The sequence below is a fragment of the Epinephelus fuscoguttatus genome, linkage group LG7 (assembly GCF_011397635.1).
Source record: "Epinephelus fuscoguttatus linkage group LG7, E.fuscoguttatus.final_Chr_v1".
In the NCBI taxonomy this organism is placed as follows: Eukaryota; Metazoa; Chordata; class Actinopteri; order Perciformes; family Serranidae; genus Epinephelus; species Epinephelus fuscoguttatus.
This window is the reverse complement of record NC_064758.1, coordinates 11,352,355-11,496,533: the sequence shown is the minus strand read 5'-3', so window position 1 is coordinate 11,496,533 and position 144,179 is coordinate 11,352,355. Positions and strand designations below refer to the sequence as shown.

The 144,179-nt window shown below is 40.1% G+C and overlaps 2 protein-coding genes across 3 annotated transcripts; both read right to left on the bottom strand.

Moving 5' to 3' along the window:
• Positions 1–24,846: 24,846 nt before the first annotated feature.
• Positions 24,847–133,302, bottom strand: chchd6a (coiled-coil-helix-coiled-coil-helix domain containing 6a). Of its 2 annotated transcripts, XM_049580769.1 has the most exons (9): positions 133,104–133,302; positions 130,879–130,972; positions 129,422–129,542; positions 127,081–127,213; positions 103,671–103,694; positions 99,854–99,937; positions 80,623–80,693; positions 59,005–59,140; positions 24,847–25,494 (listed from the first exon to the last, which is right to left on the bottom strand). In XM_049580769.1, the coding sequence occupies exons 1-9, from the start codon at positions 133,185–133,187 to the stop codon at positions 25,471–25,473; spliced, it is 771 nt and encodes a 256-aa protein (XP_049436726.1). In that variant the 5' UTR covers positions 133,188–133,302; the 3' UTR covers positions 24,847–25,470. The 2 variants fall into 2 exon arrangements, with proteins under 2 accessions (XP_049436726.1, XP_049436727.1); XM_049580770.1 differs by lacking the exon at positions 103,671–103,694.
• A 264-nt stretch (positions 133,303–133,566) lies between these two features.
• LOC125891454 (E3 ubiquitin/ISG15 ligase TRIM25-like) lies at positions 133,567–141,811 on the bottom strand. Its single transcript, XM_049580761.1, has 4 exons — positions 141,042–141,811; positions 139,021–139,160; positions 137,228–137,395; positions 133,567–136,184 (listed from the first exon to the last, which is right to left on the bottom strand). Exons 1-4 carry the CDS (start codon positions 141,651–141,653, stop codon positions 135,479–135,481), a joined length of 1,626 nt encoding a protein of 541 aa, XP_049436718.1. The 5' UTR covers positions 141,654–141,811; the 3' UTR covers positions 133,567–135,478.
• Positions 141,812–144,179: the final 2,368 nt, after the last annotated feature.

The following is a 144,179-nucleotide window of genomic DNA, read 5'->3' as shown; positions in this document are numbered from 1 at the left end:
AATGATGGCTGAGTATAAGGATGGGTGTGGTTCAAACAAGGGCACCAGAGGTAGGGGGGCAGGAAGTAGTAAAGGCGCCAAAGCCCCCCCTACTTTACGCCCCTGGCCCACATTTGTTTTAAGTCTCAGATTGCTGTATTGCAGCTGGAGTGATCTTATTGCAACATAGTGATAGTTTTTTTCTCCTTTGGAGCCATGACTGGTCATCTGATGCACAGTGTAGCATTGCTCATTGCTACACTGTGCATCTTTGTCCTCTTAACATGTTATTGCATTATATATCAGCCATTTATTGGTTAAATTAAAACAGGCACCAGATATGGTACAATGCTAATTTTCATCTGTTGTCTCTGTGCATGGATATACTGCACATATAACAATATAAAAAATACAATTTCACATAATATTAATAAGATTAAAAATGTTATCTCAGTGAGATTTAAGAAAAGCTTTAAGAGTATTTTTCCCGAAATGATCATGTTTGCATAAAAGTAATCACAGCAAAGACATTAAATTTCTAATGCAGTAACTATAGGAGCCTGGGGGGTAAAAAAAACACAAGATGAATCAATGCCAACTCTGGTTGACACTTACCTAATACATCTGTGTGGTTGCTGTTAGCAACAGGTATGACATCATCGACCTTGGCACCTTCTGCTGGCTGAGAAACATCAGGAAATGTATTATGCTAGTCCCAGATGGCTCTATGTGTGTGATAAGCAACATGCTGCATGGAGTCTCGGGACTGGAGTCAGTTCTGGGTTTTAACAGAGTTCTCATTAAAAGTAAATGTGTGAGAAGATAAAGACACGTTTTAAGGTCAAAGGTAACATCATTAAAAATGTTGGCATCAAACCTCACATCCATGTTCATTATGAGAGTTGCATCCATGATCTTTTTTTCTTGGATGTGTGTCTGCAGCTTTTCCAATCCAGAATCTCCTAGCCAAACTCATTCATTCTCAGTAATTTCATGCTATACCTGCCTTTCACTTTTTCACCTTCTGCTCTGTTTCAGAGAGGTTACCATTCACAAAGGCAGTCTTTTTCTCATTCAGGAGAAGATGTAGTGATCTAGGGCCGTGTGGAAAGTCTTTCAGAGAACTGTTAGGTATAGATGTATCGGTATAAACTGACAACCAAGAGCTGAAAACATCTCAGAGGTCATCAATATCACGGCAAGGTTTTTATTTTTTATTTTAAAACATGTTTCACTTTGGACAATACAAACAGCCCCAGAGAGTCATCGCAGAATCATCAGACCATGTCAGAACATCTTTAGGAGAGTGCATCTCACAGGGATAAAGTGCACACAGTCAGATCAGCTGTCCTCAGCGGACGCAGGGTCACAGTATGAGCCTCTCTGACAGAAACATTGCACAAGTCAAGGACGTTGCTTAGTGGGGCGAGACACATGATGATGAAAATTCCTGAGAGTTTCTGACATTGAGCATTTGTTAGTCTCCATAATGGGGATCCAGACGTATGCATTGTGTTGTCCGCATTACCTTGAAAAATAGGCTTTCTGCAGCGAGCATCATAAAGCATCAAAGCAAATAACAGGGATTCCTGAGGCATATCTGCGGGGCAGAAAGACAGCAGCGCTACATCTTTGGTCCAATCTGATAAGACCTCTTTCAGGAGAACGCAGGCGGTTTTAAACCTTTGCTTATATAGAAAGGAGACCCATCTTCTACTGATCTGCAAGCAATCCATGTGTCACTATGCATGAGTAAAGGTGTGCTGAGTATTACATCTGAGTCCAGGTCCCTCTCAGACAAACATACAGAATCTCTTCAATTGATCTGTACATTTGTAATTATAGTAAGCTTTTCTTCTTCTCTCATCTTTGCCTTTTCCTGATCTCCACCTTGCTTGCACTGCTTCATGTAGTTGTCCTATTACAAAGAAGGCTTTTAGAAAGACTCAGAAAAGCAGCTAACACCATACAACACAGAACACTAAAATATATGGCATGACTGCTTATGGTGACTTTAAATTATTAATTCTTCCACAAATGATTGTTTCTGTCCTGTAACACTGCACACCAGCACAGGTGTTTAAGTTATTCTGATCCAACCTCTGCGCAGTTTGAAGCTGAGTGGAGCTATGCTGGGAATTATGTGAGGTCACCACATACAGTGTGCCAATAAAGATAAAGAGATCAACTGTCCTGCCTTAACAGGTGCAACAGAAAAGTGAGGGTCATGTCAGTCAAGTGCAGTCAGTACACATGCACACAGTCCAAAGTTTGAATTTACATCTTTGTGAGTTTTAACTTGGCAAGTTCAACTCATGAGTCCAAATTTCACAGAATGGGAGGACGCAGTGCGGCACACAATAATGTAATAATTTCCTGAAAATGTAATAATGCCTGAAAAAGTAGTCCAATAAAATCTGTACTTAAACTGGTGGAAAATGTAATAAAACCAATTAATGTAATAATCTGACCAATAATGTAAAACAACATCCTCACTGATATTATAATTTTCTTTTTCTTTCTTTCTTTCTTTTTTTTTTACAGGTAACTTTATTCCCTGTTACATTATAAGGAATTCATACATTTTCAGGTGTATTAATTCTGAAATTCTTTAAACACAAAATGTAGAAATCTGGGCTGAAATGAACATAGTATTACATTATCTGTCAAAAGGATTACATTATCAGTTTTTTTAAAAAAAAAAAAGATTTTTGGGCAGTATAACACTTTCAGTTAATTAATCGTAATACTGGGTGTTAAAACTTCAGATAAAGTTCTGGAATTCGATTAATTCCTTCACTAGTTTTGGATAGAGAATTTTATATAAACCCATGTCTCTACTTATTAAATACTTGGATCATTTCAGGACATGAACTTGTATACAGACACAGGTACACCAGGAACTAAGGCACGGACGTAATTTTTTTGGGGGGGGCACAGGGGTCATGTCTCCTGCACTTTTTACCATCCAAAAACAATGTTACGCACTAATTAACTGTGCTGTAAATTAAAGGAAAAATCCCCCCCCCCCCCCCCCCCCCCAAAAAAAAATCCTTGCTAATTTCAGCAGCTATTTTAAACACATATAGATGATTGATGACTTATTTGAAATTTGAATCCTTTATATCGCTAACGTTAATGTTGAGCACTTCACATCAGATAACGTTAGCTAGCTATTTGACTTTCCATGAAATGCAGCTAGCTTGTTTAGCTAACATTAGCTAGCTAGCTAATGCGGAGCACTAACATTAGTTAGTAATATTATTAGCTAATGTAGCCAACTGTAGTTGACTCCTATTAAAACCATCAATGTTTTTGATACATGAAAGTAGACCTGATGGTAGGTAGGTAGTAATTGTAGCTTGTTGTTTATTATTATGATAATGTTAGGGTTCATCTTCCAGGCTTACAGCTATCAGGCAGCCAGTTGATTTTAGATGACTGCAAGGCCGTCTTTCAAAACATATCATACCTTTTGTGCAAAGTGCTACAGTGACATCAGTGCTACCAGTTAATCACCACAGACTGCTGAGATAACATTGTTCTGGCTAAATATGGAAATAATTCACCCAGCTAGTGAGTCTACAAGTTACTCGAATGTTGTTTGAGAAAATGTCCACATCTGAAAAAAATCTGGTGACACGAGCAGATTTAAGATGACGGTTTAAAAGTTCTGACTCTGACTCAAATCTTCCACCATTGCCACTGGTAAATGCTAAATGCATGCTGGGATACTTGTCTACAGCAGGTTCACACAAGTAAGCGTATTGTCAACTTGTGTGCCAAGTGCCAAGTGCCAAGTTGGATATCTGAGAATTCGGAAAAGAGTTCTCCAGTCGTGATTATGACTGAATGCTGTTCATCAGTCGGGATCTCGTAAAGATGATAACTCTGACACTGTATCAATGCAGCATCAGATCTAAGCAGGCACAATAACTTATGTGGACCGTGGACAAACCCCAGGAAATCAAGTACTGGCTACTCTGAGTTTGGATACAGTTGGAGGTGTAATGCAACGCAATCACCTTGCAATGTTTGGGAAAAAAGTAGTGCGAAAGCAGATTCAGACTTAAATTGACCAAAGTGTTATAATTTCTCTTTGATGTCTGCATTGTTCATGCTTACAATGATTCCTGAGTATTGAGGATAATGTACTGAGTGGTACATTAGGTAAGGTAATTTAGTCTTTAATCAGTCTGAGTTTAAATAGTTGGAGATGGTGCTCTAAATCAGCCTTACTAACAGCAAATCCCAGTCTTCAGTTAAGGGATGAAAATATACTGTTAATGACCATGCAGAGCAGTCTTTATTTACAACATGACCTATTCTTCTTTCTTTTCTTTGGCATCAAGGTGTTGAATCTCTCTTTCACGCACATACACCTATATAGACCCACACGCACATATATAATGACATGATGCAACTCAAAGTAAGAGATTGCTCTATAATGAGGTGTGTACTGTATGGGTCATCATGGTAGACATGAACCCAGTTTGTTTCCCACAATCATTATCATCTTTTCTGTCCGCTCCTCTGAGATTATCCCTGTGTTATCTGATCGCACTGGTGGACACGCATCTCATCTCTCCCTACGCACCAACACATCAAAGAACATCATGGTTTCAGTTAGCCTTTTAGAAAAATGCTTTGTGTGAAAGCTTTGTTCTAGTTGAGCACACACGCAAAAACAAACAATACTTTGACAAACTCACTGTCCTTCTGGACAGCGCAAGTGTATTTCCATTTAAAAGTTCAAGTAAACACAATCATTAAACTTGATTCTTTTTGGAAGTTACTTTAAACCAAGTACAACACAATACTTTATGAGTAAAAACTTACAATAGTTGCATAAAATACATAAATAAAGCACAGCATAAATACAAAGAAAGAAATACATAATGAGCAGCAAGGTAATTATTAATTTCAGGTTTTAAGAAGTGATGAAATAAGTCTCTAATGTGGCTGAAGCAGTTTGAAGCCACTGCAGGAAATGAAAGGATCTCTCCTGGTTTTCCTCTCTGGCACAGGATTTACAACAAGACCAAGTGCCTGATCTTACACCAGACGCAAAGCAGCGCACAGCACAACTGTCCTTGCTTGTTTCTGACCAACACAGCTGTCATCTTCACGGCCATGTTGTGTAGTACTTGCACCCATCTATATGGGTCTGACAATGAGGTATGGTCAGGCGCATTGACGCATTGCTATAAAAAGGCAGCAGAAAGTGAGTGCACCAAAGACTGTAAAGATGGATGACTGTACAAAAACAAAGCCAAAATATCCTGCCGCCATCTTGCACTAATAACTGCATTTGGAGCCAGACTGTGCCCAGTTGCGATCCCTGCAGTGTTGAGTTCCCGCCCAAACGCCCATCCGACAAATTACGAGCACACCGATTGGCACACATCGCTGTCAGTCATGACATCAAACGCCATTTTTGTAGTGTCCACTAACTAATTAAAACCAAACTTATCAGAGAAAAGAACACTAGCACATATAGCAGCGTGAAAAGAACTACCTGAAATGACAAAAAGCATTGCGTGGAAAAATGTATTTTCTTGGTTTGCTCATGTTCCATCCACTATCATGAAAGGGGCGGGCTTTATGACCTATATCTTTGGATTGTACCATTGATCAACAAAAACCTGATCTAGACGCTCCTACATAGGTGGCTTCACAATGCACGTACACTCTGCTTGTTATACACATAGGGATGTGCTGATGGGTTGCTGGTGGGTGAAGTAATACATTATTAATGAGAAAGATATTAATGACATGCTAAAATGTGAACATAGCAGACAGCAGAGCAGCACTGGTGTCTGACTCCCCATTAAGAGACACTGTGTGCATTTCTTGATTATTATCATTATTATTATTATTCATTGATTATTTCAGAGGCTAAAAGTTTAGCTCTATCTTCTCTGTCAAATATATATCTACATTGTTTAGTTTTTCTTCCCACGATATTTTGCAGTGACATTACTGCTCTTACTGCATCACTTTCAGTAGGAACCCGCTCACGTCTGCAGTTTGTAGAATCTACCATTTAAATAGTATTGCGGCAGAGCAGATGCACCTGGGGTTTTAAAGTGAATTGGAGATGACACTCTGATTGCGTGACTTCATGTTACACCCAAAACACACCTAGGATTAATTAAGGGACTAAATACAACCCCTTCGCCCCTTGCTTCTTACTTTGCGCCCAGATTATGCACTGTTAACAAGCAAAAGTGGATTTGGACACAGCGTTAATGCACCTGTGCCATGCACTTCAGACCATGAGCTATAGACTGTTTAAATTGGGCTCTGAGATCCTTCAGCTTTATTAGCTAAATGCTAATGTTGGCACACTAACATGTAAACAGTGACAAGGCTAACATGCTAGTGCTAGCTAGAGAATTATAGGGCCGCATTTACAGACAAGACTTAAACCTAGTGCTAGACTAAAATGCTCATTTAAGCTCTCTTAAAGGGACTTGCACAGGCATATCTTAAAATAGTCGTAGATTTAGTCTATTCTTGAATTGATTGAAGACAGCCAGTTGTAAGAGGAAGGACCAGAGCTACTCAAGGACTAAACTGAAGCCGAAATTAATTCTCCAAGGAGGCAGGTTTAACTTCTGCTTAACAATGTTTGTGAGAGAGCATGGCCTATCTGAAATATCTAAATGAAGACCAACACGCAATACAGAGGCCATCCAGATGAGTGCTTGTTGATCCATTGGATTACTTTGACGAAATAACCTTGCAAGACCACTTTCGTATGAAAGAAAATGCACTGGAGATAATATCTCTGCTTGAGCCTAGACTTTCATCTCTGTCTACAGGAGGAAGGCCTACACTTACTTCTCTCCAGGTTCTGATCACTTTGAGATTTTTGGCATCTGGAATCTTTCATCATGAAACTGGTGATTTGTGGGGTGCCAGTGAAGCAACTGTTTGCAGAATAGTTTACAATGTCTGCAGGGCTATTTGTGAACATCGTAGTGTTTGCATGAAGTTTCTTGATGCTGCAGGCCAAGCCAACTAGAAAGTGCAATTCTACGAATATGGGCAATTTCCAAGAGTGAGATGATAGATAGATGGTAGATGGATGTCATGTTCCCATCAAAGGTCCATTATCTCCTAATGCTGAGGAGTACAGGAACCGTAAGAACTGGTTTTCCATAACTGTTAAGGTGTATACACTACTAACTTAGAGTTTTTAAACATTGTTGCCCGTTAAAAAGGTGCAACTCACCATTCAAGGTTTCTTCGCAACTGATTACTGTGTGCTCAGTTTTAGAGAGGACAACACAGTGGACTACTTTGTGACAGTGGGTATGGCCAGAGTAACTTTTTAATCACTCCATACCTAAATACCACAACACCTGAGCAGCAAAGAACAACAGAACTCATATCAGTACCAGAGGGCTAGTCAAGCGCATGTTTGGAGTGTTTACATTATACACTTTGTTTAACCCAATAAAATGCTGCAAGGTGATCATTGCTACAGCTGTCCTGCACAACTACCTGAGGAAGCACTGCTGCCTGGATTCTCCAATGTAAGATCAGGATCGTGTCGATGTGCCCATGGCGGAGGCAGACAATGACCAATGAGGACTTGCACAAGGAGTTGCTTTCACATTGCAGCACTTCGGATAGATGCATTGAAATGGAATTGACATTATGGTTTATTAAAGTATTAAAGTAGTATGCAGCAAAATCAAACAAGTGACTAAATCAAGGCTGGTTCAAAATGTAGTTTTTGGTGTTTAAAATACTCACACTCATAAATATCCAAATCACAAAACATTTATTTCTTACAAATCATAATTGTTCGTTGTGGCTGGACACTTACGACACTTGTCTCATTACTGTGTCTTTTTTGGATCTTAGCTCTCTCCTCCAACTTCATTTCCAATTCAACCTGTAGAATTCTTATTTTCCTTTTTATGTTCTTCCTTCAGATATTTCATGTTAGGCTGATGAAGTTCTCTGGCTAACTTTTCATGCATCGTCATCTTTTTTGTTCTTAGCTGAGAGGTGGTGGCAGCATCTTCATTCATGGATGGTACGGCAGATGTGGAGGGGATACACTCTCACCATGCACTGATTCTTCCAACCTGCTCAGATTACTTTCCTCTGAAACAAACAACACTGTCAGAAGCACAAATAAATGCCTATGGTCCTTAGAATAACAGCAGAATAAAGATGGACACAGACAAAGGAAGTAATCAATTTAATTCCTTTGCTGTATTTACCATTTGTGCTCAGGTCATCATCTGAACTGTCCAAATGATCACTGTCTGGAGTATCATCCAGAGGTTGCTGGTGCTCTATTACTCCAGACAACAAGTCACTCAATTCATCAGTCTTTTTTTTTCTCCAAAGGCCCACCACCAGTTGTAAATCACTCTCTTTTCATGTCTGCAATCTCTTTTTATAAAGCCAGTTTAAATTCTTCCACAGAGTCTACAAAGGCACATATCACTCAGTATAAGCAAAATAAAAATACATAAATGTGAGAAATATGAAATACTGATAATTATGAAGATGTCTCATCTGAACTGGTTGTACTGTCCCTTAAGGTTACGTTTTCATTTGCATTGAACTCACTGCAAATTGCAGCCCAACCGCTCTTCTTCTTTTGCCCAGTAGAAGCAGTATGGTTTTTACTTTCTATTACTGGATAGTTAGACACAATTAGTTTTAGTAGTGCCATTGTTCGGTCTCAAGATTCAAACCAGTAATGGTGTTTTCTATTCCATTCCTGGTTTTTATGGGCACCATGAGACCGACCACATGTGCGGCTGCTTAAGATAATGAGGCTTAGTTAGTCCAGGTGTTCCAGGACTCCATAGTCACAGACTAACTAAACCAAAATTAAGCTCATTAATTAAGCTCTGTTCATGAAAGCCACTTAAATGTTGTAGGATAACTAGTCTACATTAAGGCCTACTCCTGGGTTAATACAGTATAAGGCTCCAATCATACAGACAGCGTTTTTAGCGGCTGAAGGTGGCTTTTTGTAATTGTGTTGCGTTTCGGCCCTGTAGGCGCCTGGGTTTTTTGCTGGAGCACCTTGGAGTTGAAAAAATGTCAACGCAGTGGAAAAATGCCCCACGTCATCTCTTTTTTCCCATTGTCCAATTGGATGATTTGAGAGGCGAGCCTTCTGTTGTGGTCATGACAGCAAGTTTACAGTTGGTAAAACAATGAAGGAGAAACTGGTGGTAGCAGTTGCTCGATAAATTGTCCAGTCACCCTAAAAGCAGTAATACTAAATATGCCTGAAAACAGCCATCTTTGAGGTGGAGCTCCTGGACCAACTGGTGGAGCGCCCCGTGATCCACCCGCTTTTTATGGGTCTCATGTACCTACACAGATCTCTGTTTCCCTGTGCCCAACAAACTATTTGCTGACAGCCTCTCACCCTCAACCAGAGCTACAGTACATACCCTCTGCCTGTCCATTTTAGGAACTAGATTGTAATTACAGTGAAATAAAAAGTAAATAAAGGGTAGACTGATTAAACACCAGAAGGTTAGTGTAAGGACATGATGTGGTGGTTGCCTGGCAACAATAAAAAGATGCAGCAAGCTTTTTTTTTCATTAGTGGCATTCAATTAAAAAGACAAAAAAAAACCCCCAAAAGTTAAGTTTTACAGGCTGCCAAAGACCTGTTTGTGAAACCAGCCCATGATGTTTACTGTGTTCGCTGATTTAGTTTAGCATGTTAGCATGCTAACATGTGGTAATTAGCACTAAATAAAGAATACAGTTGAAGCTGATGGGAATGTCAGTTTTTCAAGTATTTGGACATTAAGCAGAACTAATGAGCAAAGTTGGACCTGATGATGGAGTTAGATTAAGGTATTACAATTCATCCTCAGGGGAAAATGAATAGCCTACTTGTTGAGATAGTTCGCTCAAAAAAATAAATGTCAGCGTCATAGTGTCTTTAGATGAAAAGTAATTCATTAATAGCAGTTGATGAAATTTCCCTGATTGTATTTCTAACTGTTTCTTTGGTAGATGTTTAAATGACGTGCCTTAAAATAAAACAGGTGCTCAGGAAATGAGAAATTTTTAATAAGATTAAGAGACATGAAAAGAAAGTCAGAGAGAGACAATGCAGTCTACAGTAATGTTTTTGGTTTTGGTTTAATATCTATACTGCTTAGTTCCAGGGTTACAACAACATACATTTCCTATTCATATATTTATTATTTCAATGTCAAAGTTGTTGCATATTACAGAACATAAATCAGGATTTGTAACATCAGTCCAAAGCTGAGGAGCTGCAATTATGCTCGAGAGCTCTGTTCAGTGTCTCCTACGGTAATAGTTCTCATTATCTAGTGGAACACTTTTCATTGCTGCTAATTAGTAAATAAATAGAACAGAAATAAAATATAGAATAAGAAACTCAATTTCTATAATTTGCACACACAAAAAAAGTTAAATTCACCCAGCAATTTTACAACAAGCACCACAACACCTGAGCTCAATTTAATGAACAACAGTCACAACGTTGGCTGAAATGCATACACTGCTACATGTGGCCCCAGTGGGAATCGTCCCGTAACCCAGATATGCTCAGCAGAGAGAGATTTGTCCAGTTTTAACAAGGCTGGTGGACGGTACATTTGTCATTTTTCTCCTTTGCTTTTCTACCTACAACCTACATTTAATAAGGAGACAGCAAGTCAGAATTTTTTTTTGCCTAACAAGGTGGATGCCATTTAATGTGACCCACCTGACAGTGGCTGTGGGAGCTAACATTTTGACAGCAGGTGAGTGGTAGTCAGTTTGTTAAAATTTAACAAGGATGGTGGACTGAAGATCGGTCTCCGCTCATTCGTCCGTCTGTCTGTCACACGCATCAGCTCGGACCCCGCTGATCAAATTCTGACAGCCTTGAGGGAATGCTGAATGTCACTAGTATCCAGGATTTCCAAAAACTGCACTGCACAGGAAGTGAGCTATAATTACAGAGTCTAACCAAATGGACACATTCGTCCATAATGGTCATTGCTGTCATTTATTATCAAATACACAACAATTACAGAAGCAGACATCAATGAAAATCTTGGGTATTAGGCTTGCTCCAACAATTCTAATTAAATATGTATTAAAAAAATTACACAAGTAAAAAAAATCAACATGAGAATCTTCGACACAAAATAGTGTTTATTAAAATATAGTTAAAATATAGGGATAAAATTTAACAATTAAAAAATTAAATGGTCATATACATTTGTAGCACACAATAATTCATGGCCAACGAGGGCTCACCTTTGGTGGGGTGTATTTCTTGGAGGTGCATGTTGTTGTGCTGTCAGTAGTAGGTGTTTCAGACCAGAGGTTTGTGGACATGTTTTCTGCAGTGAAAGAGTTTTAGTCCAACTACCTGCAGCAACAGTGTTCTTGTCCTTTTTTCTCCCAACAAAATGAAAATAATAGGAATATTTCCAGCCACTAAGGTAAACGTTCCCATCTTCAAAACTAGCTTGCTGCTTTGTGGCGTGCCTGCACAGCACAACTATTACAGAAATAATGTGACTGTTGCATTTCAAGTCAGTAGTGGGGTGATAACAAAAGTAATGTTGTAATGAGTTGTTTGGTTTTGGGGTAGCTGTAATATTATTACTGAAATTTTATTTTCATTGGTTACACTACTCATGCAACTTGTTACTGCCCAACATTGTCTGTAATCTGTTACATTTCAGAAGTAACCTTCACTGTCTATAGCAAGCTCATGTTTGTGTGTTAAGAAGGCTAAAAGTCTACAGCTAACAGAGCTAACCTCTCTATGAGGCTGTTTTCAGGAAGGCTAAATGCTGCCCTCAGCACGCTAAAATACTCACAATACCAATTTATGGTTAATGGGGGAGTAATGTTTTGGAACTATTTCTTGGCGAACAACAGCCCAGTGCAGTAGCTGTCTTCTTGAGTCTTCACCATGAGATTGCCAGGTTTGGTACCATCATGGCTGTAAAGAGACCAACACCCAAACCTCTGCCTGCTGCAAATTACATGGGTAGCTTAGCTAAGCAAAAGGACTGGAAGCAGGGAGAAATAGCTAGCCCAACCCGGTCAGTGAGATACACTGTGTCAAAGGATCAGCAGTAGAGTGATTGGTAGGTGTGTTTCTAAATTGTGGAAAGACCAAAGCTTGCTGTTTGCTCTTTTATTAAGCTATGCTGAACACATCCTGGCTCCAGCTCTGTGGTTAAAGGGGAACTCTGTTATTTTTAAACCTGGATCCTATTTTCTCATGTTTTTGTGTCAAAGTCCTCTTGGGAACACCAATTTTTGAAATTGGTCCAGTGTTGGTCCACCAAAAGTGCTTGTTTTTACCACTAACAGGTTCAAATTGTTATTTTAAGTGTCTTACAACATTATGGGAAGGACCCTACAGAGAAATGCAATGTTTTTCTGTACCTGTTCTGTTTTGTGTCCAAATCTCGCTAAAGGAGGAATCTCATTCTGAAATCTTGCACTTTTTCCCATTGTTGAAATCAGCTAAATATTCAGCCATGACATTGAAAAATGTTTTAGATGAGAGTAAGAAACACTTTCTGTTCTCCAACACGACACACTATTACCGACAATATTCCTTTGTGTTTTAAATGTCTTGTGAGATTTCAGAACAAAACTTCTCGCTAGCGAGACATGAACACAAAACAATTCAGTTCAAGCAAAGCGTGCAAAAAAACATTTTTATTTCTCTGTAAGGTCCTTTCCATAATGTTATAAGACACCCCTGCCCTGAGTGGTTACATTGCAGCCTGTTGTGCCGCTGTCAGCTGCAGCGCCATCTCTTAATACTGGATCAGCTTTAAAAATCGTTTCCCTACGAGTCACTTGAGCACAAAACGTGGGAGAATAGGGTCCAGGTTGAAGAATACAGGTGTTCACCTTCAATGCACCGACATAAAATTGATGTGTATCTTCTCATCACACTCCAAGTAAAAAAAAAGCTACAGTAATAAGTGCATTTCTCAAAATGCTGGAGTATTCCTTTAAAGTGACTGGGCTCTCTATGCATTTTTTATCATTATTATTTTAAGCAATCACTGTGGGCACAAGTGCTCACTGCTCATGGACATGTATTTATTCAGACAGTACAATTTTAGCTCCATGAGAGTTTCACTACAGGAGCCCTTTGTCCCTAAGAGAGAGTAATGACAATAGGCAGATAAAGGGAAGTCACCACATTAAACAGCATTAAGCCACTCAGTACCAGGCGCATTACCAAGAGAGAAAGAGGGAATGAAGAAAGGGATGAGAGGGGAGAGAAAATGACAGCAAGGCCCAGAGAAAAGAGCGAAGCAGTGATAAATCGCGGGACTAATCCGGGCTACTACAGAGGGATTAAATCGTTCTCTTGCTGCACGTTCGCCTGCTCCGCCAGACGGCAGAGGTTAAGCAGACCGTTCTCTCCCTGTCCTGTTTTTCTTTTTTTCCCCCCTCTCATCCCCTCAACCACCTTCTCTCCTTTTCTCATCCGTCTAATGGCATTAGGGAGGTGGAAGTTTTTAATCGGAGGAGCATTGTAGTGAGGAAGGCCTCTGCAGAGCGCGCACACACACACACACACACACACACACACACACACTCAGAAACAAGTGTTGAGCAGATGGAGTGTCGGGCTAATAGATGTCAGTGTTTCTGATAATCTGATGGAGGGAAGAGATAACAAAGAGTCATTGATTTCCCTTGTGGCAGGTGTGTGTAAGTGTGTTGCTTATTTGTGTCTTGTTTCAAATGGGCAGAAAGACAAATTTCCTTTGAAAAAAAAATTAACAGCTACCACCTCACATTAAAAGAAAAAAAACTAAAATTCTAACATTTCTCAAAATTGAAAGAATATTTTGTGATAGCATTTGATTTTACGGTGCTTCAGTTTCAGGTTTGAACATTTTATGCATTATAATTGGAGTCACATCAGTGTGTGTAGACGTCCATATGTGTGTGATGGAGGGTAGTGCTGTATAGATTACATAGCATGTGTAGAATCCAGGATAATTCTGGTTTACTATACCACTAGTTCACTACACTAGTTTAAAAACAAAGGTGCTGACCGTGTTCTTTTCTTAGCTATGTCCATTGAATTTCCATTAGTAAATTAATTGCTGAGATTAATCCCGGATCATCATTGGGCCGAAGCGTGCAGCTGCTGCAGGGCAGATCCAGACCCTCAGCGGCTCTGAAGGCTTCAGGTTCACAGTTTAGTTTCTGGTAAATACATTTTATACAGCACTTTATCCAAAGCACTGTACCGTGTGTTGTTTTATCCAGCCATTTACAAACTGATGGCAGCAAGTCACCATGCAAGGCGCTGACCTCACCACCAGGAGCAATCTGAGGTCCAGTGACCTGCCTGAGGACACATGAACATGTCCCAGAGATCAGACCACCAACCTGCTCTACCTACTGAGTCTAGGTCATTTGTGGTCAGTTAATTCACTGCTAACTTGTTTGTTGATACTGTAAACAAGGGCTCAACCGATTTATTATTTTTCAGGGATGATACCTATCATTAATAATCAAGGAGACAGATAACTGAGATTCGGAACCAACATTACATTTACAGTAAAAATGAAACTGTTAGTGTCGGAATTTAAAATAACATACTCCATTACAAAACTTTGTTTAAATGCCTTTCTTTTAACTATTCAACGCTATCTTAAAGGGCCAGTGTGTAATATTTGGCATGGTTTATTGTCAATCTGAATCTGAATCTGAATATTCTAACCATTAATATGTTTATACAAGTGTATAATCGCTATAAAATAAAATTCGTTTGGTTTTCGTAGCCTTATAATTATGCTTTTATATATATATATATATATATATATATATATATATATAGCAAGGGCCTTGCTTTAGAGAGGTCGCCATCTTGCGCCGCCATGTATGTAAGGCACCGCGTGTGGACAATCCAGCCAGCCAGAGAACGCGTTTCGCATGTATAAATAAACCAACGAAGACAGTGGAAGGAAGGAAGAAGGAGGAGGAAACAGCAGAAAGTGTTAGTAGTTCGTGGACAGAGAGTAGTGAAAAGTGTTTTTAGTTATAAAGTTTGCGAATGACCCGAATCTCATATGAATGGCTCCAACGCGGTTTGAACATGCATCCACAGGTTTGTCTAATATATGTCTGGTGTATGACAGGTCTGTATCGTCACTGCGCTGTATTTCTATAAACTATAATAATCTGATCACGTCTCTCACTTGCGTCCAGGCACGGTGTCACTCCCTCTTCCTCTGGTGCAGTTCTCGTACTCATAGAACTGAAGTTACATGTAGTAACTACTATTTTTCTCTTGTGTTGTTTTCTTTGTTTTTGCTGATACGGGAGAACAGTAAATGTAAAAATGCTGACTCAGTTGATAATCTGCCAAGCTGCAGCCAACGCATTTTCACTCCTGAGAACGTCAAATAGCGATGCTTCATCAGTGGCTCTATGTGTCAAACTATGATGCTCACCCAATATGAAGCGTCAGTTTTGGATGCTCAGGTTTCTTTCGACTCATAACATGCCTACAGTCTTTTTAAAATAAAGCTCAGTTTTCACGGAAACTGCACAGCTTCTTCTCCTTACATGCATACAGTTTAAACCAGTGTAGGTTACTTCATTTTTAGGTTTATCCAACAAAAGACCTTGGTTAGGTTTAGAAAAAACGATCATGGTTTGGCATAACATAAGCATCTTTGTTACTAATGGAACGTAACTTAAAGTATGTCATGTGGCATACTACATTATGTAGTTAAAATTACTCAGTGTTGCCTTTTGGTTTCAAACAGGAAATTAATAGCAGTCTCCTAGATCAAAGTCCTGTGTTTGTTTGACCCATCTTTCCCTGCGCAGACCCTTCTGCTCTTTATATTATGTCAGTTGCTTGGAGCATGTCATAATGCACGGCCCAGTGCATCTCAGAGAGATACTAAAGGGGGGCCTCTGTGTGTCGGCATCAGATGCCGAGGGCCACTGACCAACCGTTGTTATTTGACCAGTTGGGAGTGAGAGCACCCTGCTTAAGCACTTGGGGCCTTAAAAATAACACCTCCATTATGATCTAATCTTGAAGCCCCTCTCTTGTAGAGGGGCCCGAGTTAGTCTCCATGATTTCAGTTTACAGTTTTTCTAGGTGTTTGCATTTACACAATCTGACCTTGGCTGTCTGAGATCTGGGAACACTGTGACGTCACTAAAAAGGTGTCCAACAGTTAGCCAAATTTTTTTGGAAGCAAAATTAAGGTGAAGAATAAAATTATTGTTACTAAAATATTATTAATCATTGTTCTTCTTCTTATTATTATTGTTACTGAACATCCATCACAATTGTCCTGGATTAGCTCAGGAAAATTATATATATATTAAAAAAAAGAGGACAGGACGTGACATCTGTGACAGCGTTTGACTTTTGATTTCGAGCCAGATGCTGTGGCACTTCTATTGAAGTTAATGAGGCGGGCAGAGCAAAGCACACTATAAACCATCATATCTTTGTTGTTTTACCTTTGACTATAAAATCCATCCACCAAAAAAACCCAACAACTCCCATATTAGGTGATTCTGATTGTCGTTTGTTTTCCTTGGTATTGCTCTCCAAACAGATCATGGCTCTGTCGATCAGCTGCAAGTTAGCAGGTAGAGTTGTGGGCTACATGACAGAGCCATGATCTGTTTGGAGACCAACAACAAGGAAAACAAATGCACACATTTAGATTAAAAAGAACATTAGTCAACATCATGTAATGTATGTTTTGTTAATTTGGTGGAAGGAAGTCAAGATGGCACGACAAAAAATACTATGGGTTATAGTGTGACTTGCTGTGCCTGTCCATGGATTCAAAAAGAACTGATATCAAACTCTGGCTCCAAACATCATGTCCTTTTCTTCTTTTATAGTTTCATTGGATTAGCTTTGACCTGTTGTAGTTATGCGCCAAGTTTTTCTGTGCACAGTGAAAGATTATTACCAACATTCCAGATGCACTCACTTTTAGTTTTACCTCCAATTAAAGCAGATAACTGAGCTTAAGTGTTGGCTAGTTTACAACCTATCTAATCGGTTTCTTTACCCGTGGGGCTCTGTTGTGCTGATGTCTCTATGTTCCCAGATCGCAGTATTCACCTTAGTGAGTACAATGTTAGTATTACTAAAAGAAATGATGGCCAAAAATATGGTATCTAATAAACCAGAAACCCCAGAAAACGCAAACCCTTTCAACACATGCATATTACTACTGTACAATGCACAAACTTGTCCCAACATTATATAGCGCAGGGACAACTCTGTATGCACAGCTGAATCTTTAGTCCAGACACATTCCGCATACTCTCATATTTCACAGAGAAGTTGTCACACACCGAAATCTTCACCTGTCTTACATGCGTTCTCTTGAAGCTGCAGATAAGAGAGATTTTTTGCCACAACCTTCCCCTTGTGAACGTGTAATGACAGGCGTGGGTGTTTACCTCAGCACACGAAAGGTTCAAGCAGACGCCAGAATGCTCCTCTTTCTCTCTCTGTATTCTCTGTACAACCCCCACCCCAGTCCCCCTCCGCCCCCTGCGCCCCCTCCTTCCCCTCGCTGCAGTGGTAATTGGGTATGACACGGGATCAACAGGGAGAGAACGAGGACGCATTTGAATGCGCCGAATGTCGTCTTCCTCACTTCTCTTTTCTAACCTGCTGCCTTCCAGCTCCCAGCCCTCGCTCAGCGCTGTTACCGTAGCAACATCTGCATGACCGCATCCTCCACCCTCCCTCTTCCACCCCACGTGTCATTTCTTTTATTAAGATTGGCCGCTAGTGCCCAAATATGTGTATGTGTGTGTAACAGCTCGACAGCGAGGTGCATCGCAGCAGAGCGTTGCCAGCTGAACTCTGCGCTCCAAGCCAATTACCGCAGCCTCACGACAGAATTGAAAGCTACGACTCAGGAAGAATTACCCCGAGCAGAGAAAATGTAGCCACTTGAGTCAAACTTGTTACATTAAGTCAATCAAGTACATTATTGCACACCTGGGTACACCTCAGTGTAGCTCAAAGGGGATATCTCTGCTGTAGGAGTCACACAAGTCCAAACCCCTTCAGAAAAAAATAAATTCCTCCTCATATTTCTTCTTCTCTTGTCAAAAAAGGTCAATTATTATATATTACAACAATTTTCTGTTTAAAATATAACTAATATCTTTGTTTCTCCCTTAATTCCAGCTCAGGCCTGAGGGTGAAAGTCTTCTTCCCTGTCACTGCAATTGTAGTTCCCACAGGCTAAATGGCTGATGTAAAGGACCCACAAATGTTTCGAAGAACCTTTAATTTAAAAAAGAATTTTAATACAAATTCACTACTTTTTAAGTGCTCTGATTCAAAGTTCACCGACAGCCATCTATTTCCAGTATGACGTCAAAAAGACGTACTCTTACAGACAGAAGTTAAATTTTGGTTGGATTGAAAATCAGGGTGGCTATTTTTTAAATGTCTAACAACTGTAGAATTTTACATTGTGCGGCCGTTAACATTGTAACGTTTTGGAGAAGTTGGGTTTTGTTCTTTGTACCTCATGATTAATGGTTGTTATTTTACATCATGACGTTGGCATACAGTAAGATGTTTGGAGGATGTTGGATTTTGGTTACTTAACATCACAAGTGAAAACCAATAAAACATCAATGTCTGCTGTCGCCAGTATCACAACCTAGATTCAACCAAATATCAGTGTCTTATGACGTTGTGTGCTGCCCTACTGATTTGATATTCTCTTCAGTTTGGAACACAAAAAACAGGCAATATTTCTGATTTTATTATACTGTACGTGTGTTTTTAATATTTGTATATATGATATCTCCACCAGTTTTGTCTCTGAATTCTGAAATATTACTTCATACATCATGTATGGGGGCCTACTTGAATGTGAGCAAAAATACTGAGCTTGTCCTTTTCAAGTGGCTGTTTAGGATAATGGGGATTTCTTCTCAAAACTTCAGTATGTGTCTTCTTGTAATGCTGCTGACATAAACCAGGATCTCTCTGTCTGTTATCCTTCACAATCTTATTCAAATGTCAACAGTAGCAACTGGACTTAGTTTTGTCCAGTTGCGTTCGATTCAATTGCCTTGAGATAACTATGACCTGGATAAATGAGAATGTCAACAGGCAAGGACAGTTCCATCACAGTGGGCACTTTGTACCTGTCATACCTGCCATCTTCTCAGCTCATTTCGTAATTTTCTGCTCACCACGCCTCTCCACCACACCTACCTGCCAGCCTATCACCTGTCCACACATTTCCTGCTCCTGCCAGTCCACCACACCCACCTCATCATGCTAACGCCTCTCACCTGTGGATCATTACCTACTGCCAATATGAAGACTCCTGCTTCACAGAATCTCCTTGCCAGATTGTTCTTTGTTGTCCAGTGTAAGACTTTCCAATATTTATTCCCAGACTGCTTCCTCATTGCAGGCCTTAACCACTCAGCCTTCTGTCCTTGACCAAGAGCTCTGCTTCCTCCTTCCTGGTTTCTGTTTGCCTGTTGCCCATGGCTGTTTGGAGAGACTGTCACCCAGCTCTCTATAGTGAGTTCACCTGTTCATTCACCTATGGACTTTAATGCTGTGGATTGCTTAGCTGTGTGGCTGCACATTCTGCCTTTGCAGGTGCCCTGCGGATTCCACTCATCATTGCCGCTGACAAATCCCTTCCTGTCTATGGTCAGCTTTGCACTGGTGTGACAGCTTCTCCTGTGAGTACTCCTGGTTTTGGATTCCTAGCTCATCTGACATCACCTCCTGTCTGCTCCCTTGTGGTACCGCTGCACATGTTGGAACTGTTTGCTGTTAGTATACATCCAGCAGACGCCACTGACTCACCTGCTCTCGGCTTTGGTGTGTCTGTGCTTGGGACTGAACCCGTGTCTTGGAAGGCTCCAAGTCACGACATTGACCCTAACTGTTGTTTCACCTGCCTGCCCACTCTGTTTGACAAGTGGTTTCATTCAGGACTATAACAAATTGTCCTTCTGTTTGTGTTGCTGCAATTGGGTTTTTATCATACTGTACCTGTGACAAGTTCACCCAAAAACATAGAAAATCTGCAGCTCTATTTATCAGTTTAGATTGTTCTGGTGTAACTTCCCAAGTGTTGGAGATATCAGCTGCAGAGATGTTCGCTGTCTTTCGAATATAATGGAACTAGTTGGCACTCGCCTTGTGGTGTTGTAAGTGCCAAAAAATACATTTGGAAAAACTCAACAACAATGTCTCTTTCCAGATATCATGCGTTTCTAAAGATAATCCACACACCTTGATGTGAGCAGTTTTATGTTGGAACTATTGTTTTTCTAAAATACTACACCCGCTAACCAAATCACCACACTGGTCTTCCTCAATCCAACCCCCTGAAGAAAAGAGGATTCAAGAGTTTCACTGAACTAGCAGATCCCCCAGGAACAACGCCATTAATGTATACATCTTGCACTGTCATGAGCACAAGCCTCTTGCCATGCATCCTTATGCTCTGCGATACAGTTGGTGGGAATAGTCTGGTATCAAGAAACCACAAAAGCTGTGCAGTTATTCTAGCAAAACAACTACAGTCAAAATTGCAGCTCACTTAATGTGCTCAGGTCCACAGAGACTTTTTCTCCTGTGTTACAAAACAAATAGCTGTAAAACAATAAGGAACATTTCACACAGATCCAAACAGTTCTATTTGTATGGCCACAATTTAAAGTTATAACACTTCAGATTTCAGTGCCAGTTGGTGTGGTGACAACCATGGTTACAAGCAGTTTAATAGACAGCTCTCAGAGTTCTGGAGGCAGCAAACCGTCCTTGAGCAGCTACTTTATCAGAAATACAATAGAAAGGTAACAGCGTATCTGTGTAGACTGCAGCTACTGTTTTGGGACGGTCAATAATTATCCTTTTTCTATTGAACCATGAGCAACCACCATCTGATTTCATGTGACACACGGCACAAGTACTGTAGTTTTCCACACAACAGCAGGTCACAGAAAAAAGGGGTTGATACCTTGCTGAGGAGCTGGAGGTGTGCAGTTAGTTGCCTTGCAGCTCTTCATCTCACAGCACTCCTCACTACTCCTTCTTGTTCCATTACTCGCTGCAATAATTCAAACTGGTCTACAAACAGAAAATGCTTTAAATGAACATGCCTTGTTTTGTAGAACGATTTTGGATCAATGATAGTGGTTAGCACTTACCATTTCATAATGAAAGCCACTCTATGTTTCACAAGTTGAAAGCTTTTTATGTGAACTAGCGGCAGTAGGAAGCAAAGTTTGCATTAGCAGTATTGTAATACAGCTCTGCTGTACCAGTCAACAGTCAACATTGAGGCTGATAACAATGAGATAAAATTGCTTAATAAAACAGAAATGCAAGATTACCTGCAAGAATCATTTCCCGTTAATCCCTCCTGCAAGTGAAAGCAACATGAATCCACCACAATTATGGCGGACTCCGCCACTAGCAATAAAACTACATAGAGAGGTGATTACAGAATGCAAAAATACTGTTTCCCAAAACATAAAGGCTGACCATAAACAGCATCATAAGCTAAGTTTGATTTCCCGAAAATCTTAAAGGTACAATACACAACATTGCACACATTAAAGGGGAACTAATGTTTTTTTTCAACCTGGGCCCTATTTTCCGATCTACTTTTGTCTAAATGAGTGATAGGATGTTCAGTATTTGAGATTTCTCCAGTACAAAGCTCAGGCTGACCTGCCTGCAGCCCGTGAGCGCGCACAATATTAAATAATAGGGCACTCAGACAGCGTCAAACAACGTCAAAATACGTCCACTAAAAGTGCATTTTTTTCACACAGATAGGCTCAGATTGTTAGTATAATTATCCGACAACATAACGGAAAGGAGAAATGAATGTTTGTCTTTACCTTTAGCTGGATTCGGACATGTTCCTCTGTCTGTTGCTGCTCCCTCTCTCTTCGTCAGCTCTTCAATTTCAATGAGTAGTGTCTGTGTACATCCGTGTAGTCAAAGTCAAAACACTCACTCAGAGAGTGAAAGTCTGGCTCTGACATCTTGTGAGACGTCAGATTCAGATTCAGAATACTTTGAGTCCCAAAAGGGCAATTCATTTCTACAGCCGGCCTGTCCATAGCAACAAAAACACAATGCAACAAACAGCCAACATCCACAATCAAGCATCATCACATCAGCAACAACAACAGCGACAACCACAACCAGTGACAGCACAGCAGAGCGGGATGCCAAATAATTCACAGTTCACAATAATTCACGGTAAAATAAATCACAGTTCATTCTGCAATTGTGCATTTAGCAGCCTTATGGCAGACGGGATAAAAGAATTTGCATAGCGGTTTGTTTTCCGCACCGGCACATAGTACCGCCGACCTGAGGGCATGATTGAATTGGCCAGAGCATGATCAGGGTGGGATAATATCCTGTCTGCTTTCTGCACCACCCGTGTTTTCCAGGGAGAGCAGAGGTCCTTTAGCTGGACTCCATTAATTTTAGAGCACACTCTGATGATGTCATTCAGACACTTCTTGTCTTTCTCAGATAGACCACCAAACCAGCATATAAAAGAAAATATTAAAAGGCTCCCAATAAAAGTTTGATAAAAGGTACACAAGATATTTCTGCTGATACCGAAAGAGTTGAGTTTCCTCAGCAGATGGATCCTTTGGTTTGCTCGCTTTACAATTTGAGTTGTTGCAGGAAGTTACTGCTGGAGTGACCTACAAATGCGAGGAGTTACTCTGTTTGGAGTAGTCATGGCTGAATTTTTACCCAATTTTGACCAACTGGATCTGGATGAGCCATTTGAATGTGATGACCGCCCATATTTATTTGAACACAGAGTACAAGGACGTACACGGATGCAGAACTCATTGAAATTGAAGAGCGGACGAGGAAAGAGAGGGAGCAGTGTTACTTCGGTAGCACATATTTTAAAATTACAGGCAGAGGAACATGTCCGAATCCAGTTGAAGGTAAAGACAAACATTCATTTCTCCTTTCCGTTATGTTGTCGGATAATTATACTAACAATCCGAGCCTATCTGTGTGAAAAAAAATGCACTTTTAGTGGACGTATTTTGACGTTGTTTGACGCTGTCTGAGTGCCCTTATATTTAATATAGCGCACGCTCACGGGCTGCAGGCAAGTCAGCCTGAGCTTTGTACTGGAGAAATGTCAAATATTGAACATCCTATCACTCATTTAGACAAAAGTAGATCAGAAAATAGGGCCCAGGTTGAAAAAAACATTAGTTCCCCTTTAATACAGTATGTAAAGATATAACGGAGTAACGGCATCCTGAGCAGAAAAATGTCACACTACCTGTTTGTTGTTATCCGAAGTTCTCCATTCATTGTTGCTAACTAATCGACACCGCTCTGCCCTGGCACATATGGCAAGTATCACCAGTAACGCTATCCCAACCCACTGTGGTGTGAGGGCCTTGTTGCAGAAGCGTAGTGTCCGCCCTCGGGATCCCCCAGGTTAACACTGGTTACACTCTAACACTCTGTCAGGACTGTTGTTGTTGTCAGCACTGCTAAAAGTGTTAGCACGACTAGCATGGCTAGGCACCTCCTGTCTGATTGTGACATGTTAAAGCTGCATGACTATATTATTTTTGTGCAATTCATGTTTCTAGGGAGTGAGTGACCAGAACCATATTTACACAGGACTAATATTACCTGGGGATCTCCAGTAATTTGTCATAATTGTGGAGGCTTTCTATGATCTTAACCCAGTAAAAATCTGCAATGTTCATAAGTTGTCATGCAAAAATTCCACTGCAAGTTACTCGCCATATTCTCCCAAACACAGCGGTGTGATGTGATCAGATTAGTTAAGTGCAAATCAGTGTCTGTGAGATTTGGGGTCATTGGACTATTGTTACGCAGATGCATACAATATACAAAAACAGTTAGCTAGCATTGACTGAGAAAACAAAAATTTAATTCACAGTGTAGCTCAAAGGCTACCAGCAGCAACTGGCATCTTTTAAGGTGGAATGTTTTCTTACATGAACCTCAGTGCATGAGTTAACTTTGTGAAACAATCATTACTCTTTAAATGTCAATATGACAACTCTGACCCATTTGTTTTTATTGTATCTCTTGCATGACCTACACTAGTGATGACTGAATCTTCAAATTACTTCATTCTACTCCCTTTCGAGCATGTTGACTTATGTTGGATTTAAATTTTGTTTTTAATTGTTTGTCGTTTGTTTTGTTCCTTTTATTATTATTTTCTATTATTAATAGTATTATTTTCTTGTTCACTTACTTTTTTTGTCTAATTTCAGTGCTGTATGGTTTACATATTCGAAATAAATTTTAAAAAAAAAAAAAAAAAAAAAAAGATGAAAAAATGTAAATGAAATTCAACCGGATTATGCAAACTGCGATATTCAATTTCCTCACTTGGAGAATAAAAATAACTAAAGTAGTTTTGGTAGTTCTGTGAGATAATGTTGGTAAATTCCAGCAAAATACAGAATTTGTTTATTCTGTGTGAATGTATCACACAAAACACAGACGTGGCAGGTCATTTTGAAATCACATGAGGTCCCGTGGTCATATTGGCCCTGAGGGAACAGGGCTAACAGCAGAGAGGGACCCAGTGCATATGCTCCATGGGCTGAAATTGCCAAAGTCTGAGGAAACTTTTTCGCCATATGTGCCCTGGCACTGGCATGAATATGGTGCCATCTTGGAACATGGTGTCTACTTGTCTTAATACAGTGCATTCATGTGATAGATGAGCACTAGATCACACCCGATAAGAAAAAAACTTGGCAAGAAACATATATGGAAAAAGACACAAACAATGCTGTCAGAGGATATGAACGGTTTAATAAAATCATACAATACATCACAGGTCTGATGGATTTAAGTCATGGCCAGGATTACCTGAGCTTATTCCTGTGTTCTTAAAAAAATACAAAACCAATAAACTCAAAAGCAATAAAATTCAATCAATTCTTTTATCAGTCAAAGATCACGGACGGTCCCTATGCCTTCATTTCATCTCACACCTGAAATGCTTTTCTTATTTTTCATCCCAACAAAGGAAGCAGAGATTTGGACGTAAACTGAATGTGACATTCAGATGTGGAGGAATGACCCTGAGTTGATCTTTACAACCCGAATCTTAGAAATGCTTCCTGCTTATCTTGTGAATGACTGAATTGAAAGTGTACTGACTCAGACCATGAATCTATTACGCACACTCATTTCTTTTCAAAAGCTTCCCTGTAGAATGTAGCAGTGCAGAATAATAGAGCAAATTCACTGAATAATACCGCAGATAAATAGCATACGAAAGTTTTAAAAACAAGGCATGCCAACAGCAAATCAACTTTCCCATAATTCAAACATGGAAGCGACAAGTGCCGCTCTTAGTGCCAAAGTAAAAGCTTTCATCAAATGACAGTTTTACCCTTTCCTCCCTCTCTTCATCCGTGGTTGACAAGCAGGTTCTAAGAGAAAGAGAGAAAAAAGAACTGAGGGTTAGTCCATCTGCACTCCTGCCACACCCTCTGACCTTTGAGATGCTCTTTGGTGTAAAGACCGTCTGTGTTTTGTGCAGACTTTTCCATCTTGAACTGACCACAACTGAAAGGTCAGAGTTGCTAATAGTAGGGATTATCTCAGTAATGGAGAGAAGTGAACCTGTTGACAGATGTTACTCAGTGCTACATCACTACTCCAGAGGCTTTTTCATGGTGCAGTGAATTGGATCTACAGGTGGGAGACAAGATGAGAATGTCCTTCTTAGTTACCCTCGACTTGTAACTAGTGTCCCTCTTCGTTGATGCACTCTGTGTACGGTATTTGTTGTTTGAATTTTGTAATAATTTTCACCCTAACATATTAAATTGGCATTTTTTTGACCAATGCGCTTGAAGTTTGGGCATGGACATGAGCCCATTTTGTGCTACTTAATAAAACATCTCTCACACAATAAAGTTCTGATTGCCAGAGCTCTAAAGTAGCAGGTACATTTTGCTAATTAAGATGTTTGAGGGTTGCAGAAGCCCTAAAATCAAAGTATTTCTAATTTCTCATGTTGTGCACGAAAGTATTTTGAAAAAGATTGAAAAAGATAACCTTGTGCAGCTGCAGATAGATTTGTAGTCAAGCACAACACATACAGAATTATTCAGACCTATCAAATATTCTATAGTATAGTATAGTATAGTTTTATAGTTTTATATTTTCTTTTTACATAATGTAGTATACACTTTTATTTCAGCGTTGGTGCTCTCTTGTGGACAACCTATGTAATGTCGACATATTTCTAAATTTTTGCAGGTGTATCTCATCTGATATCTTGCTACTTACTGGCAGATAATTTGTTAGAAGTACTGTTATATCAAGGAGGTTATGTTTTCGCCAGCGTTGGTCTGTTTGTCTACAAAATAACTGGAAAAGTTCTGAATGGATTTTGATGAAATTTTCAGGATGGGTTGCTAATGGGACAAGGAACAGATGATGAAATTTTGGTGTTGATCTGTTGAAGCAAAGAGGATAAAATAATAAAATGGCGGGAAATCTGAGCTGCTTGGCGGAGGTCTGCGCTCTCCGAGTGCTCTAGTTGTTAATGTTTACTACAGTCATTCTGCTGTTTTCTGCTACTGAACAAGAACACAAAAGTCAATGTTGTCATGTTATAGCTTGCTCTATTTATCTTGAACACAAACTACATTTGATGCCCTCCGTGTCAAATTTCCCTATGCATCGAAAATGGTATGGAATTCAGATATTGTTCAAGGTATTGTATTCAAGTTAGAAATTCCAGTAGTAACACTAATTGGCAGACATACAGTATATACCAAAACCAAAAAATAAGATAATATGAAGAACACTAAAATGTTTTTCCATCATTACACTATCAAATACACAACTGCAACATAGAACCTTTACAAACTATTTGCTTGCCCCACAGAACTCATCTGAGTGCTGAAAGGGACCTTGTTGAGAGGTTATACTGAGGATTCTAACATGAACCTTATTAAAGGGATCCCCTTTGGAACCTGGAACCCTCTTTCAGTCTTAAGCTTTTTGTTTTCTCTTTCTTTGCTTGTACAGCACAAGGTTTATATTAGTGACCCGTCTTCGTGGTGATATTCAGAACTCAGTGTGCATGAGATCTACTTGGAACCAATATCAGATAGCATTCTGATCATAAGGGAGATGCAATGACCTCCAAGAAAGCTACAGCCTTTCAGGCCTACCTTACTTCCACTTGAAAAAAGCTACATGCAATTGATCCAAGCAGTCCAACCTTCATCTTTCAACCAAGGATCAATGAGGTCCTTGAAACCCTAGCATCTCACTGACCCTGAAAGAACACAACAGGTCTGACACCACGATTCTCGTTATAAATACTGTGACAGGGCTTCACTCAGATTGTGTGCTCTCCCATAAAATGTCTATGATCACTTAACACCTTGAAATTCTGGCAAGGTGATCTTAAGAGAGACATGGTCTGTCAAGCCAAGGTGATGACTAGCCAATACGAATAGAGCTTTGCCACCATGCAGACCTATTCCCATACCCTTGGAGTGCAACCTAACAAAATGATTAGTAAAAGCTGGGTGACGTATGGCAGCTTGTTAGTCAGATGGTCTCAACAGAACATACTGAGTTAGATTATAAAGGGGATGCTCATGGGTGTTTAGTAGTAAGTGAAAGGCCTTCTATGAGATGGTCAATAAACTCTCTGAAGCCTTATTAGTTATTACTTATGCTTCCCAAGAGAGACAATATTGAACAAGATTGCTCCATGCTAAGATCATCAAAGTTAATCAAAGACTAGACCCTGACTACCCTATCTGATTTTCAGATGCAGACGTGATGCGTATATAACTAATTCAACATTTATACAAGCTACAAGAACGTTGTGGTTAAAAAAAAAAAAAAGCATTGTCCAACGGTCAAAATTCAAACCGCATGACAATCCATCCAATAGTTGAGATAGTTTAGTCAGGAGCAAAGTGTTGGACTGACCGATCTACATTACACCGCTAGCATGATTCAAGATATATGAAGTAATACAAATATTAGCTTATACATAGAAATACAATATTAGAAAGAAGAAGATACAACAATAATTGACTTATTTTGTAGAATAAAAAACTACCGGGTGGAGTCTTGTGGGTCATTAGCGTGAATTTGAACTTGATATACAACAAACTGTACACTCACAAGAATCAAGATCCATCCATCCATTTCTTTTCTGAGCTTGTTGATGTCAGACAAATCCCACTACTAATCCTTAAGCACCTGCAGCCAGTGTACCAATGTCAGGTGGTGTAAAACTTTGGTACGGATTGTAATATGTCAAATTAATATTAGATAGATTGCTATAAAAGTTTGTACACACATTAATGGTCCCCTGGGGATACATAAATTCTTATGACTTTGGTGATCCACTGACTTTTCACCTCATGCTGTCATGAGTTTGACATTTTCAGTTTTAAATTAATTATCTCAACAATTATTTGAAGGTCGGCCATGACATATGGTACAAGTTCATGTCCCCCTCAGAACAGAAAGTTGTAGTAACTTCTCTGATTCTTTGACTTTTATCTTACTCCATCAGGTTCCATCAGCCTCTGCTGTACTTTGTGTTTTCTGCTTATTTGCAAATGTCAGCATACTAACAAGCTAAACTACAATGGTAATGAGGGTTAACATAACCTAATACACATCAACATTTCATCATATTGTGATTAAGAGCATGTTAGCATGCTGACGTTAGCATTTAGCTCATAGAATAACTGTGTCCAAGTACAGCCTCACAGAGCCACTGCTTTGGCTAGTGTGATCTGTCTTTGAAAAAATGCAGATGAGGCAAGGTCTTTCCACCCCATAATAGCCGTACTTTGCTAATTTATTTGTGTTTTTATGCAAATAAGGATTTACATGGTGAAAACATTTGATACATGCTGTGACACTTGTGCCAGATGTTTTAATTTAGTATAGCACAAGAGTTATATCTATTATTAAAACGTGTTTTCATTATAAAATCAAGCTAACCCAACATCTCTTGTAAATTTGCTTTGGTGTTGCAGTCAGAAATCGATCAGACTCAGCCCTGTTTGGCTTCAGAGGCTGGACAGCTGCAGGGAGGAGGGTTGTTTCAGAATGACTACTGGTCCTACTGAAGTCCAATAGCTCCAGTAACCCATGTGGAACGATGCAATGAGCTAAATTGACTGAAGGCTCGGGGTGCATTGACCTGAAGCCAGTTGGTAGCGAGGCAGACTGCATATGTACTGTATGTGCATTTATGTGTGTGTAGAGAGGGCATGGTATCTGTTCTAAGCACCGCAGAGTTCGCTCCAGCTGTGAAACTCAAACCATTAAAACCACAGAGAGACTCACAGAGCAGGGTGATCAATATAGCTCCCCTCTTCAGTCCTCTCATCTCATCCCTCTGATATCCTCTCCTCACCTCCCATTCTCTTCCCATTCTTCTGCTCCACTCTATCATCTGTTCTCTCCTGCTCTTATTTACTCCTCTCCCCACCCCTCCATCCACTGTCTTTCCTTTTTGCTCTATTCTGAGCTTCACTGGGTAAAAGTGGGTAGTTTACATATAGTACAGTAGAGGACAGCAGGTGGTGACCCTTGACCTATACAATCACAATCTGTCAGATCAAAAACAATGTTGCTGATATGTAGCTGTGGACCTGTCTGTTGCCTTCAGGACACCTCACACACCTTCACATTTGTACTGATACTAGTACTGGTTCTGGTACCTGGAATTTGGTACTGGTACCCAACGGTACCTTTTCCTGTACTTTGCTCCGTAATCACAAAAATAGATTTTTTCAACAAGCTGTAGGGGTGATTTAGTAGATTAAAACACAGTTCTGCTCCTCTGCTCTTTTTTAATCACACATGTAGCTAATCTGATGTCTCTGTCTGCTTGTGTGTTTGTGTGTCTGCTCAACTACTAGTAACACTAGGCTATAACTAAAATAATACAGAGAAGAAATTAGACCAGATGCTTAAACTATCGTGGCAGATTGGTACGGCAGCAGTAGTTTTGCCTCGCTTGGAAACCGATGGAGTGGCTGTGATGCTCCGTTGCCGGCTTTCTGGCCTCGGGATGCCTCCTGTCTTGAACCTGGCAGCTCCACGGAGCTCTGTTACCGGCCTCGAAGCTCTGTGGCTGGCCTACAGCCTTCTCGGCACTGCAGGACACTTCCGCCTCTTGTTTGAACCCGGCATTCTCACCCCAATGTGCTCTTAGGTATCGATGGATTTAACGTGAATTGGTATTCGGTAGCAACATAATTTGGTCGGCACCCTTAACAGTACTGAGTCTGGCAACCAACCCTAAATGTGGTGGAAAACAAGTACTGTGAATCTGGAAGACATCTGATGGATATTTTCATTATCAGTTAATCTGTATTTTTTTTAATCAGCTGATCAATTGTTCCAAAACCCTAGCATATTGAATTTTACAATGATACAAAACTAAGAAAAGCAGCAAATCCTCACAGCTGAGAAGCAGGAAACCTGTTTAGGAATTCTGTTTGATAAATTACTTAAATGATTAATCAATTATTAAAACACTTGCCAATTGGATCCCAGGAAGAAAAGCCTCTGTTTTGATGCAACTAATTGAGATACAAAATAAATGAGATCTATGAAATGCAGATAAATAAGAATTATGCTTCAGTGTATTCAGTGTAGGATATCCTAATGTATGACTAAATATATTCAAAACAAACAAACATACAACTGTTTGATGGTATACTACTGACCACAGCATGTACAGGGAAAGTAATTAGCACTCTGACAGGTTCTGAAAAGTATCTGTGCACTTCTACTGTATTAAAAAACTGGTAACACCTCACAGCTCACCCACTAACAAACTAATGGATTTCCCACCTGTTGCTCTAATTGAAGATCCATCCTGAGTTAAAGTCATCACTGACTAAGAAGACTTGCTGTGGTTATAACACACTGCCTCCCAGATAGCGCACCAGTATCTGGCCTTTTACAACGAACCTGTTTTCATTGCACGTGGCCCCGGCCAGCAGATCAGAGAGACAGAGTGAGGGGAGTGGAGAGTGAAGGAGAGGAACAGGGGCTGAACACAGTAGGAGATAGAAAGAAAAAAACAAATAACAAACAGAAAGTCAGGAGAGGTAGATGAGCAGCAGAAGTCTGCCTGTTCTCCATTCTGCCTGACCCAGCCTGGGAGCCTTGACTCAATTGGAAATCCATTTTATCTGATGACTGGCAGGCAATTGGGGCTCCCAGGTGATAGGCTGAGGCTCTTTGGTTGATAGGCCTGACCACTCCAATGCTGGGGGATGGAGGGATGGAGAAGGAGGTGAATGTGGAGGAGAACACATACTACAAAGCCTGTCTTCACTAACTAAGTTCATTTCAGGCTACATAGATAATCAGCTTTCTCCACTTCCATCAAAAATACAGGAACTAGGACAGCAACTAACAGCTACTTTCATTATTAATTAATATCTTCATTATTTTTTCAAATGATCAATAAGCCCAAAAGCCAAAAATGTTCAATATACAATGATAGAAAAAACAAGAAAGCAGCAAATCCTCATATTTGAGAAGCATGATTAGAATTTTTGCTTGATAATTCATCGAGAATTTGAAATGTGATATGCATGTGTTATTAATACTTTTCTTGTACAGATAAGGCAGGAATGTTAAAAAGGGTGAAATACTGGCCTTTTTCCAGACCTCTAAATCGCTTTCCTGGTTGGTAGTGTGTGTCATTGTTGGATCATTGGGTTTTGGAAAATAACTCTCACTACTCTGCCTGTGACTGACTTATCCTGACGTTCTGACACTAACGAACCCCACTCCTCTTACCTAAACCTAACCAAGTCAACCAATAAAGGCAATGAGTACCAGCTACCAGCATAGTACTCACCTCCTTAGGCTCCTTATGGTCGAGAAAAAGTTTTCTAACAATAGCGTTCAGGAGTGTGGAGCACCCCTTTTCACTTAACTATTGTTAAACAAACATTTTTGGATTATCCTCCCCAGAATGTATTTGTTGTGTGCATGCATGCCCATGCATGTGCATGTGTGAACAAAAAAACCTTCATGGTGAATGCTTTGTTTCTCAATAGTTTACCGAAAATAATTTGCAGATTTTTTTTTGGATGTTTGATAACCTTTTTGTCTGTCTTTCGTCTTTTTTGTTTTGGGTACTCTGCTTTTCTTTACGCCATTTAATATAAAATGTTTTCTGGAACCACAGAAAGCTTGGAGAGCTGAGTGCTATATACTTATATTTATATTGTTTTCAGGTGGAGTGTTCTTTTAGGGTCATCAGTTTCCTTTTTCAGGGCCAAAAAATAGCAACAGTAGACAATGGTGACAAACTTACATGACTTTGTCATATCAATCAAAATAAAATTAAATCTCCGTGTGACTGTTATGAAAAAATATGTGTATAGAGTGTAATCTATACCATACTTTAATGATATGGGCATCACTTGCAAAATACTAGCTAGCTAACCTTGCATTGTTATTGGTGATTTGTGAAAGACAGTCCCACATTTATGAGTTATTAGTTATTTCCATGTTGCATTCCCCCTCGTTAAATGGCATATGATGTCCAAAATTTAACCAAAGTCCAACTACAAAGTTGCTGCACTTGCTGACGCTCCTCTAATATCAGTGCAGACTGGCAGGGTAGGATTTCTAATTTTCTGATTTCTTAATTTATTTGTCATTTTTATGCTCCACATAAGAAACGTAATAGTGTTTCACACATGCCACCAATAAATGAATGTGCTTTGGTGCAATATAAATATAAAAAAAAGCAAAAATCAAATAAATAGAACAATAGTGAATAAGCTAAAACTTTGAGGATAAAAGAGCATAATTAATAAAGAATAAAGTGCCAGCAGAAACAGTTCCATGTTCACCTGGTCTGATTTAGCAATTTAATTGCCGTGGGGAAAAAACTGGAGCACTGGTTGCTAACGTTAGCCTCCAGAGCATCCCCTCTGGACTGCTAGTTGCCAGGTTATGACACAGTTTTTGTTTTATCTGATGACTTGTCTGATTGATTGATTGATTGATTGATTGATTGATTGTGTGAAACTTGCTGTGAATAAGTCATAAGCATCCTGATAACCACAAAAGGCTGCCTAAGTGGGCCTAAGTTTTGTTATATTACTGAGAATTTCACTCTTCTTGAAGAACAGGAGAGTTGTGATGGACAGATATTTACCTTACCTTACCTTGCTTAAAGCACAGAGAAGAAGTGTAACATTAGCCTCTGGACACTAAATACACTGTATAGCAAAGGGGGAAGCTAGTACAGCTTTAGCAAACAGATATAGCAGATACTACCCTGGGGCTAACTGTAGGGCAAAACTTTGATGTATGCCAATAACAAGCAAAGGTGAAGATGTAAAGATTATGCAAGAACTGTAAAAAAACAAACAAACAAACAAAAAAAAAAAACCACAAATGCAACAGCAAATGACAAGAACACGAATCATTTTCATAGAATGCAAATAAGCTGCTCCCTTCTGTGCATTTGCTAGACAAACAATTGTAAATAACTGCAGTACTACCATAAAAAAGCAATTTCAAAGTTTCACATGAAAGTAAACTTGTCAACACAGCTCTGGGAGCAAACAATAACACAATGGTATTTATTTATTTACAAAAAGGCCAGAGAAGAAAAAAAAATCGATCTCTTTGGGAGTACAGGGTGTGAATTGGCAGAGCAATCACAAAGGAGAGGCAGGCCTCAACTCATAAAGAGAAAGAGGAGGTGGAGAGACAGACGGATTGAGTGACAACGGGACACAAAAGAGAGGCTGGTACAAAGTGGAATGTTCCGATAATGTTGCGGCTGCTTCAAGGCAACAAAAGCCAGTGAAAAACCCACCTAAAAGCCCTGCTGTTGTCCCCTCTTATCCCAGCTGGTGGTCTTCGTTCCACAAAACCTCTTGCTAAGCGCACCAGAGAAAGGGCGATAAAATGCTGACCAGAATATTGGTGCGAAATGCGCCCAGAAAAAAAAACAACTGCGTGTGTCAATTGCTTATGCAGCCGAGGTGGCTTTCAACGGAACACAATACAGAGCAGTGTTGAATTATTATCAGGACCCCCATCAGCGAACGCAGAATGAGGGAGACAGAGTAGGGGGTCTCGTGGCGCGAGCCGACAGGCGTGGTGGCGCTCAGAAAGGTCAGCGAGGTGTACAAAAGCTGGTGAAAATGCCTCCCTCAGGAGGCAATTGTGAGTACCCTCAACTCTACCCCCTCCATTCATGTCTCCACACCCCCGACTCTCCCCTCGTTTAAAAGCTTTGAGGCATCTGAGGGCCACTGGGGGCCACGAGGCAGATAAAAGAGGAAACAGAGGCTCTAGATTTGGCTTGATGTGCCGTTCGATCGAACACCACAGTGCAACAAAAGACAGGGAGAGGGAAATGCAGGAGCGGGAGGGGAGAAAGTAAGGATGGGTACAGAAAGAGAGGTGGCACACAGAGACTCGGCAGGCTTTTGTCTCTTAAAGAAGAAGAGAAAGTATGAGAAAGTTCTATGCGTAACACAACAGTGGCTCAAATGTGGAGAGTGGTGGAGGTACGCACAGTCATTGTCAAACACAGGCACATGCATGGGCAGTAAAAGTTTCATTTCTTTGCAACAAAAGGTGTGAGGTTGTGATAATTTCTTATGAAGGTTTTGTGATGCCGTTTTCTCTAAAAGCCCCCAGCTTTCCATCTGAGCGAGCCATTTCTCACAACACTTAAGAGAAAAAAGAAAAAGAAAAAGAAAAGCGAAGCCTAATTCACTACCTAAATACCTAAATGCGCCGGGTTGTTATTTCAACAGAGTGCTGAATCGCTAGATTAAAAAATATAACCCACGGAGCACACAATACAAGACAGACGAACAACAAAAGAGAACGAGCGAGAGCAGATAATGACGCTCTGCGGTGATTGGTAGTGATCGGCTCTACAATGATCAATGCCGGCTTGAAAGGAGGCAACGCTGATGGTTTATGACGGAGGGAACAACTGCCAACAGTATGAAAATGAAATCAATAAGTCAACGGCGGAGCAGGGAGAGAGAAATGAAGGAAGTGGCCAAGAAAAAGGAGAGAGGGGTTTTAGAAAAATAGAAACACATAGGACAAGACAGCATAAAACAAGAGAGACAAAGAGAGTGGAGTAGACACTGAGAACAAGAAAAAAAGAGTTGCAGACAGACGTAGAAGCTAGATGAAAGGTGCTGGTTTAAAGGAAGCCGAGACAGAAAAACAAAATTGACAGATGAAGGAAGATTCATTAAAGATAGATAAAAAAGAAACTAGAGCGAAAACAAACTGACGAACAATCAGATAAACCGACTGACAAAAACTTTTCTACAAAACCCGGGGAGTGTATTCGGGGATGTGTGTTGTATATAAATGTATGTTCAGGTAAACATACACAGAAACAGTAAGGTGCTTGACACATTCTCTCAGCTTCCTCACACAATAAACCTCCTTCATCATGGGCACTTCAAGCAGCAGCGAAAACAATGTGTCCTGTTAGAGTAATTGCTTAAGAAATAAAGATTGCTATTAAGGGCTGCCCTCTGAAAGCTGAAGATTTGAATCATCAGTCAGTGACCACTCAGTCTGCTGGGATTCTTCAAATGGAGCAATTTGGGGTTTTTTTTCAGTCAGTCAGTGTGCAGTGTATATCTGGGGACGTTTCGGTCCCCAGATGTAGCTGCAGAGTGAATGCTCCTCTTTTCACACTGCTCTCTAGTATAGGCAGTTGCGGACTCAGACCCCTGGTGAGTCTGAATTAGACGGAGGCAACTGCCCAGAGGAAGAGAGGCTTTTCCAGGTCAGGCTCCATGATAAAGTTATCTTCTGCCTTCTGCTTAGAAATGGTGAATTTACGAATATGGTATAATCTCTGGTAGAGGTCAACAGATGTATCCGTTTAGCCGATATATCAGGGCCAATAGGACATTATACAAAGTACTATTATTGTCAGAACTTGCCTCTGATAGTGGCTGACGGCTACGCTGCCTCCACCAGTGCTGCTGGGATGTTCATCACTGACTACAGCTGTGTGCAATTTTTTATTCATTGGATTAAAATGTGCAATATCGTGATATGTATCGTTATTGGGATATGAAGTGACCTCTATCGTGATATGAGATTTTGGTCATATCGCCCAGCCCTACCCTCTAGTGTTTCATACAGTCTGGCCATATATTAGGTTTGTACCTCGTCTTGTTTTGTATGTTTTATAAATCATTGAGAAAGTATTTTGAGTATTTAGACAATACAAAGTTACTCCACTCTGAAGTATCTTGCTTAAAACTACATTTGAATTTTTCACCAATTCCATAATATAAATATATTTTTCAAAAACAAGTAACCAAGATACTGCCCATCTTTTTGCATGGAGCCTCTATACATGGATTTAAAGCAATGTCATTTACCTGAGAATCTCAAGTTCACTTTCAAAAGAAAAAAAAAAATAAAACAAAATAACCTAGATTTCTTTTTACAATTAGTTTGATGTAAAGTGATTAATCTGATCAAACTATCATTATCATATATCAGTAGACATCTCGTCTTTGGCTTTTGTTTGATGTCTAGTGTTGGCAAAACTTTTGTTGCACATAGTCAGCACTCATTGACTCAGAGGGCAAACTTTGCTTCTTTACTTTATAACGTAATTGTCACTGTCACCTCGTACGCCCCATCAAACCCCCACTCAAACTCACAAACGCTATAGGGAAAAAGCAAATGCATCGTTGAATATTCATATTGAAAAGCAAAACCAATTCGACTGACGTAATTCTGAGTCAAGCACAGCCTTAGTGTTATTTGCATGGAAATATTTGAAAAAGTAGAAAATATAGTATTTCAGCTTCAAGGTAAAACTGCCTTGTTTCCTGCCTTCATGTCTGGAAACCAGAGATATGAGTTCTTGTGGCCCGCTTTGTTTATGTGTGTGTATGTGTGTGTGTTTACATGGACATTAATGTCTCTTCTGAACTTTATCCCTCTATCCCCGATAATATATTTAAATGTTTTCAATGAGTCAGAGACCCATGACTCAAGCATCACACACACACACACACACACACACACACGCACACGCACACGGTCAAAAATACTGTGGCGCAAACATAATGCAAAGTTCAGACACAATTCAAGGTGACTACCATTTGATATGTTTGTATGAATTTGTTGCAGCTGATTTCATAAATGAAACATACAGCTACATATGGAAAAGGGACATAGTATGACTGAGGAACTCACAGTATAAAAACTGAACATCCTTCACTTGCATCTGCACATCATCTGGTTGGTAGAATCCATCAGATTTCTCGAACATATGCCATACAACATTCCAATCAAATAAAAACAAATGCTGACATTACTTTAACAAACCCAATTAAATACTGAGTACTTTCCATTATTATTATTATTATTATTATTATTAGCTTACTTTTGCACTAAACAAAACCGGCAGTCTTCATTATGTTTTTGAGTCAACACTTGTACAAATTCAGCTTGTAAGAATCACCCACACTTGAAAGAAATCATCACGTCCTTGATGCGAAAGCACAATATTACCATCTTGAACACCCACACACTAATGCATCATCTGTGCAGACCCTTCATGTCAGTGGCTCCAAACTAAATCCACTACAATTCCATACTAAAAATCAGTCACCATGGCTAAATTGCCACAAAATTTATCTTAAACCTTTCTATTGTTTAAGTCAACCTAAAACCCGTTGCTCCAGAGTGTAGAGAGGCTCAAACACACTTTGTTAATTACTTAGATTTCTTTGTACCCTGCCTGGTGTTACAGCCTCTGCTGTTAGCGAGAGATGCACTGTTCTCTCTTCTCACATCCTAACAGTAGCTGCAGCCTCAATCTCTGGGATTGGTCTGTAATGCTGGTGATTCTCCGACCGGATTGGTTGGGCTTTCCCAGACCGACTCCAAGCTTGACCCTCTATTCCCACTCTGATGCCACAAGTTTAGTCCAGCAATCCCAAGGCTTTTCCTACTGTATCACTGTAATCTGAAAAGATGTCCGAGACTCACAAGTGGGGCAGCTGTGACTGTCATTCAACACCTCGCCAATGTGCTTTTTTAAAAGACCGTTAACTAGGATGCTGTGTACTTAAATCTTGAGTTTCATTTTTGATGTATAACAGGTTGTTACATAAAAGGCACTAGTTTGGTAATTCTGGGACCGGGCAGGGATTAGCTTGGTTTTCGTGGTTTTGTGACATTTGTTGTTGCTCCTTTAGATAGCATAGGTAGGTAGGTATTTGTTTCACTTGTACTTTGGGGTTTTTTTTCCATCAGCTGAGCAGCTCTGATTTTTAAGTGGACAAAGGCAACTTTTCATTCCCCCCCCCCCGGTGTTTCCAAGTGGTGCAATTGTTGCAACTGCTGTCGCAAAGACTCCCAGATTGATTCTTACTGAGACAATTTGTCAGTACCCATGAACGCAGCAGCTCCTATTTATTGCCGCTTGTGTCGTTTATACTATTGCTTGCTTTGGACTGTAATGTCGAAGCATACAAAGAAGCAAAACATGCACTCAGCTCGTGTTTGACTGCATGCAGACACCAGTGGAGATTGTCAGACTGTCCTTCTTGCAAATATACAATTCCTTTCTAACAAGACAGACAAGCTAAGAGTGAGGGTAAAATCAACTGTTGCATCTAATTGCTTTCCGTTTTCCTCCGAACCTAGCAAATACTACAGATTCTTTGGTTGTTCCACTGGCCGTCATTTCCACTAACTGCAATAAAGTTAAATTGATAGTCTTTGGGTAAGTGGGGATCAGCCGCAAAGATCGTAAAAGGGAACTGCACGGGATCAGGGTAACCAAAAAAGAGGTTGTCCAACAGGAGAAAAATATATTCATGTAAATTCACAGCCCGAGCTGATCGCGTGGATGCCTAGTAGCTCCTAGCTGATCTAACAACTGTATCATCTGGCCGACTGACATATGTAGAGGACGTTCATGGATAGATGGTTCTTGCAAAATAGTATATCTTTGTGTAACTTTGCACGACATCATCAACAAGTGGGAGTTGACTGAGCAGGTCCTTTGCAAATCTGAATGGGACACAAAATTACGTACAACGGCATAATGGCAAAACTATGGGTTTAATCAGAATTCCAGTTGTAGAACTTATATTAATAGGTCAGCACGGGTCCAGATTTGATTGAAGATAATTACAGGAAATGGGTTGGTCCTGTAACTTAGCTTTATTGGTTTGCAAAACTGGATCCTTGCACTGATACGTAGTGAAAGCAAGGCTTATAGGGAACTATTCTAAATGCTGATGTCATTATTCTATAGGCATTACAATGTGCAATCAACATTTGCTGCAAAATGATGCAAGTTAAAGTAAAAAAACGTGTGTATTTGTTTTCTATTTTGTTGCTTTTTTTCCTGTGGCCTTTCAACAATAAATGGCAATCTACGCTTGATTACACTGAGTTCTGTCCTTCGTTTAACTCTTCCTTCTTCAATTTTATTTCTCTGGTTTATTTTCTTGTAATGTCTCTCCAGCTTTGCTCTGTTAGTGCTCATTTAAGGGGTTCATCTCTCCTTTATCTTAACTCTTACTATTTTTCTTTTTTATACTGCTTATATAGTGTTGGCCTCATTTGTTTTATCTGTGAGTGTGTACTTGTTTTCTATTTTGTCGTTTGATTTCTGTGGCCTTTCAACAATAAATTGCAATCTATGCCTGATTGCACTGGTTTATGTTCTTCTCATAACCCTAGACTTAGTCTGAGTGGGCGGAAGTTCGCTGCAGAGATCAGCCTCTCACTGGGTGGAACGAGCCACCCGCTGAAGTCCCGCCCTACCAGCTCCTGTTGTGTAGCAGTTTTCAACCGTTTTCAACACGTCCTTTACTAACTTTTGCAGTGTCTGATCTTGCGGGGATGTAGCCATTTTTCTGCCATGGTTCGCGTCCTGTAGGTGATATTTTTGTGGGCGTGTTACACCAAAACCTGTTTCCCCCCGGCAATATTTTTGCAAGCGCACCGTTGCTGTGGCACCGCCCAGAACGATTGTGATTGGTTGAAAGAAGTACAAGCAGCCGGGGCGTTTTTTTCTCCAATCTTTAAGTGAGAGTTGGCCCAGCCAGACCTTTCTTTTCTTGAGAAAGGTCTGGTGAGCGAGACTACCCTAGACTTAATAGGGATGTAACAGTGATCAACGACAATGTTTCAACTTGACTCAAAGAAAAAAAAAAACTTATCCAAAGGGTTTATAACTTCACTTCATGAATGCACTGAGATGAAAAAAAGGTAAAAGGAAAATAATAGTAAGAAATATAGGTTCCTCTAAGTTTTGAGATCAGAGTGTGAGCTGTACACGCACACATTTGTGATAATCCCACAGAAACAGAATTTCTATGGATAATCCATAAAAAAAATAAATAAGTTAAAACATCATCAGGTCATCATCGACATGAGTCAATACAGTACTGATCAACAGCACAATCACACAATCACAATGCAGCATTATCAGGGGAAAAAAAACACAGCATGTCCTCTGTATGGCAAAGTACTGTCATCACTGGCATGAGTGACTAAAGCATCTGCTGTCACAACAGATGCTGCGACCTAAGATCACAGGAATGTCCGTAGTAACATTGTACATATGAGTGAATTCGAGTGTGTTTTATGAACCTTAAATTACAAGGTTATTATCTACCTGCGGTCCCTGGGGACCTCTGTGCCGCCCTGCAGCCTTTACCAGGAAACACTGGCGCACTGAGCTTCAGAGAGCCAGGGATGAGAACAGGTGGACAGTTACCAGATTTGTGCAGAGCAGCACAACAAAAACACACCACAGACAGCATGATAATACCATCCAAAAGTTTCACTTTAAGTAGTTTCTGTGCTATGAGAAATACTTTCAAAACTAGTAGGCTTGAATTCACCCAATGCCACTGTTTTAACATGACTGTGATGTGTGAATACATGGCATACACTATTTATTGCAGTTAAAGCAGTCTTTTGCGATACCTAAATCTGGCATATTGATATCGCGATGAAAGTGTATTTTTGATATATTGTGCAGCCCTAATTCACTAGATCCACAACCACAGTTGATTAAAAACAACAAATAATAGTTCACTGCAGCTTTTAATTTTGTTTGTAGGCACAGGTCACAAAATAATGAATAACACAACTCCGCTCGCACCCTTCTTCTAGGAATTAAAAAAAACATAAAAAACATAAAACTTTTGGTCAACAGACCTTTATCACTACACTACGCATTATACCGCTGTGTTCTGGCAAGTCTTAGTCAACTTTTGTTCAACACTGTGAGCTGGGGTGGAAAAAAAAAAGTTAAAGGATTCCTTAAAGCTTTTTTCTTTTCGTGTCTGTAGGCAGTCACAGCTAATGAGGTACAAACAGACCTTCAACTGAGAGCAGAGGAGAAACAAGAATCTGACAAAAATGTGCTCCAAATGAACATTGCCTTTTTCAATCAATTCAAATGCCTTTGCAGAAACTGTGGAAAACTACTACTGAACAATTTGTTAAGATTCAAGATGTTTGACTTATGAGATTCATTCCTGTTTTCTCCAGTGGGCAGGGAGTCGCGGTGGTTAAAGCAAAGAGTCACAAATAGAATGTCAAAGGATAAAAAGTGCTATCTGCTCCATGGTACATCAACTTTGTTGAAAAGTTCTGCACTTTGAAAGAGGATATAAAAACACTGCAAGACTTTAGCCCCAATTAAAGCAACCTACACTAATTTAGAATCTTGGTGCAAACCTCCAATGCCTGAGTGTTTAATCTGAGACGATTCTTTTCAGAGCAAATAAAAAACTCTGTTCCTTAATTAGGCCTAGTTTAAAGAAAGCTACAAGACACAAGATATATATATATATATATGCACTGAACAAAAATGTAAACTCACTACTTTTGTTCTTGCTGCCATTTTTCATGAGTTTAAATTAAAAATCTAAGACTTTTTATATGCACACAAGAGACGACGAAATACATTATGTCTGCCATCTACCTAGTGCAATGTAAACCACGATTCATCTGTGGAGAGAAAACTTTTCCAAAGTGCCAGATGCCACCGACAGTGAGGAGTTGTCCACTTAAGTCAGTTAGGATGACAAACTGCTTTCAGGTCAAGACCCTGATAAGGATGACAAGCATACAGATGAGCTTCCCTGAGATGGTTTCTGATGGTTTGTGCAGAAATTCTTTGGTTGTGCAAACCAATTATTGCATCAGCTGTCCGAGTGGTCTGTCAGGAGGTCCTGAGGTTGAGGTTGGAGACGGCTCATTGTAATAAAATGAACATAAAGTTCATGGGCAGTGAACATCAGTATCATCAGTATTTCAATGGTACACTCCCTCAAAACTTGCAACATCTGTGGCATTGTAATGTGCGATAAAACTGAAAATTTTAGAGTGACCTTTTATCGTGACCATCCCACACACTGTGTAGTCATGATGCTATTAAATTAGCATCTTGATGGGCCACACCTGTCAGGTGAATTGATTCTCTTGGAAAAGCAGTAATGCTTACTAACATGGATTTTTACAAATTTGCAACCAAAATTTGAGAGAAATATATCTACTGAGTACTTAAAAAAAGTTTTGGTTCTTCAATTGAAAGCTGTAAAAAATTGGTGCAAAAACTAAAGTGTTGTGTTTGAATTTTTGTTAAGTGTATAAACTGTTCATATATATCAACGTATCTTCGTACAGCGGTTGGTATGTTACTTTAAAAAAAGTTAGGCACACAGTTTATATGATATTGTATCGTAACAGTTAGGTTTAGGAAAATAAATCATGGTTGGGTGTTGTCAGGTTATTTACTTAATAACCTTTATTAAGTAAATTTACATTATGACATTACTTAACTTAAAATTGAGCATAGTGTCAGTTCAGGCAGGTCACAATGTCAAGCTCAGCTCACATTCCAGTTACATCAGCTGATCTCAAACAGCCCAATCAACTGATGAAGCAGCTGATTGATGGAAGGAAGTCAGCTGATAGATCACATGATTCCTCTCTATGCAACCAACTGGCAAATAACCCATCTCCATCCCAGCTCCTCCTTTTATTGGTGTGTGTGACTTATGGGTATCATCTTTGTTTGTCATTGATGCTGGCTCTGTTCTGTTCTCTGGGGTCTTTGCTGCTGCTCTCCCTGACTTAGGCATTCCACATAGGTGCATGGAAGGGCTTTCTGCGTAGGCCTAGGAAAGGCAGAGAGGCCCCAGAGCAGAGCCATACCACCAAATATATTAAGTTTTCTTTGACAAAAGTGGTCGTGACAAAAGTCAGCCTTGACTTTTGGTTTCACAGGGGACACAAGGAGCAGTCTCCTGGGTTAAATTCCTGTGTTTGTTTGACCCATCTGCCACCCTGACCACCTCCCTATGCTGACTTTGTCACTTCTTTATTTATTTTTAAAGATATTTTTTGGGGCGTTTTTGCCTTTAATTGCGAGGACAGTCAAGCATGAAGGGGGGAGAGAGAGAGGGAGTGACATGCAGCAAAGGGCCACAGGCTGGAGTCGAACCCGGGCTGCTGTGGCAACAGCCTTATACATAGGGCGCCTGCTCTATCGACTAAGCCACCGATGCCCTGACTTTGTCACTTCTTACACTCCGTCACCTGATTTCTTCCTTTGCTCCCACCATATGACAAAGAACAGAGTGAAGCACATTGATCACATGATCACGGCCTTCTCGCTCATGATAATTAGAGTGCATTACTTTTCGTAGGTATAAGTACAAACTGTAAATGAGAACAACTGCGTATAATACTTACATTTAAAGATAAATATAAATATTTATATTTATTGACACATAGCAGTGAGGTGAATGTGGAGCTTGAGTACTTGTTCACTTCATAAATTTTGTGTCAAAAATTGTGTGGTCAGTAGCAGGTCCAGCAAGCGGCTAAAAACCCTCATTCTTCTTCATTAGTGTTGACTGCTGAGGGGCCTGCCGTCTCTTTCTCTCCCTCTGCATCTTTTCATCTATTGTCCATCTCTAACCCTTCCTCCATAACCACTTACCATCTCCTCATGGTGCACCTATCTTTCCTTTCTTGCTTTTTACCTCCCGGTATCCACCCTTTTCTTCCACAATCCACTGCCCTCTGCCTCATGACTACTCCACCCTTCCCTCTTTCTCTCCTCTCTACCACATCTGTCAGTCTTTCTTCTCCATTTTTCTCTCTCACTACTCCTACCCCATCTCTTATCATCCCTTGGCTGTCTTCACCTCTGTTCTCCAACTGCCTACCTCCTCCCGTTCCTCATTTTCTCCCGTTGCTTCTCCAGTTGCTTGGTGTTCATCACTGTTTTCACACACAACTGTTTTTCTTCCCATGGCTACTCACATTTTCTTTATATTTTCTGTTTTTTCCCTTTCCCCTCAACTTACAGTGGTGGAAAAAAGTTTTCGGACACCCCATTCATTTGTGAAATATTGCATTAAGAATCACTCTTAGGTCTTCAAGTGCAATTTCTTTTAGTACAGTCACAGCCAAAATACTAAATAAATCCTAAAAAAGCCATTAAAAACTTAAAATTGATTGGTTCCATAAAAATACATAAGAAATTTTGAGTATTGGGTCATTTTTGTACCAGTGATGAAGGTCGTTCTTTTTATTAAAAGACACAATTTTTGTTGCCAAGCTTCGTGTCTACATAAAGCCAGCACATTTGAAAGTTCTTAAGACACAAAAATGGCTAAAACAAGGAACCTAACGCAGGAAACACGCCTGAAGATAAAGATTCTCTGCCAGGAAGGGTACAGCTGCCGCCAGATAGCCAGGAAGTACAGATGCAGTACTTCAGCAGTTGGATACACTCTGCAGAAATACAGACGAACCAACAGCTTGGAAGACAAACCAAGATCTGGGCGTCCAAGGGTTTCTTCAGCAACAAATGACCACATCCTGATCCGCATGTGCAGGCAAAACCGCCGAATGACATCACAGGAGCTTCAGCAGCAGTGGTCAAACCAAACTGGTGTCCAGTGTTTCACCCGCACTGTACGTGGCCGACTTTTAGATCATGGCTTAAGGTCCTACAAGGCTATCAAGAAGCCCCTGATCAATGAGAGACAGAGGTTAGCCCGGCGTCGTTGGGCCCAGGCACACAAGAACTGGACAGCCAGGAATTGGAAGAAGATTTTGTGGTCAGATGAGTCCAGTTTCCAGCTTTATCTTCCTCCTACTAATGTGAGTGCAAGGCCAGGCGAAGCATTATCTCCAGCATGTACAGTACCTACTGTCAAGCATGGTGGAGGCAGTATCATGGTTTGGGGATGCATGAGTGCGGCTGGTGTTGGTCATCTCACTGCCTGTGATGGCACATTGAACTCTACCAAGTATTGTACCATTCTCGAAACCCACATGCTCCCTTCTGCGCGCGCACTGTTCCGTCGAGGTAAAAACTGGATGTTTCAACAAGATAATGCCCCTTGCCACACATCCAAGGCCAGTAGAACTTGGCTGCAGGAACACAGTATCCAGGTCTTAGAGTGGCCAGCTCAATCCCCGGACATGAGCCCCATTGAAAATCTGTGGTGGATTATCAAAAGGTCTGTTTCAAAGCATAAACCAAAGAATTTAGAAGAATTAAAAGCAGTAATTCAAGAAGGATGGGACAAGATTACCCCTTAGCAGTGTGAAAGGCTCGTGGGGAACATGCCAGCCAGAATTAGAGCTCTACTACGTGCCAGTGGCAGGACTACTAAATATTAATTTGATGATGTGATGGTTTATTTATTTTTTGTTCAGTTTTGAACACATTCTCTGTTATTTGTTGACTTTGATACTGACAATGTTGAGAACTGACATATTGAAACTGTCAAGAATTTAGTTTTGTTAGTTTTTCTTGTAAACAATAAACAAAAAAATATAATTTGTATTTGTTTGTATCTGTCTAATGCAGCCACACCTTTTGAAACACAAAAAAGATTTTTCCACAAATATTTCATGATAATATTTGAGATTGTGTAAAATTTTAAGGGTGTCCGAAAACTTTTTTCCACCACTTTACATTCATACCTTGGTTTTATTTTTTATATAATGTCTCTCCAGCTTTGCACTATTAGTGCTCTTCACAGGGTCAATCTCTTCTTTTCCTTAACTTCTACTTTCTCTTTCATATTGGCTTTACAGGAAGTTTGCCCCATTATGCTTCACTTAAACTGATCGCCAGCTTCTGCCTGTCAACATTTTATCTCAGCTTTCACTTTAGACCTAATTGTTTATTTTTTTTCTCTGTGCTCTCGTCATGCTTTAGCACTCTCCTCTTCTTTTTGCTTTCCATTTTTCTTTTTCTTTGTCCAGTGTTTCTGAAGACCTTCTGTTTATTTCCTATTGGTCTTTCACATCTACCACCCCTTTCTAACAGTTTCTAGACCTATAGCTACTGCATGTCTTTTTTGTTCGTCGAAACACTTCTTTGTCTTCAGCCCTCTCTTTGTATTTTTCCTCAGTTTGTTTGTCTATATTGTTATCTGCCAACAGAGTAGCTGAGCTGCTGTGATCTCTGTACCAGCATGACTCCTGTTCAATCAACTATAAAACTGAAGGTAAAAGAAAAAAGAAATCAATATTAGGTTTTATACCGCTGTGATTCACTGGCTTTGCGAAAGTCAGTGTGCATTCAGATCAGCAGCAGATACAGATTTATTATCAGTTTATCAGTATTGTCAATAGGGTTTTCCTTTGAGAATGGACTTATCAGAACTTGATGAAACTATTTTCTCTTTCCCCTTATCTTCTGGTGTGCTATCCACAGGGGAATCATACTTGCACACTAAGCATGCCTCTGAAACACCACACAGACTCCTGCACAGCAGGCCGGGCCATTTTGAATCACAACAGTGCTCCTCAAATTCTCTACCATCCCTCTGTGGGTCTGTGGAAAGCTCCCCTGCATTAACTACAAAACTGCCCTGCTCAAATGCTTTGTCCATCCTCCATTTACATAAATGAGAAGAATAGAACACTGCAAACACTTGTCAGTATTTTTGCAACAGAGTACATTGATACCATCAACTCTGGTGTACAAAGAATCACTATGGAATTGAATCAACACTCTGAGACAGATTTTCCATTACAGGAACTTGATGACCTGTAAATTAAGGTGTAGCCATTGTTCCTGCTTCTGCTTTTGGGGACGAGTTCCTGATCATACTTACAGGCACAGGTCAGGAGGGTGGTACTGAGTTCCAGGTACTCGCAGGGAAACAAATGCAACAGCTGGTTTGAAACAAGCATGGTAATTAATGACACAGGACATGTTTCGATAAGCACTGCAAGCAAGTGCTTGGAATACCCGACATGTTTGCACAATGTCTTGTATGTTCCTAGTGTTGTTGATAGCACTGGTATCTTTAAAATCACAGTGTATGTTTCCATTAGTGAGATCTCTTTTTCCTTAAAATAGCCACAACACCCTGACCAAACCCTACAGAGAAAAATAAGCTTAGTTTTGTACCAGATTCTTTACTAGAACCTCCCTGTCCTCGTGCACCTTGATTCTCCCTGTTGAGAGAATCAAGCAGCGGACTGGTTTGACAGTATCGGGCAGAGACAGGGAGGGACCAGCAACTGCCATCCTTCAGGGCAGCCAACCTGTCCCAAGGGATGCACCCCTCACTAGAGAGCTGGTCAGCAATGTGGGAGCTGATGTGGTGCCCGTCTCATGTTCTCTCTTTTTGTTTCATTCTATCTACTGTGGGTTGGGTCGCTGCCATTAATTTGACAACACAGACATTTCAAAGTCAGGGTAAAATTCATTGCATGTAAATATCAAAGATGATCAATATTAGCTCCACTTTTTCCATCACTGTCTGTCCCAAAACTGAAGTGCACTCGCCTACCAACAGCGTATAAATATGATGACTTTTGTCCCAGTGTCGCCTTTACAATGACATATACATTCTGGCTTATTTAACATAATAGAAAACAAGGCAGAACTTTGCATTCAAGTTCTTAAAAGTTCAGTTTATGAGAAGCTCCAGGTTCGAAGGGAATAGAGTTAAATGCCAACAAAGATATTATAAGGATTCACTGTAGGGTTGTCGGATTGGATTTTATTCCTTGTTATACTGTGCAGGTGTTACCTCATGACCTGTAACTGAGTAGATTCTTTTAACGGACATATAAAATAAAGTTTGGCTCAATTTGAAAATTGGTTCATATGCAAATTCTACCACTCTGAGAAAAGAGCCATCTTAACACAGCACTTAATAAATCTGTAAAGTGGGCCTCTGATGGACAGTAGACACGACGTGTCATCTGTCAAACCTCCTCTGCTATTTCAACTAGCCCTGGATGGCATGACTGTCACCTACTGAACAGTCCAACACGCTTAGCTTAGCAGAAGAAAGTGTAATTTAAGGTGTAAACCAATGCCTCATTCTCAGGAGAAGGACAGTCAATCTCAACGTACTGTGTAATTTCAGAGAACGTCTTACAGTATGATAGCTGACAAATCTGACATCTCATCAGCAAGTCCTCCTACTCCCTACTGTACCTCACCATGGCTGTCAGGGACTGGGGAATTCACAACTTGGACAGCTTACAGAGCACAGAGTAAGAAAGACAAGATTACAAAATGCAAGTCTAATTTAGTAGTAATCCATAAAACAGATAATATACACAGTCTGTGCAATTCTTTGTAATTTATTGTTGGCAATGAAAAGAAATATTCAGCTTCATTTCCCCTTGATAGTCATTATTTGCCTCCTAACAAACTGTTGAGCTATTAAGGTTTCTGTGCTAACAGCCACTGTCTCATTTGAACATCAACAATGTCCTCAGAATCAGATCTGGACATTATGCTAAGTGGCGAATGTTTTATTTATGTAGGCAATTGGTATTTGGTCATAAATAAGGATGCACCCATTTTAAAATTCTGGACCGATACAGATATCAATGTTTAAAATAACAATTTGGCTGACCAGTGTTTACTATAACTTTCTTTCAAATAAAAAAAAAACACAAGCCCTTCAAAAGCCCTTTAAAGTTAAACTTTATTGTCCCTGATTGGGACAATAATATATATTTCATATCACTTTGAAGACAACAAATTTCTCCTTTAAACAACTGTATTTATTCAAGGTTCTCAGCAAAAACTACTACATTTTACAAGATAACACTGAACACATCATGAGAATGTTATAATTTATCTTTGCCTAATACTCAGTTTTAATGAATAGAGATTGAATGTATCATAACTCACAGCAACCTCCATGAGTTGTTAGTTGCAACCACCTGCTGCTTTGAGCTAATGTTAACTAGCTCAAAGCAGCAGGTGCTTTGAGCTGATGTTAACTAGCTCAAAGCAGCAGGTGCTTTGAGCTAATGTTAACATTAGCTCAAAGCAGCAGGTGGTTGCAACTAACAGCTTTGAGCTAATGTTAACTAGCTCCTGCTGATTTTAACAGAGATTCTCACTAGACAATAGTGAGTGTACTTTGACAATGGGACAACAGCTACTACTAGCCATCTCATCACACAACACAGTCTTTGTGTTCTTCTTGTACCTGCTCATTAATTTAAGTTTGTGGCCATTTATTTCAAACCCTGCTTTTTAGCCTGCGCAAAATTTATGTGATACAACAGAGAAACATCAGCCACTGCCATCACTGAATGTCATCTTATTTGTCGATAGTCATGGTAGTCGACAAGGCCAATGTCGTTCGATACTGATGTTCAGCCCATAAATCGGTGCATCTCTGGCCATAAACAACCAAGTCTCTTGCGTTCCTTGAGTTTGTTTGACGATTTCAGCAACGGCCCTCACGCAAAGAAGCTCTTAAATCTCCTCATACCTCCAGTTAGACATTTGCTTTGGTTTCTTTGTGTATATCATCCGTCTTCTCCGACCCTTGGATGTTTTCTTTCCTCCGGTTTTGCGCCAGTTGTATGATAGAAATGTCATCAATGCACCCACACGCTCACTGTTAATACTTTAGACAGTGACCTGCTCTGTTCACGCCTGAGCTCAATGGGACACTACATGGACTTTGTGTTAGGGAGCTGACAGGAAAAAGCCATTTAATATCCAGTCCCACTGACTCAGACATTTGCATTTTCACATATAGCTCTTCAGATTAATGTCTAGACATGTTCAAGGTTGCAGGGCATATGGGGCTAGGGGCTAAGGGGCTAGACATGTTTTCTTCTCCTGTATTGCCTTAGTAACAATTAACATGCTAATATAGTCATTAGTCAAGGGTGGTGTCTGGCTTTCACTGTCATGCAAAGCAAGATGTCTTCTATCAAGCACTATAGAGGAAATACCTTGCATTAATTAATAGGTTCATATCTTTTTAACTCTGTCTTAATACAACATTCACATGCCATAGCCTGTGTAATTTAATAAAATTCCTCAGGCAACTTCAGACTGATTTTACTTTTTGGAGGATGTGATCAATTTTTATAAATACTAAACGTTATCACTGATGTTTTCCCTTCAATGTACCTCACCTATGAATATTAAAAAAATATATTTTTCATGGTCACTACACGGTTAGACTATAGGCCAGAGCAAATGCAGAGCAGGCAGCCAACAACAAACTCCCACAAGACTTGTGTGTTTTGATCACATCTGTGATTTAAAAATATCAGGTTTCCACACATTCAAAAAAATATATAAAGTGTGTGTCCTCATCATTGTCAGCTGATAAAATCCTACCACACTCCAGAGCAACTCTCCTAGCTGTCTGCTGAAAGATCTGTTGCCCAAAGTGCTGATCACACTGGACAGTCCTCGAATGGTTTAAAAGTAGTTTTGCTGACTTTGGAAGCATATAGCTGAAAAGCAGCTAACAGAAACAGGTAACCTTGCCCCATGTTTCAATCATACTTTTCTATATTTTCTATTTTCTATATTCTACATTACAATTACTTGTGACTTGTGAATGTTTATAGCTTGCCATGCTGTTGCGAAAGAAATGAAATTGCAATGATCTGACTGACAAAATGAGACTGAACCCATGGGCTTCTCAAGTAATGATTTAGGGTGATGAACCTACACGTGACAGCAGGGAGGTATTCTTCCACTACATATGTTAGGAAACAGTCAATGAAACAAGGACTGTGGACGTCCCTCATTTCTCACAGGACAAGATTTTGGCACCTAATAACTCTTTTCCAAATATCATTTTCAATCGCTCTGCTGCTTCTCAACAACTTCTTTTGTTTTCTACCTCTTTCTTTTCTCGGTTCCGTTTCACTCTCTCCAATCTGACAGGCAGCTTTTAACTTTAGGAGTAACTCCCTGGGTATATGACCCAAAGCCCGGTATGTCTGTGCTCCACAGCAGGGCTCCGGATATATACGTACGAGTGTGCCTCAGTAGTTGGCTTTGCTGAAGGGGAAAATAACGGTGTTTAAAGTTTCTGAGGTCTCAACTTGCAGCTGGCCAGATCCTGACCTGTGATCGGACATGCTGCTGTAACACTCATCTCTCTGTTTTTTCCAAATCTCTTTTGCTGTACTTCAGCTTCTCTTTTTCCTCTCCATTCGGGTATTTTCACTCCTTACACTGGCAATATCCTTTACTTCTTCTCTGCTCAGATTTTCCAAATCTCCACTTTTCCAAATATCTTTTGTTCCTCTCTGACACTGTCTCTCATATTTCAGCCTGTCTCTCCTCTTCCCTTTCCCCTCTCTCCAGTGTGAGCTGAGCCTCTGACATTGATCAGCATCAGAGCCGGAGCTCTCTCTGAGATTGGCGCTAAATGACTTCAGAATCCCACCAGGCATATAGACAGAGCGTGCGTGTGTGTGCTGTGTACGTATTCGCATCCGAGAGCACAGATAAATGACTAGAGAATCCCACCGAGTGTCTGGACAGTGTGTATGTGTTACATGTAGCAGTGTCCACGTCAGGCTCAGCCTCCCAGAGGATAATGACTAGAGGTTGTCTGCTCCGTCTCTGCAGAGCTCTGTGGGATCCCCCCCTCATTTGCCATCAAACACACGCACATGTACACACGCACACACAGAGATGGTAGCGTAACCCAGCAGGAAGACGTCTGTGATATGCAGGCCTGTCCACTGACCCGCTGTGACACTGATCAAAACACATCACAGTCGCTTCTGTGGGTCTGGAAAGACAAAACAAGAACTGGGCTACGTTCAGTCCCAATGAAGTCCTCCGTCAGAAATGAAAAGACATCATCTGTTTGCCTTCTCCCCTCAGAGGCTTTCTAATATCATTTCATTCTTAATTTTGATTAATTAAATAAGCAGCAGTCTCTCTTGCTTAGGCCACTAAGCAACACTCCAAAATTTGAAAAACATTAAAATTCATATTTGCAATACAGAAGACATCACTCATCAAGTGTGCTTATAAATAAGATGAATACAGAAATGAAAACAAATTTGCCCCAGGCTCACAGCACACTGACGTCTTTAATATGCATTATAAAGAAGAGAAGGAAATGATGTTTGGCTTATATTAAACGCACACAGTAGAATTATCACAGCATCAATATTTCCCCACGGCTTGTTGGACTTTAACATTTATGATCTAAATGATTAAAATGATTCAAAAATGTTTTGCTGCATTTCTCTGTTATAACACAGAAAGGAAATGTTAAGAGTGAGATGCTTTAAAAGTAATTTGCTGGGAAGCCCAGTAGCTCAGTGGGTTGAGTGCTTGTCCCATGTACAAAGGCAATGTCCTTGCTGCAACGCCGAGACAAAAAAATAATCTTTGAAAAATGTTTTAAAAAGTTGTGCAGGATTAAAATTCAAGTACATGAAGCTATTTAGCTCAACAACTTAAACAATTTTTTAAACAACATTAGAGACTTTCTGGCTGTTAGAGCAACAGCTTATGAAGCCAGAAATTTTTTCATGAAACTTCTTTCTTCAAAAGTCTTTGTAACAAATGAACTCGGCGAGGAGCAATTACTGATCAGCTAATAATGAAAATAAAATGACTTACGTGACACTGAAAAAGTCAAAGCCAAAATTTAACCAAAATGTGAGCTTACAGTGATGTCATGATGGCTTATTTTCCTCAGAGTTAATATCTGTTTAAATAGCAATTCAATATGGTGCTAGTTTTTTTCAGAATTGATATAACTTATGAGAATGACACTCATGCTATTTGACTTTACATTTTGGCTGGTAATGTTAAACTTGCTCTGCTAGTTGGTGTCTGAAATGTTATGCTAAGTCAAAGGTGGGTTCCAAGAATAAAACACCATTTTGCTCTTTCTACCTGTGATAGCATATAGCAATGTAGCTTCATTTTGGACAGTGTCTAGTGTGTAATGCATACATCTTTAGCTAAGCATTGTACATCATTATTTGAAGTTATTCATCTTAAAAACTCTGAAATATGACCTATAGAGCAAGGAGCAGAGTGTCATGTCAAATTGTGAAACTGCAACATAAACTATTTGAGTAGCAAAAATGGAAACCGATCAGTCTGTCAATTGTCTTTTTAGGGTCGTTAGATATCTCCATCTTGTTAGATGTGACTTGTTAGATGTGCTGACATTTTTGGTTGCGTTCTTCTTCACTGAGTTAGCTGCTAACTGCTACGACCTGCTTTTTAAATCTCCTGGTGGATCACACACGTCGTCAAAATGTCATACTCATCCCCTCCTTTGGACTCACACCTTTTACACAGACATCAATTTGACTTTGTTACTACATTCGCAACCAGCTTAAAGATGAGACAACTCTGTCCCTCCATTCTGTGATCATACTTCTAATACAGAATGACGAGGCACATTGGTATTCGGTATCGGTATTATGTCCAGATATTAAAATAATTTAAAACTCTGTACCATTATATCCAAACAGATTTTCCAAAGTTGATTTTGAGGCCAACACACTCTGAAAATCATCTGATTGTGGCAATTCCATTTAAATTAAATCGTGTGTGGGGATGTGAGTGAGCCCAGAGAAAACACACATGGTGCTATATCATCAAAAAGCATTGATCATTTACTCGCTGTATATAATAAGGTTAGTTTGTCTTGAAATGTGGCTAAGTTGAGCATGATACGTTGCAACAATTTCTTTTTTCGACATTCTGTCTAGTAAATTGACCTACGCAGCATCTACTCCACACAACAAAACAAGTCATCAGTGAAACTAAACTGTGGCAGCTTCTAAAGACACATAACGGAGGAAAAACAACTTTATAAACTTTCAAACTGACGTTCAAAATGGGTGAAAGTCAGGGAGATGCCTAAGGGGCTAATCAGGAGGAAAGACCTTGATGTGTAGGTTAAAGCAGACTGCAGTGTAGCAAGCTATTCATGCACCCCACACACACACACACACACACACACAAAAACACACAAAAACACACACGCACATATATTGTGTATGATCTGCTGTGCTCTTTTAAAGACAGTCTTCAAAGAGTCTTCTCTTCACTCCTCGTTATCTCACACCAGCTAATATGATGAAGACACACACACAACACACACACACAATGCCGTGCCATGGGTCTTACAAGTGCAGAAATACAGGAACACAAACATAGATTTAGCTGTGTGTTTATAAAGTGTGTTTGTGTCTGCATGGCTTTCATACAAGGCAGATACAAAGCTACAGAAGCTATTGAAAGTGCACACACGTACAGGCAGCCACACACACACACACGCAAATACATACACACACTACACCGGCACAAGAGCGAAGGAATCAAGTTTCAGCGAGCTGATTATCACATGCTGTATTACTGTATGCCAGGGGAAGCCTCAGTGCCCCTGAGCAACGCAGAGGAGATGTGAGCAGAGAGCACCATGAGGCAGAGTGATACGTTGCCCGGGTGCATGATGAGCAGCTACGCCTTCAAATACCTCTACTGTAAAAACTTTGGAAGGGCAAGCTTCCAGTATTCTGTCCTCCAACTTCCTAACCTCCTCCTCCTCCTCCTCCTCCTCCTCCTCCTCCTCCTCGTATTTTTCTCTGTAACTTTCTGTGAATTTGTAACTTAAATTTGCTGCAGTGATGCACATACTTGAGGAGAGGAACTCGTCTTTGCTTGTGAATAATACAGCAGTGGATCCAGTTGAGGAATGTGGAATGCTGAAAGCGAAAACTACAAAGGCTAGATTTTTACTGAGTGAATACATAAGCAGAGGTTCTTAACTGTTTTTCATCACGCATAAAATACAAAAAAAGTGACTCGCATTTCAGCAATTATTTATCACAATATATTTCACATCGTACATCAGACAAGTCTTGTTGAATATTGGACGTGATGACATTGCCCAAAAGTCCAATTAAAATCCATGGTGAAACTTTCATAATTTTCTCATATTTTAACATTGAAAAAATAAATGCATTGTAACACACTGACAAGTTCCTTATATTTAAACTGTCAGGAAATCTGTTATGGAAATGGTTTTGTCAAATTAAGACTTCTTCACTGATGTCTGCTGTTGGGAAGGTTACTCTTGAAATGTACTGTAATAGGTTACAGATTACTAGTTTAAAATGTAATGAGTAATGTAACTGTTCTATTTACTTCATCAAAGTAATGGAACTTATTACACTTGATTACCTTTTAATTACTTTTCTAACAAATGTTTAACTTGGACAATAAAGCTGAAAAGACCTGTGTTTATGTGTTTGTACCCGCTCCAAGAGACGAAATAATAAATGTTCAACGTGCATCCACTGCGTAATGCCACGTCACAGAACTCCACATATCATATAGCATTCCTGTGGCAAAGCACAAAATACCTGAGGTTCCACATGAGGGGATACACTCAGGGAACAATAAAGCCTACTGCTGTGATAAAAGCGGAGACGAAGATTGCGGAGCAGAGGAGAGAAAAAGGGCAACGTTTCATGTGCTGATGGGAAGGAGAGCGCACAATGCATAACAACACTAGGCTATTTCAAGTGACACATGTTCATTCATAGATCAATGTTACCTGGAGCTTGATGACCAATCAAACAGAGAGGAGGGCAGTGCTGAAGCCATTCACAATGGCTGCGATCACTTTCAAGAGCAGATGGCAGAAGAATTCAACTGAGCTGGACAGCCACAAAAAAGGTTCACAGGCTGAGGTCAATATCAAAAAATGTCAATTTATTCAAAATATCCGTGCACAAAAAGAAGTGTGCTCAAAGTGTAAAAATAATAATATAATAAATAATAATAACATTGAGAAGTAATAAAAGCAGCAGCCAACGTTTCCGTCCTTGACTATCATCAGTGCTAAACGTTTGCTGCTAGGTTTTTTTAAAATCATTTTTCAATATTATCATTATTATTATTATCATTTTGCACTTTGAGCACCCTTCATTTTGTGTATGAATGTTTTGAATAAATTGACATTTCTTGATTTTGATCTCAGCCCTGTGAACATTTTTTGTGGCTGTCTAGCTCAGTTGCAATGGTGTATGGGTATCTCCTCTGCTGTCCCTTCTTGGTTGTCCATTGTACCAATGCACCCAAGATAAACTTTTTTGCTGCCCTAAGTAGGCGCAGCTTCACAGCAGCCTTAAGACTTCTGCTATCACTTTCCTCTATCATGACTCCAAATAAACTACGATAGTTGGACTATATAAATAGTTCAGTGAACAGTGGTTGCAGTTCAAAAGAGTCTGTGGAGATGAAGACTTACATATGCCAATAATATGACTTAAATTTTGTCATTTATAACTGCTAGTGACATTGCGTAATGTGTGTGTGTGTGTGTGTGTGTGTAAAACAATCTATCTATATAAGTCTATATAAAACAATGACTTTTGGTGGCCATTTACAATACAATATACAGGCAAGCTGTAACCATGGTAACAACAATAGCATGACAGGGACAGACTCTGTGCTCAGAACATAAACTGCATTGGGCTCAGGTTGGATTTGGACAGCAAGCGGCCCGAGCCACACTCTAGTATTCAAATGCACACAGACCAGGCACACAGTCTGTACACAAGCAAACAAAAAAATAAGCATTTCTCCGCATTTTCAAAATGAACTCTTTAGCCAGCAGCTGCATGTTGGCTGTTCAGTAAAACACGGGACACTGTGCACCACAGACAGTGCGCTCTCTGTGTGCATTTCAAAGAAAAACATAATGATTACCTGCTCAGCTCAAAGCAACACATCACAGTACTGTTACCTGACTGTTTTATCTTATTGCATCTAGGTTCATCTTTTCTTTCTTTTGTGGTATGTAGCGCCACTACACCTCGTACAATGAATGCTGCAACCATCTGATTGAGTGAAATTAAACTCATGAGCTTGACCCTGTATCGCTTGATTATGATTTTTGGGCCATTAAAATCCATAACAAAGAGTGTGAAAAATAAGTTTTAACCTGTTTTCCAAACTCACTGAAGGTTCAATGAAAGTATGTAGAGAGCTTTATGTTTACGCTTTATGTTTAGTTTCACAAGCTTCTGTAAGTATTTAACTATATCATTTATTTATGTGTATCTGTTTTTAGATACCTGCCTCCACTAACTCAGCAAAGGTTAATATACTGTAAAAACACAGAGTAATTAATAATTAGGTGTGCTTTGCAAAGTTCAGCTTCACTTCACCTTGTTGTGTAATCTACAAGGTGAAACAGCAAAATGACACTGTGGATTTCAAATCTCACTTCACAGCTCATATGACACCAGATATACATTAAAAATATGGCTCAATCTTCGGCATCATTACACAGTATGTCCTCCTCTTTGCTGTGATGAGAGGCTGGGTTAGAGGATGAGCTTTTGAACTTAATAAATGCAAACGTCTAATGCAAATAAAAAGGAAAAACCTTGGGATTATATAATCATATTTACAGTCTACAGTGAGTGTGAGATTTCTGTTCATACACTCTCCTAGAATTCTAATGATGAGACTGTAGACACTATTGCTGCGTCTCACTGGACGACCCTGTCTTGTTTACTTGAAATCTAGTGAACCACTTCATATTTTTGTATAGGTTGTCTTTAATTCAAAAGCCAATAAAACACACACACACACACACACACACACACACACACACACACACACACGTACGTGTTAATGTTCTTAAGTGTACTGTCATATTCAGAAAATATGAAAAATGTAATTAATGCTGTCTGGGAAATAGTCTAGCTTTACTGCTTGTTTTCAGGTGACAACCTGTTTTTCTTTCTTTCTCACTTACTTTAAATGATTTTGCACCTGTAAACTAAAATTAGAACCAAAAGGGTGAAGGCTGCAGTGACAAGCTGAACTGCGACTGAGGACTTATGTCGTAGCAACCCAAACTGTGTTTGCCTTTGAAAAGGTGTCATTGTCAGCGTTGGTAGGAAAACAAGTTTGGTAGCACTGGAGAAGTTGGATTTCATACTTTTACATCAGACATTCACTCTGAAAGCTGTTTCTAATGACAAGACTTTTCTCTGTGTAAAAACCTAAAGTGACAGCACTCAAAATTCTATCAATCTGATTTTTTGGGGGTCCTTAACTCCCCCAGAATAATCTTGAGAACATGAGAAAAAATGAATTTCTTTCTTTTACATCAGACATCAGAGTGCAGCTCTGAAAATAACATCATCTGTCTCCATGGAAAACTTCAAAAGCCACCACTCAGACTGAATTGTTATGTCCCAAACTTCCCAAAATCCTTGCCTCTTTGAAGGCTCTTGTGAAGTACAATGTGGTCGTATTATCATTATCAATATATTAATTACTATTATCATACTTTTATCATTTTGGGGAGAGAGCTGCTACTGACATGGCTTTAGAAAGCAATCCTCAAAATTACAATATGAGCTAGGAATCGTATCTTTTAACTTTTGGGAGTTCTAACACAATAATTACAATTTTTGATGTGATGATATTTGATGTGATGATATTTTAAAAAATCAGATATTCCATGAAATCCCAAATCCTGTCCATTTCAGATTCGGAAAAAAAAACAACAACAACAACAACAACAACAACAACAACAAAAAAACCCACTCACCTTCTTTGCAGCATTGATACACTGCATGTATTCTTTGGCCAGGTCTGAACACCTTAGAGTCTGGTCTCTGTTCTCCCTGTAGCAAGATAAAATCTGAGCCTGCAGGCCAGAACACACCGGGTCTGTGTTGCGAGACCTGCAAAAGACACAGAGAAACAGAAAGATGGAATTATGAATGTGTAAAAATAGCAACATTTGTCCCCTTTAACTCACTGACAGTGTGAAGTTGGACCTACAGAAGACTAATGCAGACTAAAACTTGAATTACTGCCTCATGGTTATATGGAAGTTCACTACACTGACATGTATGATTCCAGTGAATAGTTTGCAGTGAGAAACATATTAGAGACTATTCCTACAGAAAAGTACAGAGGACTGAAGGAGAGTTTCATGGTGCAACAACAATAACCTTAAGCTCTATATCAGTTAAACCAATGGCCAAAGGAACAGGATAGGACACCAAGTTGATGCCATGACAGTAGACAATGATTCAAACATGGATGTTGCTGCAAAGTGGCCACAAACTCTAATACGTAAATGCTTGACATTTTTATCAGTCATCAAATATTATAAAAAAGAACCATAAAAAGGACATTAAACGCTGTACAGACTTTTTAATATCACTTGATATCTATATACAGTATACCAATACATATTAAATCTATATTTACAGTATGTTGAATGTAAACTGTCTAATAAGTGGATTCCAAATGTGAAAAAAGGACAGAAACAAAGTCTATTTAAAGCGGCTTCAATATGTGTTTTCATAAGAAACAACAGATCACATACTTGGATATGAAACTCTCTGTTAGAGTTGATTTCAGCTGCAGCAGGCAGAACCAAATTTACATTGCTGCTCAGTAAGAGCAGACAGACACAGTTTGTGACTAGCTGCTGAACATAAAGCAGCATCTAGCAGCTAAAGAGACAAATATTTCCCTCAGAAGTTGGTTGAGACCAAAACTGAGCTAAAAGAAGAGTAATATTCAGGTACAAACACAAACCTGTACATCACATGTTGCTTCCAGCTCTTGTATGTGTAAATAAGCACCTGCTTGGTAACAAGTTTGCCAGAGCAACATCAGTGTGGCAACATTTTGCTTTCCCTTTAAGTTATGTAAACAGCTGACACTTTGTTGACAAAGAAACAATGTTTTTTACTGATGGCTTTTTGCAGGAGAGGAAACTGTTGTATAGTCCCCTTCTTCCATCTAGTGGCTTTTCTTCTCGTTTTTTTCTTGTTTTGTTCCCAGTTGAAATAAGTTACTGTTATTATATTTTAAATACAATATTTAAATCTGACCTTGTGGCCTTCGTGTGGTACATTCCAAAAATACGGCTGTTCAATCACACTTGATACTATGCAGCCAATCGTTTTGAAGAAGAATTTGAAAATGACAGCTGTCTGGGCATAAAACCTTTGATCTGTTGAGCTTTACGAATCAAGACTTGATAGTCTAGAGAGATATCACTGCTGCAAAAAAATATTAAAGCCCTGACACACTGGCTGTCTTCCTTCAGTGAAAGTTGAGCTGTTGGTGAGCATCTGTTGCCCTTGTCTGTGCGGTATGTCTCGCACCATTGCCCCTAATTTGCCCCCGTCGGCTTTTTTTCCACCGATTCAGCATGTCGGTGAATTAAATCATTCTGATTGGCAGTGCAGCTCAGTGCGCAAGAACAGAAACTGAAGTGAGGACTGTAAACAAAGAGCTAAAGTCAAGAGGGAGTGAGACCAAGCTAAGATTATTTTTCTATAGTCATTGAGCTCTTTAGCACAAATGTTTCCTGATGGTTTGTGTTAATGTTCACTTGTGCATGGTAAATATGCTTTGTTCTTGGGATTGAACATGGGATTGTGTTGTTCATGTGCTAACTTGCTAACTAGCATCAAGGTGTCCCGGTTCCCCTTTTTGAATGAGGATTACAGATGACTGCCTTCTGCTGGTATGGAGAATTATTTCCTGTCACGCAGGCGCAGAACGTACATGTGGGTTGACCATCAGCTATAGTCTTTGCAGTGTATTCATGTGCAACTTTTTTGGCCGAGATATGGCGACGTCAGGTGAGGTAGCAGGGGGCCTTGTCACTGCTAGTTATCTGAAGTCGTTTTGGTGTGTCCGGGCCTTTGAAGGTAAGGCTGGCTGCATGGTGGTGCAGTGGTTAGCGCTAGGCTTGTCACGATACCAGAATTTCAGTAGTCTATACCAATATCAGTGAATTTCTACGATTCTGGATACTCATTCGATACCACAATAAAAATCAAAAAACAGAAACTGAGGGTGCCACTGTCTTCGCATATGTGAGTGATCGACGGTGACAAAGTGTGTGTCGGCTTCATCGAGTGTACCAAGTGCAGCACGATGCTGGTATATGACAGCAAAAAGATGGGGACCTTGACACTTAAGAGGCACATGACGAAGGCTTGCCATGGAAAAAAAAGACGAGAGTCAGCTTTCAATGTCCACGTTCGTATCCTTAAAAAATGTCGGGTTTAAACCGGGCTCGGGCTCATAATTACAGTTAAAGGGACGGGCCGGGCCGGGCTCGGACAGAACATGCATGGGCTCGGGTGGGGTTGGGCTGGATTTTTTGGGCCAGATTTAAGCTCTAGCACTTGTAGAAGCTATTGTTTCTAGCAAAGACGATGGAGAACAGGCGTTCTTCTTCGGCGCTCGTCCTTGGCACAGACTGAGGCGCGTATACTGCGCCCGTCAGTTCCGACAGGAATCGACACGGCCCACTGAGGGCAAAGTTGTATCCAGTACTTACGGTACAAAAAAAAAAAACAGGTACCAACGTATTTTTTGCGTGTTGGCATCGACTTGGTACTGAAGTATCGGTTCTCATGACAACCCTGTCGTCTCACAGCAAGAGGGTTCTGAGTTCAAACCTGCAAGCCAGCTGGGACTCTTCTTTGTGGAGTTTGCATGTTACCCCTACATCAGTGGGTTTCCTCCGGGCTCCTCCCACAGGCCAAAAAACATGCAAGTTAGGTTAAGTGTGTAGGGTGTACCCAGCCTCTGACCCAATAGCAGCTGGGAAAGGCTCCAGCCCTCCAGCGACCCTATACCAGATAAAGCGGTTACAGGAAATGAATGAATGAATGACCGATGCAGGATTTTCCTAAAAGACAATGTTGAGACTCCTACAGAATTATCCCTCTTAATAATCACTTTCGACCCACTCGAAGTGTGTGATGCTGTATTTTTCTGCAGAGACTTTACCCACTGCCTGTGTTTTCATATTTCATTCTTATTTTCTGTGTTTGGGAAATTTATGGGCTTGTACCCCCACAGCGCTCAGGTGAGGTCAGGGCTTTACAAACAGGCTGCAACTAGGTGCTTAACCGTAACTGGCAGGCATCCAAAAGACACAGCACCAAAAAAATGCAAATATAGGAAGGTGGAACACCAAACCAGAGTGAATCTAGGGTTGGCTTTTACTTTCCCTTCTGCTGGTGAGTGAGTTTACAGTATCCAGCAATCCAGCATAGTATACCTTAAAAAATTAAAATCTAATTTGTGGATTTGGAAAATTGTGACACTTGTAGTATGCATATAGTTTTGTTTAGGAATAACACAACACAAATAATGTTTGAGAGTCAGGAGTGTCTTTTCTTGTGTGAGATACCTAACAAAATCTGTGCACTTTGACTGAAACGTGTATTAATAAAGGACTTTAAAAACATGTGTCTTAGCCGCAACAGAACAAAATAAAAATTATTTAAAAAAAGAAGTAAAAAACATGCACAAGACAGAAGAGGTCTGACTAAATGAGGCAAAACAAAGATGAAAAACAATTAACAACCTCACCCACTATAACCTGTTTAACAATCTATGGTGTGTATAGTACGTGCTTCATTGCGAGTCATGCAATTAGTGCTAAATCACATTTAATTGAGTGGGTAGGATCATTCTGATCAAATACAGCAGAAAAGTGTGCTTTGAGAGACTGAATTAGCCATGCTTAATTTGATATGTGGGCTGTGTTATAATTGGTCTTTGCCTGTCTATCTTTGTGATTGTTACCTATGACAGGCTTGCTGCCTGGGTGCTTCACTGTAATGGATTCTGACTGATTGAAGCAGAGACAAGCGAGTTATGTACGCCCACGCAGGTATAGAAGGGCCCATGCACAAATGTACATGCCCACACACACACTTTGTAGTGCACCGTAAACATGAAACTTGTGCACACCAGCACACCTCCCTACATGTCAACATGTCGATCCCGTTTATGCTGTGCTCCTGCACACACACTCCTTCTGTGAGGAGCGTTTAACACAACATTTAATTGAAAGCCAAATTAAAGGGTCTTTTTGGCTTTGATTCACGGAGGGGAGCTGACCCCAGTCTTTCAATTACAGCATATCCATATCCACACAGGCGCACACACATTATCATCATCATCAACTGTATCGTGCATGCAACGATAGAGTTTATCTGAGCATGGGTGATGGAGGTTAAAGAGGAAAATGAACAGAGACGGATAGAAAAACATATAAAAGGAAGGAAGGAAGATAAAACGATGAAAGGGAAGGAATGAAGCATTCTTTGGTGTGCCCATTTTAAAAAGATGACAGCCTATCAGATTCCTCCGTCCCCCCTGCACTACCTCCAATGGTTTATCTTGCCTGTTTAATCTGTCTTCTCTCACTTTTTTGTCTCTGTCTTCGCTCCAACTCGGTCTCCTTTCTCCCTCCCTGGCTCAGCTCACCCCCTCCTTTTCTCTCATCGCATTAACAACACAGAGAGGACGACACCAAAGCGCACCATCTTTATCTCTCTCTCCGTTTGAGGCCACCGACGATAAGGAACTCTCCTTTAATTTGAAATAAATGGCCTTCATCAGGGAAGCCAAAGCCTCCTGATAGCGCTGCGTGGTTTATTAAAGGCGCTTGAAGCAGAAAATTGGTTCAGCCGCAGCAAAAGCTAAAGCTCTGTCCACATGCTACACCAAATTGAAGGTGAGGTCTTAAATCAACAATATTAACTGAGCCGCTTACAAAAATAAAAAAATAAATAGAGAGAGAAGGAGGGGGAGGCCTTGGTTTTTTAGCTGGAACAAGGTAAAGCTGCGTCCCTGACAGCTCGTCCACCCATGTATGGGGTTGTTGTTGTTGTTGTTAATGTGTGTATGTGCTGTGAAAGCATTTTAATGTGTCTGGGAGCAGTCATTTTTGGGAGCATTCTCCACGCATCTGTGAACGGTAAATATGACAAAACATAAACAGCAAGATTAGTTGCTTAATTAATGGTGCTGCCCATTATTTTTAATCTCCGGCAGCGGAGGCGGGGGCGGACGGAACACAGAGGCCTCAGACTTCTGGACCAGCTTACCGAGACAAAGAGAGGGAGAGAAATGAAAGGGGAGAAATTGGAAAATGGAAAAGACACAAAAACACACCACCAACTACAAAAGCCTCTGGCAAAGCTACGAGACTGATAAGGAAGATGCTTTTATCGCCTCTAAACCATGCATCTCTCCAAGTTAGACTGATGTTTTTTGTGTTTTCCTTAATGGCTTTGGCTATACACATGAAGCATTGTTTTGTCCTTCTGGCCATTTATTTCTATCCTGTCAACTACAAAGTATTGGTATCTGTACTGTGTTTTCAGGCAACTAATTAGAAAATCTTGTTAACATCTCACAGGAAGTGGCACCCAAGGAGGAAAAATTAGGAGAATCCAATATTGTGACTGAATTGAGGGCTACAACACAAGTTCAGTGAAAGTCTGCATCATTTTGATAATGTGCAAACACGCTTTGTGCATGTTGTAAAGTTCTGACATGTTATAAATAAACTGTGTACTAGGCTTTTATTATATTTATATATATATATATATATATATATATATATGTATATATATATATATATATATATATATTTATTGCTTGGCTCTAGCTATTTATACTAACATCAACTTTGGGGTGGTAAAAAATTGTTGTTGCACAAAACTCAGCTCATGCCCAGCCCAGTTGCCAGCAGAAAATGTTAGCATTTAACATTTCCGCAAAACAAAGATGCGTTAAATTCATACGTTTTAAATGTATCAAATCAACATTTCTAAAGTGACATTGTTTATGAGCTGACTTTTTCTTTTGGGGTGGAGGGGAAGGTGAGTGGTCTGACACCCAGGCGAGATGCCTGCCAAGCTGCAGACCACTGTTTAAGACCAACAAACAAAAGTGGCTGCACTGCAGTTTCGGCTTGTGCCATCAAGCAAAAACCAAGTGGTTTTTGTACCTTAGCCTATCCAAACCACAGTCAATGGCGGATTGGCCATCGGGACGTTCAGGACGAATTCTGATGGGCCGGTCACCAAGTGAGCCGGTGTGGGCCGGCCCGGTGGTCAAAGAAAAAAAAAAAAAAGACTACTGAATGTCAAGCTAGTTGCTAGCTGTCAGTACTGTAATGCCCTCCCATGTTGTTTGTTTGCTGTGAGATGTTCAGAGGGAACGTAGGTATCAATCTCATGTTTCTATGCTTGAAGAAGGAGATAAGAGTGGCCTCTTCCAATACGAAAGATGCCCTGGTTTTTCTTGAAATCTGATTGGCTCAGCCATAGTCATCAGTCATTACTCATGGCAGACCAGGCTAGTTTGACCGGATAACATGGATGAAGCTGGTAAAACAAGAAAAGAAAAACTTGAATAGAAAAACTTAAATCTTAACAATAATAGGCAGCAAAGTGCTCCAAAATAACCAACCTGTTTGGCCGCAGCGTTGGTTGACGGGCTGAGGCTGCTGGTGTTGCTGGTGTTGTAACGACGGAGATGGAGCTGGAACTGACAGTGCCATTATAGCAGGTGTATTAACATTAGCTAATGTTCATGAGTGTGTAACGTGCAAGGTTGGCTTTGGCAAATTGCGTATTTCTTCTTGGTGTCCGGTTCAAGAGGCCAACTAGCCTACTAGGTATTGCATTAAGTCATTATAATTTAAACCTGTACTAAAAGAAAATATGCGCTTGCTTTTTCCTGTGGATGCATGCAATTAACGTTAGGTGGTGCTCCCAGTCCCAAGTACAATGAAGCTGAGGGACAGACTAACCCAGTCGTGATGAGGAGGAGGATGAAACCAGAAATATGACAGGTGCAATGTGAAGGCATAGCCTACTATGCATTACATTTTAGCCAGAGGAAAACCTTTTTAGTAGTATTAAGTGGGATTTTTTTGTTGTAGTAATAAGTTGACTATAGAGCCTATTGCCCAATTTATACCTCCTTAGTTCATGGCTGTGAGCCATGGAGATATAAATTGGGCTTATGTAATACAAGAGCAGGGCTGGGCAGGGCAGGGCAGACAATTATATTGTGCATAAAATTAGATGCATTAGGATAGAATCATATGCTCTTATTTTAAGCACATAGCCATTTGTGGCCAATTCATTATTGCATTTACTTTATAGTCTAGAATCAAACAATAACTGCTGATTTTCTTATGCAGTTGATTCTGAGGACAGCGTTTGTATAGGGTGTACAAGCATATAGAGGATCATAAGTAGAAACGTGTGGACCAGTGTGTGGGCTGGTGCGTGGGGCAGTGTGTGGGCCGGTGCGCCTGAATGTCCCGGGCTGAATTTGTGTCCCAGTCTGCCCCTGACAACAGTGTTGTTGAAATGTTTCAATGTATCTGCTACATAATAACATACAAATGTAATGTGTCCATGGTTTGTAGAAAACGTACAATGCCAACATTTATTCTGGCAACTGGGTTGTGCTTTCTCAAGTGGCTGCACAATAGCTGACTACCTGTATCATTCAGGCAACTACCTTTCTATACAATGGTGAGGTCACATTATGTGGGGAAGAGTGTAATCTGAGCAAAGAAACCAGGCAACTAACCAGACTTTCAACTGTTGCTGATTGTTCTGTTTTATTACCTAAGACATATTTCAGAAGAGAAATCTGATGGTTAAGTGCAATCCAATCCAATTTGATGAACCAATCTTGACTAGCATGCTATGCATTTTGCCAAAAGCACATCTTTATTCTCCCAACTTAGAGCTTTGGAATGTAAGTCACAATATTTTGCAACATTATCATGACAAATTTAGTTACCAACATTTTTAACATTATTGTGACCCATATTTAGGTCAGACCTAGCAATTAAAATTTGCGAAACTCAGAGTGTATGCGTCATCTTTAAACGGTTCTCAACATGGATGTGGCTGAGCCAGCGGCTAGCAGCTAACAATGCTAACTCCATAAACATGGCTTGGCAGTGGCAACAGTGTTAGAGCTAACTGTGTTAATGTGGGTGGAACTAGAGGGTGGGTGCTACACTTCTGTGATCCTGATATCAGTGGTAACTGCCTTATGAGTGCAAAGCGTCGTGATGAGCCATCCAGTGGGATACACACATGTATGTGCAGCAGGACCAGCTTGCCACAACAAAGCACAGAGAAGCTTGGATTTAAACACACACAGAGGTAGCGTTAATTCACTCTCTGCTAAGGATGCCATTACCCCACTATGTTTTTACATAGCAATGAGTGGTTTGCTGCTTTATTAATGCTCTGAATGCTGCAAACAGAACCTTTAACCAAAATTTTAAACTCTGATTACACCACAAAATAAATCCTACGCAGCTCTGTTTAGTGTAGTTAGTTTTATCAATAAAAGTTCCTTCAGTAGTCCTTCAGTAGTGAATTCAAAGTTCAAGTTTGCCGTTCGAACCACACATAATACAGCTGAATGAAATATTCTGTCTTTCATTACTAAGGTTATGAAACAAACAGAAAAATGACAAAACATCAAGGTTATAGGTGTATCAAAATTCTGAGAGCAATGACAAAGAGAGTGGTGAGTAAGAACCATCAGTTCATCTCAGATTTTGTCTGCATACTACATGGGCACTGGCTTTCTCCAAAAAGTATTCTCCAAAAAGTCCAGCAAGAAATGTCTTAATGTCCAGGTACTGCATGTTTCTCAGGCTACGCATCTACATCAAGCTCATATCACCAACCATGAAACCTCAGCATTTTGTCTATCTCTGTCTACCCTCTGTTCCTGGATTCTGACGGTTCTCTTAGCCCTGAACAACTTGAGCTTAGACTGTCAGGATTAACATCATGTTTGATATTCTGTTTAACACTGCTGTCTTTCTCTCTCTACAGCTCTTATGAAGTCATTGTCTAAGCCCTCTTATCAAGAGGTTGCTGTTGTTGCGGCTGTTGCTGCAGTTCTCTAAAAAATAAAGATACTCATCTTGTGTTCATATTTAGATGTCCAGGTAAAAAAGGTGGACAAACAGACTATAATACAACTGCATTTGATGATCCTATTCATGATCAACAAAGAGCCAACTAGGTCAACATTTTAGGAATTACACTTCTTTGCTCTCATCCCAAGTATTAGTTGAGAAGATCAACACCACTCTGCTGTCTGTACAGTAAATATGTGGTTGGAGCCAGCAGGAATTACTTCTACATACTTCGTTATTTGAAAATTTTGCCACATTTAATCTGAACGTCCGAAATTGTGACATTACAGACATTATGACAGAAAATAAGGAAAAGCCTAATAGGTCCCCTTCAAAACTGGAGAGGCCCTACATTGAAAAAATGTAATCCCTGGTGCAGAGAAAACAACATGGGAAATTATTCTTATTGTCCCTAAAAAACCCTGATGCTTTGAAAGGAGGTAAGAGACAGTGAGGCAAACAGGCCCATCCTTATCTACTGACACAGGAAATGGCATTTGACATGTCAGAGGGTCAGAATTCCTGAACAGACTACTTTACCATTACCGCCTTGATTAATACTGGTGCAGTGGTGAAGTAAAGAGAAAAAGAGAGATGATAACAAGGGAGAAAGAGGGCAGGAGAGGTGAAGAGGAAAACAGCTAGAGAGACAGAGTTGCCTCTTATCTCTTGCTTGTAGCTTGTATGCACCTGCACCCTGACAGCTTTTCAATTGACTGAGGGCACACATACTCTTCTACCCTTGCTTGTATCTCCACACTCCTTCAGTCATCCTCCCCCATCTCTCCATTCCCATCACAACCAGGAAGAGAGGGTCCTCTATATGCTAGTACTCAGGCTTCACTTTGTCTCTTGTAAACATCGAAGTGGAGGTGGAGTATTTCATTTCTGTCAGTGCTCTTTCACTTTTGCCACTCCTTTGACAACACTGCATTGGTAAAAACTAAAACTAAATATTTGAAATGCCTGAAATGCAGAGGAGGTAATACGCTGCTGCTTTTATTGTGGTAGTCTGTTGTGAAGTTGTGAAAAACAAAGCTGAAGTGAAAAAGCAAAAAATGGCAGACAGTCTGAGGATGAACCTTCAGCTGCTTGAATACCAAATCCAGTTCATTGTGCCCAGCGTAAACTCCCTGCTGGATTAGCAAACTTTCTGTTGCTGCCGTTACACTGATTAAACCAAGCCCATTGTGAACCCCAACGCTGGGGTTTGTGCAACGAAAGCTCTGTTTCTGGAGCCTCCTCCCCAGTGAACAGTCCCCTTGGGGTGGGGAGTGAGGTGGAGGGACCACAGTATGCATTAGCTGGCTAATTTATCTCAATCAGTAAGTGGCAGTCAATGCTGATATTGTGGTGGCCACAGATAAATCAATGTATAGGACACACTGCAGAAACAGATAAATGTAGCATATTTACTTCAAAAAGTCTATACTTTTTAATTCATTCATTTCTGTACATTTTGAAGTATATTTACCATAGCACCTTTCACAGACCAAGGTCACAAAGTGCTTAACTCGAATAAAATTTTCAAAAATCAGGCTGTAAAAACAGTGCAGAGTGTCTGACACATTGTGGAAACAATAAGTATCCCCGAATGAAACCTTGTAGCATTTCATTTCCTGCAGTGTTTCTGTCCTCTTAGTACCCACGTAACAATATTCATCTTGGTAACCTAACTTCTTACAGGGGCTTGTATAAGTTTCGAACCTCAGATTCAGGAAATGATGTACATTTTCATAACAGATCAGATCTAATGGATCTGTGTTAACACCATAAATACCTTGTAATTAGCTTACATTCCTGACATCTGTAAATTAAAGCAGGGTGTGGATCCATTTGGAGGTGCTGTGAGATTAATTTGACAACCTCCATAGCATACCTGTTTCAACACTTTTCCTCTTTTCATCCATATCAGGCAACTATATAACCGTTCTCCTCAAACATGAAATGTACACGTTTGACATTTACCCAGGTCTAAATTCAGTCAGCCACACACCATGTTTTTAGTTGGCTTTTCTCACAGCACAACAACAACTGCCGAAGCAGACTGCCTTTTAACTTAGACTCTGGACTTTGGTTGTCAAAGTTTCCAACCTCGCTGAGTGATCTCCGTAGGCTGGTATCCTCTGACACAAGCTGGGAGGATCTGACAAAGGCCGGCTATTAAGGCTAGTTCAACTGCTACTGTAACAGACAGCTGGCCTTGTTAAAATGCCTTGGATACTGTCCTGAGCAGTTTGACGTGGGTTTTTGCCTTGTCTGTCTTCTGTCTTGCTCTCATTCTATTACTTTAAACTCTGAAGAGGAGTCTGTCTCCCTCACTCTCTCACACACAAAATACATAAAGACTAAAAAGACAACTGTTTCCATCCTCATGTCTCTTTCACTGCATCTGTAATATCACAGCAAGGTAAAGCCTGTCAAGATAGAAAATGCAAAATGCCCTCACTCAGTGGTTATCAGCTATGCTGTAGCAATCTCAATGTAGACCAGTTCCAGAAGGGTATGCGCCACAGTATACTGCTAAGGGACATCCTTTTTTTTTTTGTGGCAGCCAACCAAAAGGGTGTGCACATGTGACGCCATAACAGTCATAACCTGGAGTAGCCGACATGAACTATCGCAGAAACCTTTGCTACAGGATTCTATCTGACTCTCAGTAACTGTAATCCCACCCAGGATCAGTAAATAATCAAAAGCTGCCACTGGATTTTTAGGGTGTAGTATTAATGGGTGGCCTATTGGTGTAATCTAGAGTCATTTCAGGTGCAGTGATTAAGATTACAACTGTACACTCAGCTGAGGTTCACTGATGCAATCCTGACCCTTACTTGAAGTCATATTTCCAATCAATCACTAACCTGGCAGAACCTGTGTTTCCTAAAGGATTCCTGTGAGACAGGAGGAATATAAGACTGTGCAATAGTGTTGATCAAGATGGACATCTGGAGCGGGAGTAAGGGAGAGCATGGGGATGGGAGGGTGGAGGATGGGAGACAGGGTCTACTACAAGTACTATTTTTATTCAATAATTGGTTTCTTCTTTACACTTAAAGGGATTCTGCTCTGTAATTTTGCACTCATTTGTATTTCTTTTACTTTCAGTTGGCATGCACTGTATGTATATTATCTGTATTGATTTGTGTTCTTGCTTTCTCCTGCACAAGAACATTGCAAGCAGATATTATGTATTTGTCAGGATGCATCATTGGTGTCACCATGTACAGTAGTGGACCAAAAAGAGATATGCATTTGACCCGTATTCCATTTTGTTTTCAGATTAAAGATGTCAGTTGCCCGACACCAATTACCCAGTAACTAACTGGGTAATTTAAAAAAAAAATAAAAAAATAAAAAAAATAAAATAAAAAAAAATAGCAAAATGACGAGATACAATTATTTCCTTTTAGGCTGCAGCTCCCCTGACTCAGTGAGTGAGTTGGCACCACATTGAATCATTTTCCATTTAGAGGTGGTGAAATTTTAATATTTAGTGATAAAATGTCTCTCCTTTTATTTTCTTTTTTGTTGGCTTACAGACCTAACATTTGGACACATAATATCCACTGCCCACTCTACGGTCATCACTGCTTAGCTAGCCTTGGTCGCTCTGCACTGTGCACCGCTCGGTTTGGGTGAGAGCTAGCTTACGGTGCCACTCATTCGGAAATTAGCGCTGGTATTTCCATCCAGTTGGTGGGACATGTTGCTTTGAAAACATGCTGACCATCGTCCAGTTTTCCCCCAGATAACCCTGGTGAGTAAGCAGCTTCGTTTTGAACTGCAAAACCCCTTTAGCATCATTGACCATGTTAGCACCACTAACCATGCTGACATGGCTAACAGTGCTAAAACAGCTAACAACAATGTGAAAGGGGATTTGTGGTTTAAAATTGAGCTGCTTACTAACTGGGGCAACCTGGGGGGAGACCAGAAGGTGGGCACAGCATTTCCACAGCAACACTGTTGGGTCAGGAAGGCGAAGTTAGCTTCCATTAGCTCCCTTCAGACCTAGGTGATGCACAGTGAAGTAAACTGGAAAGTAGCAAAATAAACCTATAGACCGCCATATGTAACAGGCCAATAATATTCTTGCCAGTTAACTGATTGCCAGTTAACCACTGACATCCCTTATATTAATTACATACCTTTTCTCTTGGGTGTTTTGATGTTTCTCAAAATTGATATTTCATCATAATTGCAAATTCACATAAGTTGTTGGTCATGTGATTGCCATGTATCTATATATGGCATAATGTTGCCAGTCTGATATGCAAAGCACGTTGTGTCCTTCACTCCCAAATTCATATTGTCTCATCCAGAACTTTCGTTCAGAACTTCTGCAGCATGAAAAAAAAAAATCATGCGCTGGCATATTTTGGACAAAGAAAGCAATGCAAGCTGGGAGAAAGAGAGAGAGAGAATGATAGGAAAGTTATTGAGGCTGTTACGTCATGCTCCATTGAGTCTGACAGGTGCTACAGGTTGCAGTCTTACACACACACACATACACACACACACACACACACACACACACACACACACACATGCGCGCGACAGTAACACTCTGGCCCTCTGCTCCCTGGTTCTCTCAAACCCCCGAGTACTGGCAGCCAAAGCCCCCTTTTTGCTCCAAGGATTAAACTGTGGATTAACACATCACACACATACACACACACATGCATGTATACACACATACTTACACGGAACACAGAATGACACAGACAGTGGAGCTGGGGGGTGGGAGCGGGGGATGTTGGGAGTCACCCACATCATATTATACAGTAGCTTTGTTCTACAGCTCTGCACTGAGAAACTTCACTCAAACAGTTTACGACATAAAACCAAGTCTGTCTGAAGTTTCTCACAGATTACTGAACAGTTTTGGCGTTTGGAAATGTTAGAACATGGCACTGTCTGTTGTTTTTGAACACTTGAATGATTCAAAGTGTCTATCACCATATAAACTATGCCTCGCTGTATCAAGCTCTCTGCATGCTGAATTTCGTTCATTTACGACGATTCTCATGCTACCGAAAGCATGATGGGTGAAGAGGAAGCTCATCAAATTTGAACATGTTTTCACTTGTTTTAAGGCAAACATGTCTGACAAAGTCATCAGTTTAGCCAGATTTACTAAATATGACCTAACATCCTACATCCTTTATGTGTAAGTCATAGATGTTTACATTTAAACTTATTAGTTCGGCTGCTTTTGAAGTGCTGCCATCCAAGTTGATACGATGCAGGGTTTCCACCAGTGCTCTGTAGCGGAGGCTGACAACCTCCCATTAAACAGAGACCACCTCCCAACATCGTAAAAACAAAAAAGAGCATGAGCGCTATTTCAAACAGGAGATGCCAGGTTTTTATTAAGAGAGGCTGCTGTTGAAGGCAATATCTACTGACTAAACTGATCATGAGACGAGATGCGTTGAGATCTATGTGGCTTAAATTTCCTGGGAGAAACCCTTTACTGCATATAAACTTGCTGTGGACTTTTCTCACACAGCTTTGGGTAGTCGAAGACAGATGGATAAAGGCCATAAAAACCTAAATGAACTCATTTCTAAAAAGTATTTGAACAACAGTAGGTGAATAATCCAGTACAGGTTGGATGAATAGTGCAAGAGCTAGCAATAATTGGAGTTTACACAGCTGAGGTGTACAGAGACCATGATGCATTCAGTTTATCAATCCAAGGACAGGATGTTACCAACAGACACTATCTGTGCGTTCCAATACCCCTACTACCATACTGTTTAGTATGCCAGAAAAAGATTAAGTATGTCCTATACATAGTACGTAAATGCAGTATGCCAAAAAAAACAGAATGTTCGACTACATTTGGTTGCATTTTGCACGCTTTTCTGGCTATACTGACTCACAATCCTCTGCGCAGCGCAAGATACGTCACAATGAATGAGATGTAAACAAATGACAGCTTGACAGCTTCTTGACAGCTGATTGACAGCTCTCAGAAGCCGCAAAAAGGGATGACAGCATATTCAAGCGTCTAACTACCATGAACAGTAATAATAGAAATATTAATTGTTTAAGTGAACAAAATAATCATATTACCAACAATAAAAGGACATCACTATGAAAATGACAATGACAGAGAAATGTAAATGTAATTTTACTGTCATGAATGTAATATCTTAGAATCTACAATGCATGCATTTATACCTTAAAACTAGATACACTGCAACAACCACAGCAAAGCTCTGCACGTCTCTGGCGAGCTTGGCGAATGGTGTTTTGTTTTTTCTTTAAGGCAACACAGAGGGTCAAAGTTCAGAGGGGAATGTTATGACAAAGTACTATGTCCCAATTTTGTGCATACTGCATGCAACAGTACGTCCTTTGTAAGGGCAGCTGTGGTACCTACTAAAATTAAAAAGAAAAAGCATGAGTGCAGCTTATGATCCATGTGTTAATCAATATGGGACACAATTTTCCCTGGATTTGCATGCATCCTACTCTAATGCATACGCTATGCTTTCACATGCTGGAATGACATAAGAAATAATGAAACTGAAAGAGTTTGGAGAGTGGAGACTTGCAGAATAGAATGACATCCATGATCTATGATCAGGTCTGTCAGTTAACATCAACAATCATCACTAAGGTGGATAGGCCTTGTTAGGAGATAAACTGCAGATACTCATAACATTAATGATGGATGAACAATTTTGTAGCCACAGAAGCATACAGGTCCACATCAAATACAATCAAATGTGTATAATTAGACACCGTATGTACGGACGCACTCTTATCCTCACACCTTAATCCACTCATTAAAGTAACACTTCTGAACTCCCCGGAGGTAAGGGTTAGACTATCTTACAGAATGAATCAGAGCGTAATCCACGCTCTAAAGCCTATTAAAGCAGTATATAATTGTCCATAAAGGGAAGGGCCATACAGGAAGCTCGGATCGTTTTATCTTCTCTTTAGAATACCATCCTTCCCCACCCACATACACACTCAAGCACATACGCAACATCCCACTGAGCAGAGGATTAGCTGTATTACTGTACATTCCCCAGAGCTGAGATCACCTAGTCCAGCATCAGCACAGATCAGAAATGTTGGTATTATTTTAAATGTGACTGTAATGGGGGTCTCATGTGGCTATACATGAGAGCAAATGTACCAAAAAGGGAGTATTAACTACAGGGTCGCACACAATGAGTTATGTACAGTATACTGTATATGGGTAAGTGTTTGGGGGTAAGCCCTATACTTCTTCTTGTTATCGTGTGGCTTAAAACTGAATGCACGGCTTTGTTGTAAATATGTAGTCAGCAGGTGATCCTCTATCTGCAGAGAATAGATTCTCAGTTTCATTTATGATTTATCCTGGTAGAATTGCCTAAGCGTGCTTCTTCTTTACCGGTGATGCTGTGTTTCAAACTCAAAATCTTTTTTACATTTCCCTCTAGTTCACCTCCCGGTTGCTGTTAAGGAGCAGCAAATTACATTCACAATGCTCTACATGGCATCTGTGTTATTTATTGTTTTTCTTATTTGCTCAACTTATCCAACCTAGAGAGACTCAACACAACCACCAGAATAAATTTTGGCATTATGCATTTCTGCAAACCACAGATATGTTACATTTGAACATTATTATGCAGCGGACACATTGAAACTTTACATTTCAACAATGTTGTGGTTAACGTGTGGTTTAGGCACAAAAACCACTTGGTTATGGTTAGGAAAAAATTTGATATCTGCTTAAAATACCTGCTTTTCATGGCACTATCCCCTCTGAAAACACAACAATGTCATGGTAAAAAAAAACAACCACCTTTTATGGCACTACCCCTCATAGAAACACAGCAACAAATTGCTATAAACCATCTATAGTCTGTGGCTAAAAAGCCCCTGGAAATGCTGCAACAACTCGCTTAAAGGAGCTATATGTAAGAAATCTAAAGCAAATAGTCATAAAATCCTCCTAATATGTCACAGAGACTAAGGAATAATGTTAATATAACATACTGATCTCACCAACAACAACAGTGCAGCCAGAATATTTGCATTTAAAAAACATTTTTACAGTCCGCAAATCATGTTTATGTTTTGAATTTGTGTTTTGGCCTGTTGTGCCACCCACCGCCGTCTACCAGCCACGCAGTCAGTAGAGTCTCAGCATCAGTTACAGTTACGACTGAGCTACAATGAATGCAATGGTCTATATAGGAGATGCTTTTGAACGGTGGAGACGGTTGAAAGCGGAGAAGAATATGAAATCGGATGTCAAAGTGGCTACTCTTCTCCTCGACAGGTAAGCTTTAGCCAAAGTTGGCTAACTAGCATCATAGCTGGACAGGGATGGACATTTCGAATACTTTCAACTGTTAGTCATTTTTGATCATACATTGTAGCCCGGCTGCTCCTCCTCAGCTGTATCCCGGCAGCAACATTAACAGTGTCCTGGTACATAGCATTAGCAGCCGGCTCCTCCTCAGCTGTATCCCGGCAGCAGAGTTAGCAGTGTCCCGGTACATAGCATTAGCAGCCGGCTCCTCCTCAGCTGTATCCCGGCAGCAGTGTTAGCAGCAGAGAAGTCGGACTTGCTCAAACGGTCCGCTGGAAAACCGAAGGTCAAGGACGCGGCGACGCGGCCCTGCCACGGCAGCCGCCCATGGGCAAACAAATCAGGATCCAGCGTGCCGCTGTCCAGCAACCTCGAATCTGTAGGGGAGGGGGGGCGGACACGACTCGCAGCAGTATTTTGAATTTGAATGCAGTAACCGTTTTGGCCACATTCTTACATACAGCGCCTTTAAGAGCAACTAATTTTGCTGTCTCAAACAGTGGTCTGCAGCTTGGCAGGCATCTTAGCTTGGTGAAACCCCATCCACCATCCCCTCTTCCTCCCAGTGACAGTCAGCTCATATACTACGTCACTTTAGATATGTTGATATGATACATATGTAATGTATGAAACAAATGTAACACACCTGTGATTTGCAGAAATGTAGAATGCAAACATTTTCTTCTGGCAGATTGTCAGCGAGACTAACTTTCTCATACACAATGTTTTTTTTTAAGAATAATTCTGGTAATTCACAACTGGGATTTTGGTTTTGCAGTTTTGGCCAACACTTCAACTGGCTATATAAACACTGCACTCAACAAAGTAATTGCTGAGATCAGGGAACATGGTGACATCGCTACAGAGAAGTCTGACGAGCCAAGAAACACAAACAGATGATAAGATGAGGTTGTAAACAAGCCAACAGTTTAGGCAGATTATCTGAACCACTTTATTTGATGATGGAGATCAAGTATTTTGTGTTTTTCTTTAGGAATGTGGGTAAACAGGATGCAAGATTGACAGGCAGATCAGCATAGCATGGGTAGTAATGTTGGCATTGTACTGAACTGTTGGGGCTCTGCATTTACCAGTAAAGCCAAGTTCCAACCCTGACAGATAAGCTTGGTGTATTGAATGAGATAAAGATACAAAGCTAAACCAAGAAATCTGTCTGTAAACAGTAACAGACCTTTACAAGGCACTGTATCAGTTAGGGTTAGGGCCGATGTAAAAACTTTCAGACCAGTTTAATATGAAGCTCAACACCAAACTGGACCAAATTTTATCACTAGGTGTCGCACTGAGGCACCCTAAGCAGCAGCTCCAGAGTGGAACTTAATGACACTGTGTCCTAAGAGCAAATGAGCGCCTGCCCGCGTCACTCTCTGTCCTCACTGAATCCATTAAATATGCCCTTCTGTTATGTCATGTTAACAAACCATGCAGCTATCAGTCTGTCCTCTGCACTTTATACCACTGATGCACTGTTACGCACTTCAATATGCTGATTGTTTTTTTTAACTGTGTTGTATTCATACAGGCTTTTAGGTTATTTAATCTTTTTTATCTACATTAAATGTTATCTATTCCGTATCCCGCTGAACCTGGGTAACAAATTTCATTCCCTAATGTTCTCTGACATGTTTGAATGACAATAAATTGAACCTTGAACTCGAGATCAGAATGGAGACCTGACAACCGTTGATGGGTGAACAGCCTACCTGCTATCTTCCTGAGATTGGACTTTTTAAACAGAAAACACATGTTTTATATTATGTTATTTACTGGAAATGTATACAACATCCAGTAGGTTGTTATAGTGTTGGTCATTTACCAGAAATAGTTTTCAGCCAGCTGCCACCTTATTTTAGTTTCTGTTGTGAAATAAAGAGGTATCATATAAACAATTTCTCACTCCAGCTTTATCAATCAGCCATTCCTTGTCCATTGCTGTGCTTTGCAGTGAACAATGACCAATAAAACAGGGCGTCTAACAAAATCACAGCTCAAAACGATGCACCATGTCACTCACAGCCAATCAGGATGCCTCTTTTTTTGGCTTTAAATCTAAAATGCTGCCATACTGGCACACTTTAAGTTTCCTTGCAAAACCAACTCTGCCATGTCTCGTCTCGTCACCCCAAAAAACACATTAGCTAAACAAACAATCTTGAACAAACACCGCATGCCTGTGTATTTCAAACCCAGCAACACACTCAGACAAAGACTGGTACATCCAAAAGACCATACACTAGTGATTCGCGGGCCTACCCGTAACCTGCGGGTCTTGCGGGTTACCCGCTGGTCGAGTCGGGTCGGGTCAAGAAATGTTCACTTTATTGGGGTGGGTCATTAAAGATATGTCGGATATAGCCTACTTGTTAACAACACTGTTGTAGGTTAGGTAAATGCATGTTACATAACGTAACCTGCGACCTGACGTCACAAAAGCGCCAAGCAGCGGCCACAACAAACCAGAATCAATGAAACAGTGAGGGTGGAAGAAGAAGTGAGGGAAAGATTACAGTCGGGAGAGTACAGAGTTAAAAGAAAAGAAAGCCAAGCTGCTAAATCTCATGTCTGGGACAATTTGTGTCAGGTTGTTAGTGCAGCAGACAACAGCAGCATTGGCTACATGAAGTCCATTTCCTATGATAAGCTATACAAGCATGAGAGCCACAAGACGGGTAGCGTCACGTTAATAGCGGCGGGGGTGGGGTGGGGCGGGTTGTGAAAATAGATGCGGTTTTGCGGGCGGGATGTAGCGGGTCAAATTATTTCATAAATGCGGGACCCATGGGTTGGAAAAAACCCCGACCCGCGCATCACTATTGTACACCACACATCCAGAAGAGCAACCTGGTGGACGCTGTCCAATGCAGTGAGGAATGCCCAGACTTGTACATTGGTGACACAAAACAACCACTAAACAAACGCATGGCCCAACACAGAAGGGCTAACTCGTCAGGGCAAGACTCAGCTGTCTATTTACACCTCAAGGAGAAAGCACACTCCTTTGAAGACAGCAACGTGCAAATTTTGGACAGGGAAGACAGATGGTTTGAAAGAGGAGTAAAAGAATCCATTTATGTGAAACTGGAAAAACCATCTCTCAACAGAGGAGGAGGTCTGCGACACCACCTTTAATGCTGTCCTTTGATCTTTGCCCAGGAGATTTAAACTCTAAAAACAATGTTCCTGTGACTCCACTGACTCCAATGACCACCGTTGCAGCAGGAGTTTCAACGACCATTGCTGACACACCTTGGAGCACTAACGCACCAATGACATCAGTGGCCTTGTGAAGGCCTCCTCAGAGGTTAAATACCTGGGTTTCCACACCAGTTTGTCAGACTAGTTCCAGCCTAGTCAGTTTGCAAAAAATCTAACCGGTTTAAGCTGTACACTGGAGCTACTTGCAAAAATGGAAATCGATCAAACTCTAGTTTCAGGAATAACTATATTATGTGCTTCTGTGTTTTCATTTGAAATTGAAATGGGTTCATGCCAACATAAGAAAAACACAGATAAACTTCCCTAACAATATGCTGGCCACAAACTAAAACCTGCCGTTAGGGATAAGGACACACTGAAGGACATACATAAACAAGTGTTTATGTTAATTTGTCCTCATCCATAAATAGACTTGCGTGACTGTTGTTATTGGAGAAGCCCTGTTACTGGTGTAACAGCAAGTCAAGGCCTGGGTGTTTTACAGACTGCAGTGGCAATAATTAGCTACCTTTTCCCTGGCTGTGGCTCATTACAAGTCCACAGTGAGAAGCGAGGATGGGGAAATAGGGTATTGTTAAATTCGGCTTAATTAAAGCAGCCAATTAAAACAGTTATCACATTAGTCAGGTGTGCTCTAGAGAATGCATGCATTTAACTGGTTAAAAAAAATGAGGAAAAGAACAGATCACTATCTACTGCAGCTTAATAGTCTGTTATGTGCATGCTCATGTACACGTGTGAGTAGGTGTGCATGTGTGTCAGAGGCTCCAGGGAATATTATCTCCTCACTTTTAGAACCGCAAATTAGTTTGTGAGTGTGTGTGTTTGTTGTGCATGTCTCTTACCTCACGTTTGCTTCCGTCTTGGAGGCAGCTTGGTGGAATTCCTCCTTGCTTTGTTCGTATCTTTCCAAATTCTAAACAACAACACAGGCAGACATAAATAGAAAGCATTAATTGATCCTTTTAAATATTAATTGGTTTTCAATGTAGGCATTAGTGTGTGTCTTCTTTATGTCTGAATAGTTTGGTCCTAAAGTGACAGAGGCTTTTGGAGGATTTTTTTTGGTAACATTCACAGTTTTGTAAGTTCACAGCACAATCACAATCAGATTTTGTGCAGCAGCTTCATACCGTATCTCTCTTTGTCCAGTTTTGCACCCAGAAACGTAACACCTGAGATGCAATAAGTTTAAAAAAAACGAGTTACTGTCTGACAACCCAAAATTTAAGGCTTTTCCTGGTTGACTGAGAGTAAAAGAAAAAAGGTTTTCTCAGTGATCATTCAGAGAGGCATGAGAGCATTTTAGAACTGCACACTTTCCTCTACACGGTGATACAACTGGCAGGTGCTATTCGGTAGAAAGAAAATAGTTCCTCCATGAAACTGCTCGGATTATCTCGAGTAGCTGGGTCACAGTTTCTGGAAAGACACACTGCTGTTGAGTTTTTCAACTGCTTTCTTTGGCAATTTGTGCACCACAAAAGCCGAGTGCCATCTAGTTCCATTATATTAAGACAAGGCAGACATCTCTACAGCCAGTATCTCCAACACTCGGCAACTCACACTAAAACAATCTACACTGATAAACAGCACAACAGGTCAAAGGAAATATATGCATTATTGATATGGGACAGGTGACGGACAGGCATAAGAGTGGAATTGATCCCTGATCTAACTATCAAAGCAAGTACATACATTTCCCAAAATGTCAAACTACTCCTTTAACTTCCTGTAAAACTGTATTGTAATTCATATTTTTAAACAGCACATCTTTAATGGAGACTTTATCCTGCCTTGTGAACATACTGAACCCCTCACAAATTTAAAGTAATCCTACCCTTCTGTCTCTCCTATCAAATCAAACAGACCTTCTTTCCTGAACTCATATGCCATCAGTTTACTCTTTAGAATATCCTCACGTATGAGCAAATACTTTCTTTACTGTACTACATTTTTTTCACATTTCTCTTTCCCTCCTGTGTAGCAGCTTCCCTTTCTACCTTGTCTTTCTATTTTCCACTTGGTGCCTTCCAGACTTAAAAGTAGAAACCCCTTTGTGAGTTCAAAGCTGCAACCCAGAATTCCACCTGTAAATTCTTTAAAAAAAAAACAAAAACTGAACATTATCTTTACTGTGAGACAATCCACACAGGAGACTCCGGGCCAAAATTCAATAACGTCATTGTACACCAAAACTTACAGTATGAAGGAAAAGTTGTGGAGTATTTTCATCCAAAGGAAGGCTTTGTGATTCCAGCGTCTTCTAGCAAAACTAAAGCTCAGCAGTAACGAGGTACATTACTCATACATTTTTTAAGAAATCCTGATTTCTGACTTTGCAGCTTGCCCAGTGTGTGCCAAACCCCAAGCAAGCAGGCAGTGGTATTATGATAAAACAAGCAGCTAATCCACAACAACTGCAGCCTTTCCTCTGCTGATCCTCGAAGCTTAGGCCCTCCAGCACTCAGTACCTACCCCCCACTCCCAAATATTTAACCAGCAAACTGTACCAGCTGGAGAGAGAAGGATAACAGGGGGAGAAAAGAGAGGGGAAGCTGGAAGGGAGGTAAGAGAAGAATAAAGAAGAAGCAGCAGAAGGCATGAGGGTAAGAGGCAAGAAAATAGAGAGACGGGAGAGAGATTTGTGTTTGCCCTGACTACTGTACTTAGGATTGGATTGAACTGTGTATTAAGCGTGTGCATGTGTACTCTATATCGAGGAAGGTATGCAAGATACAAAAGAGTTGTTATGTGACAGATGTACGATATATTACTCATTCAGTGCATTTTAAAACTGAATGTATTTGAAACAAAAGACTGGAAAAACATTTGAAGTCTTCCGTTCATACCCCTTCTCCACCAACATGGACCAGGTTCTTTTTCTGTCAGTGCACTTAATTTTGAGCACAGTAATAGTACAATAATAATAATACGTTATAATCTTTCATGCCTTATCATGTATAGTTTGTAAATTGTTGGTGTTTGGGTAAAAATAGTTATCTATAATAACAGAACAAAATCTCGCAGGTAATGAACGAGATCCACAATCTTGCTACTAGCACTGTTTTACTTTCGCTATGCATTTCACTCTGCTGATGATACATCCTTGACTACAATGGTTCCACTCAAATCTGGTGGAAATATGGGCTGATTCCTTAAATAGCAACAAGGTTCCAAGAATCCTGAACAGAACCAGTTTAAGAACCAGAGCTAATTTGGTGGAAAAGTACAAAAGCAAACCAGCTGAACCGGCATTCGTCAATATAACATGTTCTGGAATGTTAAAAAGTAGCCTATATCAGCAACCTGCACCGACAGCATCACTGCACTACATCCAACTTTTATTGCATTTGTAATAGGCAATATGACAATGTGATTAATATAACATGTTTATAAATGGACTAACAAAGCCACTAGTGTCTGACAGGCTGTGTGCAATCAACTGTCGACGTTGCCAACTTGAAGGAAATCAAATTTCAGTAGAGGTGGGAGGGTGAAAGAGCGATCCATGTTGCATTTGTTTACTAGAAAGTTCATGTGTTTTTTGGGGTGGAGAGAGGAGAAATGAAAGAGCTGGTCTCTCAAGAAAACTAAAACTATACCAATGTGACAACATTTTGGATCTGAAGACGACTAAAGAGGCGTTCTAACTGGCCTTGAGTGATGGGGTCCGCAGTTTCTACTTGGACGTCTATCAGACGCCCTGTTTTGAAAGGGCAACAATGAACAAAGAATGGCAATCAAGAAGTTGAAATGAGGAATTATCTATACGATACTGGCTGGAGGGAGATTGCCAGGGAGCTCAAAGTTTCTGATCATTGCTTAAAACCTGGGCTACTTGCTGTTAGCTATGTTGTATGTCATTTCCAGTAAATACCACAAAATACAATGCGTGTTTTCTGTTTAACAATGTGTAGGAAGTGTAGGAAGATAAAAACTAGGCTGATTAACTATCTTTCAAGTAATTACCTCTCCAGTCTGATCTCGAGCACACAGCTTATATCCACAAGGCTTGTTTACATGACTTAACATAACTGTGTATTTAAGGGATTCAGTGTGCAGAGAGCTCTGAAGTTTTGCGATAGTCAGAAGCTTGTTTTCTGTTGGGGCATGGTGTCATTATGTTTCACTCAGGAGCAGCTGCTGAGTCAAATGCAACACCTGGTAAAATTTGGTATACCAGTCTTGTCCAGTGTTTTGCTTAATAACAAAACAACTTGAAATTTTTTACACTGGCCCAACCCTAAAGCAAAGTTGTATCAGATGCCACAGCAAACTTTAAACCACAATGTTTTCTGACTGTGGTGTTGATAATAAAAAACAGATGGCAACCGTTGTGAATTCATTTAGTCACATCATCATTCAGTCTTATTCCTGGCAGTGGGTATGAAGAAAATAGTTGCACTTGTTCACTGAGGACAAAGAAATTAATGAAATTTTGAAAAGAGCATTGACATTTTAATTATGCAGGTGCACATAGTGGCAGGTCTTGGGCGTCTTCAAGAGCACCTCCTATTTTGGTTTTGGTTTTCACCTAGGTGCAGCAGCATAAAGTGCTAAAGGGTCGGGTGAATACAGATACGAGGGTGTAATTAATAAACATGCTAGTCAGTCCACTGTTCTCCTTACTCTGATTTCATTAACTGTGCCAGTCACAGTGACAGACAAAGACAGTAGCTCAATAAATGAAGAATCAGCTTCTCTCGGAAATCATGTTTTCTGGATGGTGCAGAATGCCACGATGCGAACACACTACACCATATATCTGAAGCTGAGACGCAGATGGTGTGGGTTTTTACAGTTAATTAGTACAATGATCGTACGGCAAATAATAAATTGGGTAAATATGTTTCTATCATCGCATCAATCTGACGCTATCCTGTTGTATTTCACCTTGCAAACAGTTACAGTGTATCTTTAAATGTGTCAGAGCAGAATTTGCTCCATAATGCATTTCAAGAATAAAACATGAACCGCTGAAATTATTTAAAAAGTTGGAAAGTTGGCTGTGACACAGAGGATTCATGAGCTCTGGTAATACGTTGTCTCTTGCATAAACTGACTGCAGAGTTATAAGAGATCCATCAAGTGTGTAGAGGTGTGTGTGGTTATTTTGTAGCTGCCTGGTGTCATTTGCATGTGATTTAGCCGAGGTAAACACAGAAGACGGCGGAGCGTAATGGCACTGCACTCTGGTGTGGCACATCTCCAATGAGAGGCTGCAGATTTATCGACATATCTGTGTTGCCGCCTTCAGATGGCTGCAGAGATTAAATACACTGAAAGAGAAACTTTTCATACAGTACAACGCAGCTGTGGATCTGTAGATAACAGATAAATGCAGACCGCTATACCAATGTTCCTGATTAAGTTATTTTCTGATCCTGATTTAAACAAATCTACTGCTTGGAAGGTTTTTAATTAAAATAAACACAATTAAATTTGTTTATTTACATTGTAAGTATTACGGTGTTACTTCTCTACATTTATTACAAGTTTCATGTTGTTAAGAATATCACACAAGTGGCAGCAGATTGATTTTGCTGCAGTGACAGACGTGGTTCTGAGACATTCATTCTCAGAGCAACATCTTTTCCACAAAAATACTAAAAACTCTCTTTGCCTTATTTAAATGAACCTCCCACCTGTTTGTGCCTCTCCTAAAACCTGTGGCACCAAAATATTGCACAATCAGCCTAAGCCAACGTCAAGATCAGGAAAATACCAACAATCAAAGCACTGTTTGTGCCGGTAGTTGCGCCACCACAAAAATAGAGCACTATGCCTTAAACACTCCTTCTAAGCATAAGGAAAGGAAGGAGGAAGAACTGAAAGAGGGAATAAAGCCTCAGACATTTGACAGTGCATCTCAGTGGAACCTCCTTTGTGTTTTCTCACTATGAAACTTTACCTTGATTACCCATATGGTGCATAAAAAGCAGCTTCAACTCTAAAGTATGCACGGAGTCAGAAATATGTATGCACGCATGTTTTTTTTGTGTGTTTACACATGTTTAGGATTTATAAATCTCATTTACTGTGAAACTGACTGCATGTGCACAAAAATCTACTGTAAATGAACATAGACATGCCCTTAATTACACATTAGCATATTAATATATAAGCCTGCGCTACCACTCATTTGACCTGTCAGAGAAAAAAAAACAAAAAACAGATGCAAGAAAGCAGTTTTATTTTACCCTTTGTATTGCATAGGCAAGGCTCTACAATAATGCCAGAGCAGCTATCATTGTGAGTAACCCTAACGCACATCTGTGGCGATTAACAACTCTATCATTAATCCAGCACATCTACCTGTACCAGTGATATCTCATTCACCATTATTATAGGTCAGAAAGGAACAATAATTAAGTTCATAGCACTGTTATGGAAACAAATCAAGTGCATCATTAACACTTACTCTGACAACAAAACAATATCTTAACTAATGAAACTAATTAATCCACATTAAATGTATTTTTCTGGCTTTAATGGGCACTTTACAGATCACACAATCAGTGACATATTAACAATACTTTTCTTATTTAGATTTCATCTTACTTTATTTTTCTATCCCCACTTTTTCATGTCACCCTAAGGTCTGTCTACAAATCTCTGTGTATACATGGTATAAAGTACTTTTAACATCTTATATTTATAAATACCAGTATGTGCGGAAAAGCATGGTTTTTGTTCCTACACATTGCTTATACCAGTGGTCCCCAACTGGTGGATCACGGTCTAAAAGTGGGTCATGGGTCCATTCTGAATGGGCCGCAAGTCACTCATGTGTCAAGTTTGTAGAAAAACACATGATATTTTGAAATACTGTGAATTTCCAGCATTGACTTTGAATTTGAAGTGCTGTGTCCTGCTGCAGAGTGAGTGACTAACGGACAGCTAGGCTCAGGTGTACCAATGAACATCTTGCCAAAAATGCCATTGAGATATATCAGGGAGATTGACCAACACTGAGACTGAAGGAGTGGAAATGTTGAGAGTATACAGTAAAATCTGTAAATTCATGGAGGTATGGGCACATCTTTAATACTCTTATACTAGTATCATAGCATCTGCATTACCTCTGTCATTATTAATGTTTTTTTTTCTGGATATGAGCAGGTTCATGGACTTTTGGTGTCTTGTTCCCTGATTGTCCATACATTCCAGAACTGCTTTACGTATGTACATAAGTATCAGTCTTATGTGGGAAACAAAAGCCCCAGAACTCCTCAAACATTTAAAAAAAATAAATAAATAAATAAATAAATAAAAAAATCAAACATTACAGAAAAAATATGGTAGCTTTATTAGGTGGTTGAGTTCTACCTTCCACCATTCCATTGTCTTCTTTCCCCCTTAATCATCTTCCTCAGTATCTCACTTGAGAAGTTTTTTGTTTAACATGGGAAACATACACTAATACACAACAATTATCCCCAACCCCTGGCGGCACCGCAACCCACATTACAACTACCCTCAGTTTGAGAAGTCTAAATTCTAATCGTTTGTCAGGTGCTGAATAACTTGTAGTGACCAGTGGTGAGATAAACTGATTTATATCCAAGTTGTGATTTGAGAGAATCTAAAGAATTTACTTGTAGAATTAATTCTGTGAGGGAGAGATTTACTGTAAGGGTCCAGAAAGTACCCTAAATAAATGGTTTAATGAAAATCTGTGGACACTGATGAGGATTAGAGACTCTGCATTAAGGAAGCAATTCAATCTAAAAGACATAGAATGCAAAGTTATTCAAGAACTGAGATAAGCTCTTGTTTCTATCTCCATATAATGAGGCCAAAGGCAACTGTAAATTAATCTGGAAATAAATTTATAATCTTACAAGAAGAGGCCCAGTTCTTTTTGGAGATATTCAGCTCAAAGTACGGGGGAAATTATTAAAAACATTATTGTTATAGTCCTTGTTTTCTTGAGTCCGTTCAGGAGTTTGGTAAAAACTTTATAAAAAGGGAACTGGATATCATTCCTATAGATGCTACAGGTCAGGTTTTTGATCTGGTTACGACCAGTGGGACACAAGTGAGAAAAGTCATCATTGTTCCTTAAGAAGCTCTAAATATAAGGATACCTTCCAACTTAACATCATGCTTATTAAAAAAAAAACACAAAAATCTCCCATGGCTCATTTAATTAACTTGTCACTAGACAAATATGCTATTGGCACTCATGTATTTTTTTTTAATCTAACAACTGCTATGAAGCCAAAAAATATAGACCATAAGCCCCTTGCCAGTACTTTCAAAGGTTGCTATCAAAGGTGTAATGGAACCACTGACAATTTATCTTAACACAAGCAATTTTGTTTACATCTCATGGAGCTTGGATTAAGACTAGCCACTTCACAGAGAAAGAGTCATTGGTGCTATATTTTTCAATTTGTATTAAGCATTTCATACAGTTAATCATGATGTTTTTTCTTTCTGAACTCTCTTAAATTATTTATTTTCATCTAAAATACTGTCTTCATATTTATCTAATAGCATGCAGTTTTAAAATAAATCATGCTCTGTCCAGCAACATCAAGTGGTGTACCTCAAGGGTCAGTGTTAGCCCCCCTATTATTTAGTCTATACAGTATATTAATGATCTTCTACTAATATTGACATTTCATCAGGAGTGAAAAGACAGATCTAGTGACTGTTTTCAGATATCTAAGTGTTAGAAGGGATCAAAATTAATTCTAAGAAACATGTTTCAAAAAATGGTAAAAACCATTACATTCTGTCAAATTAGGGACAAATTAGAAATTGTCTTTCTATGGATGCAACCAAAACATATCCCTATAGCATTACATGTCTGGAAGCAGGCTAGACAAACAGTCCTTAATTCTAGAATCCTTGTACAAACCTGCAGTCAGTCATCACATCATCACTGTTGGGTACTGGCAAAACATCACCTTCGAATTGTAGGTTACATTCAGATTTGTGCCTTGTGTACAAAATTTAAGTGGCTTGGCCCCTCCTCCATTACATGCTTTTTTGATTACTTTCATTTGGAGAACTCTGTGAAATCCTAAAGAATATCTTCTGTAATACCCCTTTTCCACCAAAACTAGCATGTGTATGTGGGTTTTTTAAAAGTGGGAAAACCCATGAAGAATAGGTCATGGACTGCTTTCTCATTGCCAGTAGACCAAAGCAGTATATACAGCTCGAAATAAGTAAGGATGGGTCACGATTTTCGAATTTTCGAATAGTCGTTTTATTTTTGAAAAATCGATTTTTTAATGTGACTATTACTATTCACCGTCTTATTTCCATGACATGCAATTCAGCTCCTAACCACACGAGGGCAGTATAGGATTGCCACAGCGGTGTGAGATGGGCTACCAGCTAGTTTGATGCTCTTATACAAACAGGAGAAACACGCAGAGACTACTACTCCGTGAGGAATGTCCACAGTCATTTGGGCTTTCATAGTCGAGCACGCTTCCGCGTTGTAGTTTCCTGTAAAAACGTCCATGAAAAATCCCTGCGATGTGAAAAATATATGCCGAGCAGTCACTGGTGCACGGAGCTTTGCGCGCACAGGGCTTGCGGACGTCCGCTTTGAGTCCGTCCGGACCTCCATGGAATCCGTTCCACGTACGTTCCACCTGAGTATGTTCGGGCATTTAACGATGAATGGATCTCTGTGTGCGTGGCGATTATTCGAAAAATTGTCTAGTAGTTGCCACGATTTTCGAATAGTGTTTTTGCTTGTGCTGCCCATCCCTAGAAATAAGTACATCTTTTTTTCTTTTTTACCTCTGCCAAGGAGGTTATGTTTTCGCTGGCGTTGGTCTGTTTGTCTGCAAAATAACTCAAAAAGTTCTGAACGGATTTTGATGAAATTTTCGGGAAAGGTTGATAACGGGACAAGGAACAGATGATGAAATTTTGTTGGTGATCGGTTGAAGCGAGGTGGATAAAATAATAAAATGGCGGGAAATCCGAGCTGCTTGGTGGAGGTTTGCGCTCCCCGAGTGCTCTAGTTTTTCTTGGGTGTCACGCTCGATATCAGGTTAGTAAACAGTAGAAAGCAGCATGAAGGCCAGTGAAAAATGTTATGGTGGTTACTTCTTTTTATATCTGATACTTTTTCAGTCTCTCTCTCAGACTTATTGCTGACTTAAATTTGAACAATGTTCAAGGGCTGCTTAAACAGGGACAGACCGTAGGCAGCCAATCATTGCATCACACAGATAAAGGGAAGAAAATTAGCATGTCCTCCCCGGGTATCATTTTTCCATCACTGCCGATCAGAGCTAATCAGAGCTGGAGCCGATAAATACCCATGACTACCGCAGAGTCATTTGTCCAGGGAGTGAATGCTGATTGTTACTTTTTCTATTAAATACAAAAGCCAGATTTTAGTGGGTGTTAGTGGGTTTTTGTCTAGTGGTGAGGGGTCTCAAGAGATTGTACTGTAGCCTTTTGTCACACTGCATTTGGGCAGTCAGCTTTCTCAGTGAAAGCCACAACCCTCTGGTCCTACAACTGTTCAAATCTTCCAACTTTCCTTCCATGCTGCATAGATGTTCTACTCTATGCCAGTCTGCAATGAGCAAGCAGATCAAGGTTGAAATATCTCAAGTAGTTAAAGGACAAAATCTACAGCATTCAAAACAACATGGATCAACAGACTGTCAGTATTTGGTGCAGCTAGACCTAAGTCACTGACCTATTCGACCAACTGCAGCCTCTTAATTGCCACTTCCTTATTTTCTACTTGATGATTATGTTCACTCACTCTCCACAGACATTTCTCACTCTTTCGGTCAAACTTGCTCAGTATTCCTGCTTTCTCGTATTCAGCCAGAATAAGCGTTCCCAATATCACTGCTGCACAAAGGCTCTGTATGTCCTTGTGCTTTCAATCTGAATACTCAGGCAACAATGGTAGCAGTGCTCCATGTGGTCAGTATTTCAGATAATGGATTGGTTTTTGGACCAGGGTTAGGAATAAAAGCAAAGCAAAAACTTTTGGGAAAAAATAGAATAATGATGCAAATCTCTATGATGGAGAAACTACTGTTCATTATTTTTTAAGACGGCCAAAGAAACTTGCAAAATTGCATAGAGCCAGGGAAAACACAGCCGATGTGCACAGTGTCAAGAAGCTTGTTAGCTGTGAAAAGGTGGCAACAGCTGTACTTAACAGTCATCAGCCATCAATAGCCAAACAGATTTCTGCTTTCCTACTGATGATGATTGCAGCCATTCTCCCCCAGCTGTCTACACATGTTTACAACTACCTTGTGACTATGGGATTACATTTCTTAAATTAGGTGCTTGGAGTTGATTGCAAGCTCCAAAGTAATTAGGTGGATTTATTTTTACAGTTTATTTTTATTGCTATTGGCTCATTAAAACAATGTAATTTTGTTAAAGGTAATACTGAACTGGACACACAAGTTGCAAACTGTAGATCAGGATGTAGTGCCTCTCACACAGACTACAATTGGCCAGAGGAGAGCATTGATAAGATTGCTCTATCCTGACTGCCATAAACACACATGTAGCAACTGCAAGATAAGAAAAGACACACTTGCAACATTGACAAAGCAGCACAAATACATTTTTTTTTTGCAGATATTACAACAAGTGGGTGGCAAAAATCTCTCACACACACATGCACATACACAGGGTACTCTTTGATCAACCTGTAAAAGGAGCAGTCTTTAAGCCCACACATACTCCCACCTCATCTAACCTTTTGGTCTGACCTGAAAGTGGCAGCGGCGTTCACAGAACAACACAAAAGATACAGTCTATGGTGTCATGCTATTGACCCTGGGCTCTATATGGACCTGTGTGTTATCTGTGTGAGCTTTGAGTGATAGGTTTGTGTGTCATATTCTCCTGTTTGCTTAAATGTATGTACATCCATCTACTTAGGCATTATTCTTTGGTGTGTTTGTCTAACTGGATATTCTTCTCCTGCACTAAAGCCATTGAGGGGTCGCAGAAGTCCCTAATGGAACATCTACTCAGCTAATCGTTCTGACTAACATTAGCTGGGACCCTACAGCATACATAGAGTATAAAAATGACAACTTCCCATGGGTTATGTAGCGTATCTTTGGAATCTCTGCACGGTGACAACAAGACTTCAGTTACTAAATCTGCGGTTTTACACTTGCAGATGTTTTGACCTTTGGACAGAACCAGACTAGCCATTTTCCCTTTCTTCCAGTTTTGTGCTAAGCTATCTGTCTCCTGGCTCTGGCTTCATAGTTAGCATACATATACAAGACTGGGATCCATTTTCTCATCTAACTCTCAACAAGAAAGTTGTATCTGGATAAAGCTAACAGAAATAATCGTCCTCATTGTTCAGACAGCAGCCTGTAACACAAGAAAAATAAATAAATAAATAAATCACAGACTTTGACCTGCAAATTATGTTAGCTTTCTAGCTTATGGCGTCTCTGTCAAAGCTGTGTTACACCTTGGCTTGTTGAACAAGTTACCAAACATCAACCACTGGAAAAGTGCAGGTTCAATATCTTTTTGAGCTAAGTTATGTTTATTACCTATCTAAAGAACATTGTTCTTACATTGTAAATTAAAGTTACCATCATAAGTTTGATTTTCAAATCAATTTTAAGGTAAGTATTTGAAGTACTTTCTTAGTGCATGGCAGCCAAATTACTCCAGTATGTGATCTGTCCAGATGTGGTTATACCCACCTAAGACTTCTCAAAGCTTTTAAAAGTTATAATACATGTTAAATACAACCTATATAACGGACAGTTCCACTCCTTGAGTATGATTGGCTAAGCTGCAATTGAAGCTGTTGTAAGATACAATTTCAGTATTACTGATCAAATTCGTCACCTATTATCATGTGGGAACTCAGAGCTTAACAGAGCAACCGCCGACTGAATCCTGAATCATTTATCATCTGCCAGGATGAGAACAGTCAAAGGTAATGTACGCAATGCTGTCATTCCATTATTACACAAAAAAACCACAAAGATGCCGCCAAACAAAGTAAGAGAGCCTACTGGGATTCATGTTTGAGCAGTTAGATAACCTACTGTGTCCTGTTGCCTCCACCCAATCCACTGGTTTTCTATCTCCATCCAAAGCAGACAAAATACACCAACTATCTATGGTAAGTTACTGATGTAACTTTTGCTTTCGCCCATTACACTCACTTTCCTCTAGCTATGCTGTCAATTGCCAGAGATATCGTTTTTACTACAGTGAATCTTGGTTATTCAGCAAGCAACCAGGCTACACTGTAACAAAAGTTATATTGCTGGCAAGTAACAAGTGAGCATCATAGTTGCCGATGGTAGATAAATATGTAGTTATAATGTAACAGCAATGTGATGAGTTTGTTTCCTTTCGACTAACATTAGCCGTACTACAGTCTTGAAACCCATTGGCTGTCAGTCTGACGCCGATAAGCCTCTCAGGGCAAAGGCCAATATTTCATGATTTCTGATGTGGCCAGCACATATCCGATACAAGACTTCTTCTTTTGTGTGCCAGTCATTTCGGCTGATCTCTATAAGCAGATATCTGCATAGAAATGCAGATAAATTTTAAAAACAGACTACAAACAGAAACAATATCACACTGATACCAAAATCTTGTCCCGTTGCCTACAGATAATGCATACATATGCAGATATCTGTTATAGGGATCAGGTATACAAGAGCCCATGGGAGAGAACTTCTTTGGCTCCATGTTGCTACGGACTTGTACAGCAGCCAGCACTTTCCACTGCGTCTGTGTGTTGCTTGGCAACCATTCTGCTAAAAGTCACTGACGAACTACATTGCTTGGTCGAGGATGATTTGTTATCAATAAATTATTGCATATTTTGTTGCTGTTTGTTTACTTTATGAAAAGATTTTGGTTATATGTAGTAACCATTTCACAAAAAACAACAATCCACTTGAGGCCATTGTTTACAGTGATTTAGAAACAGCTAAGGGACGTTGTTAGGTATGACGCTGTTGCTTAAATAAAACATGCATTTTACAGCCCACAAGTAATACATGTTGGAGGCAAATTAAAAGTATTTCAACAACACTTAGTCCCACACCTTTTGAAGTTTAATTAAGTTGAATTAAATATAGCTGGTTGGATCTCACTGAGTGTTTACCACTTTTTTTGTTGCTCAGGCAAAAATAATGAGGCAACTGGAATGGGAGCTACAACTCTGCAATGTTTAGTAATGTTAACTTATTATGAAACTCATATCTTCATCTCCAGATGGGTGCAGCCTCAGTGGAAATATTGCTAACAAGCTAAACTAATAAGCAGATTCGAAGCCCTCGCTGCAGCATATTGAGCAGATAGCTTTTCACAGGATGAAAGCGTTAAACTTTGACTCGGTCTACATAGGGCCCAGGGTGTATTCATTTCCATAAGAAAGTGCAACACAGCAGAAAAGTGGAGTTTTTAAATACAGCATTTAAAAAGAAAAACTTGAGTTCTGATCAGAAGGCCAACCGGGCTCAGTTGTGTCAGGAGCACACACTCACATACACACACACACATACAGTATGTTGTCAGTGTGTGGGAATATGTTATGTATGTGTGTGAGCGTGCATGCCATCTTAAATAAGTCCTCTGCCTCACTGTTTGGCCAGGGAAAAAAAGGTACTGCCATTGGCATTATTTGGAGTAAAGCAGTGTGTGTGTGTGTGTGTGTGTGTGTGTGTGTGTGTGTGTGCAGATATTTCTGGTGCACTACGAGGAGGCCCCTGCTGACAGCGTGTCAAGCAACCTGTCAGACTTGGAGGAGGATTATTATCTCCTTCTGTGCGCTCTATATCCACCAGCTTCAAACTATGCTTTACTATGACGGGAGTGTGTGTGTGAGAGACTGAGAGAGCAAGACAGGTAGTGATGGAAAGACAAAAAAAAGACAAAGGAAGACTGGGCAGATTTTATAAAGTGCATGTGAAACTAAAAAAAACATATGCCATATCAAATAAATATTTGGACTGCTTTTCCTGCATTGGCATTTTGTAAGAAATGGAAGGGCGGAGACAGATTATCCGACAAGCAGACATCTGGATTGTCAAAAGAGTAGAAAAGAGCAATTGAACAGCACCGGGCATGGCGTTTCAGGTTTTCTATGTCATTCTGTGTTCATGTTTTCTCAATTCAAAAACACAAAAAAGTACAGCATAATATCCAGATACTCCACTTAGGGCTGGGCAATATATCAATATTATAACAATACTGTGATGAGACTAAATATTGTCTTAGAGTTTGAATACTGTAATATTGTAAGTACTGTCTTTTCCTGGTTATAAACTCTGTATGACAGTAATGTTATTTGCCTTTACCCACTTAGTCATTATATTCACATTACTGATGATTATTTATCAAAATGTCACTGTGTAAATATATTGCAAAAGCACCAATAGTTAACCCTATAGTATTGTCATAGTATTAATATTGAGGTATATATGAAAAATATTGTAATATTTGATTTTCTCCATATCACCCAGCCCTAGCTCTACTCATCAAGGGCAGGGTAGAAAGATACAGTACAACAGAGTAACACCTTGCTTCTGCAGATCCATTAATATACAGATGCTGCCTCTAGTGTCCAACGCAAGGAAGTGCATTTCTTTAGGGATGGATAGAAACCTGATAGAAACTACCTGTAGCCATGGGGGAGGCTAATTTTGTCCATTTTTTGCCATCCAGTAGTTTGGAATATACGCTTGGAACATTACCGGGACAAAAACAGGACCTGCCAGGTACGTGGCATGTTTTGTTAGATATTTAATTAAAGACGTATGAACAGCTGAATGAATCATAATGACAATCTGACTCTATATAATGTATAACCATATTTTAGCAGAATAACATTACTCAGATTCACAATGTGTTAAAACTAGGCAAACAAGTTCTTTTTAATCATACAAACTCACTTGACAACAACACAGGCAACTGAATTGAATTAAATAGCATGTTAACCAGTTAGCAGCCTTTTAGCTAAGCTAGCACACTGTCATACTGTCTCTTGAAAATCCACCGCAAAAGTTCAATTTTTTACGTACTCGAGGCAAACTCCAGACTGAACTATTACGGTGGGTAGGAGTTTTGCAGGCACATCAGATTTCAGGGAAATTTCCATCAGAATGAATGGACTTCCAAGGCACTTGCCTTGTCTCTGTAAGACAAGGCAAGTGGAAACGAGGCGTAAATGTTTAAAGTTACCTTTAAAATGATGTGTAATGAGACTGAACACTACCTACATCATTCTGTATTTGACAAAATCATTTCTATATATATATATATTTCTTTATTTAAAAAATGAAATAGTGTCTTACCTTCTTAAAATCAATCAACAATAAGGGTGTGCCATATAATTTTGTTCATGATATTACTAGTATAATTTTTAATATGATAAAAAAATAATAATAATATTGTGATAATTGTAATATTCAGACTAGTTGACAAAAAGCATGGCTGACAGAGAAATTGCTACCGGCTTCATGGTAAAAAATTTAAGTTCCAAAAAGAGGAGTGACATCAGTGTGTGGATCTAGTGGCGTCCTAAAGCCTGGTTGTTCTGACTGAAGAATAGCTCCTGACTTTTCCAACCCTTTTAACAACCTGCTGCTCAGAGTAAACTCTGTCAGCAGCTCCTCTGGAAGCAGCACAACGTCTCTCCCATGCCTCTTTTGCCGAGCGCTCGCAGGAATTGGCTTCTCCAGGTCATTTTGTCATAGGCATGTCATCATAATGTAAACCTGTGTGAAGCTCAACAAAAAACTTAATGTGTATGAATGTGCAATAGTCATACATAATAATTTTGAGGACGGTTAATAAGTCAGCCTATGTAGTAACTTTCTAATAAATCATTTATGTGGTAGCCTATATACAGATTCAAGGGTACATTTTTTGTATCTGACAATTGTTTAGATGTGGTTGATTTAATTTTGTTGTATTATTTATATTTTATACAGAATTTGAATCTTACTCTGGGTTACTGTTGTTGTTTACGAACATTTTTGTTTAGATGTCATTGAATATTTGAAGGCAAACTGTTACACTTGGTGGCTTAGTGGTAGAGCAGGCGCCCCATGCACAAGGCTGTTGCCGCAGCGGCCCGGGTTCGAATCCAGCCCGTGGCCCTTTGCTGCATGTCTCTCCCTCTCTCTCCCCCCCTTCACACTTCACTATCCTATCAATTAAAGGCAAAAAATGCCCTAAAAAATATCTAACACTGAATTTGTTGCAAATGTATGTTCTTGAAATGAATAGTAAAATATTTTCCAGTATTTTATCATATCATCAAGAATATCACAATATAATTTAATACTTTTGTTTTGAACACTCTTTCCACTAAAAACAGATTGTGTTGTTCTATCCAGCTTTATTGTTAATATCCAGATTGTTTCTCAGGTATTACACCGCACCCAAAGCTGCAAACCTTTCTTCCTCCCAGCGCATATGGTCAAATTTATCGTATTGTTTTTACTTCATACACAAACCAGCACGTATGTTAATGCAAAGGGCGACATAACATTAACATACGCCGAGCTCAGTTTGATTCAACTCATCATGGTTCAGTTCAGCTGAGCAGTTGGAGACAACTAAACCATGAGCATTAAGAACATTTTGAGCAGTTAAACAGATTAAAACCGAGGCATTATGTCGCTTCTGGTGCAGTCTGCAAACACACTGATCCTGCAGATAGACACATAACTTCTCCCATTTGCATATACAGTACCCATGCACCTGAATATACAGTATGCAGGCAAAACACACATCTCTTTCCCTCTCTCGCTGCCTGTCTCTCCATCCCACACACATACATAGAGGTCTGTCTACAAACATCCTAAGCCCAACAGCAAACACAGCTTGTGCCACCCGTATGCCAGCCTGCCAGTCTTCTACTCCCTCTGCAAACCCAACCTGTTACTAATGAGACTAACACAAATAGCCAGGCATCTGACACCAAGACCTGTGTGTGTATGTGTGTTTCAAATATGTGTAAAGACTGCATTGAGGTAATAAATGTTTATTTAGGCTGTTTGCATAATTAGAATACAATTTTTTTAGTGTTATGGAGATGTAAGCCTGTGTGTGTGTGTGTGTGTGTGTGTGTGTGTGTGTGTGTGTGTGTGAAAGAAAGAAAGAAAGAAAGAAAGAAAGAAAGAAAGAAAGAAAGAAAGAAAGAAAGAAGACATCTTCTCTTTAGGAGGACAGGATTGGACATAGTTTGAAAAAGCCCAACTTCAGATTTAACCAAACAGAAAAAAAAGCCTATTGCTCGAGTCAGTGGCTACCAAGAACTCTATCAGCTTATGGTAGCTTATGGCAGACACTAACTTAACCTCTACTGACATGCACATACGCACACGACTTATTCCAAACTTAGTTTGAAATGTTCTCGCTCTCATTTTCCCATCAGTAATCAGAAATAAATAAATAATTTGACAGAATGTAAATTAATAGAAAAGCGAATAAATTAAAGGCTGAGTGAGTGACTGAGTGTGAAGTCTCCCCTCAGCTACAAATGGATAAATCACAGGGGGGGAACTCCAACACTGCAGCGATGACACTCCAATGTTATGGTTTCCCCCGTGTGACTCCATCTGCTTCCACCACTCCCTTTGCAGGACGCGCTTCAATTAGCCATGGTAAACAGAGCATAAATACTCAGATTTTACACATTACGTCCTGTAAAGGTCTCCTCCATCTGAGAACTAGAGGAGTGTTTCTCCCAGAGATCCCGTGTAAAGGTCCGTCTTGTGTGGCGCCTGGTGAGGCTCAGAGTTAACTGGAGACCAACAGTTTCTACACCTTTCTGTCTGGTAAATGTCAGACAGACAGATGAAAGGGGATGAAGGAGCTTGTAAGGGCTCTGTGGAGATGCTCAGGCTGGCAAAAATCTCTGTTCCCCTTTGAATCACATTTACAGACACACCTTGTGCAGCTTTTCTTACAGATTTTTGTGTGCACTCTACTGGCCATCTATTCAGCTGTGGCAGCTAGTTTACATTTGCTTTAGACATGTTTGTATATTCAAATATGCAAGTATATGGTTTGGTGCCACAGCGTTGGCATGGTACAAAAACAGTGAGTAAAACCCTGAGGATAGTATTGCTTTAACACAAAGGTAATAATACAAACAAGTGTCTAATTTGAAAAGGTTTCAGCAGAAGTGCATAAAGAACAGAACAGGGCATGAAAGCTTGATAACCACCCACCATGTTAATGTGTCACTGTCACTCAGTATACTATTGGGTGTTAGAGCTGTGTTCTTCAGCAGGTGAGTTGGACAAGAGTCAGACAGCTCATGCCATCAATGTTGCAAAATTCCCACAAAGAGTTACAACACAGGCCATTTATGTCCACTCACTGTCTGTCACAGTGCAGCGGCTGAGTGAACACGCACCAATTGTGTGGATAATTCAGGCACATTTGCGTTTTTCGTAGAAAACTGAAATGTCTCTGCCTGCATTGTATGATTGTACAACAGTGCAATAGTTTGTTTGGGGGTGCAAGGGGGTACAGTGGTTGGCACTGTGACCTCACAGCAAGAGGGCTCAGGCTAGCTGGGGTCCTGTGTGGAGTTTGCATGATCACCCCTCAGCGTGGATTTTCTCTGGGTTCTCCTGCTTCCTCCCACAGTCCGAAGACATGCAGGTTAGAATAAGTAATAACTCTAAATTGCCCGTAGGTGTAAATGTGAGAGTGAATGGTTGTCTGCCTCTATGTCAGTCCTGCGATAGTCTGGCGACCTGTCCAGGGTGTACCCAGTCTCTCGCCCAATGTCAGCTGGGATAGGCTCCACCCCCCCATGACCCTGCATAGGATAAGCAGCTACAGATGATGCATAAATATACATATGAATATATATGTGTGTGTGTGTGTGTGTGCGTGTCTGTGTGTTCGTGTATGGCAAAGTTAACTCTGTAAAAGTCAGTAAAGTCTGTAGAAATTCAAGCAAGTGTGTATCATCTGTAGTTCTGTGTGTACAGTATGTGCAACTTTGGGAGTCTTTGAAAGCCTCTAATGAAGTGTTTGTAAGCGTGTGTGTGTGTGTGTGTGTGTGTGCGTGTGTAAATGCTGTACCCTCTTCTCCAGCTGTGCCAGCTGCTCCTTGTAGAAGGCATCCAACGCTTTCAGCTGTGCATCTTTCTTCTGTAGCTGCTGAGCCTGCAAGAGGGCGCACACACACACACACACACACACACACACACACACACAGAAGGGGATTAAACACTGTGTTCTGCTACATATTCTCACAATAAATTAGGAGACTGGTCAAGTCTACAGTAGTATGCTGAGTTTTTCAAATTATTAAATTCATTTAAATTTTAGTGAAAATATACTTTTATTGTGCTGCAATGTGATATTGTACAACAGTGGTTTCTAATAGGAGGGCTGCTGAGGCCCCCACAAGGTGTAGCAAGTTAAGTTTGAGATGAGAGCCCATCCTGTATTAACATTTAAAAGTTTTCTTTGAACAATAGCCTCTCTAGGGCTGGGTATCGTTTAAAAAATTATGATACCAGTACTAACAGAATACTTCAGTCGTTATGCATAATGTGAATAAGGTGGCAAACATTTGGGTGGCATCTCAGGATGCTGATCTGCCAACTCTGTCAAACACACCACGCTCACACTGCAGCTAGCTGCTGCTGTTGGAGTGTGCGCTATGCTCAGATCAGTTCTGATAAATTATATTTTGTAGGATTGCTAGTGTGATTAAATCCAGCAAGTTCAGTGGTCATCAACCCTGGTGAATTAAAAAATATATTTTTGGGTCCTTTGTTGGAACCAGTTGGCTTAATGGCGAAACATATTCCTGTTGGGTCTTATTCAATGTTAATGAAAAAGAAGAGCTCTCAGACAAATGTTTAATCCTCCACAGGCTATTTAGGATGGTAGGTAATGGACGGATGAGAGATCACTATCATAAAAATCAGTGTTTACAAGCACACACATCACATTGATACTTATTTCTGTCAAGGTCGAGGTCAAATGTAAAAGAAGCTTCCTTTGACCTTCAAATTGCATGAATGAAATATGGTAAATACACAGCAGAGGGACTGAGCCTTGACATTAACATGGCACACAATGGAGAACACATTCATTGTGGAATGAATGAAACAGAGTGTGAATCAGGAGGAAAGCAAATGGATTTCTTGTGCATGCATACACACCAGTGGTAAATGTATACAGTGGAGATCAGTGTTAGAATGGCTGATTTAAACCAGTGCTGTGAGAGAATGCAACATTTTCAGCACATCTGATCTGTAATACACTAACATTCAGTCAGCAAGCCACAACCTTCAAATTACACCTCTTTGAAAATCTTTGCTTTAAACCTGCCTCTCTCCATTCACCCACCCGTCTATAAATCCATCTGCATCCATTGCGCCTGTGTTTGTGCTGGCACTGAAAATCACGCCTCACGCCATCTCACCACAGATCATTATGTTATTTTCAAGTAGTTATGAAGCACTGAAGGTGACCACCGTACACATATGTTCACAAAAGCACGTGTATGCGCAGGTGTGTGAAAGCATGCTGACAAACAGGCTCGTGTGCCATGCAAACACACTCCATACTGCCTGAAAGACAGGAGAAAATAAGAACAGCATGTGTGAGGGAAGTACTCTGGACAAAGAAATAAAAATGAGGAGACTTAACAAGGTGTAGAAAGAAGAGACAGAAAAAGACAAAGTGGGAACATTGACAGACGCAAGATAGAAACTGAAAAATTAAGCTGTCTTATTAGCTTTAATTTGTCAGTTTTCTTTTAACTAGCATTTAATTCAATAACTTGATTTAAAGAAGTAATCAGTTCTTCATTAAATGCAATTAACGGCTGAAGATTGCTTGTCTTAGAGGATTTTATGCTGCAAACATGCATGACAGTAAGAAAAGAAGTGATAGTTGATATCAAGAACATCGTTTCTACACACCTTGAAAAATGCTGTACAGCCCAGGGATAAAGGGAATGTATGTAACAGTGCCATGCAGCACAAATGCCTGGTCTTACCAGCATTTAGCAAAGTTTTGCTGCATAATCAATTGATTTTGGAGTCATTAGTGGATTAGATGGCAGGGTGCAAAGAAACATTTCACCACATTTTGCAATGAGTTTAACTCTTAGCTATGGACTGTCTTAACAGTGATGAGCTCTGGGGGAAAAGACAGCCAGAGAGTCCAAACTGGAGAAAGCGAGAAGTAGCTTTGGCATTTCTGTTTTTTATTTCTTTTAACAGTGAATGACAGAGACAGACAGACAGACAGATGGAGACAGTTAAGGCAGGGGAAAGAGAGGGACCAAGCCGCAACATCCTGGGCTCAAAAATGAAGCCAACACGAAAGTGCCGAATACTGTAGTTCCTTGAATGGCCACTTGAGGCTGGCTCCAAGAGCAAGTTGACCCCCATGGAGCCCCATGTTAAAATGTCCAACTTCATAGCTGAAATAAACATGTTTGACAGCCTGTTGCAAAAAATATTTTTCTCTATAGCTAATTTCAACCTTAAGGTCAACTGTACACAGTGTGAATATTGATTTAACTCACCTGTTTAAATGTTATTAAGGCTTTAAGTCATGCATAATCAAGGACGTGGATGCTATACCACACTATGGCGTATTTTCAGTGTGTTTTCAGTTCATGAGAGTTAATTGGAACATTTTGGTGTTTAATTCAGAGTTTGGTTGTACTAAAAGAGTTGGATGTTCAGTTTTTCTGCTGAGTTTTAATGGTTTTACTGTGTTTTTCACAAGTGAAAATCAGCATTAGCATTATGACAGTTAACCATAGCTGTACAGTAAGTGCACCAATCCAAACCAAAATAGCGGCTATGTGGTCACTTTTGGCTCCAAAAAAATCCAAGATGGCAACAGCAAAAATGCCAAACTTGCTTCAAAACAGGAGTCCACAGACTAAAGGGTGACATCACGGTGGCTACGCCCAGTGCTTTACTCTCTGGGCTGGACTCTGGAACCTGGTCCACTGCAGAAAGGACTCAGCCTTAATGGCACACACTCGACCCAGTGAGCTTATTCGCTGCGATACGCCATCTACTTTTAATTAACCTCCTCTGCTGAAGTACAAACTGCTCCACAAAAAAGGAAAAGTTTGCAGACAGTTATGAGACAGACATCAACTGTGCTAATACTTCTCTTGAGTAAAGGATGTGACCTTATTGTCCCATTAGCAACTGAGCTAATGAGGTTGCTTAAGGAGCTTGCTCATTCAGTAACTCTTTTTAGAGTGAAGTATTTTCAACTGTTTTCCATTTAATTTTGCATATAAAACTGAACAGACTTATGAAGGCGCATGAGTATGCAGAGGTCTAAAGAGATGCATTTTATTGAATGAAATGATGTACAGCTCCTAGAACAAAATACCCAGGGAGAGTTTACCAAATATTTTACGACAGTGTGCAGATGAATTTCACTGTGCCACTTTCTGGTGCGACCAGGCCTTACAACTCATTCTATGTTTTACATTGCAATGCATTTTTTATATTGTATTTTGCAGTTGAAATATATGTGGGGACAATCTGACAGCGCTTTGAATAATATCTTTGGTGTATAGTTTGATTTACAACAATGCTACAGCATTCACAGATTTTTCTTGCAACTTTCTGCAATTTAGAGAAAAACAGAAGTAGGGAAATATGTGGGATATAGAGATGGAGGAAAGAATGAGAAGGACTGATAGAGGAAAATATATGTGAATAGGAAGACACAAGAAGTTCGTTAAGAATTATTTGCACAGTGATTGTAGTTTCCACCTCGTTTTAAGTGACCCTAAGCAAGAGGACAGCTGGGAAATAAAACAGTGTGAGGATAAGACAGCAGTGGGATGGATGGAAATGGGTAAAAGAGCAGGAGGTTTGAGGGTTATGATGAAGCTTACCATCGCTTCTATCTCATCTGCAGACTAGAGAGGTTGGGGTAAAAGAAAGTAGAGAGAGAGAGAGAGAGAGAGAGAGAGAGAGAGAGGGGGTATAAGAGGTAGAGAAACACAGCAGGATGAGACAAAAAAGACCAAGGACGAGGGAGACAGAAGCACAAACAAGAAAACACCAAGTGCAGTGTTAGGATTAGGGCTGTTCAATAATTATTTTTAGTGCAGTTAACAGACAAATTCTTGCAATTAATTACAATGAATCACATTACTGAGAAGATAAAACACTAAGAAAAATATGCAATGCTATCGTGTTGATCTTTCGCATAGATGTATTTAGTATTACAAGGAAGTATTGATAATAAATTTAAAAAGGAATATCTGACGATGGGCTTCTTAAACTTTTATGCTCCTGTCTCTGCTGACCCTAGCAATAAAAGAGCTGTCAAGTTATGCACTTAAATCAAATTGAACTTCATTATATATTTTATTTACCACTGAAGGACCAATGTCCAAATGAAATATTTTGAGATTATGTTGTAATGCATACTAATTCAATTTATTTTCTATTAACTTCTTCAACACCCAGTGGCAGTGCACATTTACATACTCGTGATGTTTCAAACTTGCAAAAGTAAAGTTTAAATTAAAGCAGGTGTCCAAGCATTTCCAAAGATACCACATATGCAATGCAGCATCTCAAGGGAGTGTGTAAAATGATGCTTAATGTACCTAAAATTTTCCCTTTTTTATGTAATGATGCATGCCTGGTTTGGATATCCCCCCCCCCCCCAGCTTCAGCATCATAAAACTTCAGAAATGTGTTGGAAAGAGCAAATAATAAAAACATGCAGTGTGAAATAGTGTTAAGTATGTTGTTCAGTACTGAAGAATGTGTTCAAGATCCCCTGCAGACATGTTTTAAGGCAGGAAAATGCTAAATTCCTCAAAAATTACGTCTACTGCTTCTCCCTTGCTGAAACATTCAGAAATATGAAAAAGCAAATATTTTCATTTCAAAAGTTGTACTGCTGAATAAGATATTTTCTACTTGACTGAAATGTCCATTCTCAGTGTATGGGCCCTAGAGGTGTCAAGTTTCTACATCACAGTTGTGTAAATTGCACTGGACAGACCATGATTGGCTTCCAAACGAGTTGCGATGTCAAAAATCCTGCTTGTGTGTACACAGCTTCAACTCTTTGATTTGAGATTTGAGGTGAGCAAAGAGAAACATTTCTCCTCCACAAGATGAATCTTTAAACAGCCCTCCATATTCTCACTTGCAATTGGACTTGCCAGTTCTAGTTTGTTACATAAATACCATCTCTTTTCAAAATAAACTTCTAACCTAAGTTTACTTAGTTTTCAGGTTTAGGCAACAAAAGCACTTGGTTAACTTTTGAAAAAAGGTCATGGTTTGGGTTAGATAAGTGTTTGTTATCAACATAATATGACATGACATGTGAATAACTCAATTTTGGCTTTTGGTTTCATACGAGATACGAACAGTGGTCTCTTGGGTAAAGGTCCTATGTTTGTTCTACCCATGATGCCCTATGCAGAATTTCTCATTTTTATAATATGTCTTTCCTCACAACACCATTGAAACTGATCCCTTCACATATCCCTCCTTTTACAAACACACCACACACATGCATTTCAGAAGGGTCATAGCGCAAAGTCAGCCATGGGCAGTTTGTGGGTTCAGTGCCTTGCTCAAGGGCACCTTGGCAGTGCCAGGAGGCAAACTGGCAGCGCTCCAGCTGCCAGTCCACACCGTACACTTAGTATGTACGGGGGACTTGCACAGGTGACCCCCTGGTTCCAAAGGCAAGTCCCTATGGACTGAGCTACTGCTCATACTAAGTTAGTTGCTTAGAGTGTATAATAACGACATGGCCTTGTGAGTCTCACACAGATGCTAAAGGGTGCCACACTGCCTCAGTGTCAGACACAAAGGGGCACTTTCAAAGTGCCAGTATTTGGCGATTTGGGAGTGAGAACAGGTTGCACATAGGGTCCCAAACCCAAGGTTGAGAAACAAATGTCTTGTATATTTCTCAACTTTCTGACTTTTCCTCAGCTACACAAAGATCTATTAAAGAGGTACTTCACCCATAAAAGTGTATCAAAAGTCATACATACTAATCCCATTGTTTAAGACAGTCCCAAAATATTAGAAAAAATTAACAACTCTCCCAAATCCAAAAACTAGAGTGCTAAAAAATCAATTTTATGATGTCATATGGCATAAAGACTAGAACTGATTCATAAACTATGAAGTATATAGGTAAATTTTCTATGTTTGAGACTTGCTTCTCTGATTACTGGCTTTCAGAGATAGTAGCTCATGTCCAGGATTACTGATTCAACTTTCCTTGGCCATGGAAACAATATTGGAATTCTTACTTTAGGTGGTGTTTCCCTTTAAGTGCTTGTAAAACATAAAAGGACCCAAATAAACTATTTTTTTTCAATGAACGTAAAGTCCAGGCTGTGAAGAGGTAAGTTAAAGACATTCTTCTGTGAAATATTTGGCAGCATAACTACTGTATATGACTTCGGCCCATTCTAAAACAACACAATGACACAAACAACTGCAATGATTGCTTTAATTTGCTTCATCTCAAGTGCACTCCCACTGTGCTTTGCGCTGTCCATATGTAATAAAGGTTATGTTCTTACTAAAGCCTAACTGGTCAACATGGCTATGGGATATAGCTAATTTGAATAAATTAAAAAATGAAAGTACAGCAGTTACATCTTGCTTTATATAACTGAATGGCATTTAGCCTGCATAAACAAGACTCCTCCTGTTGCTATGGCAGTAAACTACACAAAGGACCATCATTTTAGCACGGTCAATACAGGAGATGTTACCTCAGAATCTCGTTAAGCTGTGCCAAAGCTTATGGCACCAAAAGTATCAACATTAGGAAAACCTCATGTAACTTGCATACAGATACAATTGATACCAAACAGGTGCGTTTGTCACATTAAGAAAGTCAACTTGTACAAAGTTTTAATGATAACCGCAAAGTATCTCTGAGATTGACAACCTGTCAGACACTATCTGAACTACTCTAATGCATAAAATCTCACACATCTGGTACAACCAGCAAATTAATGCCAATCAATGTTTTTAAAGCACTTTTGTCCCTGACTAACAGCACTGTGGCACTGAAAAGCAGCATCGGTACAGAAAGGTGAAGAGAGTCTATGAGCACACACGCACACACATCCAGAGGGGGGAAGATTCATCATAATTATCAGGGCTGCTGAACGCCAAATCAAATCAGAGCCGATCGTCTGTGTTTCATAAACAGAGAACTGAGGAGAGACAAAGAGCGAGAGGGCTTCTGATGTGAGAGATACTTTCACTGTCGGGTTGAAAGCTGCAGCTGGTGCATGTTAATGCAGGTGAAAAGAAGGACTGAAATTGTTCATGTGTTAATTTTATATGTTAGACGCGGATCTGTTTGGCGGGGATTAAGCAGAAACTGAATGGATTTAATTAAAAAACACAGCTCTCCTTCCTATCTGTGTCTGCGTTGGTCCTGTTTTAATTTGCAGTCAAAGAAGGAACTGCGAGTGAATCAGATGACTCCTCTGGTGTCCCTCTAGGGACCTGCAAGTCTGTAGTAGATAACAGTCAGCCAGGCGTGACTTTACACACACAGGCACACACGTGCACACTAACACATACACACACAGAAGATGGCGGAGGCTCACATGTTTAAGTTTGTTTAGTCTGTCTCTGTTGGGATACCGTGGTCATTCATTTACTCAGTCTTTTTCATCTGTACAAATGTGTCAGTGAATCCATCTGTAATTCTGTTTTCCATTAGCACTGCAAAGGGAAAAAAAACTGAAGTCCCCTCATTTATTTATTTCCAGCAAGATAAATGCAGGGTCATAAAGCAAAAGAGTTTAAGTTAGCTCAGCTCTTGTCGCAACGCAGCATCATCATCATTTTTGTAACCCTACTGATAACATACTGCATGTATGTCGACCTGAAATGATGCATTGACTGATCATATTAGATGTAACTTCTGTTCTTTTCTTAACAAAAAGGTTGATATCTTCCCCAGAAGGTGATTTGATCCTATGGGTGGGATTGTTTCAAATTTCTCCATGCTCTTGTTAAAACATAATATTTTTCAAAACATCATTTTAGGGGATATAAGAAGATTTTTAGCCTTGACCCTACAGCTTGTAATGGTGTTCTTTTGGTCGGTTGGTCTGGCCACTGATGACATCGTCCATAGGCCCAAGCCTCACACACACACCTTGGTCCTATCAGGACTACCTCCCTACAACGTTATCTCAGTCTAACCCCTAAACTAAGTGCTAGAGCTGTGCATTTTGTAATGTGTTTTTTACTCCTGTATGGTTTCTTGGTCACCATCAGCTTTCCGGCCAAACAAGCCTGCTTACAGAAGAAATTCAATTTGATGGGATGCTCAATCACAAAGCAGTGTAAAATTACAGGGACATTACGCACTGAGCTTTTAGACATACATAAAAAATAGTCACTGTTGTCACCAAAAAAGGTGTCTCATTTTACATTCAACTTGATTTGAGATAGCTATTATGACACAGAATAATACATAAATATAAAAATAAAAAGTAAACATAGCTTTTAAGATCACATTAGAAAAACTAAATCAATATTACATGTTCTTGTTAAAGTTACATCAAGACTGCACTACCTTATCAGTTGGTTGCATTTACACTGTGTCTTACGGTGTTAACTTTTCATACTGCTTAAACAATTGCTCATTCTCATACAAGACAACAAATTCATTCTCCTCTGTTTTTCAAAACAACTCTTAGAAGAAGCTTAATGATGACACTGAAAACAATAAAAGAGATAAAAAGTCTTCTAGTCGAGAGGAAAATAAGAGAAGGAAAGACAGAAAATGCTTGAGACGAGAGGAAGACCAAGTACGGAACAAATGCGAACAAGTGCAAGAAACTATCTGCAGTTATTAAGAAGGTGCATAATTGAATACGGCAGCTGCTAGCCACGAGCTAAATAGGAGATTAGCTTACAAACATATTATCACACAGTCTTCCTGCTCCAGGCACCTTCTGCATATGAATCAATTCAGTACACAGCTAGAGGTGTGAAGCATCTATTTAGAAGCTACAGACAGAGGGGGGAAAAAATTGTAAAATGTGTGAGACTGGAAAAAGTAAGCGGGAGTAAGTGAGGGGAAGATGAGCTGAAAATGATGAGGGGGAAAGAAGAGACAACTGTGAAACAATGACAAAGTGAAACAAAACAAAATCACAGCAAGAACGGGCGAGCAAGAAGGAATGAGACATGAGAGTCTCTGCTATGGAAACATCTAACAACAGAAGTAAATTGTAGTAGAGAATTTTAGAGCAGTTCCCGTTGAGTGCAATGAAGTTGTGCTTGTTAACTGGAGCTAACTTTTGTTTTTGTTTTTTTGGAAATAAGTAATAACATGACTAACAATTGAAAAGTTCCAATAGCAGTGCCATGACACTGAGCTGTAACATGCACTACTTCTTCCTTTCCAGCCACGATGCGAGATGAAATAATGCTATTACAAAATTCTGATCAGGAAAGCTGTGACAGAGGTTGTTTTCTTAATGCAGCCTTTCAAACATATCTAAACCTTTTACAAATTTTAATGGACCTACTGCGAGCTAAGTGTAAACTGTACACCTTTTGCCGTTCACACCTCAACTTCTACCAACAGAAATGAAAGGGGCTATCTGGAGACATGCCTACAAAAGTGACCAGAAACCTGACTAATGCTGGACGATTAATGTCGTTGCTTTCATGACTCAGAGCAGAAGGTGGATGAGGTTGTAAAGTGAAAGTAAAATATTGTTTGGTTATTTGTTGCCCCTGCCAACAGTAGTTCTTTACACCACTCTTTGAATTACTTTTCTGTTACACCCCACAAAACTGGTAATTGTGTCCCTTGGCTTTAAAATTCAGACTTTGCATGTGTGCTTCTGTGTGAATGTCAGAGTATTCTCCGGTAAGCAAGGCCAAGGCTAAATAGCTTGCAAATTATTTTTTACCTGGGGGTCATCTTTTGCCTGTGACCGTTATTTTCCCAAAGATCTGTCTGAAAGATGGAAAGTCAATAGCAGAGATAGGCAACCTTTCATCCACCACATATCCAGCTATAAGCTTCACTCGTCTTTGTCGCCTGTGGCCTTCAGCTGTTTGGTTGTTTAGCCAGTGTGGGGCTACAGCTGACCTTCGCAGCTGCAGAGGGCTCACCTTTGATAGGGTGTACTTCCATGAGCATTACATCGTTGTGCTGTCGTAGTTGGTGTTTCAGGAGGTTTGAGGTCATGTTTATTTGCAGAGGAAGGAGTCTTAGTCAGACTACCTGTACAATATTTACATTTGACAATATTGTTGTCAGTTTCCTCCCGACAAAATCAAAATAATGGGAATATTTCCAGCTGCTGAAGGTAAGCATGCCAAGAAAAATAATACTGGGATGTGATTGATTGCTGGATTTCAAATCAGTGGGGGTTGACAACAACAGTGAGGTTGTAATGAGTTTGTTGTTTTGGGGGTAACTGTAATATTATTACTGAAATTTTATTAGTAATTAGGTACACTACTCGTTACTGGAGAAAGTAATATTATTATAGTAATGCATTACAGCCCAACACTGGTAACAGTGACCGAGAAAGATCACAGGGCAGAGAGATATTTTTTAACAACACAAATACAGTCTTCGAAAGCCACATGGAGCCACATATTTCCTGTAGCTCTGAAAATATATCAAAAATAAACCTTTTCACAAGTTTTAGAAGCGAGCTTTGTAAATTCTGTCTGAAATTTGGTCTCCTGTTGAGATTGTTGGTAATTTGTGGCTAAAAAAAAAAAAAAAACTGTTTCACTGCTGGGTCACACAGAAGGGAACTCCTATGTAATTTCAGGAGTTCACTCAACAGTTCCGAAAAGCTGTCTGTTGCAAATCCATTAGAAAAATTACTGTTATAATTTAAGAAAGATCGTACAAAAAAGAAAACCCATGTTTATAATCTGGAAACCAAATAATCAACACATTATTTATGACATCAGGAAAAGCTCCCAAATCACAGTAACATCACTTTTGGTATCACCATAATCTCCCAGGAGGTAATTTTTTTCCGTGTCAACAGAGAGTCAACTTCAGGATCACTCTCTAGATATCGTCCAAAGAGAAAATAAGGTATCAAACAATATGTTGTTTTGGTATCATATCTACACTGGCACACAAACATTTTAAATGATACCAACCATATGGTCAAACTGGGGCAGATATTGATTGTTTCTAATGTTCATATCCAACAATTTCATACAGTCTTTGATTGCAGTTAAGTGCAGCATAACCCAATGTTGATCTGAAAGAATAAATCTTGTTTTGATTTTCCCAGATAAGTCACTGCAGCACCAGAGACACAGGATGGCATCATCAAAACTGTCCAATGAATAAATTACCTTCAAGACAAATTAGTCTAGTGGAGTCTTACTATGATCTTGTCACTTTCACAGTTTTGTTTGTATATTATTTGATCAGATGGTTCTTATTCAAATTTAAATCTGTGAATTTTAAGATTTAGGTAAAGTTCTTGTCTGCTTTTCTTAAACACTTGACAATATTAGATTATTTTCTTAAAAGAAAAAAGGGTTTGTAGAAAAAAATGTCTATAATTCTAACAGAAATGTACTGAGTAAGTATAAAAGTATAATTATTATTGTAGAATTGGTACAGGAACTCTTTTATTATATGGGCGCTAGTATTGACAAACTTTTAATACCAAGCCTAATGAACATTAGGGTTAGTGGAAAAATTTGATTCTTGCATGCACAGTGACTCTCACTAAAATGATTAGGTCTCGATGCAGGAGTCTAGCATCTTTGCCACTGTCAGCAAAATCAGATTGGGCAGATGTTTCAGGCGCTCAGTGCCTGTCCATCTTTGGTTTCTGGGAGCCTGCTTTTATTGCACATAAGTTAAGGAGTTGTCATCAATTTGAGTGACATTCATTTAACCTGTCTCTCTTCTCCTGTGTTGCACTTTGTATGTGTGAGTGGACGGGGGAAGCCCCGCTTTGGATGAAAGACGGAAAGAAGAGAAACTAGCAAAAATATGACTGAGACTGAAATGAAACAAGTACACATAAATTAGTTTAAATATAATAAGTGAAATATTTTGTTTCTCTCTTTCAGGAGGGATTCTCCTGGCCCTGTATAGCAATCAAATATTTTGATGTACCAAGATGCATCAATGATCGTTTTATAATTGCATCATCGCCCTCTGAATCAGAATCAAATCCTGTGGGGCTGAAAGATACCCAATCCTACAACACAGACAAATATTTTGTTCAACTCATGTCTCAAAAATACAAATATCACACATCAGAAACCCTCAGTACTCAGTTAAAGAAGAGCATATTTTTTACAGTGCTACAGCTCTGCTCTACAATAGCCATAATGTACTGCAGGTTTTGAGGCTGAGCTGTAGGGACAACAGATGGTGGCTGGCTGAGCTGTTAGTCAGTGTGTCTGCCGGGTAGACACCACAGTGATATCAGCTACGGAGGACCAACACCCTGATCCAGTACAGAAAAAGCGCATGAAGAGAGCATCCGAGGGCAGCGCACCAATGTTAACAGGCCAATGGATCATCAACACGACACATGGGCATGGAACACTTGTGTTTGGGCTTGCAACTACGCCTGCGACAGACACGTATAAATATACACTCACGCATCTCACTCTTCTCCCGTGGGCAGTGTGTGTGCTGTGTTGCCATCTGATAGCAGCGGCAGTCTGTTCTCCCATTCCCTCTTTCTCCCCCTTTCTCTATTTACTCCGCTGCGGTTATTTAACACATAGCTCCCAGCGAGGCAATAAATTAGCACTCAATAATAATCTGACTGATAATTACAGCCAGGCAGCTACACAGAGGAAGGAGTAGGACGATAAGGGCCAGTGGCCCCACTCCTCCTCCATCTATAGTTTTACTCCCTTTACTCTGACTGCTCCCTCTTTCATAGTACAAGACCTCTTTAATGTTTTAATTTGTTATTATACATAATTATGAGCTGTGGTCTATTGTAGTTTATTGGGGTCAATTAAATCAGCGATACAAAAAAGAGGGTGTTCACTTTGACAAGGAACAAAACTGAATTTTAAATGTGCATGCATATGTACCATGGAGTATCTGCTAAAAGCACGTACAGTTTGTTCTTTCAGAAGCTGTTTTTTTATTTAATTTTTTTTTTATTTTACTTGGAGCCTTTGCAGCCTCATAAATTTTCAACAATGATTTTAATAATTACAACTGCTTGTTTAGCAAGAGATCTGGATGCTCAGAGGGAACAGACCAATTCCCCTTGGCACATTATGACATGAGTGTTGTAAGAATCATTTAAACTGTCCTATTTAGGATTTTGTATGGTTAAATTTGAATTTCTTATCCAAAGCCATCATTGACTGGAATGGGAAACAGTCACACATTCCTTTTTCCACTGACAAAGGTTTTTTTTAGAGGGGAGTTTTTCCCTTGTCCACTGTAAAGATCCAAGGACAGAGGAATGTTGTATGCTGTAAAGCCCTCTGAGGCATATTGTGAATTTTGATATTGGGCTTTACACATGAAACTAAATTGAATTTAACACTTTTTTGTGACTTATCAGAATAACCAATCTGATCCAAAAGTAAATTGTATTAAAAAAAAGTTTAGGGTTCTCTTGGCAGGCTCATCTTGAAGAGCACCCATTGCTCAATGTATTGTGCAAGACTTGACTACGAGAAATCTGTCTCCAAATTTTATGAGTTTACTCTGGCGAGGAGATATCCCCAACAGGTTGGGATGGTGCTTGGGATACATGCATACATAAGCGGTCAGACTGTGACCTCCAGCACACACTGGGGCTGTTTGCAGTCGAGTGTGACTGATCCAGAGAGTCGTACCTCCCAGTCTGAGGCCATCGTTCTCAGTCAAAAATTGTGGATTGCCCTTTCTGGGTTGGGAGCAAGTTGCCGCCCAACGCAAAGGAGTTCAAGTAACTCACAGGCAGGCGGTTTAGTGTGGTGTCAGTGATGCAGGCATTGCGCCATCATGGTGAAAAGGGAGCTGAGCAAAAAGGCAAAGTTCTTGATTTACTAGTCCAGCTACATTCCAACCCTCACCTACGATCACGAACTTTGGGTACTGACTGAAAGAATGAGATCATGGATATCAGTGGCCGAAATTAGTTTCCCCCTCAGGTCATGAATCTTAAAAGTTGACCCAAATTGTACATTTTGCCACACAGGTGCAGTTGGTACCTTTTATCATACGATTTGGGAATGCCCTGGTGTAGCTAAATTCTGAAAAGTGGTGAAAGAAAATTGGTCCACTATATTACACATTCCTGTCCCCCTGTGGCCATCTGTAATGATTTTAAATGATCCCTCTCAGCTCACATTACAAAAGACCTAAGAGTGTGTGTTAATGGCCAGTTTGACAGCTGCTAAGAATACTAAAGGACTTTGCACACAGAGTCCGTTTTTTTAAATCCATAATCCGAAACAAAAAACCCCTTGCACACTGAGTCTGATGCATTTTATTGTTCCATTTGTTGCAAAAATTCACAACACAAGTATCTTCCTGGCTATTGGATCTCTCAACATATCTGGCATTTGGCACCGCAGCAACCTGAAGGAAATGAGCTATCCTTCCTCACTGTCTCCACACTTCTGCTCCCTCTCTGTCTGGTGTGGTCACTATTCTCCTCCTCCTCCTCCTCCTCCTCCTCCTCCTCGTCATCATCATCATCATCATCATCATCATCCCCTAAATATTACTATCTGACCTGTTGAACATTAGCATCTGAGTTATAAAAGAATACCCAGTAACTCCTTCCTCTCCTTCCTCTGTCTTGTTGTGAATGTGTCCTGCTGCCGCATTCTCTTAACTTATTCCTGGTCAAACAACTTTTGAAAGTCTTTTGATGGACACGAAAAAAAATGCAGAAAATCAAACCTGTTATGAAATGACGGACAACAGTTTCAGACTCAGTGTGTAAATGTGACTGACACAATGTGAGGTGATATTTATTTTTAGACATGTGACATTTTGGACAAAAAAACAGACTCAGTGTGCAGATACCTTAACTCAGCTGCGGTATGTGCTTACTTTTGTAGCACACATCCATGGAATAAAAGAGGAAAATGTTAGACTTTGGGCTTTACAGTCTGTTTTTGTTTTGTTTTTTTATGAAGCAATGCTGCTTGTGTCACTACCATTTATGTTATTGGTAATCACTTTTTGTTCTTTACTGCAGATATGTATGTATGTGTAATATGTGAGCATGTATGAGTATGTGTTAACTACAGTATTTTGTGAGGTTGTGGGTGTGCTGTGTGTAGGTTATTTATGTATGTATGTCTAGATTTATGTCTGTGTATGTATATTCATTTGCATCTATTAGTGACTTGGGGTGACACTTTATGTGTGCATTTTGTGGGTCTATCATATAATCATAAAATTGTTACACCTCACTGACCAGTCCTTATACATATAGTATTTGTTTTTTAACTTTTATGCAGTGCTGTATTGTTGATTGTATGTCTATATCTCTTTGGTTTAAATAATAATTAAAAAAAAGTTGTGTGAATTGTATCAAGGTGCTGCTACTGTATTAGCAGGAAAGTGTTGAGAATATTAATTTTGGAAGAATGAAATGTGCACCGCAGGCCAGTGACACCTTTCACTTTACCAAGCCGTATTATACAGTACAGTTGTAGTTGGTAACTTTTACAAATAAGTTTTTGTCATATTTGCTGAAACTGTCACTATATCCTGACAGTGAGAAAGTCTGTGGCCCGGATGACATGTTAAAAACAGTTAAGGCAAAACCAAGCATCGCCCCCAGCCAGAACAAACTTTCTCATTTTACAATTTAACAATACACTAATATATGTCTCTGAAAACATCTGAGGCGAGAAATCGACAATGTAGTCACTGAATCTTTTTCTTATTTTTTCCATATTTAATCAGCACTGCCTCAGACAACACACTGATCACAGTGCTCAAGCTCTGATTGGTTGTTTTCATTCAGCTGTTGTGGATTTTAGCAAATGCTATTAGCAGCACTACAACGATGAGGAAGAACATAATTTTTTTTGTTTACAGATCTGTCTCATGGGCTACGATAAGAATATAATGAGTTTCAGCAAATACGTCAAAAAGTTGTTCATTACAAAAGTTACCAACTGTAGCCTTAAAAATATAATTAGCACAATGACACAGAATTACCTTTGAGGACAGGGGTGTCAAACATACAGCCCATAGGCCAAAACCAGCCCACCAAAGACTCCAATCCGGCCCACTAGATGACTACACTAAAGGTCCATTTATGCTCAACGTTAAATGCGGATCCAGATATGGACGGAGCCTTCTGTCCGTGTTCCGCGTTCATTTCGTCCGTATTTCTGAATGTTTCCATAAAGCTTACGGATACGGGCCAAACGGAGCAGTACCACCAGAATCCGTGGGGGCAGTGTTGCTGTCACTACCCGATACGTAGCTCTAGTGAGACACGAAGAAGAAATAACAATGGCGGAACTTTTTCGCCTGACACGCTGAAAATAAAATAAAAGAGGGAGACAGGTTTTTCCTATTTCATCTTATTTTGTTATATTTCTCCCTCTCCCCTCTCTGAGAGCATCCGACCTCCCGCCGCCCGCTCCTGTCTCAAACATGGAGGCCCCGCACATACTCCCGAGGCTCGGGTCTCCCTCTCCACGGATAAACTTTTGACGCTGGGCTGCCCCCTGGTGGATATATTGGTTAACATCCAAGCCAACGTAAAGGACGCATGGAAGTATGTGGGCAGTGACGGTAACATCGTTTGAAATGGACGTGTACATTTTCGTACGAAAAGGGAGTATAAATGGGCCTGAAGAGGTACCAGGTTTCAGGAGCAAATTCATCATTGCCGACCTCATGTTAAATTCTGCTTCAGAGGCTTTTCGACCCTGACCAGAATACAGTTGTCTGATATAACAATGAATACTTACTGTGAATATGTTTAAAGATATTGAACATTGTGCAAAAAACTCAATCAGCAGGTTCCGTTCAAAAGAATATGTATCAGGAAATGTATGGAACAGCCACTGCTCTGAAAAAAGCCGCTGAACATGGCGCCTTTTCTCTTAGCAGCCGCATATGCTCTCTCCTTACTGGAAACAACTGAAACAACTGGCACTCGCATCTCTTATGTGAAAATGTGACTTTTTGTCAACTGTAAGTGTGCCAGGGACTAGCTGATTTCGCAGCAACATAATTGCTAATAAATGCAGATAAAAGCCGTCTTCTCTGATGTCCCTTCTTTTCTCAGTCTGTCCGTTTTTGTAGTGGACTTCCCATCTGTCTGCCTTTTTCACTTGGCTCATCTAACCTGACTATCTGACTGTGCGGTGAGGGAAGCTGGCTTTTGAGCACACAGTCAGCCTAATAGCTTTACATGCACAACCATGTCAGTTCCTGCAGATTACAATTACTGATACAACAGCGGGCTTATCTGTACCTCACCGACTCCCTCACTCATCCCTTTCCCTCCATTTCCTTCAAAGCCACTCCTGCCATCTCCCCATCTCCTCTGCACCCTCATTATCCCACCGTCCTCCTTCTTCTCACTCTTTTCTACTCTTCCTTTCCTTTTCAACCCTCAGTTTCATTACACCCCCTCCACCTTTACCTACTTCCCCTTCACTGTTCTTACTCTTCATTCCTCCTTGTTTTTTCTTCCCAGAGGAAGCTCTGTGATTAGCTGTGAATGAGTTAACATGCCTGAGTGCAAGTCTATCTGAGTAAATGCATTTGAACAGTACACGTATCCTCACAAAATTAAAGCCTGTGAGTATGTGTGCATCTTTAAATTGCTTGAAGGATGTAAACCCATTGAAATTCAAGACAAAACCTGTGCAAAGCAAAGAAACTCATTTAACCTGTTTTTTACTCATCTAAATGGCATAATAGCAGTGTGTTACCATATGTCTGACTAAATAAGCAGTCAGAGGAGTACACGAGAAAACATCAAGCTATTCACCAGCTCATATGTACTGCTATAATGAGGCATGTCCCCATCTGCTTCTCTACTATGCATGTGTATGTAAGTGTGTGCATGAACACAGCTGTTTCCCACACACCCCTAACCAAAGTCTGAATGAGTTTCCTGAGTGTGTAAGAGAGAGACTACACTGTCGCTCCATCAGCAGAGAATCTCCAGCTGATTACAGGGGTTTAGGTATAAACAGGAGAGGCAGGTTTGTCCAATCAGAGCCAACATCTGGCTTATTCCAGCAGGGCTGCTTGACAAACAGATAGACAGACTAGAGGGATCCCAGTGCTATCTTGCTCTGAAGTGGTGCTGTCGCCTCAGAATACCATCTGGGAATGAAACACTGGGACTTCAGCATAACGTTTGGCCCTATGGCCCTATGGAGATGTGATGGGCATTTTGTGCTCGTGCTTTTGATACGTAGTACTTTGAAGACAAATATATCAATACAGCAGATGTGTACAAACAAAAAAAACTTCCATATTACATTTTTTACCATGATATTGTGAGGTTAGATGAAAATGTAGAGAAGAGATGTGAAAATCTGTCACATTTCCAAAATACATACATCCTCACCCTAAAATCAAATATACATATTTTTCTTCTCTTACCTGTAGCCCAATTTATCAATCTAGTTTGTTTTGGCAGAGTTGCCGCCTGTTGGAGTTATCATCTGTTGAGATATCTGCCTTCTCTCTATCATAACAGAACTAGATGGCACTCAGCTTGTGGTGCTCAAAGCACCAGAAAATACATTTTAAAAAAACTCAACAGCAATGTCTCTTTCCAGAAATTATGACCCAGTTACTCAAGATAATCCACATTGCGGAAGGAATGGTGCATCTACTCCCAGACAAGCTCATGCTTGTGGCAGCACAAAATGTAAACAGTAATGGCATCCTCCTCACCTGAGCTGTAATGTTAGCTAGTTCAATAAGGCTAGGTGAGCTAGCAGAAGATGCACATTTCCTTCTGCGCCAGAAACGATCTTTGGGAAAAGTTTATTTGATGCGTACTTAGTTTTTTTAGTTCGCCCTATGATCCATCTGCTAACACGGGGGGCGGGGGGGTTCTGACCTATGCTGCAGCCAGCCACCAGGGGGCAAACAAGATGTCTTGACTTCACTTTTGGGGAGCTGTTGAGCCGTCCATCTTTTGTCAGGGGTCTGAACGCATCCAGAGTAGAAACAAACCACGAAAGTCTTTCACCACATGTGGGTAAATGTGTTGAAACTCAAGTCTTGACTAACATATTTTACAGTGGGCCAAGCAACACAAGGGAATGATAAAGCTTCATTTATTTAATTTTTATGGCCTTTTGGGGGACGACTTTCCAGATGTGATGGCCCCTACAGCCAAATAAATGTAAATGAAACACTGCTGTTTGAAACATTAAACAAGAGACAGTTAGGCTTAAAATTACAAATTACCTGCTCCTTCTTTTTTTAACTTTTTATGACTCACAGAAAAAAGTGTTATTAAGCCAGAAAAGATATAGTATATACTGTCAGCACATACGACTGTATGAAGTGACTGAAGAACTAACTCAAGTCAGCTGTTACAAATTTGAACTAAACTTACTACTTCCTGTGGAACAATACAGCACATATTGATTGATATCCTTACAATACCCACAAAAGTAGGTGTGACAAAGAACACCAGGGACTCTTGGCATGTGAAAACTTCCTTGAAGACAAAAGTAAACTGAACATTAGTTCCCTGTCAGTTGTAATTCTGCAGCCAATTCTGAAGTAACACAAAGACTAGGAAATTTGAAAGTTTATTGTACTAGGAGAGGTTAGGTAGATTAGATTAACACGGGGAACCTGTGCACATTTGAAACAACACTGATTTTCCAATAAAAGAATTTCACACTTGAAACTTGACATAATATGGTGCATCATGGGCACAGAGACAAAGCAACAGGCAGAATAAGAGAGGAATAAAATGGAAGAGAGAAGCTTCCACCTCCATGTAAAATCAGTGAAACATGGAATAGGGTTTGGCTGCCATCTAGTGTCACCTGGAGGAACTGGCTAATCCAGCATTTTCAGCAGATCTGCCATTGAGTAAACATGAACATATAAAGTAACAAAATAACTTCATGTCTTGTAAATCAACACTTCATCTTGGCTTTTAGCTCTATAAAGTCTGTAAGCAATTCTCGTGTCACCTCTCACATTTCAGTACCTGGGAGAGTACCAATATCTTGTAAGCCTGTTAAATTGTGCATCTCATGGATGTTCAACAGTTAGAATGTAATTGCTGGTAGAGGTGAAAATCATCCCTTGACAAATTCACCTTCAAAGGTTTAACCTCTGGGGTGTAGCTCTAGCCCTGTCGGTATCATTTAAATGGGACAGGTACAGTAGTGATGAACCTACAGAGAATTATCACCTGAATCTGTAGCTGTTATTGGGTATTGCAGGTTTAACTTTATTTTAAACACTGGTTAAGTGACTGATCTCCAAAGCGCTACAGATTTTTCCTGCACAGTCGCTGGGTTTTAGGTGCAGGACAGTGACACTAGAGTGCAACAATTTTCTCTTCAAGTGTTTCATTAATCTGCAAACAAAAACCTGTGCTATTAGGGTAGTGTGAAAAATGCTATTGTGTGCCCATAGAAACTTTAACCAGTTTATATTGCTTCCTGTCCCATTATGTTCTCAGCAGATGCAACTGATTCACCTGCACTTTACAGGCATTTTCAAAGGATGAGGAATGCATAGATGGCATTTTGTATAGCTGAAGCTTCATCCAAGGAAGTTGAAGGGCAGCTAATAAAAAAAAAAAAAAAAAAGCTTCCTAATTGTTCTACAAGAACAGAGAGAGAGAGAGAAATTTACCAGATGCTAATGTGGCTTATACCTTTTTTTTGCTTTCAACAGGCACCAAAAGGCCATTAACACATTATAAAAAGAGAAAATCCCTTTTAGCCCTTTAGTTCAACTTGCTTCCTTTCTTTCCATTCTCCCCTTCCCTCTCTCTCATTCTGAAATTAATCTGCGGAAGATTTGCTATTAACAAAGACTATTCACAGAGCGCAGCACAGTGGGTGAGGGCCTTGGCTGAAAGATGAAGAAAGAGAGAGAGGAATGGCAGGATCAGGCAGTTCACTGAGAAGAGGACAAAAGACAGGAGGAAATAAGTGAGGGCCTGAAAGGCGGAGAAAAGAGGGACGCGACTGAATAGCAGATGCCGCACACACCATTGTCTGGCTCTCCCTGACTTGTGACTCAGTTCTGTGCCCACGCGCACAGGGCAGGGAGCACTTAGTCACCTGTAGCACCGTCTCCTCACTTTCCTCACACCTTCGTTCCACACTCGAGCCCAAACTCTGTACCATGTTTGTGTCTCTTCCTCCCCAAACAGTAATTCTTTACCTCACATTTATAGGGCAAGCTCTCTCCTCCTCTCCCGCATCTCCCACTTCTCCTCCCCTTAATCATAAGTCTGCACTTTATCCTCACCTGTTTAGTCCTCTTGTAACATTCTTTTAAAGCATATCTCCCTCCTTCTCTCTCCTTAAAGCACTGAAGAAACATTAGTAATAGTCCCTCCTTCCGTCTCATCCTCCCATTGTTGCTCTCCTCTTCCACCTCCTCATGTTCCTCCAGGAAATGTTAAATCACTTGTGAAGACTTCTTTTTTCACCCTCAGGCTCATTCCCTCACTTTTCAGCTCAATTCTACAGGAAATGCGTGTCATCTTCTCTTTCATTCCAATTCGTTCTCGGCTCCTCTTCATTCTTCATCCGCACCCCTTCACAAAATGTGCAGTCACTTTTTTTTCATCCTCACATCCTTCTTGCTCCCAATTACTTTGTAAATGCTTAATCAGCTGTCGCCGCTGACTTCTCATCTTCTCATATGTTCAGTCTCCCTCATTCTTTTTTATTTTTTTTTCTCCAGGCAATATTGCATCACTTTCATCTCTTTAAACTTTTCCCTCACCGGGTGTGAAATTAAAATGGGCCACATGCCAAATGTACTGTAGGTTGGTTCTGACCATGACAGACCACTAACTTTGTCGAGATACCACCAACCACACTGGCAAGTACAGATAATGCACATAGCTGCACTATGTTGTAGGTTAGACTTATTCTACTGGCGGGTCACTGGCCAAATCCAGCCCGCCATTCACTTCTGTTTACACATACGCATGACCATAAATCCCCTTTAAGAGATGCACTGATTGCGAAATTTTATTCCAAACCTCGCAACCCACTACTGGGTTTGAATGACTTGTTTTCTTTTAAAAAAAATACCAAAATGATGCCATTTATCATAGCACAAACTGCAGGGGCAGTAATTAATGTGTGATTTGAAAATTTCCATTGGTAGTTGAATGCATCATGCTTTACGAACACTTCCATCAGGAAAAATACGTAAATCTTAGTTAAAACTAGTGATGTTTCAACAAAATCATTTTATTCTACATGTCCTATTTTAAATTTTGCAAAAAAAATTAAATAATTCATACTAACTAGATCCTGTAAAGAACATAAAGTTTCCAACCATCCACTACCAAATGACATACGAATATAATGTATCCATGGTTTGCAGAAAAATACAATGCCAACATTTATTCTGGCAATTGGGTTGGTGAGTGTGTGTCTGTCGTGGTGTCTGCCATTTCCCTCCTGCTGCCAATCAACCCACACACCTGCGACCCATCCACTCATCAAGCTCCTGCAGTATATATGCCTCAGCTCTCCAGGCTGTCTTCGCCAGATCATTCAGTTCGCAACATGGTCCAAATGCTCCAGTTCAAGTCTGTATTTTCCTCGTGCTTGCCTGTGCTTTGAGTAACTTGTATCTACTTGCCCCTCAGGTCCTTATCCTCCCATGTTCTCCGCCTACCTTGCACAGCACCCTGACAGTCTGCTTCCCGGCCGACAGCCCTGACTCCCTCAGCCGGTCCCCCTCCACCGCAAACTCCGGTTCAACTCTCAAAACTCTCACCTCACTTGCTTCTGAAATAACACTGCTTGTGAACTTTTGAAAACCTTCGTCCGAGTTCTGCTTCTTGGTTCAAAATCCACTCTTCACAACACTTCTCCGGCTCTCACTCGAGCCCAGAGTTAAGTTATTTTTTAGCCAGGGCTGGCTTAGACAGGTCCTCCAATTAAAAAGTGGGTCTCCGTTCCCAGAGTTTGAAGAAATGTATTGCATTCACTGGCTATAACCCTGACTGTGTTAGTATCACTGAGCTGTAAAACTTCACATTCTCAACAGTTAAGAAAAGCAGCTTTTTACTTGCTGGGCTTACGCAGGACAAAGACCTGTGGAAGATGGGTGATCATGCCCTCTGATTCCACAACAGGGGGAAAAAAAATCTCATTTGAGTGAAGAATGTGAGCAAATCTGTCCACACTTCATGTGTATGTGCATATATGTATTCATAGCACAAGAAACAGTAATTACAAGGAGCCCTCGGCATCAGGAGGTCCGGTCCTGCTCGACCGGTCATTCTGCTCACGGTGTCCCTCCAGCAGCTTTCTATTAGCGGTGGGAGTGTGTTGGAGTGGAGATAAGACAGGCACTACAGCATGTCTCAACATGGGGGGAGGCAGGTAGAAGACGAGGGGAGGGGGAGGAAGAGTCACGTGAAAGAGGCGCCAGCTGGTGTGTAAAACAAGCTCTCCCCTTCCCACGACTATACCTCCAACCCTGCACCACTCCTATCTCCAGCTCCAGGAAACTCTCAGGTGCAATTTACCGCTTGCACTGCACTGATAATACTGTCTCCAGGGCAGGAAGGAGAGAGTAATGAGCAGGGGTAGAAAAGAGAGAAAGACAGAGGGAGATAGAAGGTGTGGGTGGAAGAGAAGACAGAAAGAGAGCAAGGGAAAGAGAAAATGGTAAAGAGAGGGGTAGATAGAGAGAGAACAGGGATGTAATAGGTGAAAGGAGGAGGAGGAGAACAAGAAGGAGTATCACCATAGAAATTACAAATGCAATCCCAAAGCCCAATTTATGTCTGTGCAAAATGCTCCAAAGTGATTAAACCAGAGGAAACCTCACCGGACTGAATCATAACTCGACTCTACACAAACTTATCTCCTGCTGCTGAGAGACACTCAAACGAATCAGCTTTGACACAGCTTTATCACTGAACTCACTGCATGTAAAATCTTCAGTCAAGAGTGCTGGACTGACTGCTGACCAAAACTATAAGCGTATGATGTCATTACACACAAGCTACAACAGCTCCGCTAACAGGACACTGGTGGATGTTGCAGTGGGAAGAGGATATTTCATATCATCCAACATTATAATTGAGGTCCCTCTCCACTCAAAGATGTGTTTTTCTTATATTTATGTCCCCTAAAATATGTGACCTTGACTATCCTGACTGGTATCTTGTGCAAAGTTTGACACTACAGAGGCGTTTTCACATTCCTCTACTGAAGGAGGCGACGTCCGTGCATTTCCCTTAAATCTGAGATTCAAACGTGCCCCAGACAAGCAAGATTAGGTAGGTCTCTTATATGAAAACCAGTCATTGTCTAAGATGGGAAACACATGTCGAAGGCTCAAAGGAATCCAACACCTTAAAGACACCTTAAAACTTCCAGCATAGAGCAGACTTGTCAGAGAGCGAGAGTTATCATTAGCATAGTGAAAGTTTTGACAGCAAACATGGAAGAATGTCCAGTTTTTTGAAGTTAACCTGACTAGTGTGAAGACACTGTAACACTGTTGCAGATATTATTGTTTGTTTCACAATCTAGTGTTCCCCCCTATATGCATTTAGCAGTGGTGCTGCGCCGCTGCTGAATGATTAATGCCACTGCTATAGGAAAATCTCAGCAATTGACTTGCTGTCTCTATTTATTTGCCCAAGTGACCAACATGGCATCTTTATACCAGCTCTTTCTCATTGGCATTCCTTTCAGGAGTTGAGTCGTTAGGTCTCTGTGACTGGAAACACAGGGTTGATTAGGAGAGACCGGGTACAACTGTAACGATATTAGGAGTCATATCATTGATTGAAACTCTAGATAGATAAATATTACATCTGCCATACACATATGAGCAATTGTAACAACATATGGGGTATAGGAAGCATTTCATTCAGCATAATTCGACATCTACAACTGTGTCTAGAGCCCTTTTCATGTCTCAGCTCCTGCAAGCTAGTAGCAAACAACATAAACAAATAAAAGATGCTAACTACACCTACCATTCTGATATGTCTGCTAGTCGCCGATTTTGGTGCACAACAGACTCGTCATCTAAATCTGGGTCTGACTGAGGCTCAAACATGTATGGCTAAATCTCTCTTATGATTTCGCTAACACTAGTGCTAACACTAATGCTAAGTCTAGTGCTAGCCATCTACTGCTCTTTCACTGGTCAAACACACGCTAGTCCCACATAGCCAGACGTATCTCCACACTTCATTTTAGGGCTGTGCCAGCACTGGAGAAAGAGAAAAGAGTGGCAAGAGAAACCTAGCACAAGTAGTCGTGGCAGCAGGCTGGAGGCCTGATCCAGAATTTCTCGACGAGAGAGAAAGACCACAACTAAAACTGAAACTATTTCAGATAATAATCACAGCAGAATATTTTAAAACCTGTCAGGAGGGGAAACTTAAATGACATATCTGAGTGATGAATATTGCACAAAAGGTTTTTGCATGTGTAAACTATAAATCACAGACAATGTCAATAGTAATTTTTGCATGTTAGCCGCTTCTACAAAACTGGAACAGGTGATTCTTTAAATCACCAATTATGGCCCTATCTTAGCCTCTGGGGCTTCTTCTCAGGCAGCAGTGTGTACAGTCAGTATAGTGCTGTCATATCAGGGATTGTTAAGGCAATGTTGCACAAGGAGGAATAACATATTTCACAAGGAGCAACTTTATCTGATTCAAGTGCACAATATCAGCGGTGCATGCTGTAACATGTTGTTTTCCTCCTCAAAATGTAACTATGTTTATTACTCCTTATACATTTAGAAATAATTCTTTTGGAGGTTTTCAATTTTAGTTTAGATTAATACGTCTTCCCTTTGTATTGTAGTTTATGTTTACCTGTCAGGGGTCTATTAATTAGACACACATAAGTTGCACACACACTATTGTAACAGCAGATCCTGGCAGAAGCTGTGCAGCACTTGTGCTGATGTGTTTTGATGCTCTCTGTCCTCATTTAACCTGGCAAGTGTAAAAATCATATATTTCAATTTGAATCTCCATGGACTGCAAAAAAGGGCTGTTATTAATAATTAATTGGACAGAGATTTTACCTCATTAGCATATCCTCTGACCTTTTGTAGAAGACTAGGAGAGAGCCTGTCACTGTGTGCATGTAGTGACTGTGCCTCATGCTACTGTGTTACAGGTGCGGTATTGTGTTACACACCATACACACACACTTTTTCATTCTTCTTGCATGATATTAATGTTTATGGATGTCTATGTTAGAGCTAAATCAAATAATTCAAATTAGTGGCATTTTAGATTTCCACTGATTTATAGATAGGAGAGTATGTTGTCAGCATGCTTTAGACCCAGTGTTCCCAACCTAGGGGTCACAAGGTAACGAAAATAGAACAGCAAATAGAAAATAGAAAATAGAAAACTGGATGGACCTACAACCACGTCCCATATTAGATAAACTGTTTTGATGGGCTCATCCCAGGCCAGGCCAGCTGAAAATCTGTTTGAACAGGAGGGGGACCAGCAGCATCTGCCATCTGCCAAACATAAACTCGCAGATTCATCTAATTCCCATGCAGGCTATAACCAATGCCAAACATGTCCAGGACATCTTTCTTTGTGTAGAGCGAATGGTTAGTGTTTTCATGTTGAATATTATAACAATTACTCGAATGACTTGTCCCTTAAAAATAACCATCAAGAAGTTGCATGCACGCTGCATATGAATGTCACTGTGTTAATGTAATGCTTGAACAGACAACAGTTACTTTGTTGTTTATCCTTCGAAAGCTTTGCCATCTTCGCTTCCTTCATTGCGGCTGTGCAACTGTTTGTGATTTTATCATCTCCCAAGTGCAACTGTTCACCAAAACCATGCCCTAGTTATTCATCAGTTTCATATCATATAAACATGGCAGAAAAGAAAAGCAGTCAAGGGTTAAAAGCTCAACAATAATACCAGGCAGAGCCGAGTGTGACCTGATACAACCCTGACTGTGACCTCAGGCAATTTTGTTTGGTTTACCAACAAAGGTGTCCTTTAAAGTGATGGGCTATCCTCCAGATATCTGAAGTCACAAGGTCAGTGTTAAAGGGGCACGAGACTGTGTGTGTGTGTGTGTGTGTGTGTGTGTGTGTGTACCATTTTTTTGGTGTTCTGGGCTTCCTGCCGCAAGTGCTGTCTTTCCCGGACCTTGGCTTTAGTCATCTCCTCCTTCTCCCTTTGTGCCACCTTGGCCAGTTCCTCCTTCAGTATTGTCTGCTGCCGTTCAAACCTGAAACACATACACCGTAGATACACACGCAAATAAACACACACATAATCATGGCTCCACCTGTTGCATACTACATCACTGTCTGCTTTCCAAAGCCTTTGATTACAGCCAAACTTACTTTAAACAAATATTACCACAAGGGGGCAGCATATATCAAATTTGACCAGGTCAGTCAACTACATGGAGTATTAAAGCTGCGCTATCAAAAGCCAATATATCTATTCTCCTGTGATGAAAGGAATGCTGGGAGTGAGTGAGAAGAAGGCTTGCATCTGTTAGCATTCAGTTTGATCTTCAGCAATGATACACAGGTTATCAAGATAACTACAAGTTTCAAATTTATCATTTTATTGTTGCATTATCCACCAGATTTTCAATTCAAGGACTTTTTTTGTCGAGGGCTTCAATGAAACATTGTTGAATCTATACACAGTCTGATCATGACCTTACTGAAAGGAAGGATGTCTGATTGAAGATCCTTTCGTCAGCACATGGTGCTGGTAAACTGCTTTAGACTCTGTGTATGCATGCCTGCATTCATATTGCACTGAGACCCACAGTGCCACAAAAAGGAAAAATGGCATGCATTCGTATGGAATAAGCAGCTTGATGGTATACTGACTGTCAGCGGCAATGTACAAACTGAAATCCTTTAGCTCAACATTTTTCTAAGTAGTTTCACTCAGTGCCATTATGCATGATACCCCAGCTTCAAAAGTTCTGACATACGCTCTGCCCATTGAATTTCAGAGGAAGATCCACAATGTCTGTATACAGAGATTTGTTAGAAAAGTATGAGCCATTTTTTCTGGGTGCCAGCGTGTTTATTCAATTGTTCCCAATGAGAAGAGAGCGTATGGTGCCGCATGCAGCCGCCAAAAGTGCTCTGGCCTGATTGTGCGGATTCTCCAAGCACTTCTAGTTGAAATCTCTCTCACTGCTGCTTCTTTAGCTAGAATACTGTCAGTTGTCACAACAAAGGCAGGAAAGCCCATTTGTGGGAGCAGATCAGCTGCACACTGACTAGGGGGTGCTGTGCTTTTATCACCGAATGCTTTGTAAGCTTATTGTTTACGGTGTAGTCAACCCTCTGTTAATGTACAGTAGCATTACGTTAGCTACCTAGTTAATGTTAGTGTCAAAATACTGTTGCCACAGAAACCAAACCCACGCACATCATGTCATTTAAAAAAGTGCTTTGAGCGCTTTTTATGAAGTGTTTGGGTAAAGTGCTCCCCAGCGCCCTGCAACAGCTTTTCTGCTGAAGAAAAATACTATGTGGACACAGCCCTCATACTGTATCACTGAAATGGTCACAGTGTTGCACAGGGGTATCTTACCCTGCTGCAATCTATTTTCTTGACTGAGCCTTTAAAAATGTGCAGCATAGTTGTAACACCAGTGTTTTTGAGCAAGGTTAACAAAACCAAGATAGAGCATATATTGATGATTTTAGAGCAGAAGAGGCACTGTTAGTCGCTATAAATAAAATAAATTCTGAGCAACACATGCGGCATGATGCCTCTGTTTTTGTACATCAAGATTTAAAGTCATTTTTATCTACCCAGGAAATCTAGCGTTCTCGCAAGAGCACAATTTGAATTTGCTCAGCGAGTCACTCTGGCAATCAGTAATGATGCTCATTACCTATGCCCATGAAACCGAGCTGCACCAATCACATCGGTGTATCTGATATAGGCGAGCTAAACAGATGATGACAGCGCTGCGATGACGAAGTCCCGAATCAGTCAGTAAACATTGCAAGATGGCTACGGATGAACACCAGTTGTTTGAAACAGCTTTGGCCACTACAATGAACGAGTTAGACTTGGCTTTTTCTTTAAAAGAGGAACAGAAGATGGCGCTCGAATCTTTCCTTTGCAAGAAGGACGTTTTTGCTGTTTTGCCGACCGGATACGGCAAGAGTCTAATCTACCAGTTAGCTCCGCTGGTAGCTAAGCGTATACGTCACCCCGTGTATTGTTCTGATTGGTTGTAGTGTTATCCAATTGCGTGCAGTGATATTTACAAATGCATGCTTGGTGCCGCCCCTTGAGTTGGGCCATTTTCATTACTCATGGCCAGATCCTAAATCTTTCTAGATTTGGGTCTGGATTTCCAGGCTTTTATCATCCCCTGGCATAAATCAGCTTGAATGTTTGTCCACCACTAAATGTCTATTACAAACCCACATTTTGTTTAACCCACCTTCTCTGTTCTTCCTTAGCGTAGGAGGCTGGTTTGCTACTGCTGGACTGGTTACTTGGCTGGGCCCGGGACTGTGGGCTCTGCTGGGGTCGAGGGCTTGAGTTGCTGCTGTGAGAAGCACCTGGACAAAGACAGAGTGGATGTTTAAGGGAAAAATTCTTACAGAAGGCAAACTACTACGAACTGTGGCAGCTTGGAGGCCTATCGTGCAGTGTTACTGTTAAAACAAGTAATACTTAATACAGATATAATCATTACACTGTGTATATAAAGGTGGAGTCTGCAATTCTGGAGAAAGATTGTTGATATTTGAACTCAACGTCCCAACAAATACACCCCTCCTGTCAGTGCTTTCCCCGATCCCGTACATTAGAACAATATTAACAATATCAGATACTCTTTTGAATGAAGAGTATCTGATGCTATGTATGCTGCCAGTAACCAGGTGTCAATCTGAAAGATGTAAAAACTATAAGAGAAAATGATCCTGACTGTTTCAGGAGCCTGACAGGAGAGTGTGAGAGTGTGACTGAGATTTACATTTTGCTTTAATGAACGTATAAGAAAGAAGGCTTCAGGCTTCCCAAAACAGGTGTTGGAAAGCAGGGGGGGGCTTAAATCAGGGTCATCTTATAGTCAAGCCAATAAAAAAATGTATGCATTAAATACAAATGTGGTTAGAGGGAGCCGGTCATCTATGATTTTCATGCCAAGGACTGCTTCTCTGTTATTGCTATGCATATGGCAATAAATAACTTGAAATGCAAAAATAATACATTTTATTAAGTTAACCATTTTACATCTACTGATTATAACCATTACCAGCTGCAACACTGCAACAATGGCTGGTAATGTTTTCACCTTGTGAGTCTCTCTGTGTGTGTCATCATATAAACTTGTGGTCCTAGTGACACATAATGTAGCAGGAACTACCACAGAAGCTGTTTTGAGTATTTTGCCAGGGGTTGGAAGTAGGGGGGTAGAAAGACACCTTATGCCCCTGGCCCGTGTTCATTTAAAGTCACTCATCACTGTATCGCAGTTGGAGTGATCCATCGCGAAATGGTCTCTAGTTATTGATTACTTCTGGCACTGATTAGGATTTGCGGATCCTCCAGTAATTTAGGTTTGCACTTCTATACAAGTGAGAGATTAAAAATGGTCGGTCAGTGAATTCCCCGACATGAATCAAGCTCCAAAACGATGGATTCTACTCTTCCAATAAAGCAACTTGTGTTGTGATGTTTGAGACGCAGGTTTCTGTTACACATCTGTAATCTCCAAACTAAGAGATCCATACGTTTTCGTAACCGCTTACTGTGCTGTGCACACATACAGTACCTGTTTGCTCTGCACAACATGTAAACAGCACATTAACAGGGTCAGCCAGCAACTTTTGGTTTTTAAGTTTTCTCAGACAAAAAACTTGTGTGAAAACTCTGTGAGGTGCGTGATACCTGTGTCTTTCTGAGGGCTTGAGGTAGATGAAGGTGTGCGTTCTGGAGCAATGTTGGCAACTCCTCTCATCCTCTGGAGAACGTCTTCTGACAGCTGGGGAGGGATGAATAGCAAAATTTAAAAAAGGGAAAGACTGGCAGGCTGGAGACACAGAAACAACACAGAACTGAGAACCCGAGGATCCCCCCCAAAAGTTTTTTTTTCTGCTCTTAACTTTATTTTCTTTTAAACAATCAGAAGCCTTTCTGCAACTTTCCACAAACTTAATAATGATTTAACAGAGCATAAAGCTATCATGCACATTGATTCAAATGTAATGAAAATCAGTCTTTTTTATCTTTTTTAAAGTTTTGGGAAGGACAGGGGAATTTTGGCCAAATGTAAAACATATAAAGCTGCAAAATGTGCCAGAAAACAGTGGGTCACTGTAGCACAACTTTCTGTGTGTGTGTCCAGGGAAATGGTTAAACAAAGTTACATCAAAAACCGCGGCAGGCAGCAGCCACTGACTCACTGTTTCTATGACTCACAAGATTTGAATTTGCAGGCAGGGCTGGTAAATAAATAAATCTGTAAGCTTTGTCGTTTTCATGTTTTATAGACAATTTTACAAACTTTTCACAATCATTATGATGTATGGAGGTACCGCAACTATAAACTCTAGACTTGTTTAAATTACATAGGTTTATTTTATTTTTTTTTTTTAACTTGACTAGCCTGCATTAAAGTCTAGCTGGGGTTGATGGTGCCTTCATACTTATGGGAAATTTGAATATCACATCCATCAGTTCCCCATATATCCCGGTACTCAGTACAAACATTCAAACTTTTGTTGTGCTTGTGCTCGAGTGCTTTAATCTTTAACTTTGAAAGCATGCCCCTAATATGTGTTAGCAAAAAAAAAAGGAAAAAAAGTATGTAACATTTTTTGCTGAGGTAAAGTTGCGCTTCATCAGTTAAACAAACCTCCTTCATGGGTTTTTTTGGCTACAAAGACATACTAATATTAAACAGTAAATCTTGACAGTCTGTCAGGAAAATCCCTGGAATTGCATCCCTTTATTTTATGAATGGCATTGGAAGTGATGGTGGTGAGGATGTAAGGGTGAACAAGGATCAAAGGCTGGGCTCATACATTCTGCAAAAGGTAGCCATTTTCATACACCGTTCAAAAGGTTTCATATTTGTCGCAACTGTAAATACTACACACATTTTGTTTCTACTTCTGTCATCATGAGGTGACATGACATCTTGTCTTTTGTCAATATAAATTATGATTAGGTCACTTGCTTTTGAGGAACATAGCCTACCTCTCTGCTTATGCAAATGCAGCAGAATCACTATGTTATCACATGAAAATATAATATGTTTAATGGTATCAATCAAAGTCTCCCTTGACACAATTTATTGTGCAGCCCACATCACTAGTGACTTACAATTACATTTAAAACATTTAAACACAGAATAGTTTAATATTTTATGCTACAAGTACAGCTGTGTTGCATTTTCACTGGTTCATGAGGTGCGCTTCGAAATTTCCGACATTTACAATAGCACTGGAAGGCAGCAGTGTCAAAAGGCAGAGAGCACCCTGCCAAACTTCACTCGGAATTTGTCAATTTAAAGCCACCATCTTTATAACCAAAATTATCATAGCAATAGAAACATTTGAATCTGTCTTTGACTTGGTCATGCATCCACCCTGCAGCTGAAATGTTCCCACTGAACACTTGCGATTTGTTTGCCTCTTATCTGCGAGCTGAACGCGTTGTGTTAATCCATGTAGCAAACGCTAGACAGCTAGCGAACAGTGAAAAATGTGGGATTTCTGATTAATTTCGGAGCACTGGGTGGATAACATATATGCCGAATTGACTAGAATACCACGAACGTTTCTAAATGATGTTGGTCATCCGCCAGCTATGTTCTTCAACCGATAAACAAGGCAAACTTTTATCTGCGGCTTTTTGCGACTGAAGTTTGGCATACAGAAAGAGTCATGTTTCAGGGCATGTATGAGCCCACCCCAGCCCCTGCATCCCTGTACATCCTCCTCACCCCTGCAGTCGCTTGACAGGTTGTGGACTCAACGTTGGTTCACCTCAGAAAACAAACCGCTAGCTGCATTTGCTCTGCTTCACCATGCTAACAGCTAGTTAGCGCTGGGCGTAACAATAAAGTAACGTTAGCATGGCTTATCAAACGCTAGCTAAAATAGCATTACCTTCACCCCACGGAGAATCCTGACTCTGTCCTCATCATCCACACCGAAGGACACTTTTCTGGTTGTACTCTCTCCCGAGCCCATGCCTTCTGCTTTTAAGTGACAGCTTTGCTTGTGACCTTGCGTAGATTAAGTTAATGTTATTATCATGAATTGATGTCAGTGTCCTGCCCAATGACAGAGTGTGTGACAGATGGAATCTGGGTTGCCAGCTTCGAGTTATCGGTCCCCCTGTCACAGCTGTGTGTAAAACCCGGAGCATGGTTTACTATAAATATAAGTTAACTAAAGTCTATTTATGTTGCGCTTTTCACAAACATAGGCCACAGGTGCTTTACATGGGCAATATACAATATGCAAGAAAGAAAATATAGAAAATAAAGTGACCACCGAGTCATGTAGTGAAGGTGCAAAACTTTGCTAAATACGTAATGAAAAACTACACAAAATATAAAGAAGCGTATTATTAACATGGAGCGAGTTACTTTAATTTTTCACAATCAAATTTATCTTCTTGCTAGGGCATTTAGGTATGGCATAAACGACTGAATCACTGTTAGTTACCTATTTACAGCTGAACCTGGCAACCCCACTGTCATGCACTAAAGCCGCTTTGAATGAATGAACTGTCAAGAGCCAATCACATACCACATATTCAATACAAACTGTCAATACCTAGACATGAATACATACATTATCATCAGTTTATTCGTAGCATAAACACAAGCAAGTCTCAAATGTGCATCAGTGTTCACACATTAATGTTTACTGTGGCTATATAAAGAAAACAAAAGTAAAACACAACATTGAAGACGTTTCGTTCACTTTTGATAAACAGATAAATGGAAATATGATAAATGTTAGCATTTAGACAAATTACCAAAAAAAAAAAAAAAATCCCACAAAGCTAATTCATTTTGACTTTGGAACACCTATAATTGATATTTATACTCCACAAAATCAACCTAATCATAAAGAATACGTCATAAAATATTTGTAAACAATTTATCTCATGATTAAAATGCTCCACATCCATAATACAGTCATAGTTATGTATGATAAAAACACTGTTTCCCAGTGGCGGAGAACTTACTTGTAGTAGTCAAAGCCTTGAATTGAGTGATTTGATAGATACAGAACAACAGTCAAACAGTAGGGGGAATTGCCCCATTACACAATTGCTGCCCCTCCCCCAAGTGAAAATAACTGGAGGCATATATTACTATTTTAAGATTTTTAAGCTAGAGTGAAGGCATCAACATAAAGCATCCATTGGTACCTACCAAACAGCAACCTCAGAGACCTAATAAAAATTAAGCCAATGCGAAAGTGCCTAAACTGCAGTTCATCAAATGGCCACTTGAGGCTGGCTCCAAAACAGAGTATATCCCCATAGACCCCCATGTTAAAGTGTCCAACTTTACAGCAGACATGAACATGTTTACAGCCTGGTACAAACTTTTTTTGTTCTCCATGGCTGATATGAACATTCATGACAACTGTACAAGGGGTGATTTTTTTTTTTTTTTATAACTCACCTTTTCACATTTTATTAAGGCCCAAAGCTACGCATATTAAAGGGCAGGGCCACCTAAGTGCCAGGCTCTCTGTTAGGCGTTGCTATAGTCTGAGAGTCAGTTCCACCCCTCACTTCTCAACAGCTCCACCCTCTTGTCCAAAAATGGTCCAAAAACATCTGTTCTGTGCTTCAAGTAACCCAAGATGGCAACATCTGAAATGCCGAACTTAAGGCTTTAAAAATGGCAGTCCACAGACCAATAGGTGATGTCATGGTAGCTACGTCCGTTATTACATACAGTGTCTTTTGACAACAATGTCAGCATAGTTTGTAGGGAAGGGGGCTAAACAACACTCCCAAATTAGGCAACATTTTGGCGAGGGAACAACTGGCATGGCCATTTTCAAAGGGTCCCAAACTCTCACCTCAAAATACTTTAAATTAGGACTGTTGTGGAACTCAAAATATTATCTTTACCAGTATTAGTCTATGTACATCAGATCATTAGTAATATTAACTGTAAAATAAGAAAACAAAGTATATCGATATGCAACTACTTAAATCTCCATATTGACACAGTTTTCATCAAGCCTATATACTAGCAACAGAATAAGTGAGTTCCTGAAATTCAGTTATGGCTTTTGGTTTTAGTGTGCATCCCAAGATTTCCAGTGGCCCCATCTGGCCAACCCTATGGAAAATGTCTGGGGATGACGCCGCACTTAAATGCACCATTTTGGTAGAATACACACATTTAAAAAAGAGCAGTAAATACAATTACAAAGAAAAAATCTCAGTGAGAGGCAAATTTACACCCAAATGAATTCTATGCATGGAAAATATTAAACAATAGTGTTTACATCCCCCTGTGCAGTGTGATCCAGGACTCTGGTGTGGTTGAATGTATAGTGAACACTGGGTAAACCGGCTCCCTAAACACTACCCTGAAGGTGTAGAGGTGCTCCCTGCGTCCTCTGACGTTGTGGAACACTAGCGTCCCTGCATCACAGTCCAGCGCTATCTCAATCTTCAGCGGAGGAGTGGTGGTTTCCCCCAGAGCCACGTTGCAGGAGGACTGGCACACTGTCAGCTTGCCGTTTTTCCATTGCAGCCGCCAGGAAACAGAATTGTGACCTAAACGACTATGGTCACCACGGCGAGGGATGGTCTTGTAACACACACCCACCGACCACATGCAGTTGGCCCCCATCTCTACAACCCATATGTGCTCCCCACTGGAGAACCCTTGGCTGCAAAGAATCTGGGGCGCGCTTGAAAAACGCTCTGGGTGCTCTGCATATGGCTGCTTGGTGGGGCTGTACTTGACCGTGCGCAGGTCATTGGACACTATCAGGCTGGGGTGAGCAGTGCAGGGGTTGAAGCTGAGCTCAAGGGGGTTCAGGAGGACGTGGAGGCAATCCAGGAGGCGGGTCATTTCTGAGCAGAAGTCTTTGGTTTTGAGGCTTGCGTGGAGACGCTTGGTGTTGAGCGGAGCATTTGAGGGGATGGTGGGAATTTTGCATGTGACAGCTTCTCTCAGCTTATGGTCAATCAGCATGAACCTGGCGAGCAGAAGAATGTCATCAGTTGAGGACTGTTACCATGTTACCATGTGATCTGCTTTGTTTCTTGGCCTCACATATCTTTACTTATGTAGGCTGCATGGAGGCACACACATAGAAATGTGTGTAGACTGTTCATCCTATATGTCATAAGTGCTAATAGCCAGAGGTGGGACCAAGTCATTGTTTAGCAAGTCACAAGTAAGTCTGAAGTCTTTGCACTCAAGTCCAAATTGACGACTGACAAGTCCCAAGTTAAGTCTCAAGTCAAGACTGCTATGCACCAAGTCCTCAACATTAAGTTTCGAGTCCCAAATAAGTCATAATGTGCTCTTCACCAAATGTAATGCCATGTGGAGTAGTGACACTGGCTTAGCATTAGCTTGCTAACTATGCTAATATTAGCCTCGACTTTACCATTTTTGACTGGATGTTGTCAGACTGGTTCAAAGAAAGTGAATCTAGGGAATTAGGCTGTTGACTTGCTGGGAGTAAATAGTGTTAATGTTACTTGATTCAGGAAATTAAGGGAAATGAATTGAATCATGGTGCACTTTTTATATACCAAATGTTCTTATCTGTGGGCCGGGGAGGGGGTATCAAATATTTCCAGTCAAAAGTCAAAAGGCTCATGTCCAAGTGAAGTCATAAGTCATTGATGTCCATGTTGGATTGCAAGTCTTTTTTTTTTTTTTTTTGATTTTGTCAAATCGAGTCTTAAGTCATCAATTTTATGACTCGAGTCCACACCTCTGCTAATAGCTAATAGTGCACATGTTCATTAAGCACATTTTTATATATTACATTATATTACCTCAGTTTGTAAAGCTGGTACTATAAATGAAAGCAACTTTTATGGGGCATTCGCTGACTAATCTCTTTATTTTTGGTCTCATCTATCCATTATGGGACAACATAAACTGAAAATTACACATTCTGTCAGTTTATCAGTGAAAATACTTTTTGCAGTATGTTGAGGTGTTGAGGTTATTTTTTGTATCTATTCATTTTAGTTGTAAAAGCAGTATAGATTATTGCCGTACCTGTGTATGAAGATGCATGGGTCTGTCTCATTTAGGGCCTGTGCGGCAATTTGCTGGGCCTCCGCTAACTGCTGCTGTTGCTCTTCGAGTGCACCCAGTCCAAACTGCCAGCTTTTTCTGCGCTGGCCTCTCTCCTCCTCCAACAGCACATGCAGTCGCTCCCTGTAGCTGAACACAACACCACAAAGGTACATCAGAATTAGGGTAAACTTGGAGTGCCAGTGAGCACAATGATTTTCCACCTAGAAATCATATTTACACCCACTATCATTACAAGCATTGCTTGAACATTAATCTAGTGTTTCGAAAGCCTTTCGCAATAGTGTGTCGTGTGGCTTGCTTCATTTGTTTTGATGAGGCAGGCAGGTTTTTTTTGTTTGTTTGGGTTTTTTTTCTATTATATTCACTAGATATGAGCCTGGGGGGAAAATGTGTTAGGTCACTATAATCTCAAAAATTACTGGACCAATCAGCCTAATATTTTGTGTGCACACTTATGAGTGTATGCTCAAGGACCTCTCGTGGTTTCAGCGATTCACAGCTGTTAAATAACCTGTTTTATTGACTATTTTTTACCATCACTGGCTGCTGACTCCTTACTTTTCTAGACCAAGTTTTCCTGAAACTGCCTCAGCTAAAACAACAAGCCTTACAGTCCATTGTAGGCCACATTTTGGTCTTTGCTGTGGCTACTGACATCCAAAGAAAAATTTGGTCTAATTTTTAACCGGAGCATCTGCAGATTAATTTCATACCAGAAATGTTAAGGTGAGGACACACCAAACCGACATCAAAGAACTAGCGGCAACGAAAGCCAACTGTAACAGGCAGAACTTGACACGGTGTCCCAGAATGTCAACACCAAACACACCCAGGGTACCTTGCACATTGTATGTGGACATGGAAAGGCATTTCAGAAGCGGAGCATTTTGTTAATTTGTTTATTTTTCATTGATATTTGTGTTTGTGTCCTATCTAAGTACCCTATGTAGTTGAATGCTTTCTCTTTCTTTCTTTCTTTCTTTCTTTTTGTCTTTTTTAGTTGTATTTATTGTGATTATTTTCTTCTCCATTGTGCAATATAGCCTACTACAGACAGTTAATATCTTTCAGAGTCCAGTAATGGCATAGATCACAGGTTTGTGGCTGTTACAGTTTTCTTGGATGCCTCTGATACATGCTTCAGCGCATCTGCCTGAATTGTCATCTAATCTATTTTTTAAACTGCTGTTGAACAGTCCATGACATTCGAACAGTATTAGAGGACTTTAGTCTTCTGGCAGTCCAACAATGCCGATAAACTGGATTTATCACATGGAATGATTGGAACACTGAGTTCTAGCATGCATTTTATCTTCAAACGTCAATGCCTGATCCTGCACGTAAGCCCTGAAAGAGGAACTGCTTCTGGTAATCTGACGCACACAGGCCTATTATAAATCATGCTGTGACTGACTGAACACAAAACCTGTGATTTACAGCACAGGAAAAAGAACACTTCAACCACTATTTACTGCCAATGTAAACAAGAGTTTAGCCCTTTTAAAGTTTCATATGTGGTATATCATCTTATTCATTTAAAAACAACATTTACAACCCCACAGCAGTCATCAGATTCTGATTGAAATGTTGCTAAATCCTAATTGGTGCATGAAGGTATGTGACATTGTCTTTGTCCAACTAAGTTGTAACTGTGTTTTATGACTGACATTGCACATAATAAAACACCTTTAAAGACAACACACATTGCTGTTGAAGGCAATGTCAATACCAGCACATGTGCAGTAAGTTACCTGTCCACTAGGGCAGCCACACTGTCCATGACAGTGATAGCCTTGATGACCAGTTTGTCCCCTACAGCTTCAGAGGCTCCTCGCTCCTCTGCTTGCTTCTGTAGGAGACTCTCTGTCATCTGCAGTCTGCTAGCAACCACCTGCAAACACAGTTTAAATGCATTACAGATGTGTGTGTTTAACACTTGTACTTTTCTTTCAACAGGTTGTTACCAAGACAGGGACAAGACTTTCATTTCATTTCCATATTGCAAATGAAAGGAGATGAGGAGGCCTACAGTGAAGTCATTTTCGTGAAGTCCATATGATTTTTTGATATGATGACTTTGCACTTCTGCTCAGCATAGATGTAATTGAAGTTTCGGAATCAATCAGCTGGAACTGGGAACTCCCTTTTATCCTGTCAGAAGTCATTACACTGCTCTCATCAGCCAGACAACTTTTTGCATTCTTATCATTCACCAGTTCCAAACACAATGGTGGTGTCCCAGATAGCTGCCAGCCACTTTATTCAAACCTCCAATGTCATATTTCTATTGTTGTTTAGCAAGTAAAGCCTCATTGCTCAACAATGTGCACTCCCTGAAGAGCTGTTTAGTAATTATTTTACAGGTTTGTAATGTCTGAATGCATTGCCCAGAAGGAACAACATAATTCAGTGCCAAATTACAGTAAACATTCTTATATTATTCATTAATTATTGGAAGCGTTATTTGCCATCTATGATAAACTGTGTGCTAACCTTGCAGCCTGCTCCCTTTCCAAAATTGTCAGAAACTGATGCTTTGCCATGTCACTCGCCGTGTGATACTGAGGGACATCTCTGTGAGATGCACCAGGCTTTCAACCAATTCCAACATCCACGGCAATATTTGATGCTTAGAGCAAGTGACACAATATTAAGAGCGACTAAGTCCATCAGGGTTGGTAACTTTTTGTCAACCTGCCATAGTGGCTGATGGATCCCAAAATCTACCTGCCACTCAATAGATTACCATTGTGTTTTGGCTGGGAAGTGAAGCAAATCTAGCAGCCACTTGCATATTTTACCAGCATATGGCTGGTGGCTGATGCTAATTTCAAACCCTGATGTCTGTCTAAGCCAAGCAGAAGGGGTGGTGGATGGGTCAGGCAAACACAGACTCTCATCCAGGAGAACACCGTTTGTGTCCTGGTTGAAACCAAAAATCCATAACGTTCCTTGACTCACATCCATCTGTAACATACTTGTGTGTATATTTACAAAATGTTACATACGTATTTAAACCCAAAACATGAGTTTTTTTCTAAACTTGTGATAACAATCTGAGCTTATATGGCAATAAAAACCTTTTAATCGACATATAGTCACAGTGCACAATTGCCCCATCTGATTACAATGCAGGCATTGCATGGCTACTGGATACAGTCCCTTTTCTCTCAATACTGGACCAATTTCAAAAACTGTTGTTAACATCAATTAGACACAGAAGTATGGTAAAATGAGGCCAGGTTGAAAAATGCCAAGTTGCCCTTTAATGCCTATCAAACATCCACTGAAGTCCCTGGTTTCTCAACAGGCAGGACACCAACAAACAAAAAACTAACCATAACCAGTAGTTGTTGGCTCAACCTAACTGCAACAGTTTGACCACTTGAACCGCATCGTACGAGTTTCACCTCGGAGACCGTTGTCACAGACATTAAAGGATGCTTCTCATACAGACACAAATGGTTGACTTTGGTGTTGGTATCACACAGGAGGGGTGTGAGAAAGTGTTGGTATTTGACGTTGCAGCAAAATTTCACATGTACATGTTTGGCTTACCTGCTCTCCACTGACTAGGTCGTCTTTCATATCCCTGTGATAGGTTTTTTCCTGGAAATTCTTAAGAAATTTGACCATAAAATAAACATTTCCCTTGTTTTTATTTCATCGCCTATTCCGAATATTACAGATGTATGCAAAACTGGTGCTTCAATATCACCATAGGAAAAATTTCTGTAGATTAAAAGTCCGGGAAATGAAACAACAGAAATACCTTGCTGCGGCCCTCCAACGCTCGCCTCATCTCCTCTTCGGCTACGCTGAAGGTGAGAACGTCGTGGTTCTGATGAAAGCCCTCTACGACACACATGCTGCACATTAGGGTCATGTCGCTGGAACAAAAATACTCGAGGGGACACCGGTGGATGGAGCAGCCCTTCATCCCATGCTCATTCGTGGGCTCCACCACAGTGTGCGTCTTGAACGACTCCTTCTCGTGATGTCTCTGGAGGTGCCTGGAACACAGTGACACCTCACACTTCAGGCAAGACTTCACAGCTGGTACCCGCTCATCTATACAGTGGTCGCAGAAAACCTCCATCTCCCCAGGCTCAGTGTCCTGCCGACAGTCAAAAAGCGGCGCAGTGGCAAGGTAACCCTCAATGATGCTGCAGAGTTTGAAGTTTTTCTGCAGGGAATTTAAACCGTGAAACTCCTCACGGCACTCTGGGCAACGTGATATGTCCCCCTTGTCAACTGACTTCCAGATACAGGCTCGGCAGTAGTTGTGTCCACAGGGGAGAACCATCGGATCAGAGAAGAGCTGAAGGCAGATGGGACAGCTCAGCTCGTGGGCTAGCTGCCCCTCTGGCTTAGACAAAGACATGATAGGTGGAGATGAGGTTGGTTGCCTATATTCTTCCTTGTCTGTTGATTCTCTCGTCTTGTTACTCTTCTTGTCAAAAATTCCAAAGTGTCTTAGCTCACCTTCACCTCTGAAAACTCTCTTTCGTTTTTGCCTCACTCTGTCTCTTCCTCCTACTTGGCAAGGTTTCAGGTGAGTCTACAAGAGAACAGGTGATACAGGCAGTATACAAAGCAAACAAGGAAGTCAGCAGCCCTTAACAATTTCACAGAATAGCAGGAGGCGTAACCATAAATGTGTGCAGGACAGCATTCCTTTTGATAAGGCCCTGTCAGCTGTGTTAGCAGAAATTTCACACCGCCATAGGGGTTGCTGTTGATGGTAAAAATATGCTACCTGTGACAGTAATCATGTGCCCTCAGAAAGTGTTAGGACCAATTTTTACTGGAAACCAGAGCACAATTCTAACCCAAGGCAAAAAGGAGTTTCACACCTTATTCTACTTTTGGTAATTTTCTTGTTTTAGTTCTAGTTTCCTTTATAGACTTGGAAATTCCACAACCCAGCCCATACCTAGCAGTATAAACGTATAACACTTTTTGTGGAACATAAAAAAACACATGCCTGCCTGTTGGTTTTATCCAACAGCAACATCGTATGGTTTATTGTGGTATTGTACACATTAGGGTTCCCACATATGTTTACCCATTGATTTTGAGCTACCTATTGAACTTCTCCATAACTTTCCATGATATTTATCCAGTTTCCACAACTTTATTTATGTAGTTTAAAATAGGTGGGCCTTTATAACGTTCATAGGCATGGGCGGATTATGAGACAATGTGCCCCTGGGCACAGATATGCAAAAGGCCCCACCACCTCTTCTATACAGGAGCAAAACACAGAGACTAAAATCATTGAGACTAAACAACAGTGGTTGTTTAGCATCTTTTTGTAGTTGTTTTGTGTCTCTCTGTGGTCATTTGGAGTCTCTTTGTAGTTGCTATGTGTAACCTTTTTGTCATTTGGCGTCCTCAAAGTAAATCAATGGTCATTTTGAGGTTTTTCGTAGTTGTTTTGTTTCTCTTTGTGGTCATTTTGTGTATCAGTGTAGTTGTTTTGTGTCTTGTAGTCACTCTGCATCTCTTTGTAGTTGTTTTGAGTCCATTTATGGTCATTTTGAATGTCATTGTAGTTATTTTGTGGCTCTTTGTGTACATTTAAAGTATCTTTGTAGGTTTTTAGTGTCTGTCTGTGTACATTTTGAGTATCTTTGTAGTTTTTTTGTGTCTGTGTACATTTTGAGTATCTTTGTAGTTGTTTTTTTTGTGGTCAATTTGAGTCTCTTTGTAGATGGTTTGTGTAACTTTTTCATCATTTTCTGTCTCCTTGTGGTCATTTTCAGTATATTTCTAGTTGTTTTGAATCTTTTGCTGTTACTGTGCATCTCTAGTTGTTTTGATTCGTTCTTTTGTCATTTTCGGCTGAGGAATCAAGGTCACCTACCAACAAATGTCAGTAGAGGAAAAAAACCTCTAAAGCATTTAAGTGACAGTGAAAGCTGTTTTCTATAATTAGCAGTTTGAACGTGGTGGCTACAGCTGTTTCCAAAATAAAGAAAAAACTGCAGGTACTATATTCTATGACCTTGTTTGACAAAAACATAACACACAGGACCTCATGAGTACATTGAAATAGATGCATGTCTGTGAGTTGTGTTTTAGAAAACAAACACTGGACTCTGAGACAAGGACATCAGGAAGGACATGTGATGGACACAGAGCCTGGGAAAGAAGCCAGTATGGTATTGTACTGAAAACAAATTCAAACAATCGTATTATTAATAGAGCAGGTCTGACCTTGAAAATAGCAGTTGACAAAACAATCTCAACTCAAGGTCCACTTACTTATTTGTTCTGGAGTTTTTACTACTGTAATATTTGTTTGACAGCTCCAGAAAAAGCGAGTAAGTGAACCTTGAGTCAAGATTGTTTTCCTCAAATTTAAAACTGATGTTTAGACAAAAAGAGGGATAACACAGGACTTTACAAATGAATCAATCCATCACTGAAAAAAACACATTGAATAAAATGTATTTATAAGCAATTCACTGACACACTTATTAGCTGAATTAAACAATACAAATGGAGCAACTGATTGATTTTTTTTAAGTCAGAGTTTAGTTAGAAATTAAACAGAAAGATAATTGTATTACGCAGTATGATGTTTTGATTCAAATTTTGATTGAGGTTTGTTTGTATTAGGGGTTTTGTGTGTGTGTGTTTGTTTTTGTTTTCAAAAATAAAAAAAATGGCTGAAAATACACATGAACATAAATCAACATATTATTAGCAAAGGTAATTCATTCCATTAATTTAAAAAAGATCATAAAAAAACTTTTCTGTTCAGAGTATATAACATTAATGAGAGGCTAGCCATACAGATCCTTGTACACTGTGTAGCACCTGGCGAGATATTTAAACATATTGGCCAACCGGCTTCAACAACCTCCACCTCAGAAACAGCCAGCAAAAGTGCAGAGGGTGA

Bases quoted from the DNA above. Each gene is read 5' to 3' on its own strand.
- chchd6a (XM_049580769.1), bottom strand. From the start codon at position 133,187: ATGGGCTCGGGAGAGAGTACAACCAGAAAAGTGTCCTTCGGTGTGGAT. The intron at 129,543-130,878 runs GTATCACGCACC...GTCTTTGTCCAG, and splicing joins AAGCCCTCAGAAAGACACAG to GTGCTTCTCACAGCAGCAAC. The intron at 103,695-127,080 runs GTACACACACAC...CAACCTCTCTAG, and splicing joins CCCAGAACACCAAAAAAATG to TCTGCAGATGAGATAGAAGC.
- LOC125891454 (XM_049580761.1), bottom strand. From the start codon at position 141,653: ATGTCTTTGTCTAAGCCAGAGGGGCAGCTAGCCCACGAGCTGAGCTGT. The intron at 139,161-141,041 runs GTATTTCTGTTG...CTGTGTTTGCAG, and splicing joins CGTTGGAGGGCCGCAGCAAG to GTGGTTGCTAGCAGACTGCA. The intron at 137,396-139,020 runs GTAACTTACTGC...TGTTGTGTTCAG, and splicing joins GTGGCTGCCCTAGTGGACAG to CTACAGGGAGCGACTGCATG.